Source organism: Aphelocoma coerulescens, chromosome 7 (genome assembly GCF_041296385.1).
Source record: "Aphelocoma coerulescens isolate FSJ_1873_10779 chromosome 7, UR_Acoe_1.0, whole genome shotgun sequence".
In the NCBI taxonomy this organism is placed as follows: domain Eukaryota; kingdom Metazoa; phylum Chordata; class Aves; order Passeriformes; family Corvidae; genus Aphelocoma; species Aphelocoma coerulescens.
Window position 1 is genome coordinate 12,470,838 of NC_091021.1, and position 102,610 is coordinate 12,573,447.

General features: G+C 41.7%; 2 protein-coding genes, 2 long non-coding RNA genes and 4 other non-coding genes across 9 annotated transcripts; 6 read left to right on the forward strand and 2 right to left on the reverse strand.

Moving 5' to 3' along the window:
* Positions 1 to 14,122: 14,122 nt before the first annotated feature.
* Positions 14,123 to 27,271, reverse strand: LOC138113632 (uncharacterized). Its single transcript, XR_011152296.1, has 3 exons — positions 27,193 to 27,271; positions 15,967 to 16,084; positions 14,123 to 14,192 (listed from the first exon to the last, which is right to left on the reverse strand). It is a non-coding gene; the product is annotated as an uncharacterized lncRNA (long non-coding RNA).
* Positions 25,837 to 43,902, forward strand: LOC138113631 (uncharacterized). Of its 2 annotated transcripts, XR_011152294.1 has the most exons (4): positions 25,837 to 25,977; positions 27,215 to 27,372; positions 37,354 to 37,522; positions 43,336 to 43,902. It is a non-coding gene; the product is annotated as an uncharacterized lncRNA (long non-coding RNA). The 2 variants fall into 2 exon arrangements; XR_011152295.1 differs by lacking the exons at positions 37,354 to 37,522; positions 43,336 to 43,902 and adding an exon at positions 35,600 to 35,670.
* A 4,345-nt stretch (positions 43,903 to 48,247) lies between these two features.
* SUMO1 (small ubiquitin like modifier 1) lies at positions 48,248 to 58,386 on the reverse strand. Its single transcript, XM_069022174.1, has 5 exons — positions 58,264 to 58,386; positions 53,155 to 53,229; positions 51,863 to 51,940; positions 49,940 to 50,011; positions 48,248 to 49,117 (listed from the first exon to the last, which is right to left on the reverse strand). The coding sequence occupies exons 1-5, from the start codon at positions 58,273 to 58,275 to the stop codon at positions 49,049 to 49,051; spliced, it is 306 nt and encodes a 101-aa protein (XP_068878275.1). The 5' UTR covers positions 58,276 to 58,386; the 3' UTR covers positions 48,248 to 49,048.
* Positions 58,387 to 62,432: 4,046 nt separating this feature from the next.
* Positions 62,433 to 87,416, forward strand: NOP58 (NOP58 ribonucleoprotein). Its single transcript, XM_069022173.1, has 15 exons — positions 62,433 to 62,559; positions 65,732 to 65,808; positions 67,498 to 67,550; positions 69,371 to 69,495; positions 70,512 to 70,648; positions 71,834 to 71,898; positions 73,185 to 73,319; positions 74,209 to 74,354; positions 75,305 to 75,431; positions 76,063 to 76,226; positions 76,954 to 77,088; positions 78,308 to 78,369; positions 80,910 to 81,043; positions 86,259 to 86,380; positions 87,088 to 87,416. The coding sequence occupies exons 1-15, from the start codon at positions 62,515 to 62,517 to the stop codon at positions 87,142 to 87,144; spliced, it is 1,584 nt and encodes a 527-aa protein (XP_068878274.1). The 5' UTR covers positions 62,433 to 62,514; the 3' UTR covers positions 87,145 to 87,416.
* Positions 67,820 to 67,908, forward strand: LOC138113680 (small nucleolar RNA SNORD70). Its single transcript, XR_011152305.1, has one exon. It is a non-coding gene; the product is annotated as a small nucleolar RNA SNORD70 (small nucleolar RNA).
* LOC138113681 (small nucleolar RNA SNORD70) lies at positions 72,475 to 72,562 on the forward strand. The gene has a single exon (XR_011152306.1). It is a non-coding gene; the product is annotated as a small nucleolar RNA SNORD70 (small nucleolar RNA).
* LOC138113678 (small nucleolar RNA SNORD11B) lies at positions 74,455 to 74,538 on the forward strand. Its single transcript, XR_011152303.1, has one exon. It is a non-coding gene; the product is annotated as a small nucleolar RNA SNORD11B (small nucleolar RNA).
* Positions 75,594 to 75,679, forward strand: LOC138113677 (small nucleolar RNA SNORD11). The gene has a single exon (XR_011152302.1). It is a non-coding gene; the product is annotated as a small nucleolar RNA SNORD11 (small nucleolar RNA).
* Positions 87,417 to 102,610: the final 15,194 nt, after the last annotated feature.

Here is a 102,610-nt window from a genome sequence, read left to right on the forward strand (position 1 = left end):
TAGCCAGATAGACCAACAGATTTGCCCAGGCTATTCCTCCAAGAGGTACTTACCTCTTTGGACTCCCTTGAACCTGGGATCCTGACATTATAGGAGGCAGGCTTTACTGTATAGGTCAGGCATTTAAAGTGAAATTAAAAGTCAGTTACACTGGCCTTCCTTAAGTCAATATTTTTGTGCTTAAGAATCATGCAGATGTTTCTGAAGTTATTGGTGGTGGAAGAGAGGGGGTGTTGAAAAAAACTATTGCATTACATAGAGGGAGTTAGAAGAGGAAACTGAATATTCATGCATGCATTCCTTCCTGGTTGAGTAAAAGGAAAACAGAATAAACATTCTTATCAGATAGCAGGATTCACAGGTTTTGGAGTCCAAACCAACTTCCATTCAAATCAATGAATAGATACCAGCACACAGGAGTGTAATCAGATTATTAACCTCAGATTATTCTTAATATCAATATACAAAATTATAGTATTGCATAATTGAGCCTGGTAAATTAATTATTTTAGTACATGTGACACAGGAAAGGGACACAAATTTGTGACTTTCCAATTCATAGGTTCTCAACTCCACATTAAGACAGAACAGTTTGTATTCTGAATAAATGTGTGTTCCCAAGATTTGACATACAAATTTTGTCTCTTAAGCAATAGCCATGGATGTAAACAACCAAGTGATAAACTTCCAGACTACTCAAACAGTATTTTATTTGGAGATAGTGTAATGTGAAGTTCCAGTGGAGGGCTGTATTCCCCAGTTTAGTGTCTAAACCAGTTTTTGTTAAACTTGTCAACTTGTACAGATTTATGTAATTTCTACCCAATGACACAGCTGAGCACGAGCAATTCTGCAACAGATACTTACATTTCTGCCATTACTGGGAGTGACCAGAATAGTTTTAACAAAAAGTTTTGAATGAAAACAAGTCTACTAAAGAAAGAGCTGTTTGAAATGTTTTCACTTTCTTATGCTGAAAATCCAAATTTTCAGTCTCTTGGTATTATTTTTACAACAACAAAATGAAAGTAAGTGAGGGAATTACAGTTTATTCCCTTTCAATGTCTGAGGCATTGGAATGGACTGGGCCCTTTAAAGCTCCATTGATTCCCAAACAATCTGTAAACACATACACTTATACCTTAACACCCTGGTTTTCTCTCCCATACAATCATTTCTCATCAATTATTTCCAATACGATTAACATTTTCTACTTTCCTGCCCTAAACCATGTCTCTTTACCTGCAACTGATCCATTCCAGAGTGTATCAGGAGTCCACTACTGCCTCAGAAATATTCCAGAATTTGTGAGAAGACACTAGAGGACCTGTCTGTTCTTTCTGAAAAATATCACTTTTTTCTTGTACCATCATTTTTCTGCAATGCACTAAGCCAACAAATCCACTTGCATATTGCACAAAAATCTTTAAGTAGAAAAAATTATCTAAGTCATAATCTATAATTTAAGATCAAATCATAAAAAGCATGAAGGCATATAGGCAGTTTATTTGACATTTCTCTAAAATATTGAAATGGTGGGGCTTTATACTTAATCAGTGGCCAGATGGGAGAGGTTTCTTAACACTGTGCAGGCTAGCTGTGGAACTCATAGCCACAAGATATGGATCCTTGAAATGCAAAATTAAAAAAAAAAAAAAAGGCAAATCTATGGGGAAAAAAAAAATCAAGGGCTATTAAACCTACTGAGCCAGTCAGCTGCTCCTTGCCAAGCACTTCAATAGTATAGGAGGAAAGCAGTCAATATATTTCTCTTTTTCTCCTAAGCATCCATTACTGACCATAGAGAAACAAAGTGCTGGGCTGAAGGGACCTACAGTGTGCCCAAGCAAGGTTGCTCCCATACAGGCAGATGCCCCAGTCCTAGCTGAGGCTGGCTTTAATGTCTTATAACAGGGAAGCCAGCCCACAGCAACAGCACAAAAATGCGGAAATTCAGAGGCTGTCTTCCAGGCCAAAGATTTCTTACATGCTGCAGTTGAAGTAATGGAAAGGCCATATAACCTAGAGAGCATGAGGAAAATTCCTGTACAATGTGCCTCTCCCTACATCTGCCTCGGGCTTTTAAAACTCATTTCCATAGTAATTTCCTTCTCAACTTGACATTGCTTTGCTAGTAGTTCAATGAATACTTCCCCTGTTTGGTGAAATTCCTGCTAGGATACAGGATGTGAGCACTTAATACAGTTTACATTCAAATTATGTTTCTATGCCTTCTTCAGGATACATAGTTTTAAATTCCACAGTACTGGTCAATATCTTAAGGAAAAACAGAATTGGTGAAGCAAATCATCACTTCCTGGAATACAGTATGAATTCTCAATTAGCTTACAACTTAACATGTGCCCATGCACATTAAGAAGTAAACAAGGAGCTTGCCATGCACTGCACAAGAATCAAATCTCAGCTGCTGTCCTTGAGTGTAGGCTGCTAAAGCCCAGCCATATCAACTTCTTCCTGATTTCATAAACTAGTATGATTCAGTTGTCACTGGATGTATCAGGAGGGATAGAGATTCTTGCAGCCGAACCCACAACCTATGATCTTACACAGTAGCATAGTTCCCACTGTTGGACAGGCATGTAAATCCATAACATTTCAGCCTGAAAAACGAGACTTGCTCTGAATCTTCCCTAGATGCTGCACTTCTGCCTCGGACCTCCCAAACTTCTTTCTTGTAGGATAGTGTTATTTGTCTCTAAGGGAGCCTGAGACAGAGAAAAAGCTTATAAAAAACTATGGAAGCCAAGAAACATCTGGAAGGAGTAGAGCTCAACTACCTCTTTGAGCATTATCAAGAGGATGGAAACTGGGGGCTGCAAAGGACACTACCTGAACCGAGACTTCTCCTGCTTAGTAGTCTCACAGATACTCAATGTTGTTGGCTGCTCCACTTTGCTGCCTCTCAGCCAGTTCCCGACCAAAAGCTCTGAGTCCCCTCAGACACCACATTTATCACACTGAAGTCAGTGAAAGTCCTGTCAAAGCCCTCTTGAGACTAACACAAATCCTTCGCTAAATTGTATATAAAATGGAAAGAAAAACTGTCAAAAAAAAAAAAAAAAGGAAACTAAAAGGTTATCTATTTAAGCACTCCATCTAGAAACAAAGAATAGAAAAACTTACAACTTATTCCCTCTCTTTCCTTTTCCAGCCATACACTCTTACTCCCTTTGTGTTGGCTATGGTATTCATTTCATTTGTGGAAGAGCTGATTCAGCTCACTAAACCAGCTAAAAAATATCCCAGCCAAGAAACAAACATGTGAATAGAACTCAGACATTAAAAAAAAAAAAAATTCCTTCTGCAAGAGATCACTTTGAAAGCAACTGGATTTTGGACTAAGCACAACTTCTTGAGGGTGCCAGTTTTCTGCAGAACAGTTCAGGTTTGTCAAAAATGAAGACTGTCTTGAAGTCAAATGACAGAAATTCAAATAAAACATGGAAATCAGCCCCAGAAGGCATGGAATAGCACACTGTTCTGATCAGTGCTTCCACGAAAGATTTCCTTCTCTTGTTTCCTAGAGCACACAGCTGAAAGGTCTCCAGGTCGCTAAGGCTGCTATGGCAGAGCACAGGCACAGGAATGAGCAGAACTATATAGAAAATCCAGGGCACTTGAAACTCTAAACAAACCCAGAGTTTGTTAAAAATTGGTGTTAAGAACATTGCTATCAACATGTCTCATCTTCAGAGTGAGAAATCCCATTCCACTTTCTATGGAAGCTATTTCCCTGAAAGAAAGAAAGAAGCCCATAAATGATAAGAAATGTATATTTTTTGCATGCCACATAGCAGGCATTGTTCTGAACTTCACAGATTCCTGAAGAATGACAAGGCTTACAAACATGGTACATTCAAGGAAGCATTGATTTGACAGTCACTGCTGTCACTTCTAGCTGTGACTACAGGGCACAGAGAATGTTTCAAGTGTACACAACCCAATGTTTGTGGCTGTGTGTGGCAAAGCTCTGTAGGAAGGAGGCACAGTTGCAATGCAACTCATTTAAAAGCGTTCTGAGGAAACATGCCTCCCCCACAGGGGCATCTGGAGTGCACGGACTTTTTTCCATGATAAGTCTCCCAGCAGGAGGCACTGACCTGTTTTTATCTGCCATTCATCTCTGGGCCCTCTCCCATTCTTTCAGAGCTAAGCAAGGATATGCGAAGAGCCAGGATGTTGAAGTAAAAGGACTTAATGCAAATAGCTTTTTTTCCTCCCATCCCATCTGCCACAGACTCGGAACAAGATGTGGTAATAGAGGAACACAGAAAGGTCAGAGGATTTTGGGGGGGGGTTAATGCTCCTGTGGTTGGAATGGCTTGTGAAATGGTCTCAGGGGTCATAACTTAAGCATGACACATAAAAGGTGTACAACTGAGACAAACCAGTGATCCATCTGGTCCAGGATCCTGCCTCTGACCATGGATAGTATTGGACACTTCCCAGGAAGGGGCAAAAGTGAACAAATTACGAAATCATGAGTGTTTAGCTAGTGGACTGCCTGTTTTTAAGGAAATAGTTCTTTTTGAAAACCACTAGTTAGAGACTGGTCTCAAGCTCAGGGTCCCAGAATTAAAACATATAACAAATACCTATGTGCACTTTTTTTCAGGAATCAAGTTTTTAACTCTGTGAGTACTTAATGATTGAAGTTTCCTCTTATTTTCAAAAGTGCACTATTACTTCTTTAGAGTTGCAGACAGCAGCAAAGTGCTGGAAAAGCTGTGTAGGGGCATTTGTAAGTTCATTCCTGGGGCGGATCTAGGCACCTGGGATAATGACATTTGAAATGCAACGATAGCAAGTGGTGTGACTAGAAATATGCCAAGGAAAAGCACATAAAGCCCCACCCCATGCTGCAAGATGAGCAGGGTTGTTCTGTCACATCATTACCATGCTGTAACTGGGCTGTATGTCTAAGGCTATATTCTTGTTAGAACATGATCAAGGTCTCAGCCACACTGCATATTTTAATTGTGCTGTAATTGCATCAGGGGACAACTGTAGGAAAACCAGGTCCTGCGATAAAGACATATTTGAGGTGGAGTCAGACAGAGCAAGAGGATATCCAGGAGTAGGAAAGACAGCACAGTTGAAGTGCCTTAGGGAAACAGACTCATGTCTGCCAGAAAGTCAGAATAAAATGGGGCTTGGATAGAAATCCTATGATAGATTTGTCAGTGCAGCAGTCTGATACATTTACTTACAGGTATAAATTAATTAAAACTTGCTGTGGTTAAAAATCAATCAAGCAGTATGCCTTTTTGTGGAAGGAAGAGAAGTATGCCCTATAATAACAGCAGTGAGCTGGTGAGACTTCTCCAAGTCAGAATCAGAGACTTTTTGACTTTCCTTACTACAGTGTTCCTCTGGAAAAACACAGGTTTCAATAGCTGGCTATTCCCTTAAAAGCACTGGATCAATCTTTATCATCTTACCTTTACCCAACAGGCTGTTCCTAGTATACCATGGTGCCACTCCTCTCCAGGAAGCTGTTTCTACAAAAAAATGTGCTGCAGAAGGGAGTCAGATCAAATAACCTAACTGCGCTTATAAAGGAAAAAGGGGGAGAAAAAAGAGGGGAAAAAAAGAAAAAGGATACAGAGATAAGAATTCATATCATACAGGCTAAGAAGGCACTTCCTTGAAATCAATGGAAATTAAATTCTTCAGATGTTGGATCAGGCCAAACGTGCTTTAGTTTTATGGTGCTACGAATTTGACAGGTATCTTTACCCACTGTCATCTCTGTAGACCAGGTACTTATTCCCCTACTGTTCTTTATTATGTATGTATGTATCCTCACTCTACTAGCCAAAGGTTCCATTATTTATCAAGTTGAGGTAAAAGTCAGATCTCAGGGTTCAATAAAAATTATAAATAGAGCTAATACTGACCAAACTGCAGCCTTGAGAATTATCTCCAAGTTCCAAAATATACAAACCATCAAGCAGGAAGAAGTTAACCGTATCTGATTTGTCTTTGTGCAGCTTTTCAGCTACTCATACTACCCAGCTACACAAAGAACTAAATCCAAGTAGTAATGCTATTGTTTTTATGTTAAATGTGCAGAAGTGCAAATATAGAATGCAGGGTGACAGACTACGTTGGCAGGAACTTCTGCATTACCATGATCCAGAAGCAAACGCTAACTTAGGAAGTTCAAGATCCTAAGAAAGAAAACACTCCAGTGCAAGGTTCTTTTCTCACACAGAATATCATTTTTGCCCTTTCCCTACAAATCCATTATTGACCATGGTCTGAGATGGAATTCTGGGACAAACCGGCCTCTTGATCAACCTGATACTGCCACTCTTGTGGTGATATTCACATGGATTTTAAAAGAATATGAAAAGCTCTTCACTCAGCTAAACTTTCTTTGAACAAGACTACAAAGCAAGAAACAAAGATGACAAATAGTGCAGGGCACTTGACACCTTGGCTTTGTATTTTACAAGATACCAGAAACTGAAGTTACCTACAAATTTCGGAAGAGTCACCCACGGTTTCCACACTCCTCAGGAAACATCTGAGACACAGTGAAACCCCAAAAGAACTGCTCATTATGCCTTCACTTGTGCAGATGCAGACCCTATTTTTAATTTTTATTGAAGAATAGAACTCAGAAAGGTATTGCTACAGAAAAGTAAGCTAAATCCAAACATCTTGTGAAGTATCTAGCCTAAGACTGGGAGAAAGGGATTACTCCAATCCTGAACTGCATCCAAGCAGAGTCAGCTTTTGAACTCTTAATCTGAATGTGGTTCAGAAGAGGTGTCTAAATTGCACCCAAAGGTGTGCCAAAGCTCCTTCCTCAGCTGTCCGTGTCAAAGTGAGGTAGAGTCTCTTCCCATACTGGACAAACTTTAAAAAAATTATATCAGATAAACCACCCCAAATTTCAGACTGTTTATCCAAAGCTTGCCTGAATGAGCCAGATCTCTTTGGCAAGTAAAAATGGGCCTGAATGTCTTGCAAAAACACCCATACTTGAAGCAATCAGCCACTTCTGAAAGTTTTGCCCACTCCTGAACAGCATATGAGGGCAGCCATCACAGAGGAGGTAAAGGAAGCACCTGGGAGGACCTAGAAACCAAAAGCATATTCAACATGATGAGCAATCATGCTATATACCAGAATCCTGCTGCAATGCTGTGTAAGATTTAAAAAGTTCCTGAAACTGAAGGGCAGAGAAAAAGAAAAAGAAGAAAAAAATCAGCTTCTGGCCAAAGCTGCACCTACTTTATGTTGGCTGGAGCAGTCTGCAGCCACCCTTATCTCAAATGCTGAGGTGTGGCTCATGCAGCCAGCACGCTCTGACATGCAGCACACATCAGATCTGAGCACTTGCTTATCAGATCAAAATGAAGCACTGCTTGCTGGGACCTGTAGTCTCTGAAGGCCGTACCTCTTTAAAAAAGACAGCCAGCCACAGGGCACATCACAAAACTGAGGATTCCATGTGGCCCTCCCACAGTTATTTTCCAACATCACACAATGCCAGAAAAAAAGAGATCAGATTTGGAATCTGGGCTGTCAAGGCTACAAAGACTAAAAATATTATGAATACATGTTTCTCAGCTTAAGCAAAACTGAGAAAGAAAACACCTGAGATAAGCAGGTTCTTCAGCCGCTACATTGCACATTTATCCATTTTTCCACATACACGTTAACAAAGCAATAGCCAAGTCTTTCATTGCAACCAACATTGACATAGTATGAAAAAAAAAAAAGAAGGGTAAGAAAATACCTTGCTTCCTCATAAAATGAAACAAATTTTAATAGCCAATCTGGTCATCTCCTCCTTTCACAACAAAAGAGTTTAATATCACCAGTCCATAATATTGGACATATGTCTGCCAGTCCCTCTGGGTCACAAGCAATAGGACAAAAGGAAGTGATCTTGAGTTGCACCAGGGGACATTTAGATTGGATATTACGAAAAACTTCTTCACAGGAAGGGTTGTTAAGCATTGAAAGAGGCTTCCCAGGGAAGTGGCGGAGTCACCATCCCTGGAGGTATTTAAAAGTGTACATGTGGCACCTTAGGGACATGGTCTAGTGGTGAACTTGTCAATGGTGGGTTAATGGTTGCACTCTATGATCTCAAAAGTCCAACCTAAGTCTTCTAATCTAAACAATTCTTTGATTCTATATCTGCTTCTCAACTCCTTCTCCAGGTAAATAAGCCCATCACTTGAGTTCAACATCTGGTAGTATCATATTTGGAGTTTGCCAGGGGTGTTTTGTTTTGTTTTTTAAAGTCCCTTTAGATTTAAACTAGTTTTATATAGATAGCTTGACAGCTTTTGGGATATATTACTTAAGATGCATGGGGCTTTTTACTTATTTTGTGAATAAGAAAATAGAAATACCTAGGGAAAGCTTGGTTTGAAGCTTTTCCTCAAGTAATCACTATTTAATGCTTAAATGTTTTCCCTTTAAAATGCAAAATTTGGCAACTATTCCTCTTGTTACTTACTTGAAAAGGCAATGACTTTTACCAGTAAACCTGCTTTTAATGTAACAATTGAACCACAGATACCACTTTAAAAAAAAAAAGCTATCAGGAGTTTGCCAGCTGGAAACAGAGCAAGACAGTTTTTCCATGTGTAGTGCAGTCCTAGTTTTCCCTTTAGTTCATCTCCTGGCCTACTCAGCTTCCCCATTCCTCCTGCTCTCACAGAGTCTGGGAACTACAGGGGACCATCAGGAGCCAGTTGCTCAGCCTGCAGCTGTATTATAGGTCAGAGTACTTAAGTCTTTGCTTGTGCTTTTCCTTCCCTGGGTAACAACCACTGTCCTCATCTGCCTGTATGCTCAAGCACATCTCTTATTTGAGTGGAATAATTATCAGTAGCCTAATGACATCTACTCCCAGAAAAAGCACACCAGAACAACAAAAAGGACATTCACAGCTGCTTTCTTAAATATTTTGACATATTAGAAGAAAGGGAAAGTCCAGAAAACACAATAAAAATTCTGTAGTATGACACAGGTTATCATAATCATCAGCATAGTCAATGAGTTTACAATGTCACTTAAGAAATCCAGCCAAAGACCCTCATTAAATAGGTGTTCATCTTCTCACAATAACGGCAAGTGTCAGATACATATCTAGAAACAAAAATTAGAGGCTTTACCCTTATTACTTTAGGGCTGGATTCCACACACATGCAATGCCTGATCAACTTTATATGAATTGCATTCATTTACTGGTATGAAAGAAACTCCAGTTCCTTTAACAGACATTTCTTATTTGAATAAAATGCCTATTACTATTTATTAATCAAAGATAGTTGAGGAAGAAGATGAATATCCTGTGTGGAGAAGCCCATCATGAAACGAAATAGGAGTGGTTACATCTATGTCATACAGGCAACATACACAATTTCCTCCCCAATTTCTAAGACTAGAAATGCTAAAACAAACATTAGCAAGTGCTCCTAATTTGATTCCAGCCTGGTGAGCTATTCTAATTGGCAATTGCCAGTTCAGCATTGCACAAGGGTGAAGAATTATATTGTATTTGTCAGGTTCCTAATATCAACAAAGATTTAAAGATGCCACTCAGAGCTATTGTGCCTTTTGACGTTTCTGAGTATAGTCTTCTCAAAACAATACAAAAGGACACGATGAACACAGACATTTGAAAACTATTTTTCCAAGAAACTGGTTAAGGGAGTGAATCACAAAGACACTGACTTGTTCTCCATTTCATTTACTTCAGGAGTTCTTTGTTACACCTACAAGCCAGAGACCAGCAGCCGCAAGAAAGTGTTGATCTCATTTCTGGGCCAGAAGGTCCAGCTAAGCAGCACCAGATGGCCGCTGGAGGCTGTCCAGGCATACACCAAGGTAGCTTCACCTGGTCCCCAACAGGCAATCAAGGGTTTGCTCTGGAGGAGAGGAAGGCAGGAGAAAGGATGAATGCAAGCATGAAGGGCCGTGACAAGAAAGGCCAATCAGCCTACATCAAAAAGACAGCCTTTGCCTAACGTTAGTCACACAGATTTATTTTCAGTTATAAATCTAATACATTTCTAGCTACTCACCACTAAATCTCATCCCTCAGCAAATGGCACCTGATTGCAAGCACAGAGTGTCCAAAATAACTACCAACTGATGTTCAGATGACAGCAAAATCTAATTGCCATCTCTGCTGCAGCATTAGTTGATACCAGCCCTTTAGGAGACTCAAGACACTAAACACATTTAAAAAATAAGACTTTATGTACATATAATGCTTTCAAATATTTGTTAAACTGTAGCCATTTCTGCAAGATGTGAAAGGTATTGCACATGCTTTTAATCCTGTACTGTACCAGAGACTTCAGGGGAAGTTTCAGTGGAGAGAATGCACAAACTAACCAGGAACTAAGCCAGAAGGGCAAGTGCTCCCTTTCCTAGTGCTCTCTGTGTGCCCTATTTAATAGCACAGCATCCCTCAGCAGCACAATTACATGCATTTTATAGCTTTTAGGAAAGATAAATCACAAGCAAAACTATTTACACCATTCAAATTAACTCATTTAAGGCTATCTCAAGTGTGTTTGTGCTTCTATGCAGCTATTTATGTGACTGAAATGCACACAGATTTTCTATAAAAATTAAGGGGAAAACCCTATCAATTAATACTGCATCATTAAAACTTTTATAAAAGCAAATAAGTTTTTTCTGGAAATGAAGCCCTGACTCAGAATATCCATATAAGAACAGAAAGTGTGGTTGTGCACCTAACACTTCACCAGTATTAAGGTCAGTAAAGCAGAAATTATTTTCATAAGTTAGTGATCGACTTTAAAAATTCAGTATTCAACAGTGCACACATTACCCAGAGGAATATAAGACAGAACAGTTATTTATAAGAGCAAAGGAAAAACATGGTGTCTATCATTTCTCTAAAGGATACTTTAAAATATACCTTTCTACATGCCCCTATAAATCCAGTAGCAGATCCATGACTTAAATTTTGCAGTAATGCCACAATTGCTACTTTTGGTTAACAAACACTATTTGAATTTCTAGTAAGTTACTATGATTGCTCCTCTTTTCAGATCATTAATTGTTAAAGAAAAAGCACCACTTTCAAATGCCTGCAAAAGTAAAGATTGATGAGATAGCCACAGACAGATTACCTGTGTGGAAATCCCTAGTTACCTTACATATTTATTAATTTCCAAAGGCTTTCTTTGGATTATTAGTTATTTGTTTTTCCTGTTTAGAAATGTATCCATTTTATGCAGAATTTCATTATTTTCTCTGCTATGCCCTTTTTGCTGAAGATGATGAGCAATATACCCAAAAACAATCATTCCAGCATTAGGTCTCCTGCCACCTAGAGCTGTAAAGAGCTGGCATGCCCGGAGAGCAGGGCCAGTGTTAAAGCTCCCAGCAGCAGTGATGTCCTTCCAGACAGTACCCCCAAAGGGATTGTACATGGTACCTTCTTGGAAGAGCAAGAAGTTAAGTCACTGCTGTTATGTTTGTCCTATGAAAATAGTGTATAACTACTCCTTTTCTTAAAGCTATGGAGACTAGTGCGATACTTCTAGTAGAAGTCCTAGTAACTTTAGGAACTGGGTTTTTTTACTTTTTCCGCAGAGGGGAAACAGGGTGGGGATTTACTTCTGTAAGTTCACATGGGCCAGATGAAAAAGCAGGAAAACCAAGAGGATTAGAACTCCTTTATATAACCCATATATACACATATTTTTATATTCCAATATTCCCATTAGCACAGTAGTAGGGCATCCAGCCGTGAGTTTGGGTTTTCCCTCTTTTCAGTGCACAAAGCAGAGTACCCCAGCCCCCAGCTCAGTGCTAGATCCCCTCCCGATCAGAACCCAAATGCACAGAACTGCCTGAGGGACTGATCACAGCATCTTGCACACAGCAAGCCCATAAACAGCTCCATTGCTACAGGCTGTCACATGCCAGGTAAATACCTGGCACATTTGGTGTGGAAGTGAGGGTATTGCGTGAGAAGCAGGAAGCCAGCAGGGCTTTCATCCACATAATGGATGAAAGCAGGGCTGGTAAAAGCTGCCACATTCACTGCAAACTGTGTAAAACTCTGGCACGGAGTGGATTGCACATCTAATGCTCCATGTGCAGGGCTTGGCAAATCCTGGCCAAGAAAGCGAATAACTCACTGAGGAAAACAACATTCTCCCTCCTTCTTTTTTTCCCTGATATTTTGCATTATCCTGCCACTGCACTGACACATACTCTCTGTTGCCTCTTTTTATTGGTAAAAGGGCTTGCTCTGAGTTTTAACAGGACAAGCCAGGGCAGTTCATACAGCAAAGCCATCTGCCAACAAAAATTACATTTTCTCTAACTGTGTTTTTCAAACTTTATCAGGTACTAGGTCTGGTACCTGAACATCAACTGTGACTTTCACTTTTCTTGTATCCCTTGCAGTGGTGAAGGTCTCAAAGGTCAAGTTATGCCCACAGTTACACACACAGTTCATGTTCCACCCACAAATGATATGGGGGAAAACTCAGTGGGGATAGGGGAAATGGTGCAATGTAACAAGCTGCTCTTTGTTACTTGCCTGGGCAATGTGCAAAGCTGGAAGCCAGAAGGTCTATTTTAGCTAAGCTTCTTACAAGACCGTTTCCTCATTTGCTATGATTCAAACAAAGTTCTACGGTTGGTGATAGTCAACATTTTCACAACTCATGTATGATTTCTGTACGTTCTTCTGTGTTACCTGGGTATACGTGCATATGAAAGATCAACTTTGCTTAATTTTTCTTATTCCATACAGAAAGGAAACACTTTTGCCCCTGCAGCATGAACTGGAGCTTTCTGCCTCTCAGTCAGTCTTGCTCTAGAGGCCTGACCCCACACACAGAGAACATCTGGAGTCGAAGTAAATGACTATCACTTTCCTTGGGTTCTGCCAAAGACAACCTTTATCTGCAAACAGCTACATTCTCACAAATAATTATTCTCCTATGGTCTTTTGTAGTGGGTTTCAGAAGCAAAGAATAACTGCACAAGTTCTGTATTTGATATGAGAGCCTTGCATGAGCTACAGATCAGTTAATCACAGGACACTTTTCTGAATACAATGAAGTGTCCTTTAAAGACTTTAAATTCTTTTAAAGGAATTCAAAGTGAGAGCATATATGCTCTTCTCACTCTAAGCATGAGAAAGCATCTCAGTTAATTTCTGTTGCATAAACCAAGTCAGGCTCATGACAAGGAAATGCACCGACAGCCTCTTTACCCAAATCTCTCAGCACACAATCAGCCATCCTCTAGGCTGCACAGGATGCGAACAAATGTTCTAACTGTATTTGGGGGAAAGAACTCATTCAGATCACAATATATACATTTTTGTTGCTAGATGTTATATTCCAAGTTAAAACTGTGTTACCAAAAAGACCAAGACTTATTAATGTAGCTTCAAAACAGAAAAAAACCCAAAAGCCTAGAAACCTCCCAGCAATATTTGTTTAGCAGAACACCTGTGAAAAACATTTATTTTAGGAAGAGACTATGTAAGGTTTCAGACAACTCTCTTAAGTGAACAGGGAAAAAAAATTCTAGCACACTGTTAAAAGTGTCCCCTTCGGTAAGCAACATAACAAGCATGGCACCTTAAAACCATATGAATGCAAACAGCATTAGCTATTTCTTCTAAAAACAAGGCTTGATGGATAGCTATTTGCCAAAGTAATACCTCTGCCACCATTTAAACTATTTTGAATCATTATTACATCTGAAGATATCTGACATTTTGTAAAGTTATTAAGCATGAATGTTATTTTGCAGACAGCATTAGTGCTGCAGAATGTCAATTGAGATTACCAAAAAAAGAGACAGATCTTTATCAGATGTCTGGTCATAGAAGTCAAGATGCTACAACCATCTAAATATTTTTAAACTACAGCAATAAATCATAACAGCATGCACATTCTTAAGATATTGGGATGTAATCCCAAGTAGAAAACTACTCTGGACTACAGTGGCAATAGGGTTAGACCCTTGATGCTCTGAAATGCAAAAATAAAAAGCATCATTATCTTATAATTTGCTAAGAAACATCTTTTAAAATTGCATTAAACTGTAACTTACGAATTTTCAAGTCTTAAGTGCATATGGATAGTAACAGTGGGGCTAGGTAAAACACCCTTCCAGGAGAAGCAATCCTGGGCCAAACAAAGACAAAAGAGATAGGAAAGCAATTAATGGATTTTCTCCAACTCACATTTACAAACATCACTGTACTATGTAAGCAGAAATTTCTCCAAGGCTTATAACTTGACTAAATTGGAGGGCTTTTTTACAGGTACAGCATGAGGTACACAAAAAATAAAAAAATTGTCCCTTATTCATCAAAAGACATCAGGTGTCTACTCCACAACATGAACACATTTCAGCTTTGTGAGAAAGTGTTCTAAATTTTTTGCTGTGTTTACTGTTGGAGACAACAGAACAGGTTTTAGGTGTTGAAAAAATTACAAGCCACAAACCCCAATGTTTCACTAATTTTGAGTTACAAGCATTATTCCTGTAAGTTCTATAACAGCCAAAAAAACCCTCCAGGTATATCAAGCTTTCAAGGACCCAAAATTTAAATAAGAAAACAATTTACATCATTTTGGAGTGCTTTTTATTTGTTAACTTCTATTTGAAAATGTTAAGTTACATTTCAGATCTTTCCCCAAACTACATTAGGCATATCAATAAATAACAAATATGGAAATCAGCATTCCCATAATAAATTAAGATCAAGAACTCCAAGATTAATATTTAATGAGGTAAAATGTGATAATATACAAATAAGTGACTGGAATACTTTAAAAGTTGTGTATAGTGCACATATCTTCTTCATTATCAGATTTTTCTAGAAAGGAGAAATTTCTCTCTTTGTTCTGAGAGAGAAAATTAATGTTTATTATATTATTTGTCAATTAAATAATATCTTAAAACCCAGTAATTATTGAAAAATGGACAGTCTACAGTGCATGTACCCTGGAACTCTGCAATTAACATTGATCATATTTTTTGTTTCCAGAGATGTTTGTTCCCAGGTTCCAAACTTAACATGCTGGTCAAACTATCTCGCTCATTCCATCCTTTTGAGCACAAATATTAAAACCCCACAAACATTTTCACCAAAACCGGAGAAGTTAAACATTGCAAGCTTGGGGATAGCTAAAGTACACAAGGCAGCATTTAAATGCTTATTTTCTTGTCAGAAGATTTATTCTTTAAACCTAAGTAATGATGATTATTTTGGGGGAGCAAGTGAAGACTGGAAATGGTCTTCCTTCCAGCTGAAGGAAAATAATTGAACACATATCTTTCATTTCAAGTTACCATAGGTACTGCAACTAAAGACCATAGAAAAAACCCCAAGCTCTGCTCTGAGATTGTTCACCAGAACACAGATTTCTCTGATCTCAACTCCCAGGGCAAAATCCTGGCCTTGTGAACTCAATGGTAAAACTGCCACTTGTGCAGGAAGGTGAGGAGTTTTCTCAAATTGTCCTTGGGACACTTTTGAAGCCTCTGCACCTCATCCTCTTTGAAATGCACTTATCTTAAGCAACATCGGAAGTCCACTCATCTCTTTATGGGACTGAAATTGTTTAGCTGTTTCTGTCCAATTAGTCCTCTTAACTATACATTTGTTAACAACCATTTGCATTATTCCCTTCAGACTACACTGATGGCCATATTAGAGTCTAGCACCAAAATGCTGCAGGATGACACCGTACATTTGTGACACATATTTGTCATTCAGAGTTCTTTGTCCATCAAAGCAGATTTTCCCTGCAAAAAACTCTTATATGGTCTCTTCTCTTTCACTCTGTGATTCAGAGGAAAGCCCATCTGATGCAGGTTCTCTCACGATTCAAATATCATCATATTTTTACCAGTCTCCTGAGGTGAGACATTGCTATTATCACAGTTTACCTTCTTGTATGTTTGTCCATGGATCTCAGCCATATCACACCAGAGACAGTTGTTCAGTACTTTCCATATTCTATTCTGCAGCGAGAAGCCACTCAGTTCCTGCAGGATTCAAAGACACCTGAAACAGCAAAAACATCTCCATTAGTGAAAAGCTCCTTAAAAATTAAAGCCTTCCTGCAACGGTCCCAGCACTGAAGGATCTTGAATGGACCTTAGAAGTTAAGGAGACTGCATAGATAGTGCTTTTTGCCTTCAGATACTACAGCTGTCAGCTCTACAGAAGGATATCCATTCCTGAGATAATGAATTTATCTTTGCAGTGATGTGCTTATGGTTTAGTAATTCTATATATGTGAAAAAGGAATCTGAATTTAATGTCAAACTGCATCAAAACTTCATTTGAGAGGAAAAAATCCTAACAGATTTGTCATGGAATAACAGAGTAAGCTAGAGTCAACATCTTGAAACAACTGGCTTGCAGGTTAGTCACGGTCTGAACACAGCTTTTCTTCCAATTTTATTTACAGCTTTTAAGTATTCAGAAACAATCTCTACTAAAGAACAGTGGAGGTTTTTTTTCCATTCTAACCAAGAGATTCACAAGGGATTTTTGAAGGCTTTTTTAAAAAACAAGTAAGAGTCAACAGGTCACAGATACCAAGTTGCCCTCTTACTGCAAAAATGTTAATGCTACTGGTCTACCAGAATATCAAGAATTTCCTCATTGTACCACATATAAGGCAAAGGCTTTGTATTTACTGTTACAGGATAATCAGCTACAGGGCCCTCCAGTATTTTAGAGCAAAAACACATGAAATTTTTAGCAGCCATTCTCTGGAGGGAAATTTCAAGGTGACTAGAACAGTGCTTTATATGAATAAAAATATGCTTATAATTAGAAGAGACTTCTTATATGATCATTTTGCATTTCTTATTCATGTTATCAGATTGCAGAAAAGGTATAGATACTTGAAAAGGCACAAAATTATAATTGATGTTATTTTAATTCTGTATTATAAAGAAACAACATACATCATTCAGTTTAGAACTAAAAAGCTACACGACTGCCTCCTTAAAAGTCTGGGCAGCTTTGGCAAACTATTCACTAGTAAGTAGACAAAAGCATGCACAGAGCTTTCAAGTTATTCCTGACTTTCACAGCAGCACTTGAAGATTATCACACAAGATGCACCAAGTGAGTTTATGCAAGAATTTGACAAGTGAAGAACACTCAGACAAAAAGGGGAAGGGCAAGCTCTCCTTCATGGACTGTCACATTAAAATTGGCCAGCTAAAGTTTTGAGTCGTTCCTGTAGGAGTTTGTGACTGTGACCCTGCTCTGAGTGCAGCCAGTGTTTTAGCTATGGAGCCCACCTGTGTAAGCACACTCAGACAGCTGGAGACAGCTGCTTTCCCTCAGCTGATAACCAAATCTCTCTGTTCAGTCTGCCCCAAAAGAAACACAGAAAATGCAACCCACCCCTAGCACTGCCTGCACACACAGGAGAGAGGGGGCAGACCCTCCACAGAGTTCCAAGCCATGATTTTTATTTCACCAGAGTGAGCTTAACTGGACCCTGCCCAGTCTTCATCCTTGAGCCTACCACCACACAACTGGCTCTGCCACTGCTTCATCAAAGCAGTCTGAGATCCACATGGACCCTATCCTGTCTCCAGGTGCTATTTGCATATTAGGAGGTTTGTGTACCTGGGACCTGGCACTGCTTATGCTGTCCCCCAACTAGGCAGGAGAAAACCAATTAATTTCTGTTTCTGCGGCTGTTGGCCTAGCCAGTCTAGCTTGCTTGCTTGTTCCATTTGTGATTTTGTTTTTTTAAACAATAATGCTATTAAAAGTCACTATATGAGCAGTATAAAGAAAACTATATAGGCCCTGTTCAAGATGCTTTCAATTTCACTGTAGAAGGCTTTGAATTACCTTTTTAAACTGGATATTCACAGATAATCACATGAAATCTCTTTGACAGAAGAAATGAGTAATAAGGTACAAGCCACATCTCCTTATAAAATTTGGTATGAAGTAACACATCAAGCCTTTATCAGAAAACATAAACAAAAATTTCATTAAGCGGGTAGGTAATCAGCAGACCTGGAAAAGGGCTTGCAGGTCCAAAAGCTTATCTATTCTCTTTCCTCCCAGTTATATTGGTCAGTCTAATAAGCCAATCTGCTTTTCCCTACAGGTTTTTCCTTGCACAAACTCAGACTTATTTTTTCCAACAATATGCTGGTCATTCCTCTCCCCCCCCCCCCCCGTATAACCCCTTGTAGTTTGTGCAGATCATCCAGATTAAACTCTACCCTATCACATTGAGGAGAAAATGAAATTTTCAGTGAACTTGCAAGAAGGGCCAGTCCTGAAGACTTGGGATACAACAACCACTGACTCCAAACTGAGGAAGCAGGTTTTACCTAATAAGGTCTGTGGATCATAGCTAGCTAGATTAAACAGAGACAGATATGAAGGAGAGTGGGCAGGGAAACAGACCTTAAGATAGAGGTTTAAACAGGAATGCTTACACTGGAAGTTGTGCATGATCCTACACAAAGGTTAGAAGATGGAAACTTGTCTAATTCACTGCAGAGGATAAAAAAGGGGACAGAAGATCAATATTGTGTGTTTAGGCTACTTCTCTTTCTTGACTTGGGCTTGCTTTACATACTCGCAATTTTAAAAGAAGTGTATACAGTGAAGCCTTTGAAACCAAGCATATGAAATGCCTCAATTTTGCTGCAAACTTTCTGATGCATCAGGCATCATCATCGTAAGTGTAGGCCTGTGAAGAGAATATTTGTCTCTCACTGTTTTGCTGTGTCCATCCCTGGAGCTTCACTTGGTCTCTCAAAATACTAAATTAAAGTCTACTCAGTAACAGTGGGAAGATTATTTCTACCAGTCGCAGTTCAGTCCAGGTCTTCAGTAAGGTGTTACTGGCAAGGCTGCAAAACCCGAGAACACAAGCTGAGGTATCAGGATCCATTGCCTCAACACAGCTCTTATATAAAGAGTTGGCAATAAAACTCAGCAAACTTAGGAGCAATGCTTGAAAAGAAAAAAGTCTTAAGAATATTATCTCATAAAAATAGTTATTTCTCTCCCCACACAATTTCACCCACTTCAATCATCATTACTCTGAACTGCAGAACTTTGCAACAAAGCAAATACTTGAGTGACAGCAGAAGGGTGGGGAGCTAATTTATTTATGGGTTTGGTTTTTTGTTTTTTGTTCTTTTTTTTACAGGAAGTTCCTGGCATGAAGACTAGTCATTTCAGTCTAACAAATAACTTGTGAGTTAATAGCTACTGGAAGATTTTTCAGGATTTATGGAAGCAACAGTTCTCTACAAGAGTTAGATTAGAAGGGAGAGGAGACCATCCACAGTGCAGTAGCAGGAAAACATGACTGGGGTCCCTGTCACTCTAGCCTAATATGTAAGTCTGCTACTTTGCAATCAAAAATCAATGACCGCAGTTTTAAGTGCTGTGCTGGACCTGCATATTGCGTAAAGGTGCCCATAAAATTACTCATGTGCATAAGTAGTTCCACATGGTTCAGTGGGTCTCATTACCTAAATGTTAGCAGGGGACTTAGGTCAAGGTGCTGCATTCCTTAAACCAAGGAGATTCCCACTGAAGTGATTAGGAGCATCTCATTTGCCAAATAGAAAGAATTCTACAGGTATTTGTTTGAAGCATGACACAAATTTACCTTAGCTGTAATTCCACCTTTCTCTAATGTTTGCAGGAAAAAGATGAGTGCAGAGGTATTACTGACCAAAGCAAATTTCAGATCCGTATTTGCACCAGAAGTTACATTTGTCATCTGACCAAATCATAAGAAAACAACTACTCAAATTTCTGCCTCTCAGACACGCATTTACTGGTTCCCAAGAGCATGTGAGATTTTGGTTACTTTTATACATGCAAAGAAATTGTTGCCCTTTTGGAACTGAAAGGTGGACTACATTCAGTGCCAGGTAAATCATATTGTTTGATCAGTGAGCAAGTGCTGCAACACTGAAATGTGGTAAATTAAGCAAACATCCTGCTAAATCAGGGACTGAACCCTTAGTGTTATTCACTACGAATGGATCTATTGGATTATGGGTCATTAGTTCAATCACTTTTAGCAAGTACAACCAAATTGGAATGTTATTAAACGTTTATCTTCAGAGGCAGATTTACTGGTGAAGATAAGGAGATTGTAGAGACTCCATTAGCATTGCCTATTTCAGCACGCATTCCAGTCATAAGCACCTTTCATTCATAAAAATATCTCTGGAACCCAAAGCATCCTACAGATGTCTGCCCTTACATGCTGGTGACTGCACCAGACGCTGACCGGTTATTTCCAATACACATTTTTTGATAACCTCTTGCTGCTTTCCTACTCTGTGCTGTCAAGACAGCAGGGGCAAACCTTTTTTAAAAAACGCAAATCAAAAGCTGGATTTCCCAATATTCAGTCTGTCCTAAGGACACCGAGATACTGAGCTTGCTTCTAGCAGCAGGCCCCTCAGTATATTTTGAAAACCTGAGCATTTATTATATGTCTAAATTTCTTGCGCCCAAAGGTTTATTTTAACTCTTACCCCGGGTCTCCATGTCTGACCGCTGTCTCCTTCTGACCCCCGCAGTGACTGGAGGAGGAAGGCGCAAGGCAAAGATCAGGGCCTGCCTGTGAGCCCCTCGGATGACTTAGAAAAAACCAAGACAAAGAAATTCTCCCAGATCTTTTGCAGGTCTTAATCGCAGGTCTTGAAAAGGCACTCCAAAAAATCTGTAACACAATGGCACCAACAAAAGTAGCAGAAAGAAATCTCCCTTTACAAGAATGGTTTGTCAGGACAAGGACAGAGAAAGAACATTGGAAGAGAAAGTGGAACAATTTACCACACTGGCTGTAGAGAGAAATGGTTCTTACTAACGCAGACGAAGTCATCACCTACTTGCTAGGAAAGAAGGGCAGATACACAAAAGCAATCTCCTTTCCCACTGAGGTCAATTTGCGATCTTTAAAACTTTACCTGGGCCCCTCACGTGCCATTCAAAAGTAAGGAAGTAACTACGCAGAGAGTTTTAACTAAGGAGAATTTCCACCCCCCTGGTCTATTGTTTCAGCTCCTGAAGACAATAACATTTGTCACTGCTACAGTTTACACTCCTCCATATTTGTGGTTTCCACACAAAAAATCCAAATTATTTAAATTTTCATTTAAAGGTCAAATTCCAGAAGAAAATAATCACATGAGAAAGCATGGGTTGGGACACTTTTTTTTGCGGGTTCTGAACAAGAATGCAACCACAGGCAGAGTGTAGTTAGCTACCTTTGCCTTACCCTGATTCTGATCGTTTCCTCATTGCCTTGAAAGAGGGCCTTATCCTGATTTTAAAAGCTGGGTTTGACACTATGAAAGAAGTAAGAAGCTTACTATAATCTCAAATTCTTTGCATTGATGGGTAAGAACTGGAAATCTGGGCAGTAAGTAGAAATTGAGCCTATTTTAATTATGATTAAAACAACAAATCTCGTTCTACCATAACTGATACATGACTTACAACATCAATAATTGCTTTTGTTACAAAATAATTGTGACAACCAGGTTAAATCAACACTCGAGAGTATGTGTCAAGTATCTACAGAGGAAAACTTGGCCCTGATTATTGAAGAAGGACCAAGAGCCTGAAAAAGCCTTTTTTCCTAAGAGTGGACCTCAGGCCCTTTCATATCCCTTTAAGTGGATCAAGACCCAGGCAAGCTAGATTGTTATTCCATTTCAAAATCCCAGACCAGTTTTTAAATAGTTACAGAAATACAAAAACTGCACCTTAGCCAACCTTGTGATATGAGGGATAGCTAGCAGAGAAAGAGAACAAACCAAAGCACATTTCCCCAGAATCAACTCTTGAAATTCCCCAAAAGGTAGCAGATTTCACTGCTGAAAAGTGCATTTTTATGGAAGGGTGTTGGCTCCGTTATCAACTGCCATGCCCTTACTAGCTCTTAAAAGCAGAACAAATGTTAGGAAAGGTTTTATGACTGAATGGGGAAAGGCAGGAGACAGACTATTAAAAAAATCATGGGAAGGAGTTAGCACAGAGCCAAAACAATCTTGCAGCTGCATTACATTATCCCAGTGGGAAGTTGCCAGGCTGGCAGCAAAGTTAAACTCTGCATTCATGAAAGGGAAGCACTGATACCACCAGCTACAACTTGCATTAAACGAGCTTCCCACACCTCAGTGCCAATCCAGCTCAGTCCTGCTCTGCAACAATTTTGCAGTTCCAGCCTTGGGCCTGTTTTACACGTAGGCTACTAGTCAATCTGAACAAGCTACACATCCAAACAAGCTATACCTCCATGTAATGATTTATAATAAGGCTTCTTTCAGACCATCACAATAAATAGTGAGGATTGGTCTATGTAAGCAACAGCTAGCAGATAGTACTTCTCTGCAATCTTCTTCCCACCCCAACACAGTCTGAATACAAGACTTAAACTCTATATCCCAGACAAACTCCCATGTTATTCACTCTAATTATTTTACAGTACCACAAACGTACACAGTACTTTTAAAATTACAAAACAGAAACATTTTCTTTTCAAGCTGAGAGAGTTTACCATATCTCAGGGTAACAGCTTTAGTAAGGGAATTTATAGAAGTAACTGGGGTGAGAAGAAACATCTTGGAAAAGTTTCATAAGGTAAAGCCGATGAAGAAGCAGTACCATGGATAAATATCAAAAGGATAGGCTATGCTTAGGGTAAAACATGGCAGAAAGCCTGAAGCTTTTTCATGTCCTTGTCAGTATAAGAGGGACTCAGGGTGCCAGCTGAATATTTTCTTTCATCTGCAACTCTACCACCACGGTCATCCCCCAGACTTTTCAACACTGTCGAAAGCCTACTGTTTCCAGAGACTGACAGAATTTGTTGAGACCTTCCCTGCTGATGGAACAGTGAAGACATGATGCAAACAGCAGTGTGGAACCACAGAACACAACCAACGTACTTCTAGTTCTTTATTCTTTCACAGGGACACAGGCTATGGAGTTGGTTTACAGTTGCACAGCTCCTCCAGGTTACACAAGCTCTCAGGGAGGAACAGATGTTAGAATAATATAAATTTCTGTGCCATTTAATTCAAAGCACTTTAGAAACATTAACAAAAACAAACCTTGGGCTATAAAAGCAGATTGTAGATGGGATCACCTCACTAGTGAAATGCAGGTGCACTTGCCGTACAAAATTGCAGCTAATGGTTCACAGTGACATTACACCACTGTCCAAACCCCAGAAAAGAACGGCTCTCTGAGACCACATTCAGGAGCTTTTATTACTTGCAGATATGAGAACTATTTCTAATAATTCAGATATTAAATACAATTCATAGTACATCATGGCTCTTAAATTCTTTCAGTCACCTTCACAGAAAACTCTACAGTTTTTGGAGAGAGCTGACCAGAAGAGTGGGCACCATTTATGTGAGATGAATGAGAAAGACTCAAGACCTCTTCCTCCACAGTGTATCTTCCCACAATCACATAACACTATCATGCAGCTGCAGAGTTGTATCGGTCACCAGAACAATAATATTTACCACTACCAGAATGTAAAGAACAACACAAAATCCAGTTTATGTAGTCTAAACACATGGTTAATATTCCTATAGGGAACAAAGTCCAAAGAAAAGGACACATCTTTAGAATTCCTCACATTGACCCACAGGCCTCAGTAGAGCACTGTTCTTGGTGTTTCTGATCTTTGAACAGCCCAGTAAATAGGCCAGAGTTAACTCATTAGTGCTGGTGGGTGAGTTAAGCAGTCTTTGCTCGTAGTTCTGCACTGTCTCCAAACTCAAGTAGGCATTGCATCACACTGCAATTAAATACTTTTTCCACAGCTCTTTCAAGTATAAAAAAAAGGGGGGGGGGAGGTTATTAACAGATTATTCCAGAGCAGAGTTTTATGAAAGTGGGACTGTATTGCAAATATAGAAGACATGGAGTCCTTCAGCTGCAGTGAAGGAAACACATGGAGACACTTTACTGTAGATTTCTGTAATATATTGGGTCTCCTGCCCTTTATGGGGCAAATGCAGATACATTTCTTAATCTTCACCCTCTCTTCCAACAGAAAATCCCCACAAAGATGCAGAACTACCTAGGCAAATGACTTAAAGATTTTTCTTAAGAACAACTAGGGAATATTTATTTACAGACAAAGAAGGTTCCCAGTTGTTTTGCTTTTATTTTCCTCTTTCCCTCAACAACTTTAGCATTTACAACAGAAATTTGTATCTTTTTTTGCTAGGTTCCATGTGGAAGCACAGATTCCCTCTCAAAAGTGATCAGCTACAACACAGTAGTGCTGGGGGGAGAATTTTTTTGAAAAATTATATCTGTACTTTTAGAGCTCTGTAAATGAAGATATCATTCATTTGATACACTGTAGGTCAACTCTTCCTTTCTTTAGTGTTCACTCTTTAGCAACTGAAATCACAAGGCATGAAGTCAGTAGATATTTAAGCTATTTAAATAGCACCAAGGATAAAGGTCATGCCTCTGATGTGATTTATCTTCACAGGAAACCTACCAAATCTTGGAAACCACGACCTTGGAGATAGGAGATTCTGGAGGCTGTATAGATAAGGGGCTGGGGTATTCAAACTACAGATAGCTTTTTCCAGAGTGTATTTAAATAGCTTAGAGCAAGGTCTTAGGTAAAAACAAACAAACAAAAAAACCCCACAACCTTCCAGCAATGTGATATACTCTGGCAAATGCCCACGAAGTTGTAGAGAATTGCTTTCACCTGTACTGGCTGAGAGGCTGCTGTTTTCCCAAGTATTATACAGCAAAGAAAATCACCAGCCAGGTCTTCCAGTAACTGCTGCTTCATGGCAGCTGCAAACTAGCCCAGCAAAGCAAACAAACAAAAGAAAAGGTACAAAATAATAAGAGTAGTAATAATAATAAATAATAGTAATAATAATAAAAATGTTTCAACAAAGTAGACTTAGAGGTCAGTCAAACCTAAGAACTGGTGCCAGTGAGAGAAGGGAGAAGGGAAAGCCTGGAGCTCCCCATAAATATCTCAGGAAATCAGTTCCTAAAGAGGTAGCAGAAATAGGCAACTCCAGCACCACAACTGCACAGCATCATGTAAGTGTGTCAGCAGATAATTTGGCAAATATTTTTAAAAACTAGTGAAACCAGATAAACAGAGAAGGAAGTATCTCCCTGAACTTCTGTGCACATTACTGTACACATGTGAAATAGCTGCTCACATGACTTTTTAAAGTTTGACCAGTCCTGTGAATTCTGCTACAAAAAGTCTCATTTTTGTTTCAAATTTACTCTATGAAACAGAACTCTGCTTGTGTAACAGACAGCAATAGCACAATTAAAACATTCCACCTGAGGCCAACTCTGTTCAGCAACCAGAGAGGAAGAAAACTAATTAAAACCATGTTCTCTAAAATCAGAAGTGGTTAGCTGCACATACCAAATAGAACATAGTATTTGTCACAGGCAACTGACCTCAAAACAGGGGAGGGAGCAGGGGAGGTGAATGTAGTTACAACAAAACACACAGTCTGAAGGAAAAAGTGATTTAAGAGCTACTAGAATCACTGGTATTTGTGCTTGGGTGAAAAGAACAGCAGACATGGAGCTAAAGCAGATACTAAGGGCACATTCATGCAATCCTGGCACAGATAGACCTGATGATATAATTGGGAGTTCTGCCTATTTTCTTTGAGATTAGTGTCTCAGTAATTTATTAAGCTCTCTTAACCAGTAAGTCCAGATAGGAAGGATTTCAGATTAATTAACTACAGGTTTAAGCCTGCAAAGGGGCATTCTGCATCTCAGAGACCAGCTCACACCCATGCAGGAGGGGAGGTATCTTTTGGGAACAAACATGGGGGCCATTACTGACCAATTTGGAAATTCTCCCTGCATTGCCCAAATCTCTGCAGACTGCAGTAAGTACCATTTTTGCTTCTGTGGTAGTCAGAAAGCTCTTGAGTCATTAACATGGGAACAACATTGCTATTACTCCCAGACATTTCTTTCTTCACTTTCCAATGTTTTCTCTGTGCTATCTGTCATTACCTTGTTTTCTCATTTTCCTTTTCATTAACAATTATTATTCAAGGGAGGAAAGGTAGCACAGACTGAGAATTCATGCAGCATGAATGGAGAGAGACATTGGGTCTAGCAACTTCAGCAGAGGATCAGGAGCCAGGCTGCTTGCAAGACCCTGCCTGACAGTCTCCCTCTTGGTCTTTGTGCAAGTCATTTAAGGTCAAGTATTTTTTCCTTCACACGGACAAAAGTTCAGTAGGGGGTCAATTCCTTTGGATAAAAGAAAGGGTTAACTACACTGATTCTCCTCCCTGTAGCTACCACTGTCCTTGCATGAAGAGCAGATACTTCCTTTAGGTCTATCCTCACCACAGTTACAACACAGGAGATTGTGAGCGCAAATATTTTGTGATCACATCAATGCATAGCATGGCTTTAAAAACATCAGGCAGGGAAAAGCTGTGTGCACTACATGAGCTGGTCAAGGCAAAATTTGACTTGGATGAGAGCCTTCTCCCAGCATGACTGAAATAAAGGACTTTTTTTTTTTTTTTTTTTTCTGATCAGCTCTGGCTGCAAACTTGTGTGTTTGCAAACATCACACAAACCAGTCCCCAGCAATAACTAGTGCTGACTGGTTCACCACAGTCATCCTGTGAAGACAACTTACTGTTGTTGACATCCAAGCCACGTTTCTTCTCCTTCAGTCTCATGGTGTTGGGAGTAAAAGGAACTCCAACAGAATAGGGCTCTGCAGTGAGCAGCATGTGTGGATTCCAGGTACAGTTCCCCAGTGAGGATCCCAGCCTTCCCATCATATTGCTATATCTTATCTGCACACACATAGGACAAACACAGCAGCAATGCTTCTTTCAGCCTGCTTTAGTTTTCCAACTGGATGGAATAATTTTTACTTCTTTAACAATAGAGTTGGGAAAAAGACAATAATTCACTTTAGTATTAATGTGTTTGTGTTTCTTTTTACCATACAGAAGAGCACAACCTGACAAAGTAGATCCTTCTCAGGAAATGAGCCAGTTAAAATTAAGTTGCATGAAATTCACCCTAATTCATGTGGCACCATTTGTTAGGTGCATGGACCTATGACTTACTTCTCTCTTATTTTTCTTCCAGGAAACAGGAGCACTGATGCTGAATTCAGAGAACCTCAGAGTCAGGACTGTCTCTCTCTGGGAGTTTCAGATTAATGCAGGATAAAGAGATTTAGTCGGACTTTGGTTCTCTGCTGCATTCCTCTGACATACCACAGATACCTGAGGCAGAACAACAAGGTAGCATCAATTCAGTGAAAGGTGAAAGATTCACCATCAGTTCCTAATGTTTATATGCAAGCTGGTACATTTTCAAAGTAATAAGGGTGAAGGAATTTACTTTGTAAGGTGAATAGATCAAGTATGGATTAGACTGAATTAGCAAGAATTTTGCCCCCTTTTCCCCCAAAACAGATATTATCTTGAGAGTCATTGCTGAACTTTTCTTACCAGGTTAAGAGAAATAACAAACAACATCCCATCTTTCAAAGCTTCACCAACAGTCAGGTTTCTTTGCCAAATTTTCATTACAAGAACTATAAGCAAACTGAGGGTTCTCCAGGTGCCTTACACCTTTTGTTGACTGTTTCAAAACATGGCAAACTTCAGCACTACCACAAAAAAAACAAGCAAAACCCCACAGATTCGTACCTATATGTCCATCCTCCCTCCTTTATTCCTCTTCCATGTTCTTACTCTGATATTGCCTCTTCAGTATATGCCAGAAAAAACATTTATTTGAATGGATTTTAGCTTAAAACTAACCAAGCAAAAAAAAAAAAAAAAGTAAAGCAAACCTCAAGTAAACCTCAATGCAATTCACTAAAAAGCCATACAAACCTTTCAGCTGGGCTAAAGGATGCAGTATTTTAGTGTCAGCTGCAAAATATTAATGAAAATAACTCTCAAAGAGTTGTACTGGAACCCTCTGACCTAAACTGCTACATACTCAAAGCCTTATTGAGAACTGAAATACAAGGACTTTTGAAAACACACTATTTTTCTCCCTTCTGAAAAAGTAAGCAGAATCACGCTTATCTTCCTGGACAAAGCCAGGACCCTACTAAACATCATCCTTAGTACTAGTTGAGTAATTGAGAAGTTCAGGTACAAGTTTAGAGGGCACTGGCTATTAGGCATTCACTCACCACACAGGCATTAAGCAGAATGTGATTTATTTTATTTTCAAAGCTGAATGAACTGCCATGGAGAAAGGCACCATTACTGTGTGCTAAAAATATCCAAACACAGGGGGAACACAGAGGAGTTGGTGCACTGTAAATTCATATTCCAACATATTGCACACTAACTTTCCTGTACAGACAAGCCCTTAGACTAATAGGCACCTGGGAGCCTTCAAGTCTGAGTGCCCAATAAATAAAAAGGCTATTTTATTTTATTTTTTTACTAGTGCTCTGGAACCAAGCTCTGATGTCCCTACTCAGACAATGCTTCCATTGAAATCAGGTCTTGGTCTATTATTAAATACTATTCCTTTCACAGCTGCAAGCTTTCCAGGTTAGAGGATAGGGATTTCATATCAAGTCAAATCACTAATCTCTGTCCAAAGGGAATTGTGCAGGTATTTATTTTGATTTTATATAGGTACCTTGATGCTGCTTGATTCAACAGACTTGCGCTGATGCCTACTGAAGTAACTCCCTGCATATCCACCAATTTCCAACTCAGATAAACTCAGAGCAAAATCAAAGCAAAACAAACAAAAATTTTTCAAAGCTAATCTACTTTTAAAAACTGTTCCAGACTCAGATTTGTTTCGGACAAAGTCAAGGACTGTGTTTGAAAATCATTAACACAGCTTTCGGTTCTACTTTCCCAAGCTGTAAGAGTGCAGTGAACACTCAGAGCAGAAAATGGTGTGTGTTTGAAGGCTCCACTGCACTGAGTTCAAAGTAACCTGAGGCTCAGTTGTGTGAGCTGCTCCCCCCAACCACAGCAATCTCCCATACTGACAGACAAGCTTGAGTAGAGCCCACTGAACTCAGTGAAACACCACTAGACAAGAAGTTAACTCACTGCCAAGAGTTCACAATCTGATTTATCAATTTCCCAATCACAGTGAGCAGTCCTGTTTTAGGAAACCTGGCTACCCCTAGCCAGGCACTACAAGGAATTATCTGCAGTTCTGTGCAGCTGCAGGGAAGTGACTGCAGAGGTGAAGCTTAGGATACCAAAGCAGACCTGTCCAGCATTTGCTTGTTAGCTCTAGCTACAAGAAGCTGCTCAGATTCTGACACAAGAACTCCTTGAGGTACCCAGCCAGCACACAAAGGAAACAATCACATCCATGGTATTTTAACTTCCTGCTTTTTTAGAATGATGGGTCAATGACAAACATTTTCCTTTTAGGCGGTTCACTCATTTATAGTGGTGCTCATGGTAAGTTTGACAGCTTTATCTTTTCTCAGCTACTTACAGCTGTGACTCCATTACTTTGAAGTCAACTTGGATTTGGTCGGAATGAAGTGCAGACATCAGTGACTCAGGCTTAGCATGTCACCTGCATTTGTTATCTTGCAGTAGACAATTTAATCAATTATAGTTTTTTGTCTAGGCACCAGAACAAGACAAAAACGCTGATCAGCATTTCACGGGGCTGTTTCTTCACTGCTAGCAGGCCGTTTAACATCTGATAGACCATATAAAAAGGTCTTCCCAGGGGCTTAGAGTGTTTGGGCTGTTCTTTTTATAGTGCAGAAGGTCATTAATGAGCAAGCGAAAGCAGTGTGGAAATAGCTAGACCAGTCTTGTTGAGTTAATAAGAAACTGTCATTCTGCTTCAGTACTTTCTCATTAAGCCTAGCAGTGTTCACGTCTAAGGAGACTGATGGTACAAATCTATTTTAATGCTCAATTTAATTCCTCAAGACTTGAATCAAAGAAAGTTTACCCCTCCCTTTTTTCCCTTGACTTTATCTGTTCAGCAATTTCTGAGAAAAAACACGTTATTTTCTTTTACAAATGCAGCTCAAAAGCTGAAATTAATCTTATTTTAAAGAGCTAGATGTACCTTGACTTTTCTGAACAGAAGAACAGTCAGAAAACAAATTTTGTCCTCTTGTTCCCATTAAAGAGTCTATAAAGATAGTCACCATATTATCATCCCATGCCCATTTTCATTTTAAGACTAGAGTCTTAAAATAACTTAGTTGTTGGGTTTAAGTGTCAAACAGAAATTAAATTCTCCATTGCTTAAATAGGATTAAAGAACAGATACCACCTATAACTGGGCAAGAAGGGTTTGTCATGCAATGTTAACAATGAAATCAGAAAGCCACTTCTTGCTAAGAACCAGAAGAGCTTTGTTAACTCCTTAACTACTCTCCTACGCCCCACTTAATTTTGCTGTTCTGACTAGAATCTTAACTGAGTTCACACGCCTTTTGTTGTTACCTTCTGCAGAGGATCAGTCACCTGTTTTGTTGCCAGATCCATTTTCTCTTAAGGAGCTTTTACTGCTGTAACTTCCAAGGAACTGGCTTACTGGAAGCTCAGCATCGCCCATATGACAAGGAAACACTGCTCAAATGCTTAAAATGATGCAACAATGATCTTCATGTGACACCAAAGTTCAGCCTTGTCATACAGCTCAGTTAAGTGAAGATGTGGGGTGAAACATAACATCCTTGCTGTCCAGTTGCTGATGCTTGGTCACTGCAGGCTCCGTCTCTCCCTACCATCACCTCAGATCAGGCACAGAAAGCCATGCTGGTACCAATGCAGCATTCAGTAACTTAGGCCTAGCTTCAGGCATATGGTAGTCCAAGAGAAGAGGGGAGGAACAGATTAGAGAGAAGTTCATCAAAGGAAACTGATGGAAGAGAGTCACGTGTTCCCTTTTGTACTTTACATGTACAAAACTTTCATGCGTGTATCAGGCCAGAACTGCTAACACTGAGCGAGTTCTCTCCTGCTGTTTTGAACACCAAAGAAAACAGTCCAGTGCATTAGTGAGAGAGTTTCATTCTCTTATCTGTTATTCTCCAGCATTTGTTAGCTAAAGCTCTTAACTCTCCTGGCTACCCATTGCTCACACCAGGGAAGTTCCTAAAGCACACCTTTTCACACAGCATGGGTTTCATCTCATAGTTGATTTCTCTTTTCTGCACTCCACACATACGGAATTTCTTGTTAGTAAGCCTGTAACGACTGTACATCCAGCTCTGAAAACTCTCTCCAGGGCTGTTTCCACAGAACTCATTTCTATGTTAGTTTCTTTTCCTTTTTTTCTCCTTACAACCTTCCAGGAAGTTCCGAGATCTTTCACGGCAAAGTACTATTTCCTGCAGTGCAGATACTGTGGTAAGAACCTGAAGTTGCTGAAGATTTGAAATCTCAAATCATTAAGGTCATACAAAGGTGAAAAGCATTTAAAACACTGAAAAAGAGGTGAGAAAGATTAGGTGCATCCCAACACACCAAAAATATTGCAGGATCCCAGTAATGTAAACAAACAGTTTTTATTACAGGCCATACTGTTTTTGTGGGCTGCTTTAGAAACCCACTGATCTGAGATAACGGGAGATTTCTCTCAAGTTGTTTTAATTCCATGAGTGTTTCCCGTTAGTCACTGTGGCAGATACAGTGCAAGACAATTACAGATTTTTCCCTCCCAACTACACATTTGCCAGATGAACACTGGTAATTTTCTCACTACTAATACTCTTGAAGGTAGTGCAGCTTCCAGGAAGAAGAAAAAGGAAGATGTTAGTTAAATCTATAGTACATACCCCCCACTACCTTAAAGCAGATTTAGGGCTAGTACTGGGATCATACCCAGCATTATCACAATCTACTCCGCACCATGTCAAGGCACAGTGGTGACAGCATGAGACCACAGAAGCGGCAGCATGGCTGGTAGAACTGACAGTAACCACTCAAAAAAGGCTTGAACCGCATTTTTTCTAGTGGGGAACGTGGGGGCAGCAAGGCAGCAGAAGTAACATAGCCCCTAAGACTAACAAGAACTAAACATCCAGAGCAGCAAGCACACATGCTTTTATTATTTCTGATACTTTCTGAAGCTGGTCAGGTCTGTGAAAAAGTCATTTATACGTTTACTGCAATATGAAATAATAAGAAATAAAATGTAAAATATTAGTGAGAAATGTAAAAATATTAGTGAGAATTCATGCAAGGCTTAAGAGCTTCTGAAGGATCAAAAAAAAAAAAGAACACTGTCTCAGGAAGTTTCCTTTCTGAGTTGTGGTTGTGAGGAATGAGACAACTCTTTGTAGAAATTAAAACAATTTATTAAAACAGAAAAATTGAAAAATTGAAAAAAAAAAAAACCTAACAAAATATAAAAATTTTGGATCCTGATGGCTCGAGAGATATGCCCCAGGAGCGCAGGGATTCAGGAGCTTTAGGCTTAAGACAGCTCTGAACCTCAGGTAGAGAAAAAAATAAACTTGCAGTTTAGGCTGGTCAAAAAGAAATTTATTTCTAAAAGCCCCTAGAAAGGGGTAGGCTTCTCCAGCACTGCCTTAGCAAGCTGGAGAGGAAGGGAAAAAGAGAGTGGGCGTGTCTTCTCTTACACTTTTATAGCTTTTGCTCCGCCCACAGTCCGCCCACAGTCCGCCCACAGCCCACCCCCCTGGTTCAAGGCGGTTGGTGTTTTCCCCTTGACAGACCATCTCTGTCCACCAATGGCTCTTCCTGGTCAGAGGGGTGATATTAGTTGAGATAAGGGTCATGTGCTTATGGGGCTGGGCTGTTTGTTGCAACCGGGGTTTTTAAAATCTGCCTTGAAACCAAGATACAAGTAAAACATAAAAATACATCCAACACATCTTAAAACACTTGTAAAGGTATACAGTAAACACAGGAAGACCATAAAAACTTGATTAGTGTACCTGGACTGATGAATTGATTTTAACATTCAATTTAAAAATATTAAGCTCAAATTAATTAAAGCACTTAATATGCAAAGACCAAGCACAAATAGGGATTTCATGTATGACAGTGGTTGTCACTGGAAAAAAATTCTCATCTTTAAAGTCTTCTCTCCATTTTGGTATTTTTATTACACAGCCTGCATAATACAGGTTTGGCTTTTCTTAGTATATGTTGTTGATTCTGGATACCTGAAGTTGTTCTCCTGAAGTCAGTACTCTATATGTAAAGAAGGAACTCTTGTTTAACAATATGTAGTCTCCTTGCTCTTCCATCTGCACTTTAACCTCTAGTGACAACTGTAAGATATGTCAGCAAAATGCTGTTTTTCATGCTGCCATCACTGCTTCTTTCTTGCTGTCTCATCACGGCTGGCCTTAGGTTGTACAGGTTGTGTACGTGCCAGTATCACACACAAGCTGAAGCTGATACCTGACTCCTTCCTCAATTATCACTGAGTCAATAAAATCAGCCAGCATGGAGGAACTATGGAGGCGTTGCCTCCTTTCTGGAGACAAAGATACTGGAGTTTTTCTCCCTCAGGCAAGAAATGAGAAGTGTGAGATGTGATTTGTGATGAAATTCAGAACCATGCTAAACTTGCCTGGTTTCAGATTTCATTACCCCCAGAGTAGAAAGGTTTGGCGAAGTAAGAGATCCTCTGCCAATTAAGAACACATAACATCAAGAATTCAGAAAGCTTCCAGCATGCAGCAAGGTGAGAAGTTTCAGCTTCAGTCAAGCTTTCTGTTGAGATTTGTTCAAGCTCTGCATACTTACAGGGTTTTGCATGGTTCTTACAGGGTTTTGCTTATGGACCAAGAAGCTGTCGAGCAACTACACATACCCCAACAAAACTAAATAGACCCATTTCAGCTTTGCAAATAGTCATGGGTAGCAGAACAGCTGGGAATGCTGTCTTCCTTCTTGGACTTGCAATAGTCTTATGCCAAAAAGGACTGGGCACAGTCCTCAAGCTCAGAGCAGGATGCTATCAACTGCTGCACCTAAGGATGTGACACTTGCAACAGTGCTATCTATCATTGTTGCAAGTCTCAACAGCAACTGACAATGTAACGAAGAACAGTTCATGTTGTTATATTGAACTTGAACCCTACCACATTCAACAGTTATGAGTTCCAAGACTCATAACTACATATTTGGAATTAATGTCTTTCTTTCTCTGCCCTTTCCTGACCAACATCCCACAGTATATGAGATTGCCCCCACAGTATAAGCTCATTTGAGACAAGCTCTGCACATACCATAGGTAAGTTATTGAAGCCTATACATTGCAGGAAATATAAAAACAGCAGAGGCCTGGATCTAGGCCTTTAAGTTAGGTGAACCTTGTTCAAATTTGTCCAGATGTTGTGGGGAGGGGGAGTGGGTCTTTAGAAAGTGAAGATCCATCTCTACAAGAATTCTTTTATCTCCTTAAAAATCTACATAAGCTTTTACAGTAACACTTCAGCGTTGTGCCCTGCCAGAAAGTTGTACCATCTGTGCAGCTTTCCACACATCCTTGAAACAATGGCTCTCTCTGCTGGTGCCTTAACATCCTGTACCACAGGCCAGCTCTGCGGGGAAAAACGCTAAATACCCCCAAGCAGAATAGCTTACTTTTTTCAAGGGAAATCCTGCTCCTTCCTCTCCAGGACCGAAGTTCATTCTTTTAGCATGGGTTTCCCAAGTACTGCTCTTGAAATACACATATTGAGAAGACAATCTTCTACTGCTAAAGAATTGCTTACCTCTACATTTTACTCTTTCGTACTTTCAGCTAAACTTAGTGAGAAAACTGGGGCTCTGTCAGGAAGGGACATAGATTTCTGTTTATAGATCCCTTTGCCTTTTTATTAATTTACCCAATAGTTGATGTCTGATAATTGAAATCACCAGTGTTGATCCAGCAACTTCAGTATGGCTCATAGAACACCAGCAAACTTGGATTTTCAATAAGAAATCCAATCTCTTTGCTACTGCTGTCTCATATAAGGCTTCAGGACGCTTTTTAATTATCATACCATTTAAAGGCTCAATACTGGCTCAAAGATTTGGAAGTACATCTGAACCTCAAATCTTCAATTCTAAAACATTACCCAAAAGCACCAAAAAGGAGGGAAATCCTATCACTCCCATGGCCATACTATTGTCACTTTTGCCTCTACTAAGTCTTTAACCTTAAACCTTATTTAATCCTTGTTAAGATATGTGAAATAATTCTTTTAACCATCCTATACATTAAGGAAAATTAAATTTGATAGGATTATCAAAAATCTATAACTGAAGCCAAAGAGACTGCAACATCAAGTTCCAACTTCGTTTTGGGGTGAGAAAGTTAAACGTAATAACCTTCTCCTCCCCCCCCCCCCCCCCAGCATCAAATTTAGAGCTAGACCTATTCTCTCATCCTATGGTTTGGCTACTTATTTACTGAGGCCAATGACACTGAACCACAGCTGCAGCACAGATGATCAGCAAAGAAAATTATTCTGCACAAATCTGAGTCTGGCCTAACCTGCTCAAGAGTTGATCTTCACCTTTACAGATTCAGACAAGCAAATGGATGGAAAAAATTGAATGCAGTATTGCATAACTGGAAGCCTGCTTGGACCATACAACACACTTTACTAAAAAGATAAAAGTTTCACAGAGACAAAGTTTTTATACTTCATTTTCACTTCTGCAAACAAGACACGGGTTTCTACTACATTTGTTCCTTTTCTAGTCAGGCATCTTAGCTTAGTTATTGTTTATCACAGTGCCTTAATTCAGTGAAGTATCTGAATGGAAATTCTCAGCAATGGTACCCCACCAACAGATGCCTCTGAGGGCCATATTCACAGGGAGAAGGGACAGGCATTGCCTCCTATTTCTACAGTCAGACACAGATCCCCTGTCAGGAGTCCTCAGATTAAAACACTTGACTGTGACAGCATCTAGTTGCTTTACAGGGCATTTTGAGACCTCTTAAAATTAGGACTGAGGAAAAAAAAAAAAAAAAAGAGCAATGTACCATAGAGTCATAGAATGTTTATGTTGAAAAAGAACATTAAGATCATTTAGTGCAGCCATCAACCTAACACAGCAAATCCACCAGTAAACCATGTCTCTAGGAACCACACTACATGCCCTAAGAGTGCTAACTCTTCATAAAAAAATCTTACATTCAGGTCCACACCTCTCAGAATTAACTGCCTGCTCTAAACCAATTCACCTTAAGACAAGAATCATGGAATGGAATGGCTTGGATTGGAAGGAACCTTAAAGATCAGGCAGTTTCAACCCCCCTGCCATGGACAGGGACACTTTCCATGGGATCAGATTACTCAGAGCACCATCCAACCTGACCTTGAACAGTTCTATGGATGGGGCATCCACAACTTTTCTGGGCAACCTGTTTCAGTGTCTCACCACCCTCACAGTAGAGAATTTCTTCCCAATATCAAATCTAAACCTACCCCTCTTTCAGTTTGAAGCTGTTCACCCTTATCCTATCACTACATGCCCTGTAAAAAGTCCCTTTTCATCTCTCTTGTAAGCCCCTTAAGGTACTGGAAGGCTGCTTTAAGGTCTCCCCAGAGCCATCTCTGGAGAAGCAAAATAAAGCCTTTCATTTTTCTTTTAACAATGCTATTGATTTAAAAATACATCTTAGAGCTATATTCAGGAAATACACACCAAACAGGACTTCACAGAACATTCATACAGAACTTATTAATTAAAGTGTGAAACATCAATATTTGTAGCTTGCTCTTTAGAGAAACAGAACAATTGCTGCTGTTAAAGTCACTGAAAGCTATGGCTTCACTTCTCTCCTAAACTAAAAATAAAAACCGGACCACAAATTTCTAAAATACTTCAAGATCTTTGGATGATAACTATTACAGAAATGAAACTGTAATTATTAAAATATTCACCATTACTGTAATTATTAAAATAGTCACTGTTGCTTAATATGCAAAGCACCTGCAAGTGAGTCTTTCCATCTTCATTGCAGCAAAAGAGAATGAAACTCACCTCAGTAATGGAGGAGACAAGTGATCTCCAAAGAGAGTAGCAGCTACCTGCTAGGCCATTACAATTACACAAGTTGTTCATTAGATGGTACTGACAAAGTATTCTGAAGAGTTTCAGGGCTTACAGATGTGCAAAACATGTTGAGAGGTTTAGGCAGGAGTTAAACAAAACCTCGGGATGTTTCTGCACCTTCCTAAGCTTTTTCTTAAGTGGAATGAAGTCTAAATTTTGATTGTTAATCTTACTGTTACTCTGTCTGATCTTTTGGTTTTTTAAATACAGGATATAGAGCTTGAATCTGGAACAACAGTTGAGATCTCCCAGCCATCAGGAAATGTAGGAGACATTTGGAATAAAAACAAGTAACTCTGAAAAGCAGTATACAAGAGGAGACTTACCACTGAATGAAGAGCAGGAAAGAAAATACCCAGTTGACAACAGCTTTGATCTTGTAAGTCCTATGGCAGCAAAACTTCCTGCCTCTTCCCCTGTAATGTCTTTGACTATCTATTTCTGTTAAAGACTGGTTTCAATCATGGTTCAGACACTGATGGCAAAACACTAAGTGCTGTCTGGCTTGTGGTACAGAGTCTTTCTGCTTTGTACCATCAGGATAAAGTTAAGGTGGCAAAACAATCACTCACTTGCAGAAATTGTATACAGTCAACTGTTAAGTGATGTATGTGTACATACAAGTACAGACACTACTGATTAATGGTAGAACAGCCCTGTTCCTTATAACCCCTCCCTAGGACGTGCAGCACTGAAAAAACACAGCTGGAGTACCAGAGGACAAGCTCTGTCTCAAAGCATATTCTGAGATGCCATCACTTTTCCCCCAGTTGTTGGTCTAACAAGTGGTCTTAGGGCTAAAGTGAACCAGGAGGTCTCAGTGCACAGTACACAGCCTCCCTGGTACCAGAAGGAACTGCAGAAGCAGTTACACTGAGAGCAGGTAACAGCCAAAACAAAGACCAACTCTCAAAGGGCAAACAGCAATTCTTTGCACAAATCAGTGGTCATTGGTTTAGCTCTCAGCATAAATCCTTAATTGTAATTTATAGAGAAAAACCATTTTCTTTATCTTTTCCTTAGCAATTCTACATCATTGGGAATACGAAAAACCCCTTGAAGTTCTCTTCATGTCACAGATTAAGGTTTCATGCAGAAATTTCAGACCCACTAGCACAGTGAGTGTACAACAGTGGACTGCAGCAGTTGTGGTCAAGTCCTGAAGAGATGAATATTCTCTTATCAGTAACTTACAATGTAACTAACAAATTGGCACAACCACTTCAGCTTTTACTGTTAGCAAGGAGATAAATTGATACCTCTTATCACCATATATCATAAGCACTCAGGGTAAGGTTAACTAACAAGAAACTGATCTCTCTCCATCTTGTTGAAGATTACTGCATGTACATTTTAGTTATCTCAATGGGAGATACAGCAAGGGCATATAAAGGCTTAATATGTTACAGTCAATTTCTTCAACACAGATTGAAGGAGATGGTCCAGCCCTCATTATTTCCCAATTTTAAGCCAAATTTTATTTCCATGCTTTTGTTTGATAGTTCCTTGCAAGAAAAAAGACCAGGGAAAATTTTTGTATTCAGAGATTATTTTGTATTTTTTGAAAGTGGTAATAATCAACTGTTATTAAAACTAATTTATTATTAAGCCTCAAACATGATACATCAAGCATCAAATCAAAATTATTTCAACTACACTTACAGTAGCAGAAGTGGTGGGGTTTTTTTTCTTTTTATTTTGTATCAAAAGTCAAGAATTATATATTGTATTAACAAGCAGACAATGGCTAGACTTTTTTTCTGTCCAGACCTCACCTGTAAACTGGAATACCCCTAAGTATGTGTACTAGAGCATGCACTTACAGTAAATATGGTTTGAGGTTATTTAGGCATGCCTGCGTACATTAGGGTCATACCTGGAAGCAGCAAGTTGGATTTTATTGGGCCTTGCACTGTAGGCAGCAGACTGTGAGAGATGGAGAAAGCTTGCACCAAGTTAACCAGCAGGTCAGAGGCAGCACAAAGCTCACAACTCGCCTGTTTCATACTGCAGCTGCTCTCTGCTAGATAGCATGGCCTTCTACCATTTGTCCCCAGCAGAGGGTAAGTTAATTGGGAACATTTAATGTAGACAGACAGCCAAGAGCAGTCAAGCCCTTAGGAGAGCAGTCAAGGCATCAGTAGTGATGATTAGGACAAGATCATCTGTTCCAGGTTAACAGTTGTCTGCATCAAGGTCTTAATATTTTCTCCCCAGTTTTTCTGTCTACAGTCCACTACAGTCCTGATGATGCACTTGATGCACCTTTTTTGACTATAACAAACGAAAATTCAAAATAAGATTTTGGTGTATTTGATTAACTTAGGTGGAGCAAGAAACAGAAGAGGGGCAGAAAGACCAAGAATATGGGTTTGAAGAGTCACGAAGTTACATCATAGGGGAAATTCTCTTATGAGATTTAGATGAAACCACAACACTTTGGTCCTATTTATAATTTGTTCTGACACTTTCCTGCACCACACAAAAAAAAAAAAAAAAAATTGACAGAAAGACCAGATTTACCTCCAGAGTGAAATGTTTGTTCCCTGAAGGAACAAATTGCCACAGTATCCACAGCATTCCAGTTTTCCCCTGGCTCAGGCCATCTTGCCTCCAACAGCCACCCCAGCCAGCAGCTCCCACAGACCAGCAGGCGGGAGCAGAGGGGCCGTGGAGATGAGAAATGGTGCTTGCAGGTGCTGGCAGGGACATGTGCTGAAGAAACTCCCATGAAATGAGGATAAAACAAGAGAACAAAGACTTACCCAGTGTGTCCAGTAGCCTTGTGGCTACTGCAGCCAGGCAGCTCTGCCGCCAGCATCCACCACAACATGGCTGCTGCCTCCTCAGGGCACCTGTGCCCAGCATGGAGGGACAGCCAGGCTCCCTCTCCTCACAGGAGCTCTCCCAGCTCCCTCAGCACATCCCCACCCTGTCGCTCCCCCTCAGAGGGGCAGCAGAGGGGCTCTGTCCCGGGGCAGGGCACGGAGGGCCCCTATCCCCAGCTCCCACTCAGCTGATCCCACAGCCTCACAGGTGCCGTTGCTCCACACAAGACCTGCCCCTGGGGCTGCCCCAGGCCAAAAAGAGCTCCCGAGCTGCCCCAGATCATTTTTCACCCCAAGCACAGGTATAGCCAAGTTCAGGTAACTCCCCCTCTCCTTCACCCTCACTAGCAACAGGATTTGTGTTGGTTTTTTATGTACTTCAGCATCACACACAGGCAGGTATGGCATTTCCCTCACACCAGATATCCATGGCTGTTTGCTCACCTGCCCCAATTTGATGCTCTCCTGCCAGTTGGCCAAGGCAGCAGCACTGGGAAGAGGTGTGGTAGGGAGCCCAGGGGCATGCAGAGCCCTCAGCCCATGCATCCCACTGCCCACTGAGGCAAGGGCCCCAAAACCCACCGTTCCAGGACTGTAAATATCCAAGACCCATCTCACAGAAAACCTGGAGCCCAGAAGCACTCCCCAATGCCGTCTTTAAAAGAGACACCACACAGCAAAGTAAGGAGGCCGTTCAGGTATGCATCTTAAATCTCTACATCCCCTGGAAAAGTTTTCCTCAGTCCTTGTTTAGAACTCCAGAAATACAGGCTGTCTGTAGCTTTCCCATTTCACCACAGTGATCTTCTAGCTGACCATTCAGCTGACAGAGGCTTATGCTTTTTTAGACCATACCTGTTTCCTCAGTGTCCTCTTTTCTGAGGCTGGAGGAAACCCCTGTACCTGTCCCTTGCTACAACTACAGAAACATTTAGAAAAAATACAGGGAGAAATATAAAGTTGACAGAGGTTCAAGAATACAGCTTAAGTAGCAACATTTTGGGACACTAAATACTAGCAAATTAGCATAAGAGTCATCAGATATCACAAAGCCAAGTATCTACTGGAAGAAAAAAAATATATAGACATAAAACATTTACCATATAGAGAAAACAGGCGCTGTTGGCCACAGTGACTGGAAAACTCCCACAGAAGTCAGAACAACTTTAATAAGTACATAGAGCATATATCTTTCAGAAATTTCAAATCTCAGTTAATAATAGATAAATAATCGTTTACAGAATATAATTAATAATGCACTTAAAGTTGACATTCTTGTTCAGATTCCTCCTGAAAAATGGCAAGAAGAGATATCTGCACAGGAAAGAGAACAAAAAAGGCAGAAAGGCAACATAAGAAGAGGAGGAAGGAGCAAGAACAGAAATGGAAAAAGAGCAGTAGGAACAAATGAAAAAAGTGAAGGCAGATCTGGAAAAGGAACAACAGAGGAGCACAGAGGATGTGGTTAGTGGGGATAATGTTCTCATTTGAGAAGGGAACATTTGAATGGAACAACATGACAGAACTATTGTTGTCTTTGCTTTTCTTTTGCAAGCCAGGCACATGCATCCACACCTATCGATGTTTCAGCATGAAAAAACATAGATAACAACAAATCATCTTCTAACATAACAGAAGACTAACAACACAGTGTGTGAAGAAGCCAGCAAACTACTCCAGCACTCCCGGGCAAATTCCAAACTAGAGTATAACAACACAAGCCTTTTAATCTCAAATATGTGCACAGATAAAGTTCCATCTTTTAGCAGCATATTAGATTTTTCCTAAGTTTAGTATTGCATGTGTGTCTACTAAATTAACTTCATTTTTCTAATACTTTCATTCATTCATCATTATTCTGAATTCTGACTTTTCAAAGTCTTTGCTGACAATGAAAATAATCAGTATCAGTGAATCAAAGTCATTAAACAAATTTAGGTCTTCAACTTACTGTACCTAGCTTACAGTGAGTTCACGAAGATTATATTCCACACTTTCCAAACGACATTAAATCCACTACTGAGAATTTTCCCTGACAAAAACCTCAGCATTGTTATAACTAAATGGTTATAAAGATCTCATAGCAATGTAGGTTATTCCTTAATGATATGAGCATTTTATATTAGCAAAACAAACAAAGAAACAAAAAAAAACATTAAGAGCACTTTTGCTCTTTACGTCTGCTGACACAGCTTTAGGAAAAAATGAAAACCAAACACAACAAACCCCACAAAAAACCCCCCACCAAATACTTGAGGCAAAACTCTGGGAAACCGATCAGTATCAGAAACAAGCTCTGGTGCAATATAATTATAATACTTCTATTCACCTTTTGAAATGTTCTGCTTACACAAAACAGTACATTTGACACCATCTCGTTGCTTCGCGTCCATCTGGTAATTTTTCATCGGAACTGCATTTCCCGGGGAGAACAGCGACCTCCTCGGGTGGTCTCGAGGAGCTGCAGCCTATCTAGAAACGCCTGAACGCACTGCAGAGCATTCCCGGGAAAACAAGCATGCCCAAGAACGCGATTAGTAGAAGTAGCATGTTTCAATCACAAGTCTGAAAAGAAAGATTTATAATATTTTTTTTTAATTAGTGCTATGCCCTGCTTAACTTTATCTCAGGAAAAGCAAATAGGCATTCAAGTCAAATTGCTGGACTGAGAACACCAAGATTATTGGAAAATACCTGGAACCTCACTAAGTGAGACAGAAGACATTTAGTTTTATTTTCCTTAACTTCCCATTCCCCAAATAAGGAGAATAGTCCTTTCCTTCATGAACCTCCTTGGCTTTCTTTGATCCTCCCTGCTCTCAGTGTGAATCCTGCAAAAATAGCCCATTTTACTGTCACTTTGCTTACATTTAAATGTCAGCCAAGGCTTTCCATTGCCTCATTTGTTGCATAGCCCGGGTTCTTGTTCTGGGTTTGTGTCCTTGTTACACGAAGATGCATTCCAATTTTTTCTTCCAGCTCTTACTTACTGAACTTTCCTAACTGTTCCTATGTACTCCTCCTTCCCTTGTCTCCAAATCTTTGTTCCATGTAAGCCACATACCCATATCTCTCATATCCTTCTCAAAAGCACATGTGAAAAATGGAATGCAGGTTTTTGCCCCCTTACAAATAGTGTGAAGGAAAGTAGACAGTAATTTTTTTAATATTCATTTGCAGAACCAACCAGACATATGCTACATATCACTAATCAGCACCCATTCTCCCTTTATTCTCAGTTCTCCCCCCTTTGCTTTGGCAATCTGCTGAGCTCCTTGGGCTAGGATCTGCTCTTCTGGCAAAAATGCTCAGCAAACCCAGGGTTGCTATAGCAATTAATAATCATTTACGTTTTCGTTTACAGAAACAGAAACTAGAGGAGTGGAGGTGCCATGAGGAGGAGGTGGCAGCAAAGAAGTCACAATTAGAGAAAACAGCACAAGAACAGATTTGGCAGCAGCAGCAGGATTACCACAGGAAGCTTCTGCAGTTTCAGAAGAAGCAACAGCTAGAGGAACATGGAGCAGCAGATGGTCTATAGAAAGACTAATGCTTACTTTAGCAGCAGATAGTTCATCCGAATGGATGATTTCTGGTAAAGATATAGCCTGTGTGTCTGCCTTGAAATTCCTGTGACAGTACGTCCCAAACTTGCAGTACCTAAAGCTGCTTCTCTGTTAAACAGATCGATAACAATAGTCCTCTCTGCCACAGTCCCTGCAGCCTGAAAAGAGAAATTCCACAGCCTAGCTACGATGCAATGTGCAAGATGCTGGCAATAACATCACTCATGCTACATCTGATCGTTTGTTTTCATTACATATCTTCTCTGAAAGCCTGACTCCCAGTATCTACAGCTAAAAGAAAATAGATTCTAACAAATAGTTGCAGAGAAAGGCTTGAACAAAAATATGATTACAATTTAAGAAAAATTAATCTGAGACAATATTAAATATTGTAACATCAGTATTAGAATTTTCTTTTTATCTGTAACTGATGAAAAAAGTTCTTTCCTAAATAGAAAGTACATAAACAACTAATAGTTGTTGGTGATGTTTCTAAGAGGCACAAAAATGCAGACAAAAAGAAGGAGCAATGTGATTAGAGGAAGAATGCCAGCAGCTGGTTGACATGGCAGTAGAGCATCTGAATTATGAAGGAAAAAACTGAGAAAAGGCAACATCTAAGGTTGAGGAGCAAATGAAGAAAGAAGAAGATGCTAGACTACCTCCTAGACAAAGCCAGAAGACAAGCACAGCTTTTAAATTTAATCAGGTATGTAGCTATTAGTTAAAGAGTGAAGTTAATACCTCTGTAGTAGGAGTTCCATCAGTGTAGTTAACACTGGAGAGCACCACTGGTACCTCAGGAGTTAAAACTGCCTTCAATTCCAGCCCCAAGACACAATGCTCTTCTTTTACCATTTAACCAGTTTTTCAGTATTTCCCCAAATTGCACCAGCAATTTACATACAGCTGTATTCTCTAATTATTTTAGTGTTTATAACATATTACAAAAAGAAGCCCAACTGGATTTCCCTGAACACCTGAAATTATGGTTACCTTTACACCAGAGCAGTCTCCACAGCATACTTCCACAACTTCCTTCAGCACCTCAGAACACAGGAACTGGGAGGCTGCACAGTACATATTAAAACATTGCAAATTGCATAACAGTCCTTCTTAAGAGAAGCCTAGGTCAATTTGTGAGCCACAAAACACTGCCAGGGATAAGAGGCTGAGTAATAACTACAGCTGAGCAGCAATTAGCACCTACTACTTGCTCTACTCTTACTGTTGTGACAGGAGAACACGCTAGCCCACAAGAAAGTATCAGCACAAGCCAACATGTTCTTCCAGTCTATTGCAAACCTTGCTCAAAGACAACTCTAGGGGCAGCCCAGGCTCCTGCCCAGCCTCAGTGCTACAGAAGGCACCATTATGCACTGTGGCAAAATCAAAGAAATGCTAGTGCACCAGTAATGAACTCACCAAGTGTGTATGTGTCAAGTCAATGCACTGGCTTTCTAACTCCAGAAGGAATTCTGTTCTGCATCCACTTTATTAACACTGTTTGGAGGCAAAGAACAAATCTGGAACCACCTCAGCAGTCCAAGGAGCATGACTAAGGGAAGCTACCAGACTGGAACACACTCAACATGTTCCTCATCCACGGGTGTTTTCTCATGTTCACCCGTTTGAAAAGCTAGGCCTGAAAAGAGTATAAAAGAGTAAGTAAATGCCTGGTGCTAGGAATGGGTCACTGCAGTGAGCTCTTTCAGCTGCACTCAAATTCAAGGATCCAATCCGGCTCGAGAGACCTTTTGGCACATGTGCTACTCCTTCACAACTTTATTTTCCTAGGCTGCAGCACTAGTCTGTGTAGACTATTAACAAGAGGAAGTAAAAGCATTCATGTTTGATCAGCCAGTAGAAATGAATCCAGACAGACCTCCAGAGGTACCAGATTCCAGATTCTTTGGTCCATTTTGTGTTAAGAGATAAAACAGTGAAATCACCAGGTTACAAAAATGTATGAAGACCTCCGTGCTGACTTCTGGAGGAATCCTCCAAAACAATAAATTGCAATAAACATGCTACTGTAAGAAGAGGCTAGATTTCAGATTTAGCAAGGAAAAGACTACAGAGAAACTGTAGCAAGGCAAGTTCTTATCTTCCCTATAAATCAGGTTATTCTCTTTTTTTTTTTGCTTCTCTAGTATTTTCTAGTAAAGTGTAACACTTGTAGATTCAATTCATATTGCAGTTGAGTCTCCTATGGAGAAGAGTAATCACTTTTTGCAGTCTCTAAATTGAAGGTGAACTTTATTAGGTATGCATTAAGTACTGGTTCTAAAAGCAAACCAAAACCAGTTTAAACATCCAGCACAATTCCTACTGGTCTCTGTAAAGTGCTTCAGAGGTTCATTTTCTCATTTAAGAAAATTTACCCTGAACAGCAATAATTCAAGTGTGCACACAAAAGATGCACAGCACAGGTCAACACAAATATTTTAATACGGTATTCTTAAATAATTTCAGTTTCAACTAGGAAAAGCTAAAAACTAGTAAACAATTGTAGCACTTTTAAAACAATAGATGGCTAGTCAAAATTAATGGCAGAATTCACATTTTAGCATTATCTAACATATTAATTGAAGTCCAAATTCTGCCAACATTTATTCATTTAACATCAAAAAACCCTAATTTTATCAAACTGGTGATCACGCAGACATGTTTATACTTAAGAGAATATACAAATTCTTTAGGCACAGCAGTTTTGAGAAAATCTTTCAAAACTGATAGTTTTGAAAAGTGCCTTTCAATAAAGCTTTTATACATAACCATAGTGATTATTAAATATATTGTCACAATTCAAAATAAAGTATTAGCTTCCACCTTCTATTCCGTAACTGACTCAGTGAAGATGGTTTTATTCTCCCAACACTTTTTTTAAAGCACTTAAAACCAACTTTTTTCTAATATACAAGTAAGCAAAGACAGAAAAATTGCAAGAGGAAAAAAATACTTTGTTTTTCTCAAACATATGAAATCCAACCTTATTTCCAGTCGTATCCTTCAAAACTGCAAGTGCTTTAAAACCTTTACTCCAGACCATCTTTCAAGCTCCTTGACTTCAAAATTCAGGTTTTATTTCAACCTGTAATTCCCAAGAATGAACTTCTTTAAAAAGGGTACTAGTGCATCTGTGTAGCACATGTGTCTTCTCATTTTGCACAGAGCTCTCAATACTAATCTTTGAGGGAGAGGACAGTTTGTCCATTATTACTGCTCTATCAAGTTCTATCAGCAAAGACATGACTTTAGACCAGCAGCTCTGTTGAGGCTCTTTGAGGCTTCACAAGAAGTCTGAGAAAGAGGTCAAATCAATTTTTCACTGGTTCCACAGCCACTCTATAAAGAGATGTATTTTAGGACAAGGTTACAGAACAGAAAGCAATCTTTGCCTTGAGCTTCATCCTACTAAAGCTGCATTTTGCAGAAAACCCTCCTCCACAGTCTCAAGAGAACCAAATGCAGTGCTTCAGCTCAAAAGCTGATATAAATGAGCATAGAAAAACAGATTTGGAAGAGGAAAGTGAACAGCTAAAAGCAAAGATAGTCAGGGCAGCAACTAGAGTACAAGCATCAAACCCCAGGGATCTGGATTCAGTTCTCAGCTCCACTTTCAGCTTCCACAGTGACCCCAGTAAGCTGCACCCCAGTTCCTTAGTTTGCAGAACAGAGATAATGGGAACCCTTCCTACAAAAAAGAGCATTGTACAAATTTTAATTTAAAAGATGATCTGATAATAACAAAGCTGTTTTACTTCTGGTTTTCTGAAGCAAATGTATTTAGAGTATTTTAAAAAAGCAACTGGACCTATGTGCAGAGAAGCCATGTCATTCTACATCATCATAGCAATCCCTCTTTCCTTAAGAACTGAATTATATAAAACAGTTTAGGAAAACCCCATATTCTGACATTTTGTAAACAAAAATTTTAATCTTTAAAAAACTGCTTAGTGCAATTATGCATACAAAAGTATTACTGAATCAGGAACAGGACAACCACAAGCATGAAAGAAAATGCATGTCTAGCTTCACAGCAAATGCCATTTAAAAAGTACTAAAAACCTGTGATTTTTTCCAGGTATACCAGCACTAAAACGTGTCTGTAACTGAAGCTGGCATTTATATGGAACTTGATCTACCAAACTAGTCCTATTTATCTGCAAAAAAGCTGAAGCAGGGAGAGTACCAAGATCTTCTCTTCACATTACTCAGCCCATAATCTCCCACCTCAGCTTTCATATCCAGTAACAAGTTCTCAAACTGACCATCTGTAATCTGTAAGTACCTAGAACATGTAGACCCTGATACTGATGCCCAGTGAACTGTCATGACACTTCCATATCATCCATCATAGATTATTTAATGGTACCATTGCATATGAAATGTAGACATTAAAAGCCATCTTTATTTACTTCCAAGCTGCATTTTCAGCTTAAATTATGTGCATGAAGTGAAGATTTATGTAACTGTATGTGAATATTCTCTACCAAGAAAAGAAACAGCTAGTAGTCTCTAATAGTCACCTGCAAAACAAGCAGATCAAGTATTTTACTAGGGCAAGTAGAAAAAAAAAATTTATGAGGTATATTTACAGAGCACGATTTTTTTCTGGCTTCAACTTACAGTCACTGGAAAAGCATGCCCTAATTATGACATCTTATGGTTTTGCTCATTTCCAAACATTTGAAAAGAAAATGCAAGTTGTTTATAAAATTGGTTTTTTTGTTTATTTTAAATGAAGCTGGTACAGACAATGTCCATTCAAAACCCACGTCCCAGGCCAAAAGGTACAAACAAGAGTGTCAAAGTAACACCAGTTGGCTGCTGTGAACATTCTTGCATGGATACCTGCACATACTAATTGCTATATGAGGTTAAAATGCTTCTGGGCTCTTCTGGTAAGATTTAAAAATCATTAGGGTTTTCAATTTCACGTCTTCAGCAAAGCCATCTCTGGAGCAAGGAACAGATGACAACAGTTCTAGCTTTTCCATTTCCAACTCGGCAATCTTCCTCGTTGGGCCATCAGCACAATTTAAGCAAAATAGCTCTGAGTTATGGATACACAACTTCTCCACAGTTTAGTTCTCTGAAAAACTTCATCTCGCACTGAAAGTTATAGTCCAGGAGTGAGACAGTCACACATCAAAACTTCAGGGCAGATATGGAAGTCATTAAGAACACTCGCCCACCTGGCAGATCTTACAGCCTTCGTGCCTGAAATGCACGAACCCAGTGAACATACAAATGCATGTGAGTACATGTATTCCTAAAGGGGAGGGCAGAAGGGAAGAGGGGAGCAAGGTTGCAGCTGGATCACAGAAGTTCAGCACAATGAAAACAGAAACAATAGTGTATAATGAGCACGAGAATTCAAAATACCAGACGCTTGAAAGTAAACTCCCAGAGATGGGGTGCCAGTTTCAGTGTTGAACACCACATTACAAAAGAACTATTATTTAAAAATAAAAAAGGATTAAGGGGGAAGTAAAACAGAAGGATCTAAACTGTCGAGTGACCCCCCGTCTGTTCCTGATAAACTTCAATCACATCTTCCTCCTCCATCCCCAGCTGTGAGAACAGAGAAAAACAGCAAATAATTGTTATAAATCTGGTGTGATGAAATCAGAGCAGGTCCTAGACAAATTATACAAAATGCTTTGTTCCTCTATCCCATCATAATTCATCAAAGGGGTGAAAAAAGTTTCAGTCACCATCTCACTAGACAATATTTGTGACTTGTTAGTCCTTTTTCCTCAGACTTAGGTATTTGAGTCAAAGCAAAAGCCTTATAGCAAAAACCTACCTGTGGAGCAGTACACATCAGCCTGGAAATTGTTGGTTTTACCTTTCTCAAAACCCCTTGTTTAGGGGGAACAAGGACATCAGCAACATCATAATGAATGCACCAGCTGCAGAGCCACATGAATTATGTATACTATAGTGCACTACTAGCTCACAATACAGCTTAACACCTACAGCAGGCAACTCAAAGCCTGTTTACAACTATTCTCTCACAGAGAGCAATTTGTTCAATTTCACAGTCAACAAGTTTGATTTTTCAGAAGGTCATTATTATGAGTATTTCTTCCTGCTTTTTCATAACAATTGGTGGAAGTCACTGGACAGAAGTAACTGCTTTCTGTTTGTTTACACTTTGATCTACTAAATGTGAACTAAATACATATTTATTCCAAAGTCATAGTGAAGTTCAAGCTCAACAACTGGAAAGTTCCCTTCATGTTTTTCCCCGCTCTAGTAAGCAGTGACTACACCCTCCTTTCTGAGGCATTACACATGGAGGTCAAATCAGTCTCTTTCCAAACTGCCTATTTGCCTAACTAAAAGATCCTACTTAGAGAAACCAAACTATATTTCTAGAAAGAAACTCACCTCCTTGGGGGTATGATTATCAGTAATTCTCTGACCCTCGAAGAGAAACCTGAGTGAATTCATTGGAACACCCTAAAAAAACACACAGATGTGTAAGAAAAAAAAACCAACAACTTACTGAATCTTGCATGGGTTTACGAGAAAAAACATCTTAAATAAAAACAACACATGAAAGTCATAAAACAGTGTTATTTCCTGTTACACAGGGAGCTCAGCTATCCTGTTGTATTCATGAAGACTACAAAGAAGTGACTCAAAAAGTATGACAGTTCCAAAATGCATGTTTATTCCAGAGTCCCACTGGAGTTCTAGCTCAACAACTTGGAAGTTTCCTTAACTTTTTAAACTTGTCTTTACTTACAAATTAAGTACTGACTATACCCTCTCTCTCAAGATATCATTACATATGTACTTTTCTGAACTGCATTATCAGCCTTATTTAAGGATCCTAAGACAACAAGAGGAGCATGATGCTTACTACATGAACTCCTACCCTTATTTTCCCAATCTTCTATGGCTATAGAAAGGAATTTCAACCTTTACCATTATCAATTCTGCAAATGCTCAGCACTGGGAACAAAAGCAGAGATGAGGGGAAGAAAAAGGAACAGCATTCAAACAAGGAGAAACAAACATCCCAAAGGTAAATAGAGTTAAAGTATGTCTGTTGCACAATGTGCCCATGTTCTGGCAGAATGCCATACTTCACATCAATAGATAAGGCAAACACCTCACCTTTTCCTTTCTTTCAAGTTACGAGCAAAACAAACTCATGTGAAATATCACACAGTTTGTACATCAATTAGCTCTCAAATACTGCTTGCAAATAACTAGGCAGAAAATTCTCAGGTAAGGACAGATCTTCACACTGTTTCAACAATCCCTCTGGCCAATGTGGAAGAAATGTTCATGGTCCCTTTACCAAAGGAAGGCTACTTGACACCAGAAACTGCATTGACTGCTGCTGAAGGAAATCATAGACCCTCCAGAACTCACCCCAGGAGATAAAGGTGTGTTCATTCGAATTATTTATTTATTAAAGAAAAAATTCCACACACATATTTTCATTAGTCAGTAAGACTGCTGCATGAATTATTTTCAAGACTTTTTTTTAAATTTCAGGTTTTTAAAAGGAATTATAAATTTAGTCATTTGGATTTAGCTACAAATGTATCTGGTGTTTGATCTATTCTTTCCTCCTACTCCAGAAAGATAGCAAAAAAGAACACATTTCATAAAAGAACACTTCAATGACAAGTCCAACTTCTCAAAATATGAGGAAAAAAGCCCCCAAAGTTTTATTACTTATGATTATATCTCCTGAAGTGAACTCCAACACACTTATCCAAGAAAAGGCCACACAAGGCATCTATCCCCAAAGCTGAGGGCAAACTAGGCCACGGCTTCTGGAAATAGCAGCTGTGAATCCACAATATCTGCCACAGAATCTGGAAGTGAAGATATATTTTTGTTCTGTAACAGCTGTTACTATTTACCTACATCCACAATTAATATTGCAGATTTCTTTAACTTAGGGTATAACAGCCAGAGTTACTTGATTACCATATTAATGGCTGTAGCAATGCCTGAGGCCACCCTCATCCTAAGGTGCAGTATTCTACAGGTTCAAGCCAATTTTTCTTGGAAACAAAGGATTTTAAAGTAACTATAAATGCACACCTGGGCATTTTAAAACAAATTCTGTGTTTTCTGAGCAGCCACTACATATTTTCAAACAGTAATTTTAACTTACTACAAACTTCACAATTGTCTTACATAGGAATCACTTTTACTTGTCAAAAAAAATGAGGAGATGCATTATATTTGTACCATCAGATACCTCAAAAGTCTGTATTTGAAAGGAGCAGTGAGAAAAGTGGTTTGGATTTTTATTTTTTTTATGAATGTCATTGTTTCACAAACCTGTCTTTGACAGTACGATTCTTTGAGTTTCTTGAGGTGTGTAGTCATTTTCACCTTGAAGTGAATTTCACTGCTGTCCTAAGGATAGAAAAGAAAAAAATTTACTCTCCTTGTAGTAACTGCTAACTTTATGTTATTTTTAAGTGTTTCGTTAAGAAAAAACTTAGGTAGAACTTGAATGTTACATGAACTTACGTGAAACATGAATGTGATTTAACTATCACCATGCATACCTTGGTGCATCATACTCCACGGTGATTTGTCAGTCACTAAATTCACTATGCACTTCCACAGGAAGCTCTTTTTAAAAAAACAGATGGCATAGTATAGCCTTAGGCTCAACATGGAGGTTTTGGATTTAAAATTACTAAAACCCATACATGGTTCAGTCTGTGCTTCCATTTTTAACCAGATGATATACTTATGAAATACAAACATACATATGCAGGGGATTTCTGCTCTGAGACTCCTAAAGAGACAAGTTAAAGCTTGTACTTCAAAATATATATGAAACCTTATTCAATTAGAGTAATTATCTAGAAGTTAGGATACATGCAGACTTGGCAATGCAAGACTAATGTAAGGAGAAATCTCAGGCCTCGTTATTCCGTAGTCCTTTCCACCAGCCATAAGATACAAGTAGCTGCAACTGTCAAAATGGCTATAGATAAACAGATTGCAAGGGGTTCTGTGCAAAAGCCATGTGGGCCACTTTCAGCTTTTCAATGTGTTCTCATAATTGCTGATGAGGCCAGCAAGAGGTAAGGTAGTTTCTGTTAGTCCTACTTTAAGGTCATCTGTCTCCACCCAACTGCAGCAAACAATACTATTCCAACAAACAATCCTAGTTAAGTCATCTGAGCTAGGGGTTCTTTGCACAGAAGATTCCAACATTCTCAACATTCACATTCCAACACAGCCAGAATACAGACTTCTAATCCACCATTCATGTGGTTGCTACATCTACCAACAAGGCAGCCAACAGAATCCTTTTCCTATCCCTGAAAAGACAGCTGACCTCATGCCTAGGGTGCTACACAAACTTTGAAGACCTGAATTTATCAAGTTTGCCACTTATTTCATTCAAACCCTTGGATAAATTAATCCCTCAGTGCTTCAAAAAAAGCACACCAGAGTATACTAACACACGTTACTGACATCTGGAAGTAGTTTATGGCAGGGGAGGATCCACACTGAAGAACTGAAAGTATCAATTTTCATTTGGTCATTTCTACCATACAAAAAGTCACACCTCCATCAAATGTCAACAAGCAGTTATGTAAAAAACTCACCTGCCCAATGACTTTGAGTTTAATGTACTCCCCTTCTTTCTTATCTCCTAAGTCCTCAGCTGAAGGCTTTGCTTCCTGCAAGAAAAATGTAAAACAACCTGATCAGTTCAACACTTCATTATTTTCACTGGACAACATGGCAGCTGTCATCCTCTTTATTGCATGAAATCAGACTACTCAGGTTGTCTTATTTCTTTCTTTCTCCATGTTTGCACAAAAATAACAGTATTATGAAAGGTTGTCTTTCTACTTGTCAGAAGTTTAATTAATGAGAAGAGACACCATAAAGAACATAAGAGATGAGAGAAGAATCATTTGGAAATAGATGACATACAAATATAAGATGCATGATTTTATACCTCTAACTCCTAGACAACAAACAAACTGCAAAAAAAACCCCACAAGAAGTGTACTAAGAGGCTCAGATACTTGACAGAAAAAAGAATTGTGAGGAGAGTAAACAGAAAGCACTTGTGACACCCTATAAACTTAGGGAGAGTGAACCATGCAAACATTTTTCAACCCATTGCATCAAAGGCAGTCCTTATTTTCAAAAGGCTGGTCAGCTACCTTCTTTTCTATGACAACAAAAAGCTTCCTTCTAACACATTTGTTTTAAGACCACAATACTTTAAAGTTTTAAAAGGTGCAGTTCCAAGCACTATGGTGTTTTGATATCTTTCCAGGATAAGAATTAACTGTACAGACAAGTTTGATTCAACAACTTGAGCACTAAAGCTCATCAAAAGGGTTTAAGTGTTATACACTCTAAGACATTAATTAAGGACATCAGAGTTTTCATGTTACTGGTTGATAGATGAAACAGGTGAGAAATCAGGTACTATTAACCCCGTTCCTTGCCTGTCACTACATATCCTGGATCAGGCCTTTAGTTAAGTTCTGTTGAAGCAGAAAGGGATTTTACACAGACATCAGGCCTAGATGGTGCTCAATGAAGAATTGTTCCCAAGTAGTCATAAACACAGATACCCTGCTGATCGTGTTTCGAATCCTCCTTTTATATTTTACTGCTTAATGTTGTAGACAAAATAAACAAAATATGTACAGGTGCCTACCATAGGCTTTCTCCCACCCCTAAAGGGACTTTTTGCTGAGTGTACAGAAATATCCTTTGTATGGTTGGACTTGAAATTCAGGATCAAGTGCCAAAAACACATAGTAGCCTTCTCTATTAAGTCCATCCATATAGGTATCTATCTCCAGATTAAAACCTTTTGAAGCTTTTTCTCTCCTCCTTAAAGAGGTTAAGCACACACAACTTCTTTGAACATTAAAAGTTCAGGGAAGGGCACAGAGCAAGTCTGCAAACACCTTTGCCATCTTTACCAGTCTCAATCTGGAGTAAAGAAAGAGAGGAAGTGTTCTTTCTGTCAGTTTGACTCACTGCCTCAACCCAGATCAGTGCAGTTTCTACAATGGAAAGAAGTATGAGCCAGAGACTCCACCTGGTTTGAATACCTTTTTTTTTTAATACCCATCCGGGCACAACCTAAACTGCTGGGACTGATTCATCACCCTTCAAGCTCAAATCCAGAAACTGAACCCAAGCTTTCAAGAAGCCTGACACACACACCAGCCTTCAAGCAAGTCACTTTAGAAGCATGAAAGGAGTTTTCACAGGTAACACAGTCAGATCACCTGTGTTGTGCACCAAAGTTTTCCCTAACATATTTGGACTCTAAGCTCCTGGGACTACTTGGAGGAACAGAAATACACTGGTATTCACTCCTGACTAGAAAGAAAGAAAAACAAGAACCTGCAACTTGTTCTGATAACTTGCTCAAACAGCACTTTTCATGTCTTTATGAAGGACTACTGACCTCTAGAAATGAGAACAAGATTCTACTGATCTGAAGTCTGTAACTTTAAAACTAGCTCCTGTTTCACTACTACTGAAAGAATTTGTAAGAACACTGTCCCTTTACATGACATTTCAGGTCAGTCACTGTCTAAATTTACTTTACAAATTGCATGACAGCTTATTATCCCAGCAGTAGAGGTATTTGTGGTAGTTATAGTTCTGTGCATTGTAACAGATCTGCCTACTCAGGTTTCCAAACCGAATCATCCCATACAAGCTATTACTAATTATCATTGCTACTATGACAGTGCCTCTGGCCAATATGAGTGATAAAACTATGATTCATGTTTGATTCCTACCCTCAAGGAAAGAGGGCTCTAGTATTAAAAACAAATAGGGAAAGCAGCAAACAGTTGAATAAGCAGAGGCAATTCAAGTCTCCAAATCATAAAGATGCTCATTTAAAGCCCTGCAACCTCTCTCTCACAAAATAAAAGGAAAGAAAGCTGTAGCTTCAGGAAAAAAGAAATATCAAATCAAATGTTGACAGTGCCAATAACCAAAGCTTAAAATAGGAGCAAAATATTTTACATCAGGATACAAGACCCAGCAAGTCTGAAAATGCTCTCTGCAGTTTGTCAGTGAACTATATTGCCATTCAATGCCACATGGTAAAGGCATCACAAAAACATTTAAGAATAAAGAAAGGAAGGAGATTGCAAGGTTATAAAACTACAAGCATTCATTAACAAAATCCTCGATCAGCAATTTCCAAGCAAGCCTCCACACTTCTTGCCCTGTGAAAAGAATGGGTGCTTAGGGCATCTCATGAAACAGGACATGAAAAAAACCACCATACAAAGAGACCAGAAATACCACAACATTCCAATTTCTAACTTTCATTAGATGCCTAGGGTTTTAAAGGCTTCATTGCAGTTTTCCTAAAGAGCACAAAATAAGGCTCCTAGCACTGTCTCACACTTATATAACGACCCTAAAAAGCACACAAAGTTTCTTGGATGAAACACACTGGTATTGCTATTGCAACTAGCGAAAACAAAACACACACAAACCAAACATTGTGAGGCAACATATCACAAGTTTCCTCCTCCAATTTTCAGAAGTGCTCAAACTTCAATGTCCAACCTTAAAAAAACAAACCCTATACTCAGCATTTTAAAGAAAAATCAACAAAACCAAAATTACTAGAGAAATAGAAGTACAATATACTTCCTAACAAAGCAAATAAATGCTTACATTTTTTTATAGGAGTGGAAAAATGCATACAAACTTTCTTTATTAGCAGTACATGAACAGATAACATTTAGATTCAAATAAAGCAAAACCAGCATAACGCACTTGAGGGGAGGGGAAAACAATTTGTGTTTTGTTTTGGTTTTGCTTAGATCCACTAGGCAGCCATGTGTTTTTTTGAAGCCTGCCCTTCTTTCAAGCATTTTTACTTATCATAAAAGTCAATTTCCCACTGAAAATAAAGTAACAGAGCCCAGTACACTTCTTTTACTGTAAAGTCAAGTCAAAACAGTCATAACTGGTGACAAATGACCCCCTCTTAACTTAATTCCAGAGCCAAAAAGAACTGTAAGCAATTCACAATTTTAGATAAATCAGTTATTCCTGTAGGATTGATAAACAGAGGAATGAGATTTATAGTCCTGCAAAATGCTACATTATCCTTTTACTTAAACATCTGTTTAGCTCTTGTTGCACAGTCTCCCCAGAAGAGAATGACACAACATCTAACAATATTTTGCTTATCTAATAAAATAAACAGCAGGGTCCTTATTCGCAGACCTTTAAGATATATAGCCGCAACAGGTTATCGCATACATGGAATTTTACAAACTTCAAGCAGTCCCAAAGACAAAATATGTATGTGTTTTAGCAGAACTTGCCTGGAGAAGGATTTACCTAATGAAAGCTGCTATTTGTTAAAACATGCCTTGGATCACATATGCAGACAACTACAGAGCAGGTCACGTGAACATCTGTCTATAAAATCTAGCTCAGAATTTGTTGGTGGATTTTTTTAAACGCAGTCACTTTAACGTATTTTACTACAGGGGCAACGTGTCCTACTGGGAGCCAGCAATCGCTGTGCTCCCAGCTGCCCCTCTCCCAGGCACAGGCACAGACAGGCAGCAGCACCATCGTCAGCTGCATTGTGCTGGAAAGTCGGGGGCGGGGAGGAAGACCACCAGCGCACACAGCGCTGGCTTCTTTTCACCGCTCATACTGCACCAAGGCTACTCCCCAAAGCACACACGGTATGCACTAAGCTTAGCCTTGTCTCTGGGGACTTTTAATTTCCTGGCTGGCACTAGTACTATTCTTGACGTCACAGCACTACAAGAAACATTTGTAGGTACTGACATTATCATGATGGTTACACTGTGGAAAAACCGAAGTTAGGAAACAGTGCCCTGTGACGACAATATAAAAAATAAAGCAAAACAGAATACAAATTAAAACCGGAACGCTGTTTTAACTTTCCACCAGCAGGTCACATAGCCTAAAGCAATAGTTGTAAGCAAAGCACTGTATACATGCCAGGCCGAGCAACCCAGGAACTTGCGGTACAAGAAACTATTTAAGTCCCCGGCTCAGAAGACAGAAATGACAGGGGCATAACGAGAATATTACAAGGAGCGAAGGCAGGACAGATAAAGGACGGGGTGTTTAATACAGGCAAGCAACGCTCAGCTGAGAAAAAGAGGAGGAGAAAACCAAGCTTTCGCATTCCTAGGACGAACAGAGGACCTGGCAAGCCTAGCCTAACCCGCACAAAGCCCGCTCCGGAGAAAGAGCATCCTACCACACACCCGGAAAATGGAAAACGAAAGGAAACAACTGTTGTACAACACGGCTCACCCCTCGCTGTACTCCCGGGTTTCCAGGGCTGGGGCTACCCCGGCGGCGATCCCGCTCTGTCCAGACGCCGCCCCGGCCCCCGAGTATCCCTGCCTGGAGCCCGCCCGCGCTCCTCGCGAAACACCCCGAGGGAAGAGGAAAGGCGAATTAAAATGCAGGGGGAGAGGGGCCCAAATTCGGCCGAGATCGAAGATCGGCATCCACACACACACACAACCCTAGGGGAACATTCCCCCCGGCGCCCTCCGGGTGGCCGCGACTCCACTCGCCCCGGGCCGGGGCTGCCCCGCGGCCGCGGAGAGTGCGGGCGGGGGGGCGCAGGCAGCTCCTCCCGCGCCCCCGGGGCCGCCGCGCCCGCCGTACCGTCCCCCCGCGGCCAGGACAGCTGCCCGTACCTGGTCAGACATGGCTCGGCCCCGTGTCGTGCGGCAGGCTCGGCTGGGCCGCTGCAGGCGCTCCGCTCCTTTCTCTGCCCGCAGCGCAAACACAGGGCCGCGGCACGGGCGGGATTTCCTGTGCGCCTGAGCTCACTTCCCGCCGGGGCTCCGCCCGCGGCCGCTCCCGGTCCTGGGCACGGGGCTGCCGCGGTACCGCGTCCCAACAGGGCCGTGGCAGAGAGGAGGAGTCGCCGCTGAAAGAAGCGCCGAACGTTAAGAGCACCGTGGCGACCGCAGCAGCTGGGGCGAGTCCAGCGGAGGCCACAAAGACGATTAAGGGCCTGGAGCATCTCTCTTACTGAGGAGAGACTGCGGGAGCTGGGCCTGTTCAGTCTGGAGAAGACTGAGAGGGGATCTCAGCAATGCATATAAATATCTCAGGCGGCTGCCAAGAGGATGGTGCCAGACATTTCTCAGTGGTGCTCAGTGACAGGATGAAGAGTAATGGCTACAAACTACAACATAATAAGTTCCACCTCAGCATGAGAAAGAACTGCTTTACGTTGAGGGTGGCAGAGCACTGGAACAGGCTGCCCAGGGGGTCATGGAGTCTCCCTGTCCAGAGACATTCAAACCCCGCCTGAACGCATTCCTGTGTCACCTGCTCCAGGTGACTCTGCTGTGGCAGGGGGTTGGCCTCGATGGTCTCCAAAGGTCCCTTCCAACCATAACAATTCAGTGAAGCTGCATAACCCTTCCCACAACAGCAGATATTGGAGCAAAAGTCACTGTCATTTTGCCTTCCTCTAATCTCTTGCTAAGGTTTTTTACTAAGATAATATTTCACAACAAAATTCGCTTTTCTATTTAGGCACAGTTTGCTTTTTTTTTTAAGTCATCACAACCATGCAAGCAATAGGATCCACATATAGTAAGCAAATCTGCACCCAGGCAGTTGCATGGGAACAAATTTGCAGTTATGCATCATGTTAGCACAGAAGAGGTGCCCTGCTTTACACTGGCACAGCATGGCTATTCAGAGGTCTGCACAGGAAGCAACACCTACCTAAACAGATTACATTTAGGCTGCAAGCTGTTTGGACTATAGCATGGAGTACTAACATCCCCTCTACAACAACTCAGGCAACTCCTGCATGGCATCACCGCTGGCATAAGCATATTCCTAGCTCTAAGTGGCCAGCAAGTAGAAAAAAAACCCCACACATGAGAACCATAAAACAACATGAATGTAAAAACAATGAATCAACAGAAATTAGCTCCACTGAAACAGAAGATTATTATCCTCATACTACTAGACAGAGCTTTAACTTTACCAGCTACCTTTGGGAAAGGGCAGAGCACATCCATTAGCTCTGGGCAGAGGGCATTCATTAACACAAGCAGCTCAATGCTCTTTGTGCCATGTTCCCTTGTAATAACACCAAACACCAAAGCGGCTGCACTCTGTGCCTGCATTGCTGCATTTCACTGAATGGCGAGTTACAAATGCAGCTACACCAAGACGTGCACTTTGACTAGCCAGTGGAACAATCAGTATCTAGCCTCATGGGAATTAGTTTTAATTACAACTGTTAAAACAATCCAGAATTGACAAGGGAGGGAAAAAAATAAATAAAGAGAACCAAAACAAATGATATACAGAGCTATAGAATGAAGATGATCTTTCTTAGGCAAGGCCTAGCAGGCAGAAAAGCCAAATATGTTCATGCTGTGCCAAGCTCACAGTAAGAGCTCATTATGAGCTTAATAACACACACAAAGCACCAAAATAAGCCATGCAAAAGCTCCACAGCAACACACAATACTAACAGAATGGAAAATGACAAATACTCTATCCTGACCATTACTGCTTTTTATAAATTAAAGGGGTTTTTAAAACAGAGCCTTATAGTGATAAGGCCAAAGTCTCAGACTCTGGCACAAACCCAATTTTCCATGTAATTCCATAATAAAAGCTAACACTTACATGAGTCAGAATGCAGTTACTTATCAACATACATAGCCATAAAGCTATAATGTTAGAACGTGCTCATCACCATGCACACTAACTAAAAGAAACACTACCTTTCTTAACTCCCTTCTTACTCCTTCAGTTGGGGATACATTAGCTCTTCAAGACAGAAGCTAGATTTGTACAGGATCTGCAAAGTTAATTGCTGCTGAGCCTGTGAAAACTGGTGATATACAGCAGCAAAGCTCCCACTTTCATTTTTTGACAGCTCAAATTCAACACAGAGTGCACTTAAAGAGAAAACAACAAAAGCTGTTTTAAAAATACCATATATACTTACACAAGCTTCTTCCCATAAAACCCAAAGTCAGCCTTGCACTTGCATACACTGTCAAGGCTACTTGCCCTGATAACCTCACTCAATTCTCAGGTGTTTTATAATGTCTCTTATTTCCCTATATGCACTTAATCTCAGTCACCTGAAGTCAATAAAGTTCACCTCTGTTCCTTCAATTTGATTCTAACTAATTTCTCCAAAGCTGCTGTATAGTTTAGGAGCCAATAGCTGTTAGAGGTTTTCTCAAAGCTATTGGCCCACATATATAGTCTGTGCAAAGCTTCTTCAGTCCATCAAAACCAGCTTTCTTAAAAAAGCAGACTTTAACCTAAGACCAGTCTGTAATCTCATAATGCCAATTTGCTTGCCTGAGAGGAGTTAGTGCTAGCAAACAGGATGAATGCAGTGTTCTAGGGCAACCAACTAAGTAACAGTAGCTCTTACATAATAGTACTGCACTAGCCAGCAGGGCCAGAACCAGTATTTTAAAACTTGATGGAACCTGGAAATTCTGTGCCTCCTGGAAGCTAATTTCTTTGGCAATATTACTGGGACTTACAAGAAAAAAAAAAAAATTGGTTATGTTATGTAAAGCACCAAAGTCTTTTCTTTGAAAAAAAAATCTTCAGAATTATGCAAGTTCACAGATTTCTCTGACTATTGGCTTTCCAGCACACTCCTTGCATAGAGGAAACAAAGGCGTGCTGACTCATACAGATGATTGCATAAAATGCAGCAACGAATGCCTGATATAAATCAAACCCAGGCATTTCTTGGAGTCTCTCTTCCTGCGGGCAGGAAAATCTCTGCCTGTTTTCTGTACAGATAACCCTCGCTGTGAATTAAGTGGGAATGTCTAAGGGCAAGGACCGGCGCTTTCCGCCCGCCTCCCCCCGGCACGCGGCTGCTCGGTGGCTCAGCCGGGCCGCGGTGCAGGGCAGGGCAGCGGTGCAGGGCAGCGGTGCAGGGCAGCGGTGCAGGGCAGCGGTGCAGGGCAGCGGTGCAGGGCAGGGCCGCAGTGCAGGGCAGCGGTGCAGAGCAGGGCCGCGGTGCAGAGCAGGGCAGCGGTGCAGGGCAGGGCAGCGGTGCAGGGCAGGGCAGCGGTGCAGAGCAGGGCAGCGGTGCAGAGCAGGGCAGCGGTGCAGGGCAGGGCCGCGGTGCAGAGCAGGGCCGCGGTGCAGAGCAGGGCAGCGGCACCGCGCTGTGCCGAGGCACCGGGCAGGAGGCGGCGCGAATGGCGGCTCCGCCGGCCCCGGGACAGAGCTGCCCGCGGCCCGGCTGAGCCATAGCAGCGCGGGGAAGCAAGCGGCGTTTAAAACGCGTGTTGTGTATGAATATAATTTGGTGCTTGTCTGTTGGAGAAGCCAAGCTTTTAAACACACGAAACTGCACTCTGTCAAAATTTTTTTTACGTAAAGGAACTGTTTTCCGTGCGAGGAACTGCGGGTCAGGCCGTGGAAGCGAGAGCGGAGCGGGGAGAGAACGCACCCCGCCGGGTGCGGAGGGCCAGGAGCGCCGGCTGAGCCCCGACACCGCAGGCGGTCCGGCTCGAAGGTCGCCGAGGTGGCCACTCGCTCACACCTGCTTCGGGATCCGCTCGGCAAACAAAAGCCTCCAGTACGGCCACCCGCGTGCCGGGGAATAGACCCGCTCCCTGGGAAGCGGGGGCAGCTCGGGTGAGGTGCCACAGGAACACACCGGAGCCTCCGGAGCTCCCGCGGGTTTGCGCGCGTGTTTGTGCGTCAGGAGGCTCGAACCTGCGGCGGGAGAGGGGACCGAAGGGGGGGGGGCGCGGGCACGGCCCCGCCACGTGGCTCGCGGGCGGAAGGCGGCCCCGCCGCTTCCGCTCTCCGCGCGCTTACTTCCGCCGCCGCCGCTTCCGCTTCCGCTGTGCGGCGCGCGCGTGCTTGAGCGGGGTCCCGTCCGGCGGCGCACGTGGCGCCCCGCGGCCGCCGCAGCGATGCTGGTGCTGTTCGAGACCGCCGCCGGCTACGCCATCTTCAAGGTGAGGCGCGGGGCTGCGGGCTCGGGGGCGCGGGGAGAGGCCGCCGACCTGCGGCGGAGCTGAGGGAGGGCGAAGGTGGGCGCGTCGGGCCTTTGGTGCGAATTTCGGGGAAACACGGGCGGGGGTGAGAGTGAAAGAGAGAGTGAGGGCCCCGCATCCCGTGCGGCGCCTCGGGGGGCGAGCAGAGCCGGGGATGGGAGCAGAGGGGCCGCGTTGTGAGTGAGGCCTCGGAGAAGGGGCTGCCGGAGGAGGCTGAAGGTGCTCGGCGGGCGGAAGCGGGGGCTCCTCGGTGCCTGCCAAACACGGCACACATCTCCTGTGGCCCTCACTTCCTCCCCTCTGCTGAGGTGGGCTTGGTAGGAAGTTGTGCGCTTGTGACCGTGCCCCTTTCGGCGTGTCCGGGGGCACCCGGGTTTGGGAATGTTGACCAGTTTCTCTTCCTGGCTGTGCCCTCCTGGCCGGTGTTCCAGCAGAACCCTGTGGGTGCGTGAGGGGGCGCGTGGGAGACGGGCAGCGCGTTCCCGGGCGGATCCCAGAATCCCCAGAAGCGGGATTCGCTGCGGGCCGGGCGCAGGGAAGCGCAGGACTCCCGTGTCCCGACCTCGCTCTCCCAGCGGGAGAAGCAGACCCCTTCCCAGGGCTTTGCCAGCCTCCTGACCGGGTAGCTCAGAGCTGCAGCTTCGTGGGGCTTTGAACAAGCCTAAACCAGAGCTGCTGCAGTGCCGTGCTCGTTTCTGGCTTTTCTCTTGCTCGAGTGTTGATCTCTGTACGGTTTGACCAGCTTGGTCATAGATTGAGTAACATATTTTTTTTTTTCTCCTCCGGCTTAGTCTTAGGGTTTAGCTTGTGTGAACATGAGTGTAGGTGCAGAGAGAACAAGGCTCTGGTTTCTTCTGCTTTTGCCTGCAGCAGAACTGCACCCTTACTGCTCTGTGGAGCACTATATTTTCTTCCTCTGCCCTGAAACCTTTCCTCCTCATTGGAGTGAAGCCGTGCAGTTCAGGCAAGGAGGATTTCAAGACATATGTCTTGGGAAGAAGCCAGAAATACTTGTAAAAGCAGATAGCTTCTGTTCTGTGCCCCCCTCTTAACACTTACACCTGGGGAACTGATGCACAGACAGCAGTCTCTCTGGAGGTTTTCTTCACTGGATGTTAACACAGAATAGTATCCTGCGCCTTCGAAGTTACTAATAATAATAAAAAAAATCTTTTGAGTAGGTTGAAACCTCTGGTGCAGTCAGCCACCCTTTCAAACTGTCACAGGAGCCAGGAGGGTCTGAAAATAACGAATATTTTAATTTCTGAAAGCACAGTAGGCATAAAGCAAAGATAGGAGGAGGGACATACAGAGAGAACTGCAAGGAGGTCTCTGCAGAGGTGCTGCAGTGTTCTGCTGCAGGTGTCTGCAGCTGGGGCTGGCTGGGAGGGATGTGCAGTGTGGCTGAGGGAGAGATGAAAGCCGGCTGCTGGCAATGAACAGAAGTAGTATTTTATTAAAGTATGTATTTTGAGACAAGCTGTGGTTTTCCGTGGCGATTCTGTTGGCATCTGCCAGGGCTGGAAATGCCAGAGCCTCAGCCACAGTGCCCCTCTACAAGGAAAAGTTCTCAATCACCCAGCATTCCCTCCCTGGACAGGGCAGCTGTTCAGCTGCAGCCTTGTGTCACTGTTACACTTGTATGTTCATTCTGTATTGAAATGTTCTCTGCAGAGAGTTTAGCTACTTTTTTTTTTCGTTTTTAAAGCAGTCTCTGAAGTTTGACAGCGCTAGGGGTTTGGGGTGTTCTTTGTTTTTTAGTTACTTGAGGGTTGGACAGATTTTGTATTTCTGAATTTTGGGGGCAGTTATGGTCACCCACTTCCCTTTCCAGCAGTGACCACAAATGTTTGTAGCCAGCATAACTGTGTTCTGTCTTTTGGCCTTGGTGACCAAGAACTGTCTTCTGGAAGCTGTGTAGCTCTCATGTGTTCCCTTGCAGTTGTTGCTTCCATCAGAGGAGCAGATAGTAAGGGCAGATGGGATACAGCCATGTCCTAGATCTTGGAATAATTTCTAATGAATCTTTCTTGAAGGACAAATTATCCATAGGTGTGTAATTTTTTTATGCTAACTGTCTTGATTTTAGCAGTTTCCGTGTCTTTTCTCTATATGCCCATCTCTGTTTATAGAGGCTGATAATTCTGTAGGTCTTCAGGTAGGAAAGATGAACTGGGGGAAAGAATCGTCAGGATGAGGAAAGGAAGAGTTGCCCCAAGGTTTTTCTGTGCCTCTCAGTCATGTGGGAAATTAATTACGTTTATTTGTTCAGCTATTAATTGAGTTTTAAAAAAGACAACCTCCTTGAACCAGGGTTTAAAAATCTGCCAGGGAGCAAAATTCATAATACCAGGAATGATTTCTGCACTGAGTTAAATTGCAATTGTGTTGCATTTGCATTGTGGAGACAGAACCACAAGATTTTTGAGTGAGATGTAAAGAACAGTGTTGTAAAGATCTTGACTATTCCCCTGAGCAGTTTTCTGGGGATTTGCAGTGCACTCTGCATTTTGTGAAATGTATATAGGCTCCAAGAGTGTAAGTTAATCTTGTGCTGTTTAAAAGCTGAGGGGGTTCCCCTGTGTGTACACAGATGGGATTAAGCCATTGCTGCCTCTTAGGTAATTTTTGGCTCAGTTGATGACCAAACTGTGGTGACGACTCTTCTTTACAGGGATGGTCTCTTTCTGGTTTGGGTTAGCTCTGATTAATGAAAATAATTTGGGGGATCACTTCTTTCTGTCAGGCTTCCCAGATGTTTTATTTTTCCAAAGCAGTGGCAAATTTGGGTTTGGGTCACTGGGGTTGTGAAAGTCCTGTAAGAGGAGGTGGAGCAAGCCCAGTTTTGATAAAGAAGAAGTTTTGCTTTAATGTGCCAGGTCCAGGACGACCCAGCCATTATTGAAGAACTTCTGTAATTCAGATAAAAGTAAAAACGCTGTGCTATTGAGTGTTTATTAATAGGGTAAAGCTGCTGAGAGAGAGTGGTGAAACCGGAGATCACCGAAGTCGAGTTTGTTGACTCAATCAGTGTTAACTACTGCAAAGTGGTTGGATACACTGTTTCAGGTCTCCGGGGTTGAAGATTGTTCAAAAGTGTTCAAAAGTTGTGCATTGTGTTATTTTCCTGCAGGTTCTGAATGAGAAAAAGCTCCAAGAAGTTGACAGTCTGTGGAAAGAGTTTGAAACTCCCGAAAAAGCAAACAAAATGTAAGCAGCTTTATGCCGGGATAGCAGCGTGGCTTGTGGAAGGACATGGCTGCCTGGAGTTAAGCACAGCTGAGGTTCAGAATGAAGTATTGATTTTTGAGTTTCAGTATTGTAAAAGCTGTGAGCAATGATAATGTGAAGTTAGATACTCTGAGATGCTTACAATGGAATATCAAAGTGAAAGAAATACCTTACAGTATAATTAAGGAGCAGAAGTCATTACCATGTGTCATCAAAGCAAAAAATTGAACAATATTTTAAGGTGATGTGAGTGCTTTGACAAGAACATCCAAGCTTGTAATGCTGGAAGTGTCAGTGAAATGACAGGTTTTTGTGCTCACAGGAAATTATTTTGGGAAAAATAAAGCTTAATCCAGATGAAACTACGCAAATCACTGTGAACTGAGCCTAGTGTTGTTGCCCATGCCATCAGTGAGAGCTAGCACCACTGCCGAGTTGCACAGGCACTGCAGTGTCCACTGATCAAACTGGCCTTTCTAGCAAATTGCCCTAAAGCTGGGGACAATGGTGCATTCCTTCCAAGTCTGCTTAGAGTGTTTTTATTGGAAGATTTCTAACCAGCTTTGATTGTAATGGATGCATCTGAACAAGCTATGCCTTGTGATTCATATTTATCCTGCTCTGTAGCAGTACTTGGAGGAGAGACCAGAATATCCCACATCTGCCTGTTTTAGTGTGGTTAATCTTGTCCTGGAAACATCATCTTGGCCACTTGTTACACAGGATGTGGCTCTTAAGGGGATCTCTACTCTGATAAAGATAATTCCTCTTCTGCCTTTTCAGAAAGGCATCAGTGTAAGCCTGAAGCTTCTGTTGGGATCTGCAAATGCTTAACTCAAGCATTTGGCTTTGTCTGTGACCTTGCTTCCTTTGCAGATATTTGACTCACAAAGAGCAGTGGTTAATCAGAACCGGATTAGTCAAATGCCTGTCCCTGACAAGGAATTTACTGGATTGAGATGGCTTCTTAACTGTAACTATATATCAACACCACAGACTGTGTGAGGGGAAGAGGGAAGCTGTGCCTAAGGATCTGACACAGTGTGGTTAAATGCTGCTCATATGATTCTTGGCTCTGGTCAGCACTTAGGGCATGAAAGAAATTTTTGTTGTTTGTCTTAAGCTCAGCTCAGAACTTGAATTCTACCATCTAATTACAGGGGAGGACTTGAGGATTCGTGGGCAATGAATCAGTTCAGATTTAAAGTCTTTGAAGATGCATTTGGTTGAAAAGCACGTTAAATCTGAGCTGTGCAGGCTCTGCATTCCACAGAGGCAGAACACTTCCTTTTGAAGATGAGTGGGAGATGCTATCATCAGTCAATCAGGGTGCAGTGTTGAAATTTAAATGGATGATGTCTGTCTTTAAATATGAACTAGAAGCAAAAAGGGAGGTTAGGTTTTCTGGTGATGTTGGTCCAAGAAATACCAAATCAAAATTTCTTTTTTCTTTTTCCTTTATTGTGGGATCCATCTGAAAAGTCACACCAGACTCAATTGGCCAGTTTAGTACTCTCAGTCCTTTTTGAGGGTCTGGATATTGATCTTTGCTCTCTTGAAGCCTTAGGGAAAAGAGGAACTGTAATAGCAGGGGCAGAAAAAAGATAAAATGGTTCTAGCTTGTGGTTTATGTACATTTGTTTACACACTTTCATTTTATTTCTATAGAGTAAAGCTGAAACACTTTGAAAAATTTCAGGACACAACAGAAGCACTTGCTGGTAAGTGAGTTAACACTATTATTACAGAAAAATCAAATCTCTGCCATGCACTAGTTCACACTCATTACTTACCTGTGTCCATGCTCTTTTTCTTTTCTTAGCTTTTAAATTGCAGGTTTTTAAACTGAGCTGGTTTTGATGGTTATGAGGTCACCTATCCAGTCTATAGTACAGTAAGGATGTAATAAAGTCTATTTTTTTCCTTTAGTGCATATTTCCCAAGCAGCTTACAAATGAGCACCATGCAAGTGGTGACTGATACACGTAGCCTGTCTGTTGTCAATGATGGATTCTTGTTGAAGCTGACTATCACTGATTTGAGTCAACATTTCGTCACTACCACTGAGACAACAGACAGGTATTAGAGAACACTCATTATTACAACCACTTGGGTTTTGTGGACACATATTATGCCTGTAGTTTTCAGCCTAAAAAAGGTCTGTATTCTCCCTAAATTCAGGAGTTTAAGCAAAGTGGAAAGCCTTACATTCAGTAATTTTTATTAATTCTACACTTAAATGCTTGATGCTGTGGCCTGGTTTGAACAGAAATGGTAGGAATTCTTGGTACTAATTCAGAAATGGTGTGACAATTACTGCTGAATGTCTTGTATGACATCAGTAGGTGAATGTTTCAGGTCACATTTATAACTAAAGAGCAGTTCTTCATTTTCTGATGTGGTAGGGATAGCTTATAAAGGAAGCAAAGAAGCAAGAATGGAGACACTCCCCTCAAACATGAAATGCAAGTAAAAGAACTGAAATTGAAGCTTTTGTACGTTCCTCTCCATGGCATATTTTTTGGATTATGTTGCTTTTGCATAGGTTTGGATTCAGTTCATTTATCGTTAAGCTGATTAAAAAAAAAAAAGTAACAAAAAAAATCTAAAACCTTCTACTACTTTGCTTCAAGTCAACTTACCTGTGGAGAGGTTTAGACTGCTTATGTCCCAGTTATTTTGAAGGGAAGACTGTGTGTGACTGTTCTAAGTGGGTTAGATGCTCTTGGCCAGATTGCAGAGTGGAAAATTATCTGCATTGTAGAAGGGGCGAGAGGAAACTCAGCACAGCACTTTGATTTTACTCTTACATGTCATTAGGTTCTGGAAACCAAAAATCACTGTCTGCTGCTCTGTTACTGTGATGAAGATGTATCAGGCACAGAAGTTCAGTGGAGCACAGAGCTGACCCTCAAAGAGGGTTGTATAAGTACCTGCTTAAAATATATTGTGTGGGATTGTAAAGCTTTTACAGATCTATTAATATTTGAGAATGAAAACCATCCTTTAAAGATTCTCCGTCTGCATGCTGTATTGAAAGGGTCTGTCTGACTGTCCTGTTTGGCAGCATTCCTGGGGCTTTAGACAGTACATTATCATCACCAGAGGATGCAAATAAGCCATTACTCAATTTAGGATATCACGGTTGCTGCCTAAGGGACCTGGCAAATGGTTGGTTAATTAAATGATACACAAAATACTCCCATATAACCTTGCCGTTGGAAATGTTAAATATGTATCTAAAGCATATGGCATACTGTTTGTAGAGAGTCTTAAACAAAATTGGCAAAAATAGAACTGAAAAACATATGCAGAAAGGAGAGGCAACTGGGAGAAGGGTTTTTGATTTAGGCCTTCAGAGGAGGAAGTATATAATTTTCTTCTGTTTTGATTTTTAGCTCTTGCATGGTGAAGTAGTATTGCAGATCAGACTAGAGCTACTGTGGGCAGTTAAAATAAATACATGGAATTTAGGAGTAATATTTTTACAGGTTTTAGGAGGGGAAAGAAACTGCATCTTTGGTCTTCTTGTTTTATACAGCATCTACAGCTCTTGTAGAAGGCAAGCTCAGCAAGAACTTGAAGAAGATTCTGAAGAAGATAGTGGCAAAAGATGCCCATGAGCAGTTGGCTGTGGCAGATGCCAAACTTGGAGGTGTTATAAAGGTGATAACTGATTTTGCTGTTTTTCCTTTTGTTTCATGCTACAGAAATGCTACAGTCAGATTCCAGAGGTTTTGCAGTTACTGGCAATGGATTATGCTGCCAGTGCTGTGTTTGCAGCATAGAGGATAGTTAATCCTAGTATGTGTACAGGGAAGATGTTGTCTTGAGTATGCAGGTGAGGGACATGGTAAGAATGCACTGAAGGTGTTCAGGTTTGCTTGGTTTCTCTCTTAAATATTGGTTAGAAACCCAGCAAGTTAAAAAATTAATTTTCCTAATGATCCAATCCAGAAAAAGTGGGGGGAGCAACCAAACAAAAAACCTGAGCCAGGCAGACATGTATTCCTTACTAAGAGATGCAGCAATAGTAGGGTGCTGGCTTATTGTATTGTTGGGAATGGACATTGTTGTGCCTTCCTAAGTCTGCAGGCAGCTGTGCACCCCCTTGGTCCTTGCATGCCAGAGGAAGAAGGAGGTTCAGTGGAGGGGGACTGCCTTTTCCAGTGTCTCCTAGGTGTCAAATACCAGTTTCCCATCTCATGTCTGATTGCTCACTGTTCCACTGAACTTTATTCTGACAGCCTCCTCATGCTGTTTTAGGAGAGTCTGTAGGCTGCAAAGTGAGGGTTTGATGTTAAAGTGAATAATAGTGAAGACTTTGAACTAATTATTCAGTCTTGTTCTCTGAAAAAGACACAAAGCTCCCAGCTCTCTACCTCTGAATTTTCTTTCTATGGCCAAACTGTTTCTAGTAAACTTAAAAATACTGAATCTTAAGTTGAATGTTCTACATAGCAGATAGAGCATTAATTATAAATCTGGTCTTCAAAGTGGAATATTAACTGTGTGGGGAACTGGAGACGTCACTACCTTGAGCATCAAAAATGGATGAAACTTACGTGATCACAGGATTGCAGTGGGAAAACCAGTTATAATGATGTAAGGCTGCTGGAAGAAGGACTTCAGAGGAATGTTGTGTTGTGCCTGACTATGGACCATTGATTTCCACCCTGCAGGAGAAGCTGAATTTGAGTTGTATACACAGCCCAATGGTTACAGAGCTGATGAGAGGAATTCGCTCACAGATTGAAGGGCTCATAACAGGCCTCCCTTCTCGAGAGATGGCAGCTATGTGCCTGGGTCTGGCACACAGGTGAGTTCCTACAACACCTCTGTTTCATCCTCTGTCTGCCTCACTCTTGTGTCCCTGGCTGTGCTGTGCTGCTTGAAGTGTCTCTGAGTGTGTGGCATGGTCTCATACTCTGTAAGTTGAGATACTTTTGTATCTGAAATGCTGTTTTAGAAAGGAAGGGGTTTCCAGTTTGCACCCAGTCTTTAGGGAAGGAGTCTTCACCCAAAGTTGAAATTGGTAGCTTTCCTTTTCATGTTATATACCTTAGGATTTCGTCTGGGATGTCTCTGGAGCAGTCAAGGGAGTCATTTAAAGCTTGATTGCCGTGAAGAGACAAGGTGGAGACCATGATTTGCACCAGAATAAATACCCATATAATAGATAATGCAAATATTAAAGGCAGGGTTGTTCTTCCCACCTTGTTCTTGCTGCTTTTTAGTGGAGTAGTAGTTAATTACAAAGTTGTTGGATCACCATGGGATCAGGTATATATTAGTGAGTAACTTTTTAATCCATATTCTGACATGAGCTTGTCCCTGTCACAAGCTGTTGGCAAGGTTAAGAAATGCTTTGCTATAGCCAATTCCTTAAAAATGTGTTTGCTTAGAAAATGGGCATTAATATTGAAAAAGGACTTTTAAGATGCAAATCCTCATTGATACCAAGTGTCTTTCCCTGTAGCATACAGAGAACATAGCATAACATAATGTTAACATAACATTAAAGCCAGATGGTAACGGGCTTTCTCAGACAGTGAGAATCTGTTCCAGGAAGTTTCTTTTGTTGCTTCACATTAGCATTGCTGGTATTTGCTGGTGGGAAGGTGCAGTTTTGTGGATTGTTTCCAGACACTGCCCAACTGGAAGTGCTGTTGACAAATACTTTTTGTGTGGAACCATGCAGAAAAACCCAAGAGCCAATTTCCTGCCACAGCACTCGTGTTCAGTCTGCTGCAGGTGGTACAAATAACCTTAAGTTTCCCTTTCACCCTGGTCACAGGGTATGGGAGTGGACCCATGTCAGGGCTGTTGTGAAGCTTGTGTCAGTGTGCCTCCTGGCCACAGCTGAGAGCAGTGAGTGGCACAGAACTGACCTTGGTTTGAATGAACCTGTGGACAAGTATATTCGTGTTAAAAAGGAACAGATGGGGCATATTCTGCAACAGCATGTCAGGATGCTGATCAAACTGTATTTCTGTCTCCTCAGCCTTTCCCGATACAAGTTGAAATTCAGCCCAGACAAAGTAGATACCATGATTATCCAGGCAATTTGTAAGTATATTTAGAGCTTAAATTATTAATGGATTTGGCTTAGGATAGCTGATTTCTTTACATTGGCTAAAGAAAAGTATTGCTGTCAATTTCCTCCTAGGATGTCTTAGTAAATTGGGTGCTGATGTTTAGCTAGGCATAAAGTGTGTTTTCTCAGTAGCGTTTTCCACAAGCAGGAACATTTTTAGGGCCATACAATAAACTGGTGTGCACTTTTTCTTAGCATAGAAATCAGCTGAGCTACAGGCAGTCTAAGGGTTTTCCTTCCCAACATGTCTCCCTCCTGAGTGGTGCTGGGAAAACGGGCCCCACGGGACGGCATTTTCTGACCCATCATTTGGGTGGTATCTTGTATAGAGGGCAATGTAGAAATAGACTCTTAGGTTAGGCATGTAAAACACACTGCAGTGTGTAACGCTGCATTTTGTTTCCTCGCTTTCTAAATGGAAAACAGACTGAAATTGCTAAAGCAGCTAGGAAAGCCCATTCCTCGTTTTTCCTTGAAGACATACACATCATAATCTGCATGCTTGCTGTGAAGCAGTGGTGAGGAATCCTGTTTGGAATATTAATTCCCAGACTGTTGCCAATGATGAAACATAGTTAAACTGAAATTAATGATGTAATTCAGTTCCTTCGTCACTACCACTGAGACAACAGATGGGAATGTTGGTATTGCATTAGCAGGAAATAGTTTAGCCTCAGGGCTCTCTAGCAATATATGCTGTAGGTTCACTACTCCAATAAATGATAAATCTGGTTATTTGTCATATCTGGTAAATGGTGAGCCTGTTGGCTTTGTATCTGGTATATTTATATTATAACAGCAACTAAAAGGCTTGACCTTTTAAATCATGTAATGGAATACAAGATTGGTTTGTTACCATTAAAACATTTTTTCCTTAAAGTTAGTTGGATGGCTACATTTTACATAAACCTCGTGTGTAGCACTTTGGCTGACTGAGAGGAGGGATAACTGGCTGCTGCTCTCCTAGGGGAATGTACTTTGCAGCTGTTAAGGAGTTTGTCCAAGACCAGTCCCAGTGATAAAACTTCGAGGCCACACTCAGGGAATTCTAATATTTCTATAGTATTGTGCCTGGTGTTATGCAGTTCTCTGAAAAGTAAAGACTACTTCTAGTGTACTGCAGTTTGGTTTATTCCAGTATTTATAGAGTGAAATACTTAGTTAATCTCCCTTTACAGTATTAAAATTTGTTGGTTTGAGTGTGCCATATTGTTAGGTTACCCTTTTAGAAAAAGAACTCCATCCTTCTTTCTTTTAGCACTTCTTGATGACCTGGACAAAGAACTGAATAACTACATCATGCGCTGTCGGGAATGGTACGGTTGGCACTTCCCTGAACTGGGCAAAATCATCACAGATAACCTCACGTACTGCAAATGCGTGCGGAAAGTCGGTGAGTGCTGAGGCCAGCCGAGCCTGGGGCAGGGCCGTGTGCACGGCGTCAGTGGCACTGGTCTGAGATCTGCTCACTGCTCATCCAGCTGCTCGTCACCCTGAGCAACGCTGCCTTCAGCAGCACGGTGGATAGGGCCAGGAGAAAAGGAGGGTATGTTTGCATCTGGATCTTGATGCAGTTTGCCATTTGGAATCTTAAGTGAAAGCTAATGCCACATCACCAACCAGTCCTTCGTGGACCACCAGCACATCTTAGAATCACAATTAGTCAGCAGACCAGTTTGGAAATAAGTTACTAAAAAACTGATGTAAAGAGAAGTGTTGCCTGTCTCTGGATGTTCTTGGAGACAGCAGCTGCTAGAATTACTCATAAGAGCAGAAAGAATGACTGCTATATTTTGGACACTTGTTTCACCTCTTGGGCTCATGTGCTTTGTATTGATTTTTTTTATTGGTTGGTTGTTTTTTTGTAATAATGAAGTTTACAGTCCAGAGAGAGAGTTGTGGTTTTAAGGGAACTTTTTTTCCTCCAACTGTAGAGACAATTAAATAGATTTGGTTAGTAGTAAGTGCCTGCTTCCTGGAATTCTTTTCTTGTAATATTGTGACTGAAAATTTTGCCGCAACCAGCTACTAAAAAGGTGAAGTATGCAGTGTTACAGAACATGGACTTTCTGGGGTTTTTTTCTAGTTCAAAATTTAATGTTTCCTAGCTGGTATAAACATAGAGTCAGAACACTGACATACATTTTAGGAATTCGGAATAGTGTGATGGCAGACTTGACTCACTCTTTTTATTTTGGCCTTTTATCTTCATCTGTTTCTGTGCTTTTTTTACTAGTTCATCTCGCCCCCAGCACAAACATGCTTTCATCTGTCCCCTACAGGAGACAGAAGCAATTTTGCTTCCTCTGATGTTTCTGACATCCTACCAGAGGAGATTGAGGAGGATGTGAAGGCTGCCGCTGAGATTTCCATGGGGACAGAAGTATCAGAAGAAGACATAAACAACATAATCCATCTCTGTGATCAGGTATGTACACACAGATGGACAGGAGGAGGACTCTACTTTAGCTGTTTCAGAGACACTTCTACCAAGGAGAGCTTTTCCCAGGGCAGTGCTAACACTCTTGTGATGGCAGTGATGATTCCTAGATTGTTGTGTTCCTGATGTTCAGACATGAGGGTGCACAGTCACTACCTCATCTGAGCCATCTCAGGCTGTTGATGTCTGCACAAGGTCTTCTGAAAGTGGCAGTCTTACTTTTGGGAGGAATTTTGCTATCATTGTGCTTTTAAGTATTTCAGATAATGGCATTATATAGCCTCTTTTTGATCTGTCATTGTGGAAGCTGGGTGATAAACCTTGGAGCACTGAAGCCCCAGAAGAGTAAGGAGTCCTACCCTGATCTCGTCTGGGCTGTGTGTGAACAAACACCCTCTGACTTCAGTTGTGCCAGTTGGATCCCTTTGTGACTTTACCAGGGAGTGGCAGGGTTAGGAGTTCCTGTTCTTGGTCTAGACCAGGCTGCTTTTTTATGTGCATTCTAATTGTGTGTATTTATATAGAACAAGTAAAGAGCATTTATCTCATTTCAAGAGAATGGTGGCAAAGATTTATGTGAAAACTGAATGTTCCAGGGTTTTGTCCTAAAGAAAATGTCTTTACTGAGTATTTTTGTCCTGCTTCACTGTCTTTGGCATGTTGTCAGCTCCTTTATCAGGAGTTTTGCTGAGAAAATAAGTTGCATAAGGGAATAAGCAGTACAGATCCAATATACTTTGTGAGTATGTTGGCTCTGCTCTGGGAATATGCCCTGTATAAAGTTTCCTGTAACTCTGGCTCTTGGCTGTTTTCATTTTGCAATTTGTTAGTCTCCTACATTGGAATTCTCAGCAGTTCCTCATGTCAGTATATTTGTCTCTTACTATTTTTTTGCTCAGCTAATACTGAGTCCTGTAACCAAACTCTCTGTGTGCCAGGTGATTGAAATCTCTGAGTATCGGACACAGCTCTATGACTACCTGAAGAACAGAATGATGGCCATTGCTCCCAATCTCACTATCATGGTGGGAGAGCTGGTGGGAGCAAGGCTCATTGCTCATGCAGGTGGGTTATGGTGATCAGTGTAAATAAATCTTAGCTGACATCATGTTTTCTCCGAGGAGCTGGTCAACTAAAAGCATTATGTAAGGCCTGGTGAACATATGGTGGTAAATGGGGCAAAGGCAGCACTTCAGGAATCTTGAGAATACCAGCATGAGCTTGGTAGTAGTCTGTGATGATGAAGTTCTCAGTTGGCCTGAATTCTTTCTAGAATATGAGGGCAACTTAAGTCACTACCTCTTCTGAGACACTTACTGAGCCTCCTGCTGATAGTTCAGTCACTTCCGAGTTTAAAAACCAACACTGAGCATTTATAGTCACACTGGCTCAAGATAGCAGCCTACCTGTGCTGCAGTTCTGTGATGAAATGTTCTTGCTGTCAGACTGTCAGGAGTAGGCATTATTCCAGTGGAATATGTTTTATTGATGAGTCAGTCTTCTTTCCTGATGCTCAAATCAAACCAAGACAGTTGAGGCATGAAAGACTGAAATGGTTTACCTGTCCTTCAGGAAACAAATGGGGAACAGGTCTCATGAAAATACACTGCTCTGAGCTTCTTATACTATTCAAAAGCAGGAATTTAGCCTAGCTGCTCCTCTGACAAATTACTCTTGCTGTGTCACCTCTTTCTAGGTTCCCTCCTGAATCTGGCAAAACATCCAGCTTCAACGGTTCAGTTACTGGGTGCTGAGAAGGCACTCTTCAGAGCACTGAAGACTAAAAGGGACACACCTAAGTTTGGTCTTATCTATCATGCCTCCCTGGTGGGACAAAGCAATACCAAAAATAAAGGAAAGGTAAGTTGCAGAGTTCTTTACTAGCTTGGCTTTTTCCAGGGCATGAATATTTTGAGCTTCATGATGGCTTGAGCTTCTCAGTGAGGCTCTTTCCGTGGCTTGCTTTACTGTATTGCTTTGTGATTCCATGGAAAATACCAATGTCCCACAAACCTTTGAATATCGTTCACTGCTGCTCAAAAAAAAAATTGAATGGGATTGTCCATTTGACATATCTGAGCAATAACAGGTGTGTGTATCCTGCTGAGTTAGGGTGTACCGCTGGCTTTCTCAAGGGTTGTGTTCCTACTTTCTTCTATGTGATAGTAAATTAAGGTGTTAAGGGCTTTAGTCTGGCTTGAAAATTGGACTCTTAGTGCTAAAGTAACTTATAGCTTGGTCTTAAAGCTTAGTCTTTCATAGTGCAGGGGGATGAATGTGTGTTTGAATTGTGGAGAAAGCTGGAAATTACACCTCAAGCTAACCTGATCTAAAGGTTGGGGTAGAGTAGGATATGTATTACTGACGGGCTGTCTCAGACATTTCCCTCTATTTATCAAGGAAATAAGATGTTACATTAACAGTATTTCAGTGTTGAAAGAATGAGACACTAATTATTTTTTGGACTAAACACTGCTAGTAGATGGTTACTCTGTTCTTTTGTATGTGTGGGTATGGTTTCCAGATCAGAGTGAATCATTGCCTTATGTTAAGTCTTAGCATTTAATATTATTTTTGGCTTTTCCAGATTTCTCGAATGCTGGCAGCAAAGACTGCCTTGACTATTCGCTATGATGCCCTTGGAGAGAACACCAGTGCTGAAATGGGAGCTGAGAACAGACTAAAAGTAGAGACGAGACTGAGGCTTTTGGAAGAGAGAGGGGTAAGTCTTGCAGAGAGCTGCATGAAGCTGACATTCTTGTTCAGGATATGATTTTCTGACACACTGCTTTTTGACTCTTCCCACTCAGTAGTGTGTCACTCTTACCCTGTAGTTTCTCCCAGCTTTGGCTGGAGTGGCCAAAGGAAGTGTGTAAGTTGGCTGCAGGCATTTGTGTGTCAGCCATTCTCGTTTACAGATTTGTCTTCATTTGTATTATACTGAAAAATCTTGGTAGTGAGCAAGATGAGTAAGATCATACCTTTACATTCCCTACATCTCTATGAATTGCAAAAACAGGCTTATTGCTTCATAGTTCCTTTCTCTTTACTTTAGAAAGGAGTATTTGTGTTTTCTCCCTGCCCCGCATTTTCCACCCCGGTTCTCCAGAATCTGGACACCGGTGGTGCTTGGTCTTAGGGAGCTTTCTCTGTAGCTAAAGCAAGATGTTATTCTGCAAATTGCTGCATTACCCTCCCACCACCTGATGAATATCTGGGCTCTCCACACCTGCTGTTCCATGTTGCCCTGCAGAGAATGTAGGGTCCCTTTCCTCTTTTAGGTGGCATGCCTGCTGCATGTGGTCTTGTAAATGACAACTAGGTTCAGCCTTCCAAGCTAGATCTGATGCCAGTTCTCTAGTACTGGCATCACTAGAACAGAAAAGAAAAATCCAGAAAAACCTGCCCACTGTCTTCATGGGAGGTGAAACTTCCCATCAGAACAGAGGCAAGGAGACATGTTAACATCAAAAGACAAGCCAATCACCTGACAAGTACACATTTAATTTAGTTTGGGGCCTGTGTTGTGGTTTTAAGGTTGGCTTTATGCCAGCTATAGGGTGATACCTGCCCTGACATGCAGTTTTTCTTGCCAGAGAAAAAAGTGCACAAATTTGAGCTGCTTTGGGGAATTTGGAGGTACAGTGTTATGTCATGTGTGTGTGGTATATTTGATCCAGTAGTAGGTGCCCTTTACTTGAATTGGACTCTTGAAGAGCAGCATTAGGAAGGCCATTCTCACCTCAGCCTTTCTCACCTCAGCTACACTCCCTGTCACTACTCTACACTCAGGTGTAAAACTGGTGCAGGTACACAAGAGTCTGACCCATAATATATGTCTGTTTTTCCATTTTTAATTCCTTTCAAGAGCTGTAGAACTTGTGCTGTGAATTCTTTTCATTATGAGTAATTTGTTTTCCATATCTAAATTTTTCTTGTAGATAAGAAGAATAAGTGGCACTGGAAAAGCCTTGGCCAAGACAGACAAGTATCAAAACAAGAGGTGAATAGGTTTTCCTTTCAGCTTAGCTGAGTAAAAATAACTCTCCATGTTTTTATTTCTGAAAAGCTTTTTGGTTGTGGGCTGAGTTGACTCAAGATCCAGAAAACAGTTTCTGTGCTTTTTAAACATTGATAATAAGTTCTGGTGCTAATAAGAATTTCCTTTTTCCCAGGTTTTCTAATAGTAAGTTACTGACATCATCAGATAGCACGTACTTTAGGTGCTACCACCAGCACCCCAAAAAGCTGGGTGTTAATATTATAGCAGCTTTATGTATTACAATTCTGAATGAAATAAATTGGAGAAAATCAGAGTTTAAATTATTCATTTTGACATGGAAGCTGTCCTAGAGGCCTATTTAGCCATCTTATTCTTTAAAAAAGGAAAGAAACAGGCACCACTTGTTTTGAGCAAAGCTTCATCTCCTTGTATGTAATGTCTTGTATGTATATATGTCTTGTATGTAATAAGTACCATGTCTTAAGCAATAGATAAGGTCTGTATGTACTGTGGATGCCATTAGAACAGTTTCTGGTGCCCAGAGTGATGCTGTAAATTGCAACTGGGACAGCTGAACATTGAGGATTTGAACAGGGTATTATTAGTCTGTGCTGTGACATCTGGGTTTATCGCTTAATTTGGTTGCAGGGTTCTTGTTTAGCTTGGCCTGCTTATTTTGCTGAGCCTGTGGTGTAGAGAGGGGAAGAGCTCAGCAAAACCAGGGCTCAGTGCTCATTCTGTGAGGAAAAAATAGCACTGTTGCACCCATCTGCAGCTCCCAAACATCTTTCTGGAGCCTAGCTGTAACTTTCATTTCCATATGCCAGGCATTTCCAAGTGTAGTGATGGCTGTGATTTCTGGAGCAGCTTTTGCAGACAGTGTCAGTCAGTAAATGAAGCATCAGGGCGTGTCAGGAGGCAGGAGCTGAGGGAGGAGGGTGTTACAGAGACAACATAGATGCTGGGGTTTGACCTCTTGAAATGAGGAATCATGAACTCCTGCCAGGACATGTTTCTGCTGTTAGACATGCTTTGCAAACATGTCTAGGCTTGGGGAGAATCTGAAGATAGTTCCTGGCTGTTTGGCATAGTCTGGCTGCCTAAAAGGGAAACTAACTCAGTACTTGTCAAATTGTCCTTGTAGTACAAAAATGGCAGTACTGCTCTATGGGGATGTTAGAAGGGCTAAAGTAGTGTTTTAAGGAGATTGGCAAGAATGTTAGTCTTGTATGGAACCATGGATTTTGTATTAATTAGCTAAATCAAATTAATGTATCAGAAGTTAAATGTGAGGTAGTTTTTAGAGATGAGGTTCAAGTGAAACATTTCTGTATGCTTTCCAAAAACGATGCAAAAGATGCTATATTTGTCTTATTTATGGTTTTGTGGTTTTGGTTTTTGTTTTTAATTAACAGCAATATTATGGCAATGACAAGGAAACCAGTGAGCTCTCACTTGGGTTTAACTGAAGCAGAGTCCACTGTTTGCAAAAGGCTGTGTAATGAATTTCTGTAAACAAATATGCGGTGTTAATACCCATAAGAATAATTTCCCATGCTTAGAGGATGAGTTGATGGTACTAACTGCTGGCATTACCACATGCTTCCCAGCCCAGTCACTCAGCCTGAGTTGCTTTTATAGCCTGTGCAAGGTAGCTACTTCAGATTTCTATTTTAGAAAAGTTCAGATGTTCATTTATGTGGCTGGGGAGGAAATATTTTCAACTTAGGTGTTTTTAAAATGCCTTTTTTCTCCAGTAGGAGTTCTGTTGGGAAGAAGAAAAAAACTGCTTTGTTGCTATTTGATGATTCAGTTGCTCCTTACAAGTTCCAATTAAAGAGCACTGGATTTCAGGGTGGCCAGTTCTCTACAGAGGAGTTTAGGACCAAGCAACCGAGCATGCAATAACTGAGAAGAGGCAGTTTCAGACACAGAATAGATATTTTAGTGTCCCATAAAGTCAGTGAAACAGGTGGTACAGCAATGAGCCATAACATTACCCTGCTTTGTGAGTTTGCCCTCTCAGTGTAATGGTGGAGAGGCAGTATAGAAAAAGCAGAAGTAAAGCTACTTCTAGTGCTCTGTGTGTGTGTATTATTACCCCTAGGGTACAATTATAGGGTGATATACCAAATAGAATACAGTAATACACCAAATGGTGGGGAGCTCTGTGCTTGTGACCACATAGCTGTGCTGGATAGGCTTTCAGCATCAGAGAAATCAATTTAATGCATAATTCAAGTGCTCTGTAGAGCCTTCAACAGGTATAAACCAGGATCAAACTCTTAGTTAACTGGTATTTTCTTTTCAGATCAGACAGTTGTACTTTGTGGGGTATCTCTTCTGTAGTCATTATTACTGATAAACCCACTGTGTCTTGGAGGGAGGGCCTCACTACCTGTAGATGGTTTGTTAGCTGAGCAAGATTGATTTTCAGATATTCTTGGTAGGTTGTGTTGGAAAGTTTATGTTCAGCTGCAGGATCTTACCTGAAGGCTTGCTCTTCTTAATACGTAAACTGACTTTTTTCTTCATTACAGCGAAGTAAAAGTATTTGACCCCTCTGGTGACTCTACACTTCCTGTTGTTTCCAAGAAGCGCAAAATTCAGGAGGTGGACGAACCAGACACAGAGGTTGCAGTGAAAGCAAAGAAGTTCAAAGCAGAGATGAAAGGTTGGTTGGTGTACCTGTGCTGCTGGCATGTCACTGTTTGCATTGTGCAGTGGGGCTTAGCATTTACAGGCAGCCACAGTGCCTGGGTATTCTCCTTGGGTATGACAGTGTATTTAAGAAAGGAAACGATCCCTTATAGACTGACACCAGACTGCAGTCAATTCACAAACAGCTGTAAACATATAAGAAAGTTTTAAAACAAAACTCTACTCATGTTCTTGCAGAATTTCTTGCTCAGCAGGTTTGTATTTAGTATCTTGAAGACAGAAAAGCTGCTCTCTGTAAAAACAGAGCTTGCCCTATTTTCTTTCAAGAATACTATTTTATTCTGTCTAGAAACGTTTTCTGGCATGTTTCAACATATAAAAAGGTCAGAATTTGATGTGAAATGACAGTTGGAAATTTCCATCTGAATTTGCGTAATATGTGAACAATTGTTATTCTCTGGGGAACTAAAACTGAACTATGGCCACAGTTGTTCTTTCCTTCTCTGATAAGTTACTGTGTGAAGAAAGATTTTGAACTGCAACATAATCTAGTTTAACATTATGGTTCATTTTAAGAAACATTCTGTTTTCACCAGTGTGTAACATGAGAGGGGGAAAAAGAAGATGATTTAAAGTCACTCCTGTGAGATCCGGAGCCAGATCTGGGCATGAACTACTCACAAGTTTTGTCAACTACCTGTGCCTGCAGCACAGGTGAGGGCTGTCAGAGCCTTCCCTTTCTGCCTTCTCTGCTGCTCTGTTCTAGGGGATCAGAGTGTAGATCTGCTGGTTCAGTACCTCTTCATGCTCAGGTGATGTGGAGGTGTGATCGTTCCAGTCACCACTTAGTTCATGGTGTCTCTGTACATGGAGAGAGCAATTTGCAGGAACCTAAACTTAGCTGAGAAATGAAGTTACACTGGAGGGAGAATCCTTTGTGCTGTAAAGCTGAGATCTGTGCCCCAGCTTGTTCTCTTATACTTACCATAATGAGAAAAGGACACGAGTACTTCGGAGGCTTGAACTTTGCCCATTTGCTTTTGGAGAATGTGGGTGTTCTCACAGCTATTGCTTTTGATTATCTTTTGAACTAACTTCCTTTGCTATAGCCAGAATTGTTCCCTTGGGCTTCCCTTGCATTATCAAAGCAAGTGTTGACATCTCACAGGCAGGAGCTTGTTGCAGGTGAAATATTATGTTGATTTCCAGCCTGCTCTTTTGTAGTTTGAGGAGGTTATTTCTGTTTATAGTTACATTATTCAATGGTTAGTGCTTTTGTACACAAACCTGCTTGTATTTGCTTTATTGAGCACTGATCTTTCCAGGTTTGGGACTTGGGTGGAGCACAGCAGGTATCCTTGAGCTGGAGATGGTGTCCAGAATACTTGTGGACTACTGAAACCTGTGCTGTTTGGCTGGTTGTTTTTCAAATTTCCCCAAACCTGAAGTACAGGCTTCAGATGTGTTGCTTTTCTTCCTGAAAACATAGGTCATTCTTCACATGTATGGTTAATAGGCCCTGCTTTTTCCCTGTTCTTTGTATCTACTGGGTCATTTTCTTTGACTACCTGGCCATTTATGCTAACTATGCCAACTGCTTCAGACTATAGAATAAATGTTTTCAGAGTTTGTCTTGTGTCACCTCTATGCAGAACTAATCCCTTCAGCCTGTCCTCTTGTACCCTTTAAAATAGCACTGCCTCATGTTTGCAAATTGTATTCGAGCACCCAGCATGGGTACATGGACTTCCCTGACACCTAGACAGACCATAGCCTTGCTATTTTCCAACATGATTTCTATGATTGTACAGTGTCCTAGAGGGGGCTTGGTGGTCCTAGAAGGTTGAGTAGTTCAGCAAGTCCCATAATTCACAGAAGAGTGCACAGGAGGTCCCAGCATTAAGATTTATGTTGCATGTCCACTTGAATATGCATATGAGCCTTTAATGTCTGCTGTTCTTGGCTCTATTGTTTTTTGCTGTGGTGCTCTATTCAGCTTTTGCCCAGTCAGAGATAACAGATCCAGACAGTGTGTTGTGAAAGAAGTCTCTGCCCCCTCCTTCCTCATGCTGATTGTGCAGCTGCATGATAAATGGGGCTGGTGGAAAAGTAGTCCCAGAAAAAAAGGCATTCTTCAGCCAGAAATTTTTAATTTGGTTTGTATTACAAGACAAAGGTAAAGGATAGGAGGGAGCTGGGAAGCTGCCACTGAAAAGTGTTGGTCAAACCATTGCTTTTAATATCTGTTGTAAAGGGGGACTGTTACAGCGGGGATACTGCAACACATGTATCAGACAACGAGGCCTGTGGAAAAGAAATATATATGGACAGATTCTTGGTAGCTGTTTCAGAGATGTTTATTTCTCCAGCCGCATGGCCGGGGCGCTGCCAAGGAACTGAGGCAGTCACGGGACCCGAGGGTCCTTGGCCGTGCAGGGGAACACAAAACAACCAATGGAGAACGAGGCTGACCAGGGGCAGGGAAATCCCGTGTGTCTGTGCCCTCAGGGCCCCTCTCCCAGGGCTCCATGGCAGGGGGAAGGGACCCCGACAGGGGACAGTACTTTGCATTTTGTTAGCCCAAAGTGTAAATGTTACTGGAAGATGAGATGTGTGGTGTTTTCTCTCTCCCTGTTTCGGGTGCATGAATGGCAGTACTTTGTGGGAACTGGCAGGGGGTTGGGGGTTAAGATATGACTTCAAACCACATTCACCTTTTATATCTGTCAAGAAACCAAGTGGAAGGATAGTGCCTGAAACAAGTTATAATCCACTTAAGGAGCTGTCTGTTAAAACTTGTTTTAGTGTTGGTGAAGGGAAATAGGGCAGGTGTTTTTGTGGCTGTGGTGTCTGAAGTTGGATGTGGCCAGACAGAATGCATACTACCAGCAGGGCTAGCCAGTGCCCCCAGGGAAGCCTTCAGCTTTCATTTAGCATCAGGATATAGTAGCAGTTAGTGACTTGGGAAGGTATCTCTGAAATAAATTAAATTAATGGAGTTAATGGAGTGAACCCTGCAAGATACAAAGCCTTAAATGATAGCAACAGCTTGACAGGATTCTTTATTGATAGGCAGTGTGACTTCATTCTGTACATGTGGAGCATCATCTGGAGGAGGGAGGATACATCAGGACATCAGGCTTGTGTGTAAAAGCTTAGACAAAAGTGGTGGAAAATGGATGAGTGGAACTACTGCTGGTGATGTCCAGCACTCCCAGGGCTGTCAGTCAAACTGCTCTTCAGGGTGCTGCTTTCTGTGCCTCTGTGCCTAGATAGTCAGAGCTATTGGTTTCCTTGTCAGCTGCTGTATATCGCAAAGAAACCCCACTGGCCTTGATTGACTTAGAAGCATTGCACCTAGAGGGAAAAAGCCAGCACGCCTGGAGCTTTTATCCTCATTCTGGGTAGGTACAAATACATGAAGTCTTGTGATGAGCTTTGCTGAAAGGCAGCAGCTGAAATCTTCAGGGAGGGCTCTGCTGCTTGCTGTGAGAAGTGACAGTGCCTGTGAGTACCCAGTGCATCAGCTGCACTGTAAATTGTGACAGGTTCCACTGCCTGGTGTGTCAGACTTGATGACATGTAGGGTATTAACCTTGAAAAAATAATTTCTTGTTATCACCCAACGTTTTTCTTGGAAATGCATATCTTACCAATCCAGCTGAGTAAAAACATGCTGCATAGCAACATACGATGTGTACGCTCCTGTTACACTGTGTGGCTTTAAGGTAGTTTATGCTTATTTTTCAGCAACTTTTTATTTCCCCATGTCACACATAGGGAGGTGAGGACACCTATTTTTATACCTGTTTTGAATGCCTTATGCTCGCACACTGTTCTCTGTGACTTTTGTGTATGGCAGAATCTACTCTTAAGTTACATTTACCAGGTTTTTTTATCTGGAATCTTTTGCTGTTCTGCTTCTGGTATGTTTTTTAATGTCAGAAAACTGCATGTGTTAGCTGGCTGTATTCTTCTGTAGACATGTCTAGAATTTTTTTACCCTGGAGCCAACTTTTTTTGTCTGAAGCTAATGTTAGAGGCAAAGTTTGAAGTGTATTTTTGACTCATGTAATCCTTCTTCTGGCTTGAGGAACTAAAATTGTGACCAAGTACAGTCAAGATGTTAGGAAGTTATGTGGTTTGGGTCTTTTTTGTAATTGAACTTGGTCTCTTTGTAAGTGGTGAGTGAGTGTTCTTGAAAATGAAATTGATTCTTTCCTTGGGGGATATATGGTGAGAAAATGTCGTCTTGAGTCATACCTCCAGTAGCAACTGTACATACCACAAACACCACTGGTTTCAGCATCAGTTTTAGAGCTACTGAAGGACAGTGGTTGCTACATCATGAACTTAGTCATGAGTACTGTGTGAAACTTGGTATCCAGCACTGACTCAGCTGCGCAAATAAATTTAACTTCGGCATGCTCCAGTAACAGCCTGGCTGCCACATAGGCTCTCAGCCTGGTAATGATTTCTGTTTGGTTTCTTTACCTAGAGATTCCTAAGACTGTGGGATGTATTCTAGGAAGTGAATGGTAAATCACAGTTCCATTACCACTGTAATTAAATAGGGCAGCTGTTGATGAATAGTTCTGACAAGTAACTGTAAGGTTGTTAGTAAATCTTTCCCTGGGTTGACATTCCTCTCAGCTTGTATAAATAATAATATAAATAATTCCTGTCATCCAGGACAGGAGAGCATTTCTGCATTAAATGCTTTATGTTGCCTTGAGATCTTTGTGTTTGCCAGTCTAAACAGTAAAGAAAACTGGTCTGCTTCTTAACAAATTTCCAACATCAAGATGGAGAATCAGTCATGAACAAGCTATTGCTGGCTAAGTGCATTTCTAAGGTGGGAGTTAGAGTCCTTTTGCTGCTCCTGTGTTGCTGGTAAAAATATTTGCCAAACTGTGGACATTCTCTTTTCTGATGGAGTACTTGAAGGTAACTTGGTAAACAAATGAAAACATGCATTTGTTTGGGAGCAGCATACAGGAATAGTGTGATGTGAATTCACCAGGAGATGTGAATAGTGCTGTCTGAACACTGTCACTCATGTCTTAAGTAGTTGCATATTTTGATTATAGCAGGGAGTAGTCATGCAGGTAAGGGCAATGCAGAAGGTAAATAGGAGTCATTGCGTCCTCTGCCATCTCATAGTTTTTCCTTTTGCACTCTTAATACCTGACAGCCTGCCTTTCATTTTTGTCCTTTCTGTGGTACAGAAGGGACAGCTGTAGAAGATGGTGAACCTGTCAAAAAGAAGAAAAAGAAAAAGGATAAGGAAAAGCAAGCTGAAGAAGAGGAGGTACTGAGTGAGGAACTCCCCACCAGCCCCGTAATTGAGGTGAGGCAGAATTGCACAGCTATCTGATCCTTTTTGGGAATGTGTTCTCTCCAAAACATAGACTGTAGAGTGAGGGATGGGGAGAAATTCATATATGTATAATCTATGGCATGCAAATAGTTTTGCTCTAGTAACTTTATTTTGGGCTATCCACCACTGTAACATCCAAGAAGGTTTGCATTACAAAATAAGATCTGGGAAGTTGGTGACTGCAATGCCTCCATTCCTGTCCTGTCCTCTGCCCACCCCCAGCTTTAGTCTTCTCTCTCTTTGCGTCTTTTCTAGTGGGGAGTGTCCCTTGGTGCCAATCCACAGGCATCTCTCTCAACTTTGGGACTTGTAGGGAGCAGAGGCTGTACCTGCTGATTTGATGTCTTCTAGCAACAGTAGAGCAGATGGGACCAAAGCCCAACTTTTTGCTCAGTTTTGAAGTCCTGTTCTTAACACAGGGTTTAATTTTCTGTCCTTTGTGTATGTTAGCTGCAGGGCCTGGGGGCAGTGCTGAGCTGTGGCAGTGTGGCACAGCCTCCCTGCCCCTGTGAACAGCCCAGTGCATTTAGCAACTGAGGAAGGACATCTCTTGGGTTGTGCTCTGCTGAGCATGGCAGCTGGAGTGATGCTTTGGGTGTGAGCCCTGTTGCCTAGCTACACATGTTGCTTTGCTTTTCCATGATGCTTTGTTCATGGCAACATTTGTTTGTTTGCAGAATGCAGAGAAAAAGAAGAAGAAAAAAAAGAAAATGAAAAATGAGGGTGAAGACTGATGAGGAGCAGGGGAAAACACTGGCCCTTGGACAGCTGCTTCGGAGTAGCATTTCTCAACATAATTTGTTTAACCTCTTGCTGAAAGCTAACTTCCCTGTATTGCAAGAGGGCAAGGAGATGGGTTTGATAGCTGTCTTCTCCCTGGAGTAGGATACCCTGGTGTCTCTGCTAATTAGGAGGATTACTGGTTTCTTTTGTTTAAAAGCTCACAATAGAGCCTCTTTTCACAAGCAGTCTCCACTGATAAGGAATAAAAACATTTTTATGGAGATTTTATGCCTCTGTTTTTTAACTTGTTTGCTGGGTTTCTAGCCATTATCAGGACTATTTCTAAGATGTATTGTTTTAAATGACTGATCAGTTCTAAAGTTCTAAATGTGTAAATGTTCTGTTGCAGTTTATTCTCTAAAGATTTCAAAGGCTGTAATATTCTTAAATTCTCCATAAAATGGATACAAATATCTATCCATAATATCAAAGATGCTTTGAACAGCTGAGGTGTGTTATTGAGTCTGCACTGTAGTTCTCTCGATAAAGCCTTTTCTGAGCATCTTCCAAATGTGTTTTAGTTTTGCTGCACTGGCCAACAAAATTCAGATGCGTCTTTTGAACAAACGTGAGGTAGCTTTCAAATTGGTTCATGGCGATTGTAGCAACTTCCCTCACTTGATTTAAAAACAAAACTAAAAAACTCAACCAACCAGGCCCCCTCCTGCCCCCAAAAAAACCCCAAAACCACAACAACAAAAAAAACCCCAACCAACCAAACCCAAGGCAAAATTACTTACTCAGCTGATAATGAAGCAGAAAAGACAAGTGCTTTATTAGTAGCAGAAATCAGCCATTTGCTAATTCTGCCATTCTTGAGGGAATACAGATGCACTGAAGTAGCATCATGTGATCAAGACTCTAAAGCTCTTATGGTGGAAAAGGAAACCATTTTTTTAACTATGCTTAGCACTCAGTTTATTAATTAACATGAAGTTGGTTTTTTTCTAAGTGTAGTGGTAGGGTATTACCTAAACAAAAATAGTTTCTTCAGCTGGGTGACATTTGGTAACTGCAGCCAGTGTAGCTGGTGTTTTTCTCTGGAATAGAGCTTACTGAGCAGCTCTTTGGTACTGAACTGCCCATGGCTTGTGGCCTGTTACTGCAGGTACATCCCTGACGAGATTGGTGACAAGTTACTAATGCACTGTTCTATCAGTATGAAGAACATGAACTGGCCTTTTTCTCCCCTCAGGAAGGTTGCAGTGAGTTTAACTGCTCTAATTGAGATTGCCTGGGAATACTGAGACCGTTCCAGTTAATCTGCTTTTTGCTAGACAAGTAAGATGAATTTAAGCTGAAATGTTTAAATGGGCAGCAAAGGTATTAAAACATATTCATAATGAAACAGAAGAGTTGACTGTTAGTGCCTTTAGGTTTTTGTTATTGTAAATGCATTTTCAAGCAGGAGTCCTTACCAGACATGAAGTTCAATTTCCTCTGAACTATTAATGTAGTTGCTTCTTCAAAAGTATCAGATAAATTATGTATGTGCTGTTCAGAAACTGTCCTGTATAATTTACTCTAATCAGCAAATTTATGTGAACATCAGTTGCTTAGTAAGTCTAATCAGTGGGATCAAAATGGAGAGAAGTTATTTTTGCATGGCCACTTTTTCCTTCCTTTTGCTTATTCCTTTGATAACAAGGGACTAAGATTTACCTCTTTCCTTATGTAGCATATTTTAGTGGTTTATCATTGCAAGCCAATGTCCAGTGCAGGCCAGCTTCCATCTCATAAGGCAGTCCATTGGAGCTCAGTCATGAAGCAGCATGTCTTTCCCTCTCCTGCTCTTGTGCTGGGAATGTTGACTTTTAGTATCCAATTAACTAGAGCTTCTACTTTATTCTCTTTTAAAATGTGTGTGACCCAGAAATACTGGGTGGAGAAGAGGAAGCAAATTTGAAGCTTTTCAGTGTTGGACAGACCATACACTCATCTGCCATCGCCTCTTTTAAGCAGGTAAATTAAGTACTCTGGGTTCTAGTTTGAACTGTTAAACTCCTCATCTTCAAAAACAACGAGCTGCATATCCCAAAGGGCTGCTGCTGAAACACTGATAAGTGTATTCAGCTCACGTGCTAAATATGATCAGTGAAAATTATCAGTGGTGATAGACTGCAGTCACTGTAAGCCAGGTCACTGCATTTCAAGTTGCCTATCAGTTCAAGCAGATAAGATTGGTTTGCTCACGCATGGTTTTCCACTAACAATGGTCTGGGCATTTGTGTACAGTCTTGCACCTTAAAATAATAATAAAGCCTACAGTTACTGCTGGGACATACTACAACATCTTTGGACAGAGAAGTGGTGATTCTTACCTAAGAAGTGTGACAGGCCTTTAATTGAGACCCAGACCTTTTATCTTTTTACAGTAGATTTGAGGCTTGTACAGCCTCTCCTGTAAGGAGTAATTGTGCATCAAAGACATGTATGTAGAGCTTGGACCATGGGTCACTAGTTTTTGTAAGGGAAGTGATTCATCCGAAAATGGATCTTTTGTCTATTGATAAAAAGCAAAACCAAAATCCCAGAACTAATGTTAGAGTAAGGATAGAGGCTTTGAGTATTTTGAGTGCAGAAAGAAGAGTTAGCCAGGCTGATGATGGCATTTAAAGCAAAACAGCAAGACCTGTGGAACAGAAAATGATAATATGATCCTTAAAGCATTTTACCAATAGGGGTTACTCTAAGCCAAAGCTAGCAGTGGAAGATAGTTGATGAACTAGGGCTAAGCCTAGAACAGGGCAAATGAGGGTGTTTTAAAGGGATGGTTGACAGTTTGAAAGGGATATAACATAGCCTATGTTCACTCAGCTTTTGAAAATTATTCTTACATTGACCAAAAAAGCCATGCTGCCTGTCAGCTGCAAAGTGCCTGGCAAATTAGTGGTTTGGGTTTTGGTGGGGGCTTTTTTGGTTTTGGGGTTTTTTTGGGTTGGGTTTTTTTGAGTGGAGCTTTCTGCTTTTTTTTCTTTTCCTTTGGAATTGAGCAGCTGTGCATTGTGCTCCCATCCCTGCTCTGCAGAATGAGTGAGTGCAGGGGCTGCTCACTGCTGCTGCCTGGGCACCCTCTCACCAGAGACATCATCCAGCTTTTTGAGTTGCTACCATGAAAGCCCTTGTCAGGAAAATGAGGGTTTTCTTCAGGCTAAGACTGTAGTCTTTTGGAAAACAGATGTTTGGGGGGGTTGTTTGTTGCTTGGGAATTTGCCTGGTAGCATTCCCTGTGCACGAGGAGTTGTTTTCATGGGAACATTGTGGGGCACTGCTGCAACCCTGCCCTGCAGCAGCCCCTGACCCCAGTGCCTACAGGCCATGGATGTGCACTTCCTTTCAGGCATCTCCTGCTGCCTGCAGGCATCCTGCTTGCTCCAGCCATCCTGAAATTGTTCCTCCCACCCACAGACACACATCCTGTTCATGTCTTCCATGTGTCCATGCCTATGTGCAGCAGCTCTTGTCGGGCATCAAAAGCCAAGTAGAGGGACCCTGTTTTCCCCAGCCATGGAATGAGATGGGCAGGCACCATGTACCACTCCAGGCACTAGTCCTTCTGCTCTGGAGCAGAGCTATCCTAGGATTTTGTGTGTCCCTGCAGTGAGAGGTGCCTGCTGAGACTGATGTAAAGACACAGAGGTAACTGCTCAGGGATCATGAAGCCTGCCTGCTGTGGGGGGACAGAACCACTGCTGTTTTTCAGGTAAAACTTCAACTCACCCATCCCTCTCAAGCTATTTCTTCACATGGAAAATCCCACAAGTCGACTTCTGCTGTCTGTGCCACATCCTGGTGCCTGTGTGGCCCTTCAGCAAGGCGTCACTTTTGCTGGAAAAAATAATAATTTTATTACAAACTACAGACAGCTCAGCAGTAGTTTCCTGTCTTTCTCAGGGAGAAGCACAGCAGCATGTTGTCTTTTGGAGCAGATTAAAATTTTGAATAGAAATCTTGCTGTCTGAGTTGTCAGGGTCAGCCTCTGTGCCTCTCCAGCCACAGGATGTGATGTGCAGCTCTCAGCATCAGTCAGCCTTGCCCCCACAGAGCTGGTGATGCCCTGAGCTGGACGCTGTCTCCTCTAGCTAGCATGGAGTGCTGCCAAATGCTCCATCCATGCTTGCACTTCCTTATGCTTAATTAGCCCCTGCTGGAAGTCCAGGAGCTTCTGCAGTGAGTGCCTGTCCTCCAAGGGTGAGCCCTAGCTCTGAGCATTCGTTTTCATTTCATATCCTTTGCACTCTGTTGTATTTCTTAAGCAAAGGTTATTCCTCCTACAGCATTCAGCATCTCTGTGTTCACTAACTCCCAAGTTTTCACCAGTATTAATCTGCAACAGATTTTCTGATGTTTAATTTCTCATCCCAGTTACTGGCCAATGGAAACAGCAATTTTGTCTCTACGGACCTCAAGCAAAATACAGTGAGTGGCAGATCATGATGTTGTTGTGCAAAATTTGTGAGCTACCCTGGACAGAAAGGATAGAACAGGACTGAAGTGCTAGGATGAAGAAGTGGGAAAGTTGGGCTGACTGTGTAAGCCAGGAAAGGGCTCCAAATGTAAGGGGAATGAATTAGAAAAACTCTTGTTTGGATCACAGCCCATTGGACTTGCCACCTTTAATCTCTGATCTTCATATTCCACCTCTTAAAAACTGAGATAATGCCTCCCAAATCCCACAAGTGTACAGGGCTCTCATTATCACATTATTTATGAAGCACTATAAGAGCTCTAAATAGGATGTGATGTAGAAGTGTTGTGAAGAAGAGGAAGGAAACCTGTTTGACAGCACAATGGCTGCGAGCGAGGTTGTCTAAGTCCATGATGAAATCTCTCTTGATAAGGCTGCAGCCAGTTTCAAGGCAGCCACACTAAATTCCCTCTTCTTGAAAAGGAACTAAATCTCGCTGTGCCAAAACACAAAACATTTCCTTTAGCAGGATGGCAAGAGGGTTGCTTTTGTAACAATGTAGAAGCACATTTTAAAATGACTTTTTAAAAAGTGGTGGGGCACTGGTTGATTGGGTGGGGGGCAGCACCAAAACCTGAGCTCAGTCTTTAGTGCTGCTCCCTGCTGCAGAATCAGCAAGGCCATGCAAAATGGAAGCTACCATGGATGGGAGACAGGCTCCTGTTCAGACAGCTGTGAGCATAACACCATAACACTGCAGATAGACATAAATGCCGTATAATTGACAGTTGCTCAATCAGTGTATTGCAACATGCTGAAGCAATCATGGGCAGTGCTGTGGCAGGAGAAGGTGCTTCCTCCGCATGGCCAGCTTGCCCACGCCCACCTGGGAAAAGCAGGACAAGGTAAAAACTTTCCCCTTAGTACAATTCTCCGTGGCTTTCCTCTGCTCACGGCAAGGAGGTGCCAGGCAGGGTGAGGAATGCCAACAGAGGGCTCCTGTGCCCAGACCCAGGTGTGCCACATGCAGTGCATGAGGGGGTGTTTGAACCTCGGCATCAGAGTGTCGGGCACTTTCCTGTGAGACCCTTGTGCAAGAGCCCCTTGTGCTCCTCAAATCAACTGAGGCTTCCCAAGCAGGACTGACATGAGGCCAGACCCACACTTGGTCTCCCCAAGAGGCAGTTTCAGCTGTGGGGATTGGTGCAGCCAGCTCTTGTTCCTGCCTGACAGCGCATCATGCAAATAGTGATATCCATCCATTAGAACCTCAAGGGGTATAGTGCTTCTAGACTGTAGTGATGTGGAAATCATTCCCAGCATGTTCTGGATGTGTGAAGCTGTCACAGGTATCTAGAGTGTAAAAACAGAAATTCAAGTTCTAGGATCTGTACTGTAGCATCTTTTAAAAATGTCATCAAAAACAAATCAAAAGAAGGCGGCTTTGTCTAGACGCTTGTTTCCTAACACCAAATGCCAGGAGTTATTGCGCCCATACCTTTCTGGAGGCTTTCTGGCTGGGGAATGTTCTCTTTCCAGAGGAAATCCTTTTAACTTTCAGCAGTTCAAGACTAATTGGGTGAAATAATAGCTTGGCACTCCCCCAAGCAATATGATTTTTATCTTTTTTGTTGTCTGCAAAAGCCTGACTTGTCCAATCCTATGAGTCATGGAGGGAATGTGGATGTCAGACTGCCCTTGTATGTAGGGATGGGCTTCTGGCGAGACTGGCATGGGGTCCTTGCTCAGTGACCAATGGGGATCTGAAACATCCTCTACAGAGCTGCCTCCCTCTGGCCTCACTAGGGCTGAGGATGTGGTGTTGCTGATGTGCACGTTTTTAGGCATCTTCATTCCCACTGAGTTATTCAAAGGTATTTTTTTTGTTGGCTACTGCTCTGGTTTCTTCAGGTGACTCATAATAATTATGGATTCATGCTTTGTCTTTGCCAAACACTAACTATTCATTAACTTCAGCTAGCGTGTTTAGATGTTTTCAGCGGAGACTTAGATTTTGATGGTTTATTTAGCCCAGAAATAAGCCTGATAGAATAAACACTGGAGCTTTGAACCTCTCAGGCTTTTGTTTCTGTACAGTGGATTAAACAAACTGAGGTACTTAGCACAAGTCTCTTTTCCTTGTTCTGGAAAAAGAAAAGACCTTGAGCCTCAGGGCACAAAGCAGCAGCCGTGGCTTTCCCTGTAAGTACCCTGCCATTCCCGGGTCCCTGCAGCTGTGCAACTGCCCATGGGTGCTCTGGGAGCTGTGGACCCTCTGGCCCGATCCTGCTGCTCCTGTGCTCGAGGTCAAGTGTGTGCCAGGAGCCACAGCTCAGCCACTTGTGAGGACAAGGTGCTGGTTTAACTTGGAGATGCATCAGGCCAAAAAGCACAGCAGGAATCTTTGTGGATTATCTTGTCTCGGGTCTTGTCTGGCTCACTGAGTTTATCACCAGTCAGTTAAATTCCAACAGGGCTGCGCCCATCCCAACCCCACAGCTCCTCCCTGTGCTCCCAGCAGGGCTCCTGTGGGGCTGCAGGTGCTGGTTTTAGCCTCCAGACCATGGAGAACCAAAACCACACACTGCACAGTGCCCTCACCCTATCCTCACTGTCCAGCTGGAGACTCCATCCTCCTGTTGTCGTGGATTGGAGCAATGGAGAAAGGGCCATAAGCAAGTGGAGAGGTGCAAACCAGGAAACTGCCAAATAAGGCCAGGCAGATGCAAAAGGCTGGGCTGCACAGGACTAGCTTGAGCTAAACTGAAACTAGGATTTCCCCTTAAATCCTTGCCTTGTTTGAAGCAAGATATTCAAGCAGTAAAACCTTCATCTATAAGAATTGGTGGGCCTCCATGGACCCTCTGTGAAGGTCCTTGTTCTCCTTCTACATCCACAGGACAGACTGAACACAGGGCCTTACCCTTGGATGCAACAGGAGACTAAATCTGGAAAAACAACCAAGCAACCAAGACAAGCAAACATGGCATGAGTGCTGTGCTCGGTTTGTGAGCAGCAGGGGCTGCTGGGCTGGCTCTGCTGTACTTGCTGTCCTTTACCTGCCACCTCTCCTGTAGGAGCAGCATTTGATCATCCTCCTCCAAATTGTGCCACCAAATACTTCTCCTGCTGCCACTGTGAAATTCTTCCCAGGTCAGTAGCCCCCCAGCTTGTTTCCTAGGTAGGTTGTGTCACCAAGAGCCAAGCAGCCCCTGCTGCAGGTGGCCTCACAGCCAGCATTCCAGTTGCTTGTTCAGGACAGTTTGCAGGCAACGTGGGGTGTGGGTGGACTGTCCCACCTCCTGCCAAGGTCCCTGGCACCCTGCTCCAGCACTGGCTGCCCAGGAAAATGCAGAACACACAAGTGAGTGGGGCTACAGGGTTTCTTAATGCAGGACATGACTTGTGCTGTGCAAGTTTGTCTCAGTTTTACGGTGCCCTTCACTGATGAGGAGCTCTTTGTCTCCTGCCAATGCTGCTTCCCTTGGGGCATTTTTTTTCTTCTCCTTTTGCCATCTTTACAGCTTGTTTTCCTTCCTGCATCTGCAAGGCTGCCTCTAACAAAGCCCTGGCAGACAATCTTATCTTGAAGCACAACCAGTCCTGCTCCTTTCACTGGAGTATGTGCCTGCTCAAACACTTGGCTGGAGCAAGGCCCGGATGGGGAGCACGGCCCCGCACGCAGCCCTGCCTTGGGCACCTCCAGCTCTGGCCTCTGGCAGGGCAGGCAGAGCCTGGGCCCAGCAGGGAGGGCAGGAGAGGGGCAGCTGCAGGAGCTTGGCTGTAAACAGGCACTCGGAGAGGTTTGCTCTGCGTGTGCTGCTTCTGAAGTGGAATGCTATTAATTAAATGGGTAGGAGAAATGACTGAGTCTATTTTTTCCCCCTTGGCTTATTCACTTGATTTGAAAGGCCTTTTATTTTTTATTTATTTTTCTTTCTTCCCCTGAGTTTGTGGGTTTAATATTTTGGTGATCAAAATAGATCTGCTCTGGAGCATCTATGGGAATGAGCCTCACACTTATTTTGGGAGAAGAGGCAGGGGAAGGCAGATTGAGAACTTTCACTGCTTATGCCTTGAAGCAGATATTCCTGATAACTAATGCACCTGAAACTATAAAAGAAAGTGCAGATACAAATAGCACCAAAATTAATTAAAGAAAAGGAGCTGTTCCTTTTGCCCAACCCCACCTTGCAAACCAGGAAATACTTCCTCTTATGCAGAAACAGGAAGATTCTGCTGTCCTGGCCAGGGCAGTCTGCAAGTCTCAGGTAAGTTGCTTTGTTTATGTCGTTGGGGCAGGATGGTGAAGTCAGTGGAGCTGCAAGTGAAAGTCTTCATTCTCCAAAGGTTCGTAAAAACTTCTCTCTTGAAAAATCAGTAGAAAATTGAGTTGCTGGTACCGGCATTTCATCTGGATCCAAATCTTATTGTGGTCAGTGGTGACCTTTCTGTTGGCTTTGAAAGGCACTGGTAAATGGCCTCAGTCTTACAGCTTGCTCTGTAGTGAGGGTCAGAGCTTTGTTCAGGAACCAGGCATCTGTTTTATCAGACTGTTCACATTTTGTTTCTAGAGTCCAACTGATGTGCACTGTTTTGCCAATGAAAAAAGCTGAGAAGACCACTTTTATCAAATGCTGTGCCTAAAGCACAAAGCAGGACTTGTAAATACTCCTTCATACTAAATATCTTCCAATATGTTAGGTTGGGGTTTATTTTCACTTTCTTGCTGCCTCCAGCCTTTTCTGACTGGCATTTCCTGGAGACTCCTGACAATTTCCAGCAACAGGCAGTGAGAGCAGGCACAGCTCGTGCCAGTCCTGGTGAGGGTTTTGCACAAGGCTTGATTGGATGCGAGGGGTGGTGGATGATCCTCCAATTCCCCATGGTGTCGTGGTGAGTTACAAGTGCAGGTACTGTGGGCACCAGAGCCTGTGACAAGGTAACAGTACAGTCCAAATGTACATGTGCAATCTGAAGGTACAATCTAGGGTGTAATCTAAAAGTAACTCCAGGCATTAAGAAAGAAAACTTGTTCTGTCCCACGCCATATCATCAGCTAAAAAAAAAAAAAGGACAGTGGTTTTTCAGGTAGCAGCCTCTGGGGTTTGGCTGACTCCTGGTATACACATTTGTAGGACCAGTTTATTTTCCTTTGTTTTAGCAGAATGCATAGAAACTTAGGCTGATAATAGCTGAAATGCTGATTTATTCACGTGAGTCTCCGACCTGTCAGAAATATCAGCTAGCATGAGACTTGAAAAAATCACTGGAGCTCACAACTCTGACACTGACAGTTGAACAACTGCCATTTGCTGAGGTCAAAGCTGCAAAAAAGAGCTTCAAGTGCATTTTTAACCTAAAAAAAATTCTGAATGTAGAATAACAAAATCTGTGCTTTCTCTGATTTCTCAATCAAATTTGCTCAACATGCAACTAAAACATCTGGGTTTCCTTTGGCCGTCAGCTGTTGATTGCCATCCCCCCATGATGCCCTGACCTTCAGAAATTGCTGCAATGAACTGTTTTGCCTACCCACAGTCGAGTTTCATGCCTGCAAAAGATGCAGGTCTTCCTTCTTTCCTATTTTTAATTCACATCTCTTGTTTCTGGTCCCTGTGCTGTCAGCTCAGTAGCAGAATCCACAGGAAGTGCTGCCCTGTGAGGGCAAGTCCCTTGAAACAGCAAGTCCTGCCCTCATCTTCCCCTTAATTAATGAATTCAGATGGAGAGAGAGAGGGGCCCACACTGACCCTTGTGGGAGCCCGTATCAGCCACCCATGCTCTGTGCTAGGAAAGGGTTTGGGCCAATTTCATACAAGTTTTTGGCTAGACTGGTTCTGCAAAGCAAAAATGAGTGTCCTTACTCTGACAAATAGTGCTGTGGTGTTGGATCTGACACAGCTCTGCCATTGCATCATACAGACACCCCATTGATGCCCTTCAGCTGGGCTGTGTGAATCATCACAAGATGATGCCTACAGGAAAGAGAAGCCAGCTTGGTGATGTCTTCTTTTGGCAGCTACTTCTCTAAGATGGACCACAAAGTCTGTGTGTTCTCTCAGGTGCCGTTTATGTAGGGTTTTGCTTGTCTTTCAAAGAGCGCAGTTAAGAAGTGGTTCTATGCTTTATGCAAAGGTGGATTTTTCCCATGAACATGCTTATGAAAGCAAACAAAGAGTCCAGAATTCCTCCTGGGAGCAACCCCCTTACCCTAAGCCACACTGTCCTGATGTCAGTGGGACCACCACGAGGCAAGTCCCCCTGTGCCCACAGGGCCATGTGTGCCACTGTCCCTATGAAGGCACCCAAGGAAGAGGGTGACAGAGACTCAAGGCTGTTCCTGTGTGGATGGGACATGCTTCCCATGCACCTGTGGGCTGGAGGAGACTGTCTGGCTCTGCACCTACCCACTGCACAGACTGCCCATCTTTGGTCTTTTTCCACGTATGTGGGGATTAGTCATGCCAGGGCTTCGATGTTGCAACTTTGATGGTGTAATCCTGCCACGTCTTTGGTAACTCAGAGTCTTCTTGAACAAGATGGCAGAGTTTAATGTCTGATGTGGAAAGCAAAAATATCTATAAAGGTGAGTATTAAAGTCCTTCTGGATGAATTCATCTGCCATTAAAATATGAGACTAGAAATGGCGCAGAGGTGATTTTCTTTTTTGATCTGTCATTGCAGACCACTTTCAACTGTGAATTTCTTGATAAATATTTCATATTCATTACACAATTCCATTTTGACATGAAATCTTCAGGGACCCATAGTTCAAATACAGCAAAAAACCACATTTCTGAAAGAAAGTGAAAGTGTTGCTGGTCAATGGACTTTAGTCTTTCCAGATTTCTGTAATCTCTTCCCACCAGTTGAGATGCTGCAGAGACCCTGGTTTGCTTTGGCTGGTGATCCAGCAGAACTGGGATGTCACACTGGCAGTGACCCACTGAAGTCCCAGGGGATGAGATGCCAGAGGGAGCCCGTGGGGGCCAGACCATGGTCCTTGCAATTTGTGACAAACATCACGGCCAATGAGCTGCCAGTACTGGGGACAGCCCAACCCCCATCGTAGTCACCCTGTGAGAAAAGCACATAAGGGGTGAGGAGCGGGTGTCTGGCTCTAAGCAAACTGCAAGGGCTCGTGCAAACCTGTGGCTCAGGCCCATCCCCATCAAACAAGGTGTAATTCCCCTTCTGAGGTGGGTTGATTTGGCCTCTTTAGATTCATGCATCAAAAGCACAGCTAAACTAAACATCACCTTTCTCAAGGTGCACAGGCTACCAAAAATACAGAATGCTTACCCTGGTTTGTTTTGTGTGCATCATAACCTGATTTCAGTGAGTTTCTGCTAAACATATCAAACTCAGTTTGGGGGATTTCCTGCAGCCTTCACAGCATCCTTCATTTCTTGCCCTGTGTGGTCATCCTGCTGCTGTGGCACTATGGAAACATAAGAGGTATGACCAAGTATTTGTGAAACTCCCTGCACCAAAAGAAACCTACTTGAGCTCTGACAGAGCCTGGACTGATGCCCTGAGCAGGGGAGACCCTGAGGGGTCTGCATGAGCACCAAGCCAGCCCAAGGCCTGCTGAAGGTGCTGCTGGGAGGAAGGCGAGTCCTGCCAGGCTGAGAGAGGCTTTTGAAGGCTGCAGCTTCATCTGATATGATTTCATAAAGCTAACATTTAAGGGTCAGATAATGAGATATGCTGCCTTCAGATGTTGCATACACAAGCCCAGCCCACTGCTGAGACAAAAGTGGCTTTAAGCCCCGTCTATCCATCTATCCGATCCATCTGTTTGCCTTTTGCCAGCTGGCATGAAAGGTTCTTCTATCTAAAACTATTTCCAGCTATTTTTTCTCTCAGAATCTCCAAAGTGTTTGCATGACTTGAAAGAACTATTTCCAGGATTTTTGGCTGCACAGCATTTGAGCTTCAGATTTTACGACAGGTATTTGAGCACATTCCCTTGCTTTTGTAAGGGCTTTTACAGCAGGTCATCTGTCATGGGAAGGGTGTGTCTTCTGCTCAAAATATTCACTTTCTCATGTTATTTTTGATACCTCTTTAGCAATTGCAGATTGGCACCATATTACTCCTGGTAAGCCAAGTCCAAAGAATGAGCAAGGAAGTTTGGTGTGTGTGATGAGTCTCCAACTGGAATGGGGAGAGGCTCTGGGAAGAGAGAGGTGTCTTGTGTCTCATTGTGGCTGCATCTCTTTGGGGTCTGGGATTTGCAGATGCTCCATTTGAAACTACACAGAGACCTCCATGTGTGAAGCCCAGAGCTGCTGCTGAGCTCAGTACTGCCCAGGGAATGGGATAGAGAGGATCCTTTTGCTGTTCTTGTGAGCCTGCTGCTGAGACATTGGTAGTTTTTTACCCAGATCAGCTATTTTGAAAAGACATTTTTATTGCTCTTCAGCACATGGTGGGCAGTGATGATTGCTATGTTTCCTTATGGCAGTACCCAAGCTACTGTATGTTCAGTTTTTCAGGACTAGCTTTGATAGGTCCAAGTGGGAGGAACTGTGATGGGGATTGTACCTCACTCGTTTCAGGGAGCTTGAATGACATGTACTTGTCTTCACACCGAACAGCCACAGTTCCCACTTCCCTGGGTAGCAGCCACATAACGGAGCAAATCCTGAAGACTGGACTGTCCCTCATGATGATGCTGGATGGTGGCATAAAGCAGAGAACTTCAGCTACCTGCTGGAGAAGTGTTTGATGCCAGTCAAGGCTATTGCTGCTATGTATTTCCAGCCAGCATAAAAAGGAAATCTTTGTTTTGTTCTGCTTTTTTTTTTCCTTTTTTTTTTTAAGATGTAGCAATTTGTGGCCAAATCACAGCATCTCAAGGGAGTATTCTGGCTGAAAAAATTACTTCAGAATTTGGCCTAACATAACTTTAAGATAAAAACTTTTATGTAATCACTAATTCACAGTTGCAGTTGCTTTGGCTTCTCTCATTATCATTCCTAAGTTATTCTTTTCATGCTGGGAGCTGGATTTTCCTGGCACTGTATCTGTTTTCAGCAATGTATACACCACAACTGCTGACAACTAGGAGTTGGATCCCATGTTCCTCGACCCTGGCTGTAGCTTGTTTTTTCTGGCACCACTTTAAAGTCTCTCATCTGCATTTGTCTCCTGATGACCAGTGGCGGTCCTTCAGCTGTGTGAGAAGTGCCTGATGTTATCCTGTTGTTCTCGCACTCCTCCAGACCCGTTTCTCGGCCGGGCCGTGAGCACAGCCCTCGCCTGTTCCTAGATAGAGCCTTATCAGGGCCAGCCATGGCAATGCTCCCATCCCCTTCCAGCCCTCCCCCATGGTTACTGGAAGGTCCGTTAGCTCTGTGCATTTTAGCCTAGCAGAAATGCCGCTCTGCTGCTTCTCTAGTTTTCCAGTCCTCTTTGCTTTTCTGTAGAAATGTCCCCCTGACCTCTGCTCAAGCTAGGCTCTGTAGGAGATCACCTCTGCATCCTTCAGTTGCTGAGAGCCAGAGGCAGAGCTGTGTGCCAGTGTCTCTACTTGCTTCTCATCTCCACTGGGCTATTTTTGTTCAAGCCTGGTGCTGGTTGCGCCATATCCAGCTTACTCATAAGATGCCGCTGTTCCTCTTAGCAGCATTTTGAATGAGTACAGCTGTTCTATGCTTGGATTCCTCCTCCCCTGGCTTACCAGGAGTATGACTTTTTAAGGGATGTGTGCTGTTTGGTAACAAGCAGGTGCCCTTGCTCAGCCGAGAGGATGGGTATTTCTCTGAGCTTACTCTGTGGTTTGATGTGGGCACGGTGTACTTGACAGATTAACAGTGTGTTCATTCCTCCTCCACTGCTTGTCTGTGTTGGTTTATTTCTGTTATTCCTGTTATATTCAGTTTCATTTGTTATTTTTGGTTTTGTTTTCCAGGCCCCTCTCCTTTACTTACTTTTGTTCAGGTTAAAGGAATCTTTTTTAAGCTTTCTTAGTATTTTGAGGGAAAATAACTATTCCTGATGAGTGTTTTGTGCCTTTTAATTGTGCCTCACCAGACAGGGCAGGCAGGAGCTTGCACATACATGTTCCTTCCCTGTCCTCATTCAGATGTCAACTGACTTTGATCTTCCTATACCTCCCAGCATGTGTTGAAGCTTTACTTGGCACTCAGGGTTTCCATTACCTCCATACCACAGCTGACATGATGTAGCAGTTTTCAGCCATCCCTCTTTTTGCTGTCATCCACTGGCCACTGCCAGGAAAGCGTTACCCCAGGCCGGGAAATTACTGGGAATTACTCCCTCCTGGAGCCCAGCTCCCACCGGCAGCGACACTGGTGGTTAGGCACGTAGGCCTCTCTCAGTCAGGAGGGGAGCAGTATCCCAGCCTGGCTGTGCTTCATGGAAAGCCATTTTTCAGCTGATTTCCTTTCCTGCCTGCCAGTGCCCCACTAGTTTCCATGGTATTCGTGGTTGTGTAGGGGTGGCAATTTCAGTATCCTGGCAGCCTTCCAGGCTGCCTCTCCATAAAACCCTGTATGGTTTCAAACGTGTATGTATATATATAATTTTTTTCTTATTTTTCCTTCATCCCACAGAGCTGCTGTGTGCTTTTAAGCAGTTAATCTATTCCATCCTTCGCTTATCTCACAGGCACAGTGTGAGGTTGTGCCCATTCTTGCTGGCAAGTTGCTTTGAGGTTCCTCTGATGAAAGGTTTGCTGTAAAGGCAAAAAGTGATCAGAGCCATGTTATCGCTCTCATTTCCAGAGGCTGGTACAGAGCATCCTACTGAAAGAATAACATAGTCCCAATGACCACAAGCTGATTCTTGGAGCTGAACTTAAATGGGCTGGCAACCCCATCCCTTCCATCCCATCACATAAGGGCTCCTTCCATGTCTTCGTCCACTTCTGAGAGCTGCTGTGGTCACTGTTGGTGGGTGTGAGCTCCCAGCCCAGCCACACATCTGCAACAGCAGTGCAGATAAACATCAGAAAATCTGTTTTGTTACAGAGGAGA

Bases quoted from the DNA above. Each gene is read 5' to 3' on its own strand.
- SUMO1 (XM_069022174.1), bottom strand. The intron at 51,941-53,154 runs GTGAGTTTTTTA...TTCTATCCTTAG, and splicing joins AACTCAAAGTCATTGGGCAG to GACAGCAGTGAAATTCACTT. The intron at 50,012-51,862 runs GTTTGTGAAACA...GTGTTTTTTTAG, and splicing joins AATCGTACTGTCAAAGACAG to GGTGTTCCAATGAATTCACT.
- NOP58 (XM_069022173.1), top strand. From the start codon at position 62,515: ATGCTGGTGCTGTTCGAGACCGCCGCCGGCTACGCCATCTTCAAG. The intron at 65,809-67,497 runs GTAAGCAGCTTT...TTATTTCTATAG, and splicing joins CCCGAAAAAGCAAACAAAAT to AGTAAAGCTGAAACACTTTG. The intron at 78,370-80,909 runs GTGAATAGGTTT...TCTTCATTACAG, and splicing joins GACAAGTATCAAAACAAGAG to CGAAGTAAAAGTATTTGACC.